Source organism: Marmota flaviventris, chromosome 11, assembly GCF_047511675.1.
Source record: "Marmota flaviventris isolate mMarFla1 chromosome 11, mMarFla1.hap1, whole genome shotgun sequence".
Lineage (NCBI taxonomy): Eukaryota > Metazoa > Chordata > Mammalia > Rodentia > Sciuridae > Marmota > Marmota flaviventris.
Window position 1 is genome coordinate 62,590,126 of NC_092508.1, and position 144,126 is coordinate 62,734,251.

The window sequence follows — 144,126 nt, forward strand, 5'->3', positions numbered from 1 at the left end:
AATTTGGAGCTAAGTCATTTATGTATCTATTCAAGTGTGTTTAAACATACATACATCTATATTTACATAATATACAGATACATTTTTTTTCCTTGTAGAGACAAACTGTATTGGATGCTGAATTTTAAGGAAAATTTACAGTGAGGCAACCTAATATTGAGAAAACTTGACCTTATTGTTTATTTTTTTGCAAACTGTGACACAGGTCTACCAACTGCATTTCAGAGCACAGGGCAGAAGGTCAGCACAGAGTGTTCGCTTGCTCCCTATCTTCTGGTTTTAAGATGGATTACTTAATCTCTCTGTGCTCCTGTGTTTTTCCTCAGTATTAAATGGAAATAATGATGATATGTCTAATTCCTAGGGTTGTCAACAAACCCAGACAGGCTGATAAAAATAAAACTCTTCAACTGCCAGGCACCCATCAAGGGCTGGATCAGCATTGACTGCATTAGTCCATTAGTCATGATTGGAAGACTTTTTGCTCAGGTTAAAGAGAGTGATTAAAAAAATAACAGCATTCTGAGGAAAGTGGAAAGATTAACAAGAAGAAAGGAAGAGAGATGAGCAGCATAAGCCACTGAAAGGCTGTATGAATTTATTTGACTTGAGTTTTTGTTAAACTTTTTGAAAAAAAAAAAGATTCATTTCTATTCATAGGGCTGCATCTGGTGGGCAGAGCCGGAGGTTATTGACCGTTCAGAACAGGGTGCAAGGGTCACCCGTGGGCTCAGTTTTGAGCAAAAGGCATTTGCAGGTTATCAGTTTCCATGAGACTTTGGGGCTATGTCTGGAACATCAGGGGCCAGCAAACTAAGGATTTTCTAAAGGTCATCTTTCAAATTGAGGAGAAACATTCAAAGGTATTTTTGTCTGTTAAATTTTAAAGTAACTTTTCAAAACTAAGGGCTTCTGAAAGACAAACAGAGAGAGAGGGGGCGGGGCACATGTTGGGCATGACCAGAACCACCCAGAATTACCAGGGCTCTCACATGGTATTTTCCAAAGTCTTTGACACCCTCAGAGGGGTTCCCAGGTTGACTTTGGGTTTGGGGTTATTGCTTTGCCTGTGTTTGACCTTTCTCACATGTCACTGAACTGTGCTTAGTCTGGCCTTTGGGACATTGACCTACAAGCAAATAGATAATACTCTCAAGCTTGAATTCTGTTCAGAGCTTTAGTACAATGAAAACTCAAGCTGGAAAAGACTGTGAAGCTCTTTGACTTTCCACAGTGGAGTCCACTGTTTCTTCTGGCCGCATCAAGTTCATATTCATAGGTAAGTGACTTATTCTTGTCTACAGCATCTGAAGACCCTGTTCTTCGAGTCCATTCCCTTTAAGGGTTACCTTGTGGGTTATAACAACACTAAAGGCATGGATAGAACAATGCCTTTATGATTTCACATTTCATATAATACAGATGACTCTTGGTTGCTCTCATAACAATGCTATTTTATGTATCGATTCTCTTAAGAAGTATGTGTGTGTGTGTGTGTGTGTGTGTGTGTTACAAATGGGTGCATAGATCAAATAACCTGCCAACAGGAAAAATGCCAATGAGTTTCTTTTTTAACATAACTTTATGAAAACACAATTCTGTTTTTAATGATAATCATGAAGTCTCAAGCTTCATCACGGTAATTTTTTGAAAAATATAAATTTTATCATACTCTTTGCTTGCCTAAAAGCCTCTATTAGCTTTTATAGACCTTGGGTTGAGACGCCAAGTTCCAGTGTTAAGGATCATGAGGTCCAGAGGAATCAACCAACTGCATCCCCCGGAGCTGTCCCATCTGCTTTCCCCAGACCTACTGACACCTGCTGTGCTGTCTCAGACCTGGGTGTTTGCAGGTGCTCTCCCCTGCCTGGGACACTCTTCCTCCTCTTCTCCTCTTGGCTCCCTTGACCTTATCCTCCGGGAATCACGCTACATGTGCTCACTCCAGAGTCCCCCTCAACTCTCTAGACAATTCAATCCCACTGTTCCAGGGGCCAGGAGATATCTGTGTGTCCCCTTTACCCTCAGCCATCATACCTGTACTTTCCTATATGTCATGTGTCTTCCCTGCCACACTATAAGCTCCATTAAGGTAGGGATGGTTGGAAGATTATTCCAGGTAATATTTAAGTTGAGTCAATCACACCCTCGAGGGGTTTTCTCTGGGCTTCTGGGCTTCCAGCTGTCCTGAACTGACCTTGCAGTAAAGGAATGGGAAGACTCAAAATACAGGATTCTTTTCTTTTTAATTTTTTTCCAAGTAGGCATTTTTACAATTTGTTCTTTTTAGATATACAGGAGAGTAGCATGTATTTTGACATAATATATATACATGGAGCATAACTTATTCTAATTAGGATCCCATTCTTGTGGTTTCACATGATGTGGAGTTACACTGGTCATTTATTCATATATGAACATAGGAAAGATATGCCCAATTCATTCTACTGTCTTTTCAATTCTCCATCCCCACTTCCTTTCATTCACCTTTGTCTAATCCAATGAACTTCGATTCTTTCCTCCCTGACTCCCTTATTTTGTGTTAGAATCTACATATCAGAGAGAACATTTAGCCTTTGATTCTTTGGATTGGCTTATTTTGCTTAGCATGATAGTCTACAACTCTATTCTTTTACCTGTGAATGCCATACTTTTATTCTTCTTTAAGGCTGAGTAATATTCAATTTTTTATACATACCACATTTTCTATATCCATTCATCTGTTGAAGTATACCTAGGTTGGTTCTATAGTTTAGCTATTATGAATTGAGCTGCTATAAACATTGATGTAGCTACATCACTGTAGTATACTGATTTTAAGTCCTTTGGGTATAAACTGAGGAGTGGGATAGCTGGGTCAAATGGTGGGTCCATTCCAAGTTTTCTGAGGAATCTCCATACTGCTTTCCAGAGTGGTTGCACCAATTTGCAGTCCTACCAGCAATGTATGATTGTACTTTTTTTTCCTACATCTTTGCCAACATATATTGTCATTTGTATTCTTAATAATTGCCATTCTGACTGGAGTGAGATGGAATCTCAATGAAGTTTTAATTTGTGTTTCTCTGATTGCTGGAGATGTTGAACATTTTTTTTCCTATATTTGTTGACCATTCCTATTTCTTCTTCTGTGAAGTGCCTGCTCAGTTCTTTTGCCCATTTATTGATTGGGTTATTTGATTTTTTGGTTCTAAGTTTTTTGAATTCTTTATATGTCCTGGAGATTAATGCTTTATCTGAGCAAAAGATTTTCTCCCCTTCTGCAGGATCTTTCTTTGCATTCTTGATTATTTCCTTTGATGTGAAGAAGCTTTTTAGTTGGATACCATCCCATTTATTGATTCTCAATTTTACTTCCTGTGCTTTAAGAGTCTTGTTGAGGAAGTTCATTCCTAAGCTGACATGAGTTGGGCCTACATTTTCTTCTATTAGGAGAATTTCCTACTTGGAACTCCTAGATTCCCTGAAGTTTACTGGAAGACAGATTTTTCTGAAAGACCCTGAAAATTTCTAATCTTCCCAAGATTAGACCTGGTCTAATGCCTAGGTCCTTGATCCACTTTGAGTTTTGCACAGGGCGAGAGACAGGGGTTCAATTTCATTCAGCTATATGTGGATTTCCAGTTTTCCCAGCGCCTTTTGTTGAAGAGGCTATCTTTTCTCGAATGTTTATGGCGCCTTTGTCTAGTATGAGATAATCATACTTATGTGGGTTTGTCTTACAGGAGTATTTTCTATAAAATTTTTAGATAGTAAATATTTTATGCATTGGGGAGAGGGAGGGTCATACAGTTTCTGTCACAGCTATTCAGTAGCTGTAGCATGAAAGCCACCAAAGACAAGATGAAAATGCATGTGCATGATAACTGTATTCTAATAACACTGTAATAAAAAAGAGAGGCAGTGGGCTGAATGCCTTCACTGTAGTATTATCCTTTAAACTGGAAGGTCTTCAATTCCCCAGAGACCTTTTCTCAGTCCTCACTTTCTGGCTCCCTCTCTCCCTTCCACTTCTCCTGCAATACCAAGAGCCAATGGCATGGCTAGTGGTGACACTAGACTTTGGTGACATTCAGCCCATTTATTCTGTTGTTCCAGGCTGGCCCTTTCAGCAAGTCACACTAGCAGCCTTGGTCATAGTAAGCTACACTTAGGAATATGGTGGGCACTGACATTTCTACTCCGTGGATCTTTGCTTTGCACCTGGAATGACACCTGGAATGTGCCTCCTCCAACTTTGATAGCCCCACCTCTCCTATGGTACTGTTCACTCGGACCCTTTCTGGAGGCTGTCAATGTCCCAAGATGTCTCAGATGACACATTCATATGCTGGTCTCTGTCCCTGCTCTCTTCTTCCGGGCAGTAATCTTGCAGAAGTCTGTTGCTAATGCTCTAAGCTACAAAAATCTTTGATCTGTCCACCAGTAGTAGCCAGGAGACTGTCCTCCAATGTGTATTTCTATGTTGATAAGATTATTTTATCAAGAGAAAACTTCAACCCTAGTAGATAGATAAACAGGAGCACATGTGTTGGACAGCTTCTAGACCACATGTCCTTTAGCAGAGAGGGACCTGGTGTTGGTGTAGGCAATAAAAAATTCTTGGGGGATTCCACCGCTAGGTAGTCAAAGTCTGCCAACCAGTGTTTAGAAATCTCAATTTCCTATTTGGGACTCCTAGATTCACTGAAGTTTACTGGAAGACAGATTTTTCTGAAAGACCCTGAAAATTTCTAATCTTCCCAAGAGATTTGGGTAAGATGTTATTTAGGTTGGGGAAGGTTAAAATAATTTAATATGTAAAACTACAGGTGGAAAAGAAATCATATTAAATCTTATTTTCAGTTCTGAATTGTTTCATTATTGGTTACAGTAAAAATTTATTATTATAGATTATTAAACTGGGTGCAGTGGCATACACCTGTAATCTCAGTGGCTTGGGAGGCTGAGGCAGGAAGATTATTGCAAATTTGAGGCCAGCCTCAGCAATTTAGTGAGGTCCTAAGCAGTTTAGCAAGAACCTGTCTTGCTAAAAATTAAAAAGGGCTAGGAATGTAGCTCAGTGGGTAACACACCCAACCTCAGTGCCAATATATATTTAAAAAAATAAATAAGAGGTTCTCATTATATCTTCCTGTGAAGGATGTGACCCAGAACAAATTGTGAGCCTAGGTGCTAATAAAATTATAAATATTAGTTAAAGAGAGTAAAATTAGGTGACATTGCAATTGCTTGCATTGTTAAAGAAAAATAAAACACCATGTCACTCTTAAATCATAGGAGGAGACTTCTCCCAAGGCCCTGCAAAAAAGTCTGCTGATCCCTGAAAACTAGATTTGTACTATGTTTCCAGGGTTTCAGAGACTAGCAGAGATATTCTCCAGCATCTGCTACTTAAGTTTCTCAGGATCTCTCTAAGGAAAAGGAAATTAGCCAGTAGGTGAAAACATGGTCTAATTATATATCAGGGTGTCATTCTACATTTGTAATGATACAAGGCAACTCATCGAATATCCAATTCCAAAAGCATCACCTTTTCTGGACGACATCACAAGCAAGGCCTTTGTTCATCCTTTCTAGTAAGTTTGGTTTTGCATTGTATTTTCCAAAATTTAGGATTATAAAATTCCCAGTGTCTTTGCAGGCAAGAAATTAGCATTTTCAGTATAATGGCCTTAAAACTCATCCTTGCCATTGTTGAACCACCAGGGTTAAGGGCACTAACTTCCATTTCTGACTGAGCTAGTGATACATGCCTCCAGTCCTGGAGAACACACATCTTTTGAAGTCCAGCTCCTTGGTGTGTCAAATGGGAACAGAATTACAAAGTTTAGGGGGATGCTGAAAGAGAAAACAAAGAGAAGAATGGCCCCTGGGATTTTGTAGCTGGCCTTGTGCTCACAGCCAAGCCAAGTGAGTCTCCTCTTAGACATAAGCAATCTCTTAGCATACCAGCCTGAAGAAGTTCCTCTGAGCCCAGGATAAAATAAGACAACGCAAGAGGCCAGTTCATAATCATGTCTAAGCACAGACAAAATCAAAGCCACAGAATACCCAGCATGAATCACTGCTATTTCTTTACCCAATCATGAAATCATTCAACTTTTTTACAGCACCTAATCTAGAGCAAACTCTCAGTTCCTTGGACACTTCCTCATATGGCCTCCTACAAGCCCAAGTCCTAAAATAGATTTGTTCTAATTCCCTCTTACAGGAGACTAAAAGCGCCCTATGGTCTGCCCCACGTGTTCTCCCTCTTCACAATGAGCTGAGTCATAAATCAACTTGTTTAACCAAAGCTGTGTCCCTGGTGGCCTTTGGCTGAAGGGCTTTCCATGAGTGTTCATCTTTGACAATGTCATTTTTTAAATACTAAAATAGATGATCACAAAAATCATTTGTAAGGATGGGCAGAAAACAGCACACTGTAAGCAAGTAAAACCTGTTGTGTGGAATTGCTGAGGGGATAGAGAGGGAAAGTGGAGGGGAGGTTGGTGGCTCAGCTTCTCACTGGGCTTCTGTTTGCAGCAGCTGACCCCAAAGGACTGGGTGGCGGAGGGTGCCAGGCTCTGTGTCTCCAAGCATGAGGGGCAAAGAAGCTCCATCTGCCTGTTTTCTTCTTGTGAGCCAATGAATAGGCACAGTTTCGTTTCATTTTCACACAAATCCTGGGAAGGTGGGTTTTACCACTCTCCAACTTGAAAGGTGGAGAATTCAGATCTGGAGAGAAGTTCGAAAACATTCCCAACAACAGAGAAAAACAACATGCAGCATCAGGATCAGTGAGGCTCCAAAGTTCATGGGCAAGTCATGACACCATTAATCTCCAAATACTGCAAAATATTTGCACATCTGTGGGAAGCAACATTTTAAAATGGAAGGCTAAGCTAGGAAAAAGCAATCGGAGACTGAATAATAATAATAAAAAAAGTGTCTTGTTTTAAAATTAGGAAATGCAGTATTACAACTATGGTCAAATGTTGCTTTGGTATCGTCTCATAATTCAAGAGTTTCTTTGCTTTTAAAAAAGTCAGTTAAAATTTCAAAAACAATATAACCAGTAACACTTTTAGTCTGTGAATCTAGTATTGCTATACTGAACATATTGTATTGCTGAATAAAAGAATTATGAATTTTGTTCTTTTAGTGTTTGTTGAATGCCTTAATTGATATTTCTTACTCTGCTTTTTAGTTTTTTATGTCACATTGATAGTACATATCCTTGCAATGCTGTAATGAGAAGGGTACTTCTGCGTCTTCCTCTCCAAAATACATAACGCCATTTACTATTGAGAGAAACATCAGACGAATCCGATGGTCCATTCTACAGAATAAATGCTCAGTAGTCATCAAAACTTTCAAGGTCATTGAAAATGGGAAATTGTCACAACCACGAGTTACTTAAGGAGATATGATGACTTAGGTAATGGGGAAAATTTGGTGTTCTAAATTTGGTGTCCTAGATGGGATCCGGAAACAGAAAAAGGAAGTAGGTGAAAATTGAGAGAATTTGAATAAATATGCACTTAGTCAATAACAATGTATTGGCATTGATTCATTCCAAGTACACCACACTTATAATGTAAGAAGTTAATACCTAGGTGTGGCATATACATGGGAACTCTGGACTATCTTCACAATTTTTCCATAAATCTCAAAGCGCTTTGATTTTTTTAAATTAAAAGAGTATTATCATGCAATCCATCAACAATATATGAAAAAATGTTCAACATCTCTAACAATTAGAGAAATGCAAATCAGAACTACACTAAGATTTCACTTCACTCCAGTCAGAATGGTAATTTTCAAGAATACAAGCAGCAATAAATTTTGGTGAGGATGTGGGGAAAAAGGTACACTCATACATTGCTGGTAGCACTACAAATTGGTGCAACTACTATGGAAAGCAGTATGGAGATTCCTAAAAAAACTTGGAATGGAACCATGATTTGACCCAAATCATCCCACTACTCGGTTTATGCCCAAAGGACTTAAAATCAGCATACTGCAGTAATGCAGCTACATCAATGTTTATAGCAGCTCAATTCACAATAGCTAAACTATGGAACCAACCTAGATGCCTTTCAACAGATGAATGGATAAAGAAAATGTGGTATATATAAATAATGGAATATTACTCAGCCTTAAAGAAGAATAGAATTAGGGCATTTGCAGGTAAATGAATGGAAATGGAGAATATTATGCTAAGCAAAATAAGTCAATCCACCAAACCAAAAATCAAATATTTTCTCTGATATGAGGATGCTAATTCACAATAAGGATTGAGTGAAGAATAGAGGTATTTTGGAATAGACAGAGAGGAGTGAATGGAAGGGAAGGGGCATGGGGGTAGAAATAATATTAGAATGAATCAGACATTATTACCCTATAGGCATATATGATTACATGACCTATGTAACTCTACATCACGTACAACCAGATGAATGAAAACTTATATTCCATTTATGTATGATGTGTGAAAATACATTCTACTTTCCTGTATAACTAATTAGAACAAATTAAAAAATTTTAAAAAGAGTATTATTAGGGTTTGTAAAATAAATTATTTTTTTGTTGTGAAATATTTTAAAACCATGGAGAAAAATTTAATAATAAACATAGTTACCTCCTTCAATTTTATCATATTTTAACATTATGCTATACTTGCTGGAACTCTTTTCTTTTAAAAGATATTAAAATATTCAGATTCAGCTCAGGGTCCCTCTGAAATCTTCCCTAACATTATTCCTTTTCTTTTCCTCAGATGTGACCACCGTTATTAGTTGAGTGCTTATCATTTTTTAGGCAGGTATTTATATTTCTAGTGCATATTCATAAACATTATAAATACTGATTTGCAGGTAAATTTTTTTCATGTAAATGTGATTGTACTCTATTACTTTGAAACTTTCCATTTGTTTAAATTTGTGCATGTCAAGACTTATTCATGCTAATTTGCTGATTTTTAACAGCTAGGTAGTATTCCATGGCATGTATATTCCGCAAGTTATTGTTTCATTCTCTTGTATATTTATATTTTCTTCAAGTTTTTTTTGTTCTAAGTAACATTGTAATATATATATATATATATATATATATAGTAATATATATATATATATATATATATATATATATATAGTAATATATATATATATATATATATATATATATATATATATATTGCTGCATGCACCTTAGGAGTTTAAATCATGGCTCTAACACTAACTTGTACTCTTGAGCTTGTGACATAATCCTTTCATATTTCAGTGCCTGATACATACTAAATGCTTTTTCAGTATTAACTACTTTTTTTTTAATTATTAGGGAAAATGTTAGAGTAGGGTATTTGGGGACTTCATTTTTTTAACCTTTTTAACTTTGCTGGCTATTTTCAAATTGCTCTCTAAAGTTATTCAATCAATTTACATTTTCATTTACTCTGTATGTGAAGACTCATGTCTATATCTTCACAATACTTTCTACACTGAGTATTTAATCCAGGTTTTAGTACTCAGTGCTGATCATGACCCAACATTTATTCACTGAAGTTGCAAAATAATGATGTTTGTACAGATTTTCAAAAACTAGGAATGGCTGGGTGTGGTGGTGCATACCCGTAATCCCAGCGGCTCAAGAGGCTGAGGCAGGAGGGTTGAGAGTCAAAACCATCCTCAGCAAAAGCGAGGCCCTAAGCAATTCAGTGAGACCCCATCTCTAAATAAAATACAAAATAGGGCTAGGGATGTGTCTCAGTGTGGAGTGCCCCTGAGTTCAATCCCTGATAACCCCCACACAAAAAAAATAAGAATGGATATTTTTACTGAAGACTTTTTTTGCATCTATTAAAAGAATCAACTTTTTACCTAAAATAATCATTTTATTCCCCAAATCAACATTGCCTCATTATATTTTCTCACAAACTGCTATATTATATTAAATGTATGTTATTTAGCATTTTAAAATCACTTTTCAAAAGTAATTATACGCCTATTTTTTTCTTATAACATCCTTTATTTTTCTGATGTCAAGATTATACTTGCTTTATAAAATGAAGTGAGTCACTTTTCCTATTTCTCTATAATATCAGAATTATCTACTCTTTGAATTTTTAGTAAAATTTGCCTGTAGTATTATCTAACACTATCATTTTGCGGGGGCGTTACAGGCTTTTAAATATTGAGTCAATATTCTTAATAGCTATTGGTTTTTAATTCATCTACTACTTCTTTGGGGATGATTTTTGATAATTCATATTTTTTCAGAAAGTTAATCATCACAGTTTTCAAATTTATGACTATAATGTTACTCATAACATTTGTTCATGATTTGAAGACTTTCTGTTACTTTACCTTTTAACTTTCTATTAATGTCTATTTGTGATCCATGTCTCCTTTTTCTTGAACAGTCTTGTTGAGTTTTGTGTGTTATTTAGTTATTTCAAGAAACAGCTTTTCCCTTCTTTGATCTCCTGTTCATATCCTTCTGATTTATTTATTTATTTTTTACATACATCATGCTTTTCTTTCCTTTTTTCTTTTCAGTACTAGGGATAGAGCCCAGGGCCACCCGCATGCAAATACTCTACCCCTGAACCTCAGCCCCAGCCTCTTAATTGCTTTCTAAACATCATCACCAAAGAAACCTGTATCTGTCACCAGTCGCTGCTCAGGCCCCTTCCACTTCCACCCCAGGCCTGGGCAAACACTTACTGTCTGTCTCTATAGATTGGTCATCCTCCACATCTCACATGCATTCCTGGAATCATACACTATGTGGCTTTTTGTGACTGATATATTTTGTTGATTCTTGTGTTACTTTTGTTTCTTCACTTTTCTGTTGTTGTTTTATTTTTCTGTGGTACTGGGGATTGAACCCAGGGCCTTATGTATGTGAAGCAAGAACTCTACCAAGTGAGCTATATCCCTAGCCCCTGTTTCTTCTCTTTTCTGACTCTCTCTGCTGGATACATTTTTCCTTCTGCTAAGGCACATCCACCAACAGCCATCTTGGGCTGGGTTTGAACATCTGGAAACATGCCAAATGATTTTTTTGCCACTGTATCAAAGGTTATTAAAGGTTATTTTTCATCCGCATTTTGAAGACGCTACACCACTGCCTTCTAGTGTCTGATGAGACACTGGTGTCACTCTTTTATTTCCAGTTGGATATTACACTTCGTGGTTTTTAAGATAAATTTTTTTTTTGGTCTTGATTCTTTACTATTGTAAAAGTAAAAAAAAAAACTTAATGTAATATATTAAGTTTTTCTTTTCAAGTTTTGATTGATTTTTGTTTATCCTGATCAATTCTCGGAGTCTACTATTAATTTGAGGAATCAGGTCACTGTTTTTAGAAAATTCCCAGCAATTATTTCTTTGAGTATTTATATCTTTGTCGTTCTCTATCTTATTTTTCTGGGATTCCAATTATTTGAGGTTACAAGGTTTCACAACTCACCTTCATCTTTTTTATCTGTACCTTTTACCTGTGTGTGTGTGACGCAAATCACTGTCTCTTCATATAAAGGGGTTTGCTTTTCATCTTAAGAAATAACTCCCCAGGCAATGATGGAAGGCAGTTTCCTCAGGTCTTCTCAGCAGTGCAGGACCCATGGTGGCCCTTGGCTCCAAGTGGAGAGGTGGTGTCTGATCCCCTGTTTGGTGTGGGGCAACATCCCTCCAGGAGCTAGACTCCTCTATTGCTGTCTGCATTTAGACCCTGAGGTGAAAATACCAGCTGTGTCTATGCTCTATTTTCCCTTTGGTACTTCTCTTCCATTTCTGGAGTTGTTTATTTTTATAGATTTGAGTCTGTATTTTAAAAAATATATTATCCACATGTATATCTACATGTTTGAAGCAGAGAAAATAAAGTGGAAACTCAATGTTAAACTTAAAGTCTTGGAATTCTAATCCTGCATCCTTTACCAACTGTTTTGTTTTTTTTTTTTTCTCACTGTGAATGAGACTAACGTAACTCTCTAGACATTTACTTTATTCAGAGACTGTCCTTCTCCCCCCTCAGTCCCAGCTGGAATTGAATTTACAAAAGAGCCCTGAAGGCTCCCCAATGGCATGGGGGTGTCATTCCTCAACTACATTGACTCAAGCATGTCGCTAGTTGGTTTGCCGTTCTTATAGTTTTTATGTTAACTCATTAAAAATAAATAATAGGTAAGAAGAAAGAACAAATAAATTTAAAAAAATCATCTATCCACTAACTAGAGAAGCTATTACCAATGATTTCAGTTTATCTTTCCTTATAATTAGGCTCTTTTATTGAGTTATTAGCCAATTTAAAACCCTGCTTTTGCTTGAGATCAATTAGTGAAGTGTATTACTTGAACCAAATTGTTCTTTTGTTTCCAGTTACTTTGGTTAAATACAGTGAAGAGATGATAATTGTGATTATGCTTTTATTTTGTAGGGTTGTTGACGGCAGATTGCAACTATCATGTCTGACTCCGTAATTCTCCGCAGTGTGAAGAAGTTTGGAGAGGAGAATCATGCTTTCGAGTCAGACGAATCATGTAAGTGGCCCTTTTCTCTCACTGTCTCTTGTACAAAGAGAGGTGAACTCAAAAGTGGAAGGAAGTGACCATCAATGGTGGGACAAGCTAGTGAAGCTGAAAGAAGCAGAGAAAATGAGCAACACAGACAACAGTTATTGGGTATGAATCTTACAAACAATCATGTGGTTCCTTCTGGAACTGTGTGACAGGAAGTCTGAAAGCTTAGGTAAGAGCACCAAAGTGTGGATGAGTGAGGGGAGACGTCTCTGCTGGGTAGAGTCCAGTGGTTTCAGGCAGGCTGTTACTGTTAACTGGAACCCTGTGCAGTTATCACTGCTTGAGGCAGTGACAGAGCCATCTTTTCCTGAGTGCTGATGTTGAGGGGAGCTGTGCGGGAGACTGCTGGCCAGAAGCAGATTACGTGGCAGGGGCCTGTAGTGCCAGTACCTGGCATGTTGTCAGCACAGATGATTCTAAGCTCTTCTCTTATTTTTAAATCCTGTGACTTTGCATTTTACAAATGAATAAACTTGGATGACTTTTTAAAAACTCGATAAAGTTCACATGAGTAATAATTGATGGAACCATAAGTCTCTAATCCAGTTCTGCCTGATTCTCAAGCCAGAGTATTACCCTGTGTCTATACTATAAAGTATGTTGACTCTTAAATTAAATTAAAATGTCAGGGGAACCAGGATATGCTATCCCACGGTGAAGAGCCACAAAGCACCCAGGGTTCGTTTCTGGTGACTTCTTGCACCCATGACTCTGGACCCCCACTTTCACTTTCTACCCTGTGGTCGGGAAGATTCTATGTGGTTCAATCTCACACCTTCCACTGACGTGGAAGTATCAATGAGATCTTATTATCTAATTAAATTGTGGTCTATTAAGTAGGTGAATTCGGTTTCTAAAGAATCAAGAAATAGATACATAGTCATTTTATTTTATAATTTTAAAAAAACCTTGATTTTCTTCAGCTAATCTAGGAATGTTGGTTCCATTGGCTGTTCAGAAAACATAAATATTTATGTCTTGGATAAAAATACAGAAATGTAGTCAAGGCAGCAGTCCTGAACCTGAAAACGTGTCTGCCTGCCTGTCTATCTGTCATCTGCCTTTGAGACTGAAAGAAAGAAAAGACAGATAATCATTTTGAAATTTTTATGAAATAAAAGAACTTTATAGGAAAGTTTTCCCAGATCAAAATTATTAATAATGTTGTTGCATTGTGTCATCATTATTAACCTCTTTATGCATTGTTTTTATCCTAACAGATAACAATGATAAGAAATCAGGGTAAGTGACTTTTTCAATGATGTAGCTTCTTTTCGGAGTAATTCCATAATATTCCTATAAAAGGCATAAAGCAGAGACTATTTCATGTACATCATACTTACTATAAAATTACATATATATATTATATATATGTATGAATGATCCATCCTTTTCTTTTAAACATTGCTCTAATTTGATTTTAAAAATGTTTTTGAATATACCTTCTGCATTAGATCCAAATCTCCTCTGGTGTTCAGGAATACCATAGAACTCCTAGCTTAAGTGAGCAGAGGAAAAGTTGGACGAGGATGATTTCATGGACACTAAGAAATCTCCAAACCCCATATTCTTCCCATAGGCAAATAATAGAAAACTAAAATTTAATCATTAGATATTTTTCCTTAGCTTATGAATTTAAATTCTCATAAACAGCTATCAACTAAATGCCACTGTTTGGTGTGGAAGCAGGATTAGATGGGGTCTAATTGAGAAAGCAGAAGAGAGGCACCAGGGGAGTTCCTGACATGGAGGTGGCAAAACGGGGAGGGCTTTGGGGGTTTCTGAAATCCTAAGTCTTCTTCATGGCAGTGGGAGGCAGTGAAGTGGAAGAGTTAGCTCTGGGCTAGAAGAGGTCGGGTCAGCCTGGTCCTCCAAGAAACACACTTCACTCCCTGGTTGGAAAAGAGAAAATGGTGGGAATGTTGTTGAATGACAAAGAAAAGATGAGCAGGAAGCTGAGGGAGTTCTTTTGTTTTTAGAGGAGGTGAGTGTAGAATGTGAAGATCACAGTAACAGCTTGACAAAGCTGCGGCTGAGAGGAACGAGAGTGATCTCGTCCACGGATGGAGTTCAGCACTGGGGGTCAAGATGGAGAGCACGTGTTCATTCACTCACTCATTTCACAAAAATTAATTGAATGCCTGTAAGGTGTTAGGCACTGTTGTAGGTGCTGAGGATACAGAAAAGATCCAAATAGGCAAAAAGCTTTGCATTTGAGGATGGCAGTTTAGTAAGAGAGAATGAACACCACAAATAAATAAAACACATAACATGGTAGTTAGTGATAACCTCTCACTCGCTTTCTGAGAGGAAAAAAAAAGCAAACGTGGAAATTAAAACATGAAATGTATGTATGTGTGAGGGAGAAGGGTTGACAATTAAGAGACGTTGGCCAGGGAAGGTCCTGTTGTGGTGACTTTGGAAGGAATGACTGATTGATATAAGGTATCTGTATCATGTAGATATCTGAAGAAAGAACATTTTAGGAGAAAGAATAGCAAACATAAACATCCAGAGGCGGGAAGACATTTGGCATAGATAAAATTGAGCAAGAGGCCAGGTGACTAGAGTACTAAGAATTGAAATGGAGTAGGAGACGGGATCAGAGAGCCAATGGGGCCAGATCATGGCCTTGGATGAGATCTCCATAAGGATTTAAGATTCCACCCTGGGTTGATAGGGAAGATGAGGGCAGCCAAGAGATAGGATCACATGTGTTGACTTTAGTTCACAAGTGGTGAGGGGTCTCTAGCAGGCCCGGCAGCCTGGCTTAAGGAGGGGACGAGTAAATAGCAGGATGGAGGCAGAGATAGACTTGAGGGAAAGGATTGAGGGTGATGGTGAGGATGTGGTTCAGAGGCCAGGCAGTGGGACTTGCGATGCCTGGGGAAGGAAGCGAAATCTTGGTGGGGTTTAGTGATGGTGAGTAACTGGAGTGTTTGAGGGACTGCAGAACTAATTGAGGTTGACAAATAGCCGAGGAAGGAGGTAAAAAGTGAGAAAACAAGACGTATGAACTGTCACAGAGTGATAGTGGAGTGAAGTATGTCAGAAGCATGGTAGTTTCACGGTCCAGGGTATGTACGTGGAATGGGTGACTTCAGTGAAGTGCAGACCCTTGGAGCCCAGGAAACTAAAGGCAAGTTAAGCATGACCTTATGAGAAAGGAAATGAATAACGATACTAAGGAAATTCAATCTTATGGAAATTGTGGAAGTGTTCTCAAAATTTCCATTATGCCAGTAAGCACTATTTAATGTAGTTGTTAAGATTTTAAGTGCTAAAAGGAAGCTTTAACATCAGCTAATCCAACCTCTTCAATTTATCCTTAAGGAAATGTAGGCATCAATAGGTGGAGGGTCATGACGGAAGGAAAATGGTTTATATCTTAGTATAATTGGGAGCGCTGAGGCCTTTTTACTTTCTCTCAATACCTCTCAGAAAAACCTCTGTGAATCTCTACTGAAATCTCTAGAAGAATGAAAGGTTATTTTTAACATAACCAGATTTGACTGGAATTTCCTAATCCCTGGGAATGTTTTTTTCTTGCTAAAGAATGGCTCACACCTGGGGAGAATTTCTCATTGTTTTGAAAAAGATGATCATTAAATTTCTATTTTCTTCTCAGGTTACAAGAAAAGAAAGGTGAAGGCACCAAAGTTGGCTTCTTTCAACTGGTAATAAAACTGTACTGATTTATGGCACTGGGTTTGCCACTGTGAATTGTTCAGACCCTAGAGGAAATGCTACGTCTTTAGTTATACTGGCAGATTTTTAACTACAGAGATAACTTATGCAGTCATAAGCTTTACCTATATGATAGCATGCTGAATAGTGATCAGAAATATGTTACCGATTAAACAAATCCACAAAGTCTCCTGGGAAATAATCACAGAACTCATAATTATCATTTTAGTAAGGAAAATCATCACAGTAGCATCATATATATTTATTCTTATGACAAGTCTTTTGAAATTTTATAACTTAGGTATTTACCCAAATTTGCACCGGATAGACAAGCATTTCTAGGCATGGGGTAGGCACTCTCCATTCTTGTTATCAGTTCTGTGAGCCAATTTGTGCCATTGCTACATGCACCACATGGTATATCTACCTGGCAATGGCATCTGTGGTAGTGGTTAGTTCCCCCTTATGCTGCAGATGAATAGCAGAACACTAAAGTCAGCTCCTGAGATAAAGAGAATAAATTCAGTGATTAGGAAAAAAGAAGATGATCTAACAATATACGAGACTCAAGTGTTAAATAATCGATGTACAATTTATTTTGATATGATTAGTATGAACTCGGCCACTTAATTAAGATGATTCACATAAAATCTGGTATTGAGTATACTTACCAGAATCTAGTAACAAAAATTAAGTAGTCCTCCTTCCTCTCCTACCTTTTATCCATAGATGATCCCTAACCCTAATCCTTTGTTTTTCAAGTTTCGATTTTCTTCATCAACTGACATTTGGCTGATATTGGTGGGAAGTTTATGTGCATTTCTCCATGGACTAGCCCAGCCGGGCATGGTTTTTATGTTTGGTGAGATGACAGATGTTTTTATTGACTATGACATTGAAATACAAGAACTCAAGATTCCAGGAAAAGCATGTGTGAATAACACCATAGTATGGATCAACAGTTCCCTCAACCAGAGTGTGACAAATGGAACACGTTGTGGGTAGGCTATTTTTAATTTTTCTTATGTCTTGAATTATAATTCAAAATGTATGAATGGACCCATATTGGCTGATGTGGAGAGGCATCTAACACAGAACAGACATATTAATTTGCCCGTATTTCTAGAAATTACTCTCCCTTGAAGCTCTTTCCAACTTATGAGAAAGGAAATGAATAACAATACTAAGGGAATTCGATCTTATGGAAATTGTGCAAGTGTCCTCAAATTTTCCATTATGCCAATAAGCACTATTTAATGTAGTTGTTAAGATTTTAACAACTTCTAAATATAAAACTTAACAGAAACAGAATTGGAAATAATTTTTCAAATACAGTGGTAAAGGTTAACTGTTTTGTTGACTGTGTGCTTAAATATGACACTATCAATACTTAATCCACAAGGGAGAAGAATTTCACTTTGGAGTCTCAAATCAAGAGCACCCACCCCAATTCCCTTTTGCCCCTTAGTTTTAGGGCTGTGGCTAATGACTAATACGAATAATGAGCATGCTGTGTTGGAGTAGAGAGTCCTTGGTCACAGTAGTTGAGTGTCCATGGAAGAGTGGTGTGGTGCTGTGATTGGAAGGTAGCTATGCAGAAATAGCCAGAACTCAGCCAGGTGCAGTAACTGTGCTACTGTTCTCTGTGATAAGCCTGACAGGCCACCTGGTAATCAGTGAGTCAGTAGTGCACGTGGGCTGACTCATTGTCACAGTATGGACTTTGCGTCCTGCCTCATGCTGCCTCAGGTTCAGGACATACTCATTTGCACGTATAAATCCATATACTCAGGTTCAAGAATCAAGGGCAGGGCACACCCTGCCTAGACACACACTTGGAATGACTCCCTCAAAAGAATTTCTATTTCACATCTTCATTTTTGAAATTTTCTACAAGCTTGATTCCGACTATGAGTAAGTTTTGCAAAATCACTGATACTCTTCAGTGATTTTTCTACTTTGAGGGTTTTTCATTCACTTACTCATTCAACCAAAATCTTTGGAACACCAACTATTGTACCAGGAAATGGTGGAAGCATCAAGGACACAGTTACCTTAGAAGTCATTGTCCTCATCTTGGCGACCTTAGGTCTAGCCAGCCAGACTATCATTCAATCATTCATAAATATGTAGTTTCAGACTGGTAGGTGCTGAATGGTGAAAAAGCACAAGATAACACACAATTGGCAGAATTACCCTTGAAAAATGAACACACCAACTCATAAGAAATAAATTTGCTAGTGTCTAAATATATTTGTTTTCTTTTCTAAACTTGGAAGTTTCTTTCCATCTGAAAGACTCGGAGCAGTTTGTTTAACAGAATTTGAGTGCAATGACAGTCTTTTTAAATGCTTAATTTTTGTTGGAGGACAGAAATGAACTACTTTTTACAGAGTGGTATGACCACAAAATGTAAAGTTAATCTTTCTCCCCATGTATGATGTAAATTGACTCAAACCATTAATAACATTAATAAATTAACTATCGTGAAGATATTTTTTTCAAGGAAAAATTCCAGTGAGTATATCCTGTTATGCCTTAAAAATTGAAAGTAAATTCTTGACTATTATTATTATTTATGGTACTGGGGATTGAGTACAGGGCTTCTTACATGTTAGGCAAGCATTCCTCCACTGAGCTCCATTCCCAGCCCCAGAAAATAAATGTTTAAGAGCTCAAAATTTGAGGCCTTTCCATGATAATAGGTGTTCATAAATATTTGTTAGATGAATTAAAGAATGAATCTACATTTCATGTTTGTATCAGGCATCTGTTAGAAAGGAATTTTCTGTGGCTCATGCTCCTTTTACTCATTCTTACTGTGACCCCTGGGAATTTTCAGCAGAACATTGGCTTTGGCTGAATTCATATGATGCCAAGCATGTAAATGAACATTTACCCTTTAGTTTTTTTTAGAAAATTTCATACAGATATCTGAAACTGTGTAGAGCATTCCTTTCTTAGGCCATTGGGTTACCAGGAGTTCTGATAAGTTAAATACTTTCATTGTGAGTTATTATGGTCACTAACATGAGTACTGTTTCTTGTATTTCTGAATAACATGTTTATTTAGCTTTTATGTACTAAGATCACTGTGAAAATGGAGTTAGATGGGACAGAGGACAAGGGAGAGAACATTTCCCATCTGTGAGTAGTTAATATGACTCCAATGTCCCCCAATTTCCTTTTCAAGTTTCTTTCTTGGAAAAAAAGATATCATTAAGGATACAATTTCTCTACCCCTTATAGTAGAGGTATTAGACTTGGAATCTACAAGACAACTCATTAATTTTAGCAACGTAAGGATGCATGATAATTGTAGGAGCTAGTTTTACTCTTCTTTATGTTGTTTTCCACATATCTCTAGTAATCTGTTGGATGGAATTTTTAATTTAAATTCTTATAATGGCTTTCAGTGAGTGACACTGATAAGGATTACAGAACAGCAGGCTCCTGATTAGCTTATCAGAATTTCTGCTCAGAATAGTAAATAAGTAAAAGAATGAAAGCAGATGAAAGAATAGGAAATTAAAACATCATAATACAATTTTATTTTACCCAAATAAGTATAAATAAATGGAAGCAACAAAGTCTTTTTAACTCAATCATGGAAGAAGCATACTATAATTTCTGTGATAATCTATTGGTCACATAGATCAATTCCAGTACAGTTTTGGAAGGACTTTATAAGAATGTGACTACCTAAAGAGAAGAATCTCTGGGGTCCCACTGGAGGCTGACCCTTGCCACCACTGGGAAGCTTGCCCCAACTATGGATGCATGAAGTTGGAAAACTGAGGATGTATTTTCACTTGCATTTCAGTGTATTTTCTTAGTAACATACGTTCAACTTAGTCATGTAAGCACTACTTTGAAGTTAGATGCTTTAAAACTACAAACTTTTAAAAAATTAGCTTTTTTGAGATATGATTCATATACCAAAAATTTCAACCAATTAAAGTGTGCAGTCCAATGGCTTTAAGTATAGTCACAGAGTTGTATACCCATGCCACAATCAATTTTAGAACATTTTCCTTACCACAAAGAAATCTTATACCCTTACCTATATAGATTCCCTTAATTCCCATTCATATCATTCCTGGGCAATGCTAATCTTCTTTCTATCTCTGTAGATTTTCTTATTCTGGACATTTCCTATAAATGAAATCGTATAATATGTGGTCTTTTATGTGTAGCTGACTCCATTAATGTAGCATGGGAACAAAAATGTTTTCAAATTTTATCTATGTTGTAGCATGGACCAGTGTGTCATTTATTTTTATTGTTGAATAATATTTCATCATATGAACATAATATGTTTTATTTATCCATTTGTCAGTCCATGGGTATTTGAGTTGTTCCCACTCTTTGGCTATTACAAATAATGCAGCTATGAACATTTGTGTGAAAATTCTTGTGTGGACATATGTTTTCATTTCTGTTAGATAAATACCTAAGAATAGAATTGCTGGATCATGTGGTAACTACATGTTTAATCATAGGAAGAACTATAAGGCTGGGTTACAGAGTGGCTATACCATTTGCATTCTCCCTAGTGGTATATAAGGAGCCCAATTTTTTCACATCCTCACTCACATTTGTTACATGTTATCTACATTTTGATAATAGCTCTAGGAGGCTGAATAATGGTTCCCAAGGAGATCTAGACCTTAGTCCCTGGAACTTGTGAATATTACCCTATACAGAAAAAGAATCAATAAAGATGTGTTTAAATTAAGGATCTTGGGATAGATGAGTTCATCCTGGATTATCCGGGTGAGCTCTAAATGCACCCATAGTTGCTTTTAACAGGGACAATTACCAAGAGAGAGGCAGAGGGCAATTTGACTGTAGAGAGAAGAGGAGAGGCAGGGTGACTATAGAGGAAGACAGTGTAATGATGTTACACCCAAGGAATGTCAGCTAGTACCAAAAGCTAGAAGTGGTAAGGAAGAGATTCTCTCCAGGAGCCTTTGGAGATGGCACAACTCTGGCATAACTTGCTTTTGGCTCAGTGAAGCTGACTTCTGATTTCTGTTTTCCATAAATATAAGGGAACAAATTTTCTCTTGTGTTAAGCCATCAAGTTTGTGGTGATCTGTTACAGCTGTCATAGGAAACTGATACAGTAACTCACCTAGTGAGTGTGCAGTAGTATTTCCTTCTGGTTTTCATTTGCACTTCCCTAAAGGCTAGTGATGTCAGACATCTCTTGAGGTGCTTATTTGTCATATTTATATCTTCTTTGGAACATGACTATTCAGATCTTTTGCCCTGTTTAAAATTGGCTTATGTCTTTTTATTACTGAGTCATGAGGTTCTTTAGATATTCTAGATACAAGTCTCTTATCAAATACTGGATTTTTAGAAGACTCTCCTCATTCTTTGAGTTATCTTCAATCTCTTGATGTCCATCTTCTACATTTTAAATTTTGGTGACATCTACTTCATTTTTCCCTTTTATTATTTTGTTGCTTCTGCTTTTGTCATCATATCTAAGAAATCATTGTCAAATCCAAAGTCAGAAAGACTTAAATCTACATTTTCTTTTAAGGGTTTTATAATTTTCCTCTCATATTTAGATCTGTGATTCATTTTGAGTCAATTTTGTGTGTGATGTGAGGTATGGGTCCCACATGATTCCTTTCCACATAGTCAGTTATCACTGCGTGGGTTTTTTTTTTAAGACTCTCTTTTCTTGTTTTCTTTCCTCCCCTTTCCTTCTTGCGTCTGCCCTTCTCCTCCCCCATTTCTCTTCTTCCCTCCCTCCTTCACCCCCTCCATCCTTCTTTCTTTCTTTACCATTGAATAGTCTGAGAACCCTTATCAAAATAAATGTACTATAAACATATGTTTATTTTGGAGATCTGAATTTTATGCCATCCATCTATATATCTATATTTTAAAAATTTATTCTAATTAGTTATACATGACAGCAGAATGCATTTCAACTCATTGTGCATAAATGGAGCATAACTTCTCATTTCTCTAGCTTTACATGATGCAGAGTCACACAGTTCATGCATTCATACATGTACATCCTTCCCAACCCACACCCCCACCCCTCTTCTCACTCCCCTCAGCCCATCCAAAGTTCCTCCATTCTTCCCTAGGCACCCCCAACCCCCATATTAATCAGCATCCACATATCAGAGAAAACATTTGGCCTTTGATATTTTGGGATTGACTTATTTTGCTTAGCATGATATTCTCCAACTCTATCCATCTACCTGCAAATGCCATAATTTCATTCTTCTTTAAGGCTGAGATATATATATATATATATATATATATATATATATATATATATATATATATATATATATAAATATCACATTTTCTTTATCCATTCATCTGTTGAAGGGCACCTAGGTTGGTTCCATAGTTTACTGTGAATTGAGCTGCTATAAACTTTGATGTGGCTTCATCATCGTAGTATGCTGATTTTAATTCCTTTAGGTATAAACCGAGAAGTGGGATAGCTGGGTCAAATGGTGGTTCCATTCCAAGTTTTCTAAGGAATCTCCATACTGCTTTCTAGAGTGGTTGCACCAATTTGCAGTCCCACCAGCAACGCATGAATGTACCTTTTTCCCCACATCCTCGCCAACATTTATTGTTACTTGTATTATTGAGAATTTCCATTCTGACTGGAGTTAAATGAAATCTTAGAGTAGTTTTTATTTGCATTTCACTAGTTGCTAGAGATGTTAAGCATTTTTTCATATACTTGTTGACCATTCATATTTCTTCTTCTGTGAAGTGCCTGTTCAGTTACTTAGCCCATTTACAGATTGGGGTTTCCTTCCTTCCTTCCTTCCTTCCTTCCTTCCTTCCTTCCTTCCTTCCTTTCTTTTCTGGTGTTGTTTTGGAGTTCTTTATATATCCTGGAGATTAGTGCTCTATCTGATGTGCATGTGGTAAAGATTTTCTCCCATTCTGTAGGCTTTCTTTTAATGTTATTGATGATTGTTTCCTTTCCTGAGAAGAACCTTTTTAGTTTGACTTCATCCCTCTTATTGATTCTTGATGTCACATTTTCTTCATTGAGCCATTGTTAGACACTTAGGTTTATTAATTTTTTATAGATACAAGATTATTTTAAAATCATGTGAAAAGAGAAAAGAGCTAAAGTAACTAAGACAGTTTTTTTTTTAAAAAAGGAACAATAAAATGGAAGGAATCTGTCTACCTGATCTCAAGGTATATTATGTAACTACTATAATCAAGACTATGTGGTATTGACAGAAGGCAGACATACAGATCAGTTGAATAGAACAGAGAGCCCAGAAATAGATTCACACACTTACATCTGATTTTTTACAAAGGTAGAAAAAGCAGTTCATTGGAATAAACTTCTTATCACATGATAGTCAAGCAATTGGATATCCATAGTTTAAAAAAAATGCACCCATATGAAAGCTCAAGAAGATCTTGGACCCAGATATTTTTTAAAGTGTCAATTTTTAGAAAAATATATAGGAAACCACTTCATGTTCTGGGATAACCAAAGAGTTCTTAGACTTAAAACCGAAAGCAAAACTCATAAAAGAAAAAATCAATACTTTCCATTAGGGATTTCACATTAAAATTAAAAACTTTGATCTGCAAAAGACCCTGTAGAATGGTGAAAAGACACAAAACAGAATGAGAGACATATTTACCTATTATATGTAGAACAAAAAGACTAGAGTCTAGAAGACATCAAGAATTTTCAAAACTCAATGTTAAGAACAACCAAACTCCAATTAGAAGATGGGAAAAAGACATTTTACTAAGGCTGTGAAGATGGCAAATGAGCACATGAAAAAAAATGTTCGATATTATTAGTTAGGGGAAAACAAAATAAAAATGAGATATCACTATACAACTACCAGAATGGCTAAAATAAAAAATAGTGAAAACTCCTGAATGAGGATGAAAAATAGTTTCTTGGGGGGAAAGCTGTCATTCTCTGAAATAAACATCTAGCTAGTGGTAAGTGTGCAACCAGTTCACATGAATGTTCTATAAAGTAACTTTGCCCAAAGGTAAGTTATTTGTCTATCAGTAAGTGTCCTATTTATTTAGGAATGCAGAGCCACCAAGGTTCTGAACCTAGGACTTGGACACACTTATGCCATCTCATAGCACTTGGCCTGCAGTTGGTGCTGATAATGTGTAGCACCAACTCCTGGGGATTAGTCTACAGTGCAGGCAGGAGACCATTGGCTTTCTAGGTTCCCCTAGTTTCCATAATAATCTGGAGATGTGATTTGAGTTTTACCTGCTTTAGAGATTGTCAGAGGAGTTGACCGTGGCAGTTATTTTCTTCTTTATTAGTATTTTAAAAGTCAAAGTAAAATCAAGATGCATTTACTGATTACCTACTTTATATAGATATTGTACCACACTTTGAGAAGAGTGCCCAAACAGTATAAAACCAGCCTTTACCTCAAGTAGACTGCAATTTACTAGCAAGAAAAATACGAATATACTCCATATAAATATATGGAATACAGTAAAGAAAAACAAAATGTAAATTTTTTTCTCTTTCATTGTTAAAGTCTTGCCAAACTACATTTCAACCCCAATTCTGCAAATGTGAATCAAAAGCATATTCTATATTTGAGAGATAGAAGAGCTAGGTTTACTTAATCCTTCCCTGTTAAGGAAGAAAAATATTTTATTTTATTTTTTTACCTTCTATAGAATATTGCTGCCAGATGGCAATAAAACTTGTGAAACAAGTTTGTTCTATATTAAGTAAATTATTTGGTCTGAGTTCTCTAAGGGGAGAGAATAATTCAAGTTTGAGTCACAAGAAGGTCTGATAGAGAACAGGAATGGTGCAGGATGTTCATCCATGATGAAGATGCTGCTTCTGCTTTTTGAAAGAAATCATCTATCATTTAACTTGTCTTAAAGGGTCAGCATGGTTATCAGCCAATATGTTGATTTTCTAATTGTAACATTCCTTATTTCCTGAAAGCAATTTTAGAATATTTTTTCCCCTCCCTTTCCTGGTCCTGCCAATCCCAAACCTTGTGCCATCACACGTAGTTCTGCTGGGGAAAATGCAAAGCGCTTTCTTGCTATTTCCTGCAAGTGCCTTTGGCTTCAACTTTAGAAACTGTCTTGAAAGGGAGCTTCTTGGGCTGTAGTCAGCAAGAAGACAGGGCAAAGAAAGGGCTTTTCTCCCCTTTGGAAAGATGACATGCACATTTTTCACAGTGTCATTCTGAGATGGAGAAATTGAAAAGCTGGCTTAGATTCCCACAGGAGGTAATGGTAAGCCTCTTGGTTTACAGCACCCTTCATTCTATGTGTCTTTTTAGACAGTCTGTCAGACTTTCAACCTTTCTCTGGCTATGATTGCTCTATCACTGCATGTATATGAGTGGAAAGGTCCAAGGAGAAGGGAGCACGGGGCAACCATTCAGGGACCCCTCTCTTCTAGTAACTGCTGAAAGATCATTTACACTCTTAGCATCTCTGCTTATAGAAGTAAAGGGGATGAGCATATTTTCTGTGATTGGTACTATGAAATCTATTTAGAGTTTTGGTTGAATTGATAATAATTTTGCATAGATAAAATGCCTCACTCATTTAATAGAACTACATAGCACATATATTTCATATATTTTGTTTTAATTTTAATTTTATTTATTTTTTCAGTACTGGAGATTGAACTCAGGGCCACTCGGCCACTGAGCCACATCCCCATCCCTGTTTTATATTTTATTTAGAGACAGGTTCTCATGGAGTTGCTTAGCGTCTCACCATTGCTGAGACTGGCTTTGAACTCGTGATCTTCCTGCCTTGGCCTCCCAAGCCGCTGGGATTATGGGCATGTGTCACCATGGCCAGCTATATATTTTAAATCCCTCTGTACATACAAATATAACCCTTGGTAATTTCTTCCTACCTGTAAGTCTTAACATCTCTCCCACTCCCTCTTTTGAAGGTTGCTGGACATTGAAAATGAAATGATTTTTTTTGCCAGTTTCTATGCCATTACTGGTGCCGCAGTACTTCTCTTAGGCTATATTCAGGTTAGTAGCACCTCCATTTTATTTACTGATCAACATCTGGGCTCTTGACATTACATGAAATGCAGTGTTGACTTTAACCTTTAAGCTACTGGAAAACCATAAAAATAGCACTTCTGTGTTGGGAGGATGTGACAGAAAGCGGGTGGGATGCTTTTCTCAGGGAACAGAATCAGTTGTCCAGAAGGGGAGAGTAGACTTTTAGTTGCAATGTCTATTTCTCTTGCCCTTCACTACTTTATTCTCTCTCCTGAGCTCAGAAAGCACAGCTGTGGGTGTGTTTGTAGGAGAGAATTGAGTAGCCCGGAGAAAGCCAAGCAAGTGGAGGTAAAGGAAAGCACAGTGTAATTTCTTTTCCGCTGTCATTGTTGAAGTCTCATTAAATTGCATTCCAACCAGCATTCTGTAAATGTGAATTAAGTCATGGAAGGCCTAGGATTATTTAATCCTTCTTAAGGAAGAAAACTTTTCCATTTTTTGCCACCTTCTGCAGTTCCTGACCCCCTCTCCACCCCGTGTCCCAAACCCTCTCCAGGCAATGGACAACTATGTTATGATAGCTTATGTAGCCGAATGTGATAATATGCCGAATGCTACACGTAAACACTTGACTACAGAAACTGCTCCCCTCCTCTCCAAATAAGTGCATTTACTTCCTGTATGTACTGACAGATGACCGCAATAATGAATGAGCAGTTAGAAACACATTATGCTTGAGATGTCTTAACCTATTCCCGAATGCCTTCTGTTTTCCAAAGGAGTGGTCAAGCCCTTGCCCAGCACTCTCTTATTCTGCAAGAGCGGGAGCCCATGAGGCTGGGCACTGGCCACTGAATCACAACAGGGCACACTTTCCACTGAAGTCCACTTTCAATTGCTTCTGTGCAATAAAACCAAGTGCTTCTAAAATGAAAAAAAAATATATTAAATTCCTCTTCCAAGTTATTCAAGAATTCCAGATATTATTAGTTGTAAAGAGAATTGAACCCATCTGTCCTGCTCTAGGACTTTTGATGAGATGCTTACTTTCCTTCACTAGGAGATGTCTAACCGCAGATTAGCTTCCCTGCACGTTCCATCCTTTTTGTGTTACATGTCCTTAAACATCATTGCATGAAACCTACATATGAATGCTTATCAGCATACCTGTTAGGGGGAAAATTCACCCAGAAGTAGTGTGCAAAGCCAGTGATTTTTAGAGCAACGATGTCTTGGTTTTGGTGCTATGAGCCTTATTTCACTCATGGAGAAAGTGAACATTGATAGGGTGAAGTCTAGAAGTTAAGGGGTTGTTAATGTGTCAGAGTTGGATCCAAACCCAGATTTCTGGCCACACCCTCCAAAATTGTTCTGCTCACCTCCACTTTTAGCCGCCGGTGCCAGAAATCACTCCTTAGGTTCCAAGAAGAGGCATTTTGTGAATTATTTCCCTTCTGTTTTCAACCATTACACGAAAAGTGTTATCTTCTGAAAAGAGAAGGAGTTAAATATTTGTAACATCGCCATGCTAAGCGTTCTTTTGTCCATTTTCAGGTGTGCTTTTGGGTCATTGCTGGAGCCCATCAGATACAGAAAATGAGAAAATTTTACTTTAGGAGAATAATGAGAATGGAAATCGGGTGGTTTGACTGCCATGCCGTGGGCGAGTTGAATACAAGATTCTCTGAGTAAGCTGCTGGTAGAACAGTGTTTTAAGTGTCATGTTTTTGATAATAAAACTTGTTTCTAAATTAAACAACAATTTGAAAATATCTTCAGTTAGATTGAATATATTTGCTCATTAGGTTTGGCTTTCTTAGAAAGCCTGGCCTTTTTCATAGGCAATGCCTTTTAAATATGGTTATTAAATACTGAAGCTAGGTAACTTCAATTTGGGTTGTAGGCCCTTGATTAAAACATCAGAAATGAAGTGTAATAGAAGAGTTTAAAGAAGTAGGTTTATTTGACCTCAGAAGGAGAAATGGAAGCAGGCTATTCTAATCTACACACCTATGGAAAATACAATTCGAAATTAATTATCTAAATAATTTCTGCACACAAAAAACAAAGATAATTCCAAAAATAGTTTGAGAAGGGTTCAAACTGAAAACCAGATTTAAATTCAGTTTATGGGCTGGGAATGAAGCTCAGGGTAGAGCACTTGCTTAGTATGCAAGAGGCCCTGGGTGCAATCCCTAATACTGCAAATTGTAATCATCATCACCTCAACATAGCCAGTTTACATCCAAGTATAGCATAGTTTGGATCATTAATGGGCCCCCAGAATTTCTCAATGAGCCCTGAGTTAGAACCAGTTGAACCCTATTGAATTGGGTTGACCTTTGAGGTTCCATGAAAAACAATATTCAGAGAAAACAAAGCTAAAGTTTAGGCCCCTAGATTCCAGCACTTACTTAGTTACTTACTTACCGCTTACTTACTGTGATCTTGAACAGCTGTATGTTAAACTTTTTAGAATATGATGATCTAATCTCTGGGTATTCCTTAGGTTCTTTCTTGCTCTTAAGTCCCACTTAAGTCCCAAGCCCTCTTTTCTCCATGTGGATAAGATGAACTTTATGTGACTGTCTTCCACCAATATTCTGAATGACTAGCCAAAGGAATAAGAGGAGCAAACAAATAAATACTCAGACTAACACATATTGGTGGCTTAGTATTTGAAAGGTACTGTTGTACATGCTTTTCATATATTAGCTAATTTAATTCTCATTATTGGCCACTGTTACTATCCCCATTTTATAGATGAGAAAGCTTAAACACAAAAAGGGTAAAGTGATTTGTCCACAAACAGCTTGTGTTTAAATTCAGCCACATTTAGCCACTATTCACTGCTGCTTATTAACAGAATGCAGTAACTGCATTCAAACAAACACAAAGCACGCAGATTAATCATATTTACATGGAAACACAGGGAGGAAGATACTACTTCTTCCTGGGGATTACCTAAAATTTATGACTGAGGTGGTATGTGAATAGACCTTTGAGGCTGAGAGGATTTATCAGACCTGAAGGGAAGGACTCTCCAGACAGGCCAGAGATTGTTTCCAAAATTTATCATCAATGTCGAATGAATATCAGCTGGGAAATTGTGACCAAAGTTGGCTATGAGCAGAGAAGCTAGATCACATCCCAAGGTGCAGCAAATATTTTAAGATTTGAGCATCTGTTATACTACCTGAGGACAATGGTGGGCCAGAGATGGGTGTGTTTAGAAGAAAGTGAACGTCAGTGAGCCATGTGAGTTGGCCAAATTGTTTTAGTGATTCAAGTCTCTCTTGTTTCTAGTGATATTAATAAAATCAATGAAGCCATTGGTGACCAAATGGCCACATTCATTCAGCGCATGACCTCAGCCATCTGTGGGTTCCTATTGGGATTTTTAAGGGGTTGGAAACTGACCTTCGTTATTATTTCTGTCAGCCCTCTCATTGGGATTGGAGCAGGCATCATTGCTTTGGTAAGAATGTCTTTTTGATTTTCCTCCATGGGAAGACATTTGCACTCATAAACAAACCAAAATATGAAGCTTTTCTTCTTTGTTTAGTCGATATAATTATTGCTATTTTGATTTATTCCACAGCATCAAATAAATTTCATACATCAGGAATTAATGATATTTTAATAAGATAAATATTATTTTATTAATATCAAACAACTATATTTATTGAACATCAACTATTTTGCCAGGTATTATTAGGAGCTTCATAGTTGTTATCTCTAATTCTTACTATAATTGTATAATGAAAGTACTAACACTGTTTTAAATATAAGAAACTGAAGCTCTAACAAGTAAAAGGACTTAACTGGGACTGCACAGCTTACAGAGCAGGATTTGAGTTCAAGGGAACCCCCTGATGCCAAATCCCCACCTACTCTCCAGTGTTCTTGTTGCTCTCTATGTGCTCCAGAGATCAGATGATTCCCTTAAATATTACAAATATACCCAGATCAGTAAGGAACTCAACGAGATTTCTGTAATCAGAGCTGTGTTCTCCATTTCATCTCATCAGTCTCCGAGAGAGCTTGTCTGATCCATTCTGAGTGTTCTCTTACCATCTCTGTTTCTCAGCTTTTAAGGCTAAGACCAAATGTAGGAGTTTGGGGACACTCCAGTTAGAAATACTCCCAAGGATTTAGGCATTATTATTTTTTACTTTTAGAGCATCCACAATGGAAAGCAGGTCGTGGGTTCAGGCACACTAAACTTTGCTATCCATGAGAGTAGAATTTAAGTGAAAAGCTGAGTGACTTCTATACATCATTGAACAAAAGGAATCAATCTACCTGATATTTTCTAGCAAAATAGTCTTATAAGACACTGGATATATTATTTAATAAATTATATTATTTCACAGGTAGTGTAGAAAATAGGCTGAAAGTGACAGTAGCAAAGAGCTCACTGCACTCCACTCTGTCACCCTCTGGTTTTCTTACTAACAAGTTTGTGTGACTCAAGAAAAACATTTAATTCATCAAAACCTGCTTATTCATCTTTAAAGTAGGATAATATGATGATTATGAATATAATCACATATAAAGTAGGATCATATAATTGTGAATATGAATATCATGAATATCATCATGATGATTTAGGGTATTATCCAAGTAACACACTGAAATACACTGTCTGGCACAGAATCCATTAGAGAAAATGTATTTTATCATTTTTTTTTAAACCCACTGCATCACACAAGCTTGACCACAGTCTTTCCTATGGAATACTTTCCAGCTGTGCTGCATTTGATTCAGCTTGTTTTTTTGCTTACATACGTTTAATCTCTTCCTTCAAACCTGTGATCAACTAATATACACATTCAAATGGATGATATGCCATGTTTTAGTGTGTTGGAAACTCAAAATGTTGTCTGGTTGACTTGGTCATGAACAGATTTAGGACTATAATCTGACTTGTTGTCTCAGTGCCCACATTCCAACTGCTCGTAAATGGGTTTGGAATGCTGTTGCGCCATTTCACTAGATCCAAAGTGAAGGCAAAAGAGGTAGAGATGGGCAACATATAATATGTTAGAAACTATTGTAGGTTTTGTATGCTTTTGTCAAGTTTTAACATTCAGGATGAGAAACATGAACAATTGTCATGTATTTCCAAATATAGATTTCTTAAGCTGCTGGGTGAATATATTTATGTATTGGCTATTTATTTATTTATTTTGTGGTGCTGAGGATCCATCCAGGGCCTTGTGCATACCAGGCAAGTGTTCTACCACTAAGCTGTATCCCCAGTCCCTCCTAGACCAGTTTAATTGAAGTTGTGCTGAGATTAACTTAATATTCTATTATTACATTCACAACTACTTAATTTTATCATTATTGTGCTGCAAATGCATATTTCAGGAATAAATTAGGTAAGGAGTATGATAAAACTACAATGTCATTCATAATGACCAAGTGCAAAATTTTAATGTTGATGAAAACAATTTTTCTATCCTTACTAATGCCTTTCCAAGTCATGAAGTTTTATAAATTGTGGACTGATAAAATAATAAATATATTGAAAAATATTTTTACTCATTTTGTATTTTAGAATCCTAATATTTTGTTTGATCATACTTTTGCTGCTGAAGTTTGGGAAACTGCTGGAAAATAAACTCCCTTGCTCTGAGAATTACATATGTTTTTAGATTTCTGATATAGTGAATCTTCCACAACATGTGCTTTTCCTCCATGTTTCTTAATCTGTACAGGGATTTCTTTGAGAGTTAACTTTTACTAGGACTCAATCCAAGTCTAATTTTAGAAAAGGTAAGTTGTCTGTTACTAAGAACATATGTCTTTTCATTTCATTTTGTAAAAATAAAAAGCATAATTAATCCCCTACAGTTAAGTCAAAATGATGTAACATTTATCTAAAGCTTTCTCCTCTGGAGCTACCTCTTCAGTGTTGTGCCTTTGAACTCTCTCACTCTATATTCCACATGGGCCTCTAGTCTTTGCTTCTCTGGTTTGTCTATAAATTGTGCAATGGTTTCTAACTAACAGAAATGAAATATGACCTGATTTGACTTGGGAACCTCATCAATATAATGAGTGGGACACTTTAGTGCTATAGAATGTCGCATTGGGGATTTACTCTGTGAGGGAGTTTTTGGAGTCATTTTGATATATCAAAAACCAAACACTCAAGGATGGGCTTAACATAAACCAAACTTGGACCAAATTCCTTCCTCCTGTGTTATGGTGGGAATCTAGTGGCATATTAAACCTGTCATGTGTTTACCTCTGTTAAATGAATCAATAAATGACAACCTGACTTCCTGACTTACCTAATAGCCTATTCTTTTTTTGTACCAGGGATTGAACCCAGAGGTGTTTAACCATTGAGCCACATCCAAAGCCCCTTTTTATATTTTTTAAACTTAGAGACAGGATGTGGCTGAGTTGCTTAGGACCTCTCTATGTTGCTGAGGCTGGCTTTGAACTTGTGATCCTCCTGCCTCGACCTCCTGAGCCCCTGGGATCAGCACCGTGCCCAGCTACCTAATAACCTACTCTTTATATTTTCTCTTCTTCTTTTGAACTTTAGAGTGTGGCCAAGTTTACAGACCTTGAGTTGAAGGCTTATGCCAAAGCAGGGTCAGTGGCTGATGAAGTAATTTCCTCTGTGCGAACTGTGGCTGCTTTTGGTGGTGAGGAAAAAGAGATCGAAAGGTTGGTTAATTGGAATGTCTATTATTTTCCTGAACTTCATCAATCTGCATAGTACCCTGACTTTTCCTCACTCTGTACAAAATGGCAGATCCATGGTCTGTACTGATCAAAAGAAACATTTGGTCAACAGGTAGCTTCACAGAATCATTCAGATTAGTCAAAGCACTACCAGAAGTCCAAAACCTTAATAATATATTTTTGAAAGTGTTGAAGTTGCTTATTCTCAGAAAGCCAGTTAATGTCAGAAATTTATTTCAAACTCTGATGATATGTGTGCATATAGAGCATCTCATGCCATTCTGTATAATGCTGTTTGCTGCCATCAAAAAGAGTCTATATAAGACAGTACAATAAATCACAAAAATATAAGGGATCATAAGAATCTATATGAATAATTTTATGCCAACAAAATGGATAACCTAGAAAAAAATGGATAAATTCCCAGAAACATACTACCTACCAAGATGAAATCATAAAGAAATAGGAAACGGCAACAGACCATATGAGTAAGGAAAGAATCAGTAATAAAGTCTCCCATCAAAGAGAAGTCCAGGACCTAGTGCATTTATTGTTGAATTTTAGAAAACATTTAAAGAAGAACTAATACCAATCCTTCAAAATCTCTTTCAAAAAACTAAAGAGGAGAGAATCATCAAACTTATTTCATAATGTCAGCATCACCTTGATATCAAAGACAGACAAGGATACAAGTGAAAAAATGATAAGCCAATATCATTGATGAGCTTGGATGCAGAAATTCCCAACAAAATATTAGCAAACCAAATTTAGCGTCCTTCCCCTGATCAAGTGGAATTTATCCCTGGGATGCAAGGATGGCCCAACATATGAAAATTGTGATGCATCACACTAACAGAAAGAAAGGCAAAACTATACAATCATCTCAATAGATGCTGAAAAGTCATTTGACAACATCTAACATCTGTGCATGACACAAACTCTCAACAAATGAACCTCAACACAGTTCAGCTGTTTATTTCAATCCCACAGCTAATCATACTCCATAGTGTGAAAGCTTTTCCTTGAAGGTCAAGAACAAGATAAGGGTGACCACTCTTGCCACTTTTATTAGCCAGAGTGATTAGTATAGAGAAAGAATGGAAAGACATTTAAATAGAAAGGAAGAAGAGAAGAGGTCTTTGCTTTCAGATGACACAGTACATAGATAAAACCCTGAAGATTTTACCTAAATACTGTTAAATGAAATGAACAAATCCAGTAAAGTTGCTGGATACAAAATCAGTATACAAAACACAGTAGTGTTTCTGTACCCTAACAATGAACTATCAGAAAAAAGAAATTAAGAAAATAATCCTATCTGTAATAGGTACAAAATTTAAAATACTTAGGAATAAATTTAACCAAGGAGAAGAAAGATCTGTACACTGAAAACTATATAACATTAATAAAAGGAATTAAAGAAAGTACAAACAAATGAAAAGATATCCTATGTTCGTGGATTAGAAGAATTGAATATTGTTAAAAATCTCCATATTTCCTAAAGCAATCTACAGAATTGATCTGATCCCTGTCAAAATTCCAATGACATTTTCCATGGAAATAGAAAAAAAATTCTAAAATTCATACATAACCACAAAATATCTCAGACAGCAAAAACAGACTTGAGCAAAGGAACAAATTTGAAGGTATCACCTTTATCTGATCTCAAACTCTTGCTACATTTAATCATCAACACAGAATGGTATTGGCTTAAAAATAGACACATAGAGCAATGGAACAGATAAAGAGCCCCAAAATAAATCCACACATTGACCTTCAATTAACTTAGTTTTGATAGAGTCCCCAAACACACAATGATGAAAGGGCAGTCTCTTTAATAAATGGTGTGGGAAAATTTAATATTCATTTGCAGAAGAAAATTTAATATTCCTTTGCATACTATATATGATAATCAACCTAAAATGGATTAAAATTTAAATTTAAGGCCCAAGACTATGAAACTTCTAGAAGAAAACCTGGATTACATTAAATTAAAAAGCTTCTGCTCAGCAGTGGGGCTAAACCCCTAACAAAGTGACAGCTTACATAATGGAAGAAAATATATGCAAACTATACATCTGACAAAGAGTTGATTTCCAGAATATGTAAGGAACTTAAAAACTCAATAGCAAAGTAAACAAATTGGAAAAAAACCCACAACTAGAACAAATAACCCAGATTAAAACTTTTTCACCAAAGAAAAAAATCCTCTTCTGTTTATTAGTGATGTTCAGCATTATTAATATTCCTCGAAAAATTAAAAATAGAACAACCATATGCTCTGATAATCCTACCACCGACTATGAATCCAAAGGAAATGAAATCTATGTCAAAGAAACATCTGCATTCCCATGTCTGTTGAGCACCAGTCACAAGAGCTAAGAAATGGAAATAGTCAATCCATCAACTGATGAATTGATAAAGAAAATGTGGTACATATACACAAAGGAACACTATTTAGCAGAAAAAGAACAAAACCCAGTCATTCACAATGACATGAATAGAATCGAAGATTACTATGTTGAGGAAAATAATCCAGACACAGAAAGACAAGTACCACATCATCTCACTCAAGTGGAATATAAAATAAAGTTGATCTCATAGAAGTTGGGAGTTGAAAAGTGGTTACCAGAGGATGGGGAGTGGAAAGAGGATGGAGAAAAGTTGATCAACTTTACATTGAAAGTTTTAAACAGACTTTAAATAATTGCAAAGGTCATTGTGGATTTTTTTCCCTAAAGCTTCTCTATGTTTGGGGTGGTTTTATGATGATTGAGTAAAACCACTGCATTGTGGCCTGTTTTAAATATTATAACTTGAGCTATATCTGCTGATATGACCTCAAACATTTTCTCTTCACAGATATGAGAAAAATCTTGTGTTTGCCCAGCGCTGGGGAATTAGAAAAGGGATAGTGATGGGATTCTTCACTGGATACATGTGGTGTCTCATCTTTTTTTGTTATGCGCTGGCCTTCTGGTACGGCTCCAAACTCATCCTGGATGAAGGAGAATACACACCAGGAACTCTTGTCCAGGTACTTTGAACTCGTTGATCTAGATGTAATGTTTCCTGCTGGAATCTCAGAAAGGTCCATGGATTACATGTGTGGTTTATTCCTTTAGTGTCTGAGGGAGGAAAGAAATCAATGATCTGACCGAGTCTATCTGCAGAAAAACAATACTTAGGCATTCCAGAGTGAAGAGCTGCTGAGCATTTGGATTGATTAGATTTAATGGTTTCTAATTAACTAAAACTATTATAGCTATAAATTGATGGTTTTCTGCCTGAGTCCAAATGATAGTATGCCAAAAAAATGGAAAGTCAGTGATCCTCAGTTAAAAATTAACAGATCACATGATTTAATTTAATTACAGTGCAAGCTCTGTACCTAATGGCCATATTTGTGAAACATAATGAGTTACGTATAGAGTCAATAATATCCTCAACTGAGCAGACAATACAAACAGACTTTATTGTTCACTTGTGCTGTGTCATGCCATTACTAATGCCATAGCCACTTTAACTTTCAGTGTCCTTTCCGTTAGTTATTCATTCACTAAGTACTTATTGAGCATCTACTGTATGCCAGAGCCATCCAAAGTTCAGAGGATTCAATAGTGAGCAAAAGAAATGTTTTGTGGGTTTTTTTTGTGTGTGTGTGTTTTGTTTTGTTGTAGCTTGGTGGGATTCACAGTTTAATGGGAAAGACAAGTAATAATTAAATAATCGTGTAAGTGCATAATGGCAAATGGCAACATGAGCTTCAGAGGACAAGGAATCGTGAGAGTGAATAGCAGGGTGATCAATGTGCTGGGGTCAGGGAGGGCTTCCCATCCTGTTTCCTCTCCCATGGTCTTTCCTCCTTAGCGGTGGTCTGCACTGGCCCCCTGGATTCTCAGCTGAATGGCACTTTCCCACTTGGCCTTCCATCCCCATCCAGTCTGTCATTCTTTCTCATGGCATTTGCAGTTTTTCTTCGGAGCACTTGTCTCACATGGAGCATTTGCGCTTATTTACATGTGTCCTCACCCCTTTCTGCCCTCAGACAGTAAAGTCTATGAGGTAATTGAAGTAAAAATAGAATACTTGTTTTATTTGAGCTCTCAGGGAGATGGGAAATCACTTCATATAAGATTCTTAAATAATGCCAGGTACAGTGGTGCACACCTGTAATCCTAGCTAGTCAGAGGCTGAGGCAGGAGGGTTGTGAGTTCAAAGCCAGTCTGGGCAAAATAGCTAGACCCATCCCAAACAAAATAAGGCAAAACAACAACAACAACAAAAAACAAACAAACAAACAAAAGATTCCTAAATAAAATGTTTGGGCTGCAGATTCTGGATGGAACAGGTACAATTAAACTACAAAATATATCAAAATCATGTATTTTTCAGCTATAAATATAGCTAAAAGGGCTGGGGATATACCTCAGTTGGTAGAGTGCTTGCCTTGCATGCACAAGGCCCTGGGTTCAATCCTCAGCACCACATGTGTGTGTGTGTGTGCGCGCGCACACACACACACACACACATTTATCTGAAAGCTTATAGTTTGAGATCTACTTTTTTAATATAAATATATTTTTAAGGAAAATTTAATAAGATTTTTATTTACAAATAGCAATGATTAGGGCTGGGATGTAGCTCAGTGGTAGAGGACCTGCTTAGCATACTTGAGGCCTCCAGTTTAATCTCCAACACCACCAACAAACAAATGATTGACTTTATTTCATTAATAGCATCATAATACACTAAAAATATGAACATCTGGCATGTCATTGAGCTTAGTTTAAAAAATTAAATACGATAATACATATTAAAATGTTTTATGAACTTTAAAAGGGAAAGTATTACTATTCCTTACAACTTAGACATAGTTTTGTACATTAGAAAAGTGAAAATATTGAAGGTATGAAATCTCACTCTAAAGTCCTTTGTCTTTATTGATCCAAATGCTTCTAAAAGCTCTTGACATTTACCAAACCAGGGATACCAGTAGGTGGCTTTAGCCTCAGCTGCTTCTATCTGCTCACTCTGTAGAAAGGCCCGCACAGAGAAAGCCCTCCTTCATTTCATTCCATGCGTACAATGAGAGGGCAGAGGAATGCACCAATGACAGTTCAGAGGGGAAATGAATTGATAAATTGAAAATTGAATAATACACAATTCCAGTTGGAAGCACTGAATAAAAAGCCCCCTGGTAACTCTCTCTAGCGAGAATCCAGTTTTATGGTTCTGATCTTTAACTCTCCTGCCAGTTGGACTATGGGCTACTTTAGATTTTCTGTGAATAATTCATTCTTTTACTGAGTATTTCTTAAGTACTTACTGTGTGAGGACATGACATACTATGTTTCTCTAACATTTTAATCATCAATTATGAACTACTTACTTCTAACCTATTCCTATGAGCCTCTGCCTAAGGAAGTGCCTCTTTTGGAAGAGGAGAGTCATCCTTTAGCAGTAGAATCCTCTCTCTCTTACACACACACAGTTTTTTGTCATACTTTTAAGAAGCAAACTATGAAGATTAAGTACTCTAGAGCTGAGTTGAATGATTTAATCAATCAACTAATTTACAATTAGGTTAATCTAGCATATTTTGTGATACACAAAATCATTACTGTTTACATGGTAATTGGGCATAAATGGTAAGTGGTTCACATAAGTGACTGTAATTAGTATCACTTATATTTAGACAAAAATCTACTCTGTAATCTCTTAGGAAAGAATGTTGGGCAACTGAATGGGGCAAAAGGTCTCTCGAGTTTCAGCTTTCAATGATAAAAACAATAACAGTAATAGAAAGTCCCATCCACTCAGCGTGCGCACGGTGTCAAGCACTGAGTGAGGTATTTCATATATTACCACAGGTCATACAGCTGTATTCTGTAATTGGCGTCATTATACTATCACTTCAAAAATAAAGGGGAGGCCACGAAGTAAAAAAATATGTGCCAAATGGTATAGAGCATGACTTGAACTCAGGTCTCTGTGACTCCATGGAACCACTGTTTTCCTGCCTCCAGATCTATCTTCTAGGGAACCACAGGCCCCCTTCCTCCAGCACAGCCTACACACATTGTTCTGCAGCTGTCCTTTTCCCACTGTTCTGTCCACAGGGTTAAAGGGTATGATATTTGGGGTGAAAAAATGCTGCTCTATTGGGATGCGTTGTCTACTGTGACAGTTTGGGGCACATGCATCCATCCTGTGTCATGCACTCTCCTCCTAAGAACCTCCAGGAAGACACTTGCATGAAGCCACAGCTTGCAAAGCCAGGATGAGCAAGAGTTTGACTCCAAACCTCAATTTAAGCCTCCAATGAGTTAGAAAAATACATCCCTCAGGTCAAATCCAGTCCACCACCTGTTTTTACAAAGTGTTTTATTGGGACATAGCCACAGGCATTTATTCCATATTATTTATGGGTGCTTTTGTACTACATGGTGGAGTTGAGTAATTGAGAGCCCATGTGGTCTGGCAAGCCTGAACTGTATAGTACTTGGCCTTTCCAGAAGATGTTTGCCCATCCCAGATTTAGGGCACAGGAAGGTTTCCCTTACTTAGATAGTAAGACTTCTGATAATGGTGGTCTTAAGCCAATTTAGATCATAAGAACTGTCCTGTCTGTTGACCTTTCCACCTTGTAAGAGTGAGTTCTCAATATTTTCTTCATCACTATCATTCATCTATGTGACCAGTGCTGGATGAACTGTTTTTATACACATTTTCTCACTTAATCCTCCTAACAATCCTGCAAAGTATATATTATCATTACCCCTCTGTTCCAGATAAAAACATTGGGGCTTGATATATTTAAGTAACTTGACTCTGGGAGGAAGCTTCTGTTGTGATAGAAGAAAGGGAACAAGGACAGATGAAAAGATCATTTATCCCCATGGATAGGGTGTGTAATTGAGGGAGAAAGCATAAATTTAGCCCACCACCCATGTGGAGCAGCCCTGGCCCTGTTGATCATCCTGATGTATGGAATGGAGAGGCTTCTGGAGAGGGAAGAAGATGGCTGGAAGACTAAGAAAGTCCACAGAGCAACTGCTCCAACCACAAGTAAGAAACAGAATGTGGAGATCCTCTGGGGAAATTTGCTTTGATGGGACACAACCAGTAGGTAGGGTCTGGTCTATGGAAACCTCCATACTGGGATCATTTGATTACCTGAAAAGGCTATATTCACACAGGTGTCAACTTCACCTTGGTAAGAAGGCTTGGCCAATGAAAGATCCTCCATGTGAGTCATATGACTAGTACCCATTCTTTGGTTGACAGGAGGGTTAAGAAGAGACTTGTGTTCCTTCTAGAGATCAACTTGAGAAATGGCTTCATTGCCTCCTCCTTGTCTTTATGAACACCACTAGTACAAGCCAGTATTATCCTGCTTCCAAAACCTGACAAGCACACAACAATAACAACAAAAAGAAAGTGGTAGACTAATATTCTTGATTAATATGGATGCAAAAATCCTCAATAAATACTTGCAAAACAAATTAAACATCACATTTAAAAGATCATACCCCATGATCGAGTTGGCTTCATTGTAGGGATGCAAGGTTGGTTCAACTTATGCAATCCAATAAATGGACTACAACACATAAATAGAATCAAGGGAAAAAAATCACATAGTCATCTCAGTAGATGTAGAAAAAGTCTTTGATAAAATTCAACATTACTTTATGATAAAAACCCATAATAAATATAGAAGGATCATTCCTCAACATAATAAAGGCTATATACAACAAATCCATAGCCAATATAATACTGAATAAGGAAAAACTAAAAACATTTCCTCTAAAATCAGGAACAAGGCAAGGGTGTCCACTCCCACAATTATTTTTTTTAATATTTATTTTTTAGGTGTAGATGGACACAATGCCTTTATTTGTATGTGGTACTGGTGAGCGCTCTACTGCTGAGCCACAATCCTAGTCCCTCCCACAATAATTATTTGATATAGCACTGGAAATTACCCAGAGTAATCAGGAAGAGAAAGAAATAAAATAAAAGGGATACCAGTAGGAAAAGAGAAATGTCAAATAATCCCGGTATGCAGATTATATGATGCTGCACCTAGAAAACCCTGGAGAGTCCACCAAAAGCCTCTTAGAATTGATAAGAAATTTAGCAAAGTAGCAGGATACAAAATCAACATACAAATGTTGCCAGCTTTCTTTACGCTAATAATAAACTCACTGAGAAAGAAATTGGGAAATCCCTGTTACTTGGGAGGATGAGGCAGGAGACTCACAAGTTTGAGGTGAGTTTCAGCAACTAAGTGAAACCTTGTCTCAAAAACAAAAACAAAAAGAAAGAAAAGGGGATATAACAGTGATAGAGTGCCTCTGAGGTCAATTCCCAGTACTGAAGAAAAAAAAAATTAAGAAGAAATAAAAGGGAAAACAATCCCATTTACAATAGCCAAAAAAAAAAAAACAACCAAAAATCAACAAAAATAAAACCTGGGAATAAGCCTTGCCTAACAGAGGAGATGAAAAATCTTTACAATGAAAATTATAAATTGCTGAAGAAATAAAGAAGACAATAGAAGAGAGAAGGACACTTCATGTTAATGGAGTGTGACAATTAAAATGGTTATTCTACTAAAAGTGATCTACGAATCTAATGCAATGCCCATTAAGGTACCAATGACATCCTTCACACTACAAAAAAAAAAAAAAATTCTAAAATTCATACGGAAACACAAATGACCCAAATAGTCAAAGCAATTCTGAGAAAAAAGAACAATGCTAGAGGTAGCACAATATCTGATTTTGTAATATATTATAGAGCCTTGAAACAAAACAGCAAGTTTTGGCATAAAAATATACATGTAGATCAATGGAATAGAATAGAAGACTCAGGAATAAACCCACACATCCATAACCATCTGGTCTCAGACAAAGGAACCAAAAACATGTGTTGGAGAAATGATAGCCTTTTCAACAAATGGTGCTGGGAAAACTGGACATCTACTTGTAGAAGACTGAAACTGTATCTCTACCTCTTACCCTGTATAAAAATCAATTCAAAATGAATCAAAGACCTTAATGTAAGCTGACAACTTTGAAATCGCTGGAGGAAAACATAAGGGGGAAATAATTCAATATATTGGTCTAGGCAAGGATTTCCGGAATGGAATTCCAATAGCTCAAGAAATCATAGCAAGAATTGACAAATAGGATTACATCAAATTAAAAAGCTTCTGCACAACAAAGGAGACAATCGATGGGATGAAGAGACAGCCTACAGAGTAGGAGAAAAAAAAAATGCCAGCTATTCAGGTATCTCAACTACAGAAAGAACTCAAAAAATTCAATGCCAAGGGGACTGGGGTTGTGGCTCAGTGGTAGAGTGTTTGCCTAGCATGTGTGAGGTATCCTCAGCACCACATAAAAATAAATAAATAAATAAAGGTATTGTGTCCAACTGCAACTAAAAATAAATATTAAAAAATTCAATACCAAGAAAAAACATGTAATCTAATCAGTAAATGGGCAAATAAGCTGAACTGACATTTCTCAAAAGAAGCACAAATAGCTAATAAATATATGAAAAAATGCTCAAGATCTTTAGCCATCAGGGAAATGCAAATCCAAGTGACATTAACATTCCATCTCACCCTAGTCATAGTGGTTATTATCAAGAAAACAAAAAATAACAAGTGCTGGTGAGGATGAAGGGAATCCTTTTATACTGTTTATGAGAATGTAAATTAGTACAGCCACTATGGAAAACAGTATGGAGATGCCTCAAAAAAACTAAAAATAGAATACCATATGATCTATGACATGAAAGTAGTAAGGGCATAATCAGAAAAGGGAAAGAGGACCAGAGGGTGGGGGATGAGGCTAAGTGATGGTCGTAGGGAGTGTGGATGTGATTTAAGCAAGTTATACGTAAGGATGTAAGTATGATGGAACCCATTATTTTGTACAATTAATATGTGTTAACAATTATAAGAAAAATTTTAAATTAAAAAGATTTAACACAGAATGCTATTTGGAAGGAACATCCATGATCAGGTAGTCTTTCCCAAACTTAAAGAGATGGCTGAGTCAGCAAGTCAATGGACAGCTTCCCCAGCTGTGTGCAGGAACCTGGCCATTCCACCTGAAATGCAGCCAGCCGAGATGAGGTTGGGAGCTACATAGTATGGTAGTCAAATGCCTGGATTCAAACACTACTAAGTACATGTTGTAACCTAGGACAAGTGAGGGATCTTCCAAATATGTCTGTTTCCTCTTCTGTTGTGACAATTAAATGAAGTATAAAGCACTTAACAACATATTTTGCTATCATTGTTAGCAGTAGAACAACAGCAGTAGCAGTAGCAACAATAGTTATCCTAGTGACAAGCATACTAGTAGCAGTAATGGCAGATTGATTTTGCATGAACCAACTTCTAGGACAATCATGCCAACCTTTGTATGTCTATTATTTAGGTTACCCTTCAACTAGAAAACCATTATAAGGCTGAGTATATAACAAATCCAATGGATTATCCAACTATTCTAACCTACTTTGTGTATATGTGTTGCCTTGCTTCCACATCTTATTTTTCCTACTTTCTAGAAGAATGATGTTCAGAAAAAAAATGTAGTTTTAGAAATCATAATAGTAGAGAGATTGGAGATACTTTATAGAACAAAAACTAGGTCAGACCTTTCCAAGCACCAAAGAGTCATTTAGCTTTCAAACTCCTGTGGAAGAATATTTCTGAGATATCTCTCAGTTTCCAGAGATGACCCAAATGGTAGGAGCATACTGTTTTCAAATTGGAAAAAACACATTAAAAACTATTTCCTTCTTTTCATTTCAGATTTTCTTCAGTGTCTTAACAGGAGCTTTGAATCTTGGCAATGCATCTTCTTGTTTGGAAGCCTTGGCTGCTGGGCGTGCAGCAGCCGTCAGTATTTTTGAGACAATAGACAGGGTATGTAAAAGCCAAAAGGAAAGGCCAGTAGGGGGTGGGTGGGGCGAAGCAGGGAATGAACCCTAAAGGAATTTCTTCTAACATTAAAAAGTATGAGGAGCTTGCAACTGGGGTTGTGGCTCAAGTGGTAGAGCGCTCGCCTAGCACATGTGAGGCACTGGGTTTGATCCTCAGCACCACATAAAAATAAAATAAAGACATTGTATCCACCTAAAACTAAAAAATATTTTAAAAATATATGAGGAGCATATCAAAATGCTCTACTTTAGCAATACTTACTAATTGCCATCACCAGCTACACCTGATTCTAAGAGCTGGAAATGCAACAGTGATCCAGAACAAATGAGGCCCCTGCTCTCATACTCATACTGGGAGATAGGGATAAAGAAGTAAGCACATTCAAACATGAGGCAATATCAGAGTCCAGTGAAGGAAATAGAGCAGGGCAATGTGATGTTGACTGGGACAGGGAAAGGAATCTTTAAATTGGTGCATGGGAAGTGACAGCAGGGAGGGATTCCTGAAAGCTAGACCTCCAAGTTGGGCAAGGGCTTGGTGAACTCAAGGAGCGTGAATGAAGAGAGTGAGCAGGGGGCAGAGACTGGAGGGACAGGCAAGGGTCCCAGGCATATAGGACTAAAAGATCAGGTTCATAAGATTGGATATTTTCTTAATGTGGCAGAAAGGAGGTTTATAAAGCAGCTTGGTAGGCTGGCCAGGATTTTACTGGTGGATCTAGAGAAGCACATTGGAGGTCAATCTAGGAAGTCACAATTCAAAAACAGAAGGGAGAGGATGGCAATATGTTCTTCCTCTCTGAAAAAAAAAAAAAATGCAACAAGCTTAGTCAGAAGGCCTGGGAATAAATGGTACTACATGGGTCCTCTGAACCCTGAGAATATTTTGCCAAACAAAGAGGCTGGCATCTACCTGAGAAAACTGCTATTACTTTATTTGCTTGTCATTTTATTTGTGAGATTGTTAGAAAGCATATAAAAGTAATGCTTTATTCAGTCTCATTTTAGGGTTGTTATATGTTCAAATTAAATACATGGCCCTGTGAAATTATGACTAAAAATTAAGACATTTAAAGATTATTGTATTACTCTTATTAAAGATCCAAGAAGAAAGTAGATTACATCATACCCCCAAGCAGAACTATGGTGATGAATTTCTATTACCAGTCACGAAAGAGGGAAGAAGTTGAACCTGGAGTATTTTGGTAGCATGAGGTTAACCACCCTTGACTGGTTAACCAGAATGGTTAAATTCTAGATTAGACTTTCTACTAACAAAAACAGCAGTGAAATTCAGTATAGTCAATTGAAAGGTGGTAACATCTGAAGACTCTGTTGGCCAAGAGTTAGTTCTTTGTATTTATTTTTATGGATTATTTTTAGTCATATGTGACAGTAGAATCCATTTTGATAAAATCATATAAGCATAGTTTATTTCTTATTCTAATTAGGACCCTATTCTTGTGGATGTACACAATGGTGGGATTCAATTGGGTATTTTTATATATAGTTCTAATCATCATCTAAATTATGTACTCAATGAATACCAGTGGCTCCCATCTTAGTTGATTACTTGTGTGGCCCAGGCAAGAAACAATTTATCTGAGACTCCTCCACTTCTTTACCTGAAAAATAGGCACATCACTTGTCTAGATAGGTTATAATGACAATTATGTAAATGAAAAAGTAAATTAAAATTTCTGCACATTGCTCCCCATAATATTTAAATAATGTGTTTAATGTATAATTTAATGCATTATAACAAACATTAATAATATTTTAAATTAACAACATGGTAATATAATATATACGTATCTCATAGCAATAATTCAATAAATATTAACTAAATGACTAAAATATGTATTATTATATTAAGGTATCACATTTAATAATAATATGCAGTGATATAATAGTTCAAAAGTAGTAGTGATTATTATCATTATTATTCACTATTATTAATAAATATTTAATGCAGAAGCAATTTATCTTTAGCACATCTCTGCAGTGTTTTACCTACTGGTTGTTCTGTTTTATGAGTTAACGCAAATTAAAATGGACAGTAAATGCATATAGCATGTGTTGTTGCTACATCTCTCCTGAATTGCCCTCCAGAAACCCATCATTGACAGCATGTCAGAAGACGGTTACAAGCTGGATAGAGTCAAGGGTGAAATTGAATTCCATAATGTGACCTTTCACTATCCCTCCAGACCAAAGGTGAAGGTGAGTGCCAGTTTTTTCCCTGAAAAGGGTAAACATTTGTTTTTGATTATTCATTTCCAGAGCCATTACTTGTTTCCTGAGGCCTGACTCAGTTTCCAGTAACTGGGGACAGAGATAGGTTTCTCTGGAAGTATCACTGGGTGTGGTGCCATCTTAAGCGACACACCTCATTGTTCTGTGATAATTAATTGTGTAAGTCCCTGTGGTTGGAACACAGACAGTCTCACAGAACATTCAGGTTAGGTCAAGGATATGATGCTCTGTTGAAATGAATGTCAGAGCCTGTCATTCTAAGCACATGGTAAACAGACTGTAAGCAACCCCAGCAATCAAGGCGCAGGGCTTTATCACCACTTCCTTACAGACTGCAGAAGGTGGAGCATTCTGAGGGGGTAGGTCAGAGTGGCAAAGGGAAGCCACTGTCTGTGGCTTTTTACATACTATCTGTAAGCTCACCAGGGTCACTGCATTAGTCTTTAGAGAAGGTACCCTGGTGATATTATGCTTGTGTACCTTGTGCTAGGTGACTATCCAGGCCACATGGTGAAGGAAATTTACAGTTTTCTGAAACTACAAAGCAAGATCTTTAAAAAGACATTCTACTCTACAGGAAAATTAGGATCCATTTCCCCCTGAATAAATTGACTTTGAAATGAGATTTATTCCTCATTTTTAACAGAGTTATCTCTGGTCTCTTTTTCTTAATAATATTTCTGTTATCCCCACAGAACTAAATCCCACCTTGTTAGCCTAACTTTATTCTCATTCTATACACCTATAATGTAGGCATATATGTAAAAGCATAAAGTATAAGTAAATATATATTCTGTTTACATATTTGAAGTATATTTTTATCATTATATATTGCATATGTACCTAAACATCAAATGCCATAATATATGTTAAAAGTGCTTTGTAATGTACAAATCACAAAGTAGTATTCACTCAGTAAATATTTAGGAATGAATGTCTAAATCTTTCTTCATAGTGCCTATTTGGAATCAGCTCATTGTAGCAGCTCAATAAATACTGGTTGAATTGAGACATTGATTTCATTTCTGTTTTATCTTTTATTCTCAATGGCAATAGTTTGCTTTGGTAAAATTCTCTGTTTTGGGGAGCTTACAGTCCAATACAGGCCAGAAAGTGGAAATATATTTGCAAGATTGATTATCCAGTGTGTAATAAAAGATATAAGATTTGGTCACACAAGAACCCCCAAACCACCTTCACACAATCAATATAAAAATCACCTCTCATTGATAAAATATTCAGCAGATAGTTGCAAATGAACTGCTCATTCTTGACCCCAGCCGGCATTCAGTGCTTAGGGCCTAGAAACACACTACAAACACTTTTTAGGTCAAGGTATTCAAGTAAGATGCCCACACACTATACAATATATTACAGCTTAAAAATCTACAAGTCAGTTTGTTGTTAATTGTTGGTCAGGAAAGTAGCATTGTGTGTCTAACTTACTGGAGTTTTTTTCTTTAACAGATTGGGACAGTCTCCTGTAGGTATCCCTAGTATGTCAGAAGTGTTTTTTAGTTAGATTTTGGAACATATTTTAGAAGTCAGCCTGGCTTAGTTATTTTACCAGTGTTAGCACACATCATTATTTGTTGGCTGCAGTTATTAAGTAATTGGCAAATGCTAAAACCTGATCCTAGGCCTGTTTCCTTTTGCTGGTGATGGATGGGTATTGAGGGCTGTGCCGTGGAACATATGTAAACTCGCATGCACACTCACACACACACAGTGATCTCACAGAGCATCCTAACTTATAACCTAGTTGCCTGATTAACAGCACAGTGATAATCTGAACTTTTTAATTTTCTTTTCTTTTCAGAGTTTAAGTAACCTCAGCATGGTCATTAAACCAGGGGAAATGACAGCTCTAGTAGGATCTAGTGGAAGTGGGAAAAGTACGGCACTGCAGCTTATTCAGAGATTCTACGACCCCTGTGAAGGCATGGTATGTGTCTTCCAGAAACTTCTCAACTCATGGGGACAGGGAAATGCAAAAGTGGTGCTCCACTGTCAAACTGAGATTGTCCTGGCTCACACAGATTTAATGACTTCTTACTGAATAGAAGACGAACTCCCTGCATAGTGACAGTATTCAGTGACTAACCTGTCATTCTATTCGCTCAGTAACCACTGAACAATTGAACTGGTGCTGCTGCTTTCACAGTGAACTACCTATTACCCTTCTTTCCTTATGTTGCAACAAAATCATTATTGATTCCTTATGATTTACAAATGCCAAGTATGGGAAAGCTGGCATAGCTAGAAATAAACAAAGAATTGCCCTTGATTACCACTTCAAAAAGCTGGGTTTAAGAAAACCTTTTCTATATATAATTCCTCAAATGATGTGATCTCTTTTTCCTTGTATTTATTTGAGTAAACATAGACTAAAATTAAGAAAATAAATACTGTTAATAATCACCACTTACTTGCCACATATTATATGTCAAATACTTCATAAAAATGATTCCTTATTTTCACAATGACCCCAAAAGGTACATATCCCCATTTAACAAATGAGGGAGCAGAGTGTCAAAAAGATTAGGAATGGCCTCAAGTCACTGTGAGGAATGATCAGGCCAGTATTTGAACTCAGGTATGTAGATGCCACATCTTTATACTCTGCCTCAAAATTATTCTTGTCAGCATCTCCTTGATGCTTTGAGAGATACTTGTTGTGACTGTAGGTTAAATGGCTTCAATGCCACGGGTTCTCAATCATGCATATAATGTTGCTCTGACAAGGCAGAAATAATAGAATTTTCCTTTTCCACAGACATTTCCTTCTCAATTGGGTATTCTTTGCTACATGCCATCATAATGACTCTAATATCTAGAAATATGATTTTTTGATGTAAAATTTTCACATTTTTCCTATAGTGATTTTGATTCATTCCCATTTATGCCTTTAGTTGCTTTTGAACAGCTAAGTGTTATTTGATGCATCTTACCAGAAAGTAAGATTTACTATAAAGCATTTAAATAAGATAGGGATTATTAATTTATCTTTTTAAATAATTTTGAGGTCATTTTTTTGATCAGAAGTCAAAAGATAATAAAATATTCAAAGTGTGATGAACAACTCATTACTCTTTAGTGAGAAATTAGAACTTGTCCACTCCTGGGCTAACAGTGTGAAATTAAGTAATCATGTTTCTACACATGCATCATTTGAGTTTCTACAATGAATTGCCCTACAGCTATACATGATTTCAATTATACGTTGTGTCCTAACAGCCTCACTTCAAGGGGAATTGTGACAGTCACAGTCTTGTCAGCCTCTCTTTTTTCCTCCTCCGTGGTTAAGTATCACCTCCTGATTCCGAACCCTGAAGGGATCCAAACCATGTGATGTTGTTCTGTTCCCTAGGTGACTCTGGATGGCCATGACATTCGCTCTCTTAACATCCAATGGCTGAGAGATCAGATTGGGGTAGTGGAACAAGAGCCAGTTCTGTTCTCCACCACTATTGCAGAAAATATTCGCTATGGCAGGAAAGAGGCGACAATGGAAGACGTAATCCGAGCTGCCAAGGAGGCCAACGCCTACAATTTCATCATGACCCTGCCACAGGTACCCTAGCCTCATATTCCAGAAGGAAACCCAGAAGCCAGAAAGAAAAAATTACACAATAGTACACAGTTTAAAAATTTTGAATTCCAGATCATTAAATTCTTTATGCACTTTTTCTTTCTCCTCCTCCTCCTCCTCCTCCTCCTCCTCCTCCTCCTCCTCCTCCTCCTCCTCCTCCCCTTCTCCTCCTCCTTCTCCTTCTTAGATAGTGTCTCATTAAGTTGCCCAGGCTGGCCTCAAGCTTGTGATCCTCCTGCCTTGGCCACCTGAGGAGCTGAGATTACAGGCATGCCTAGAGTGAATTATTAAATTCCCAATGTCATATTTTTGTCTTATGTGTGGAAATGTACCATAAGTTTTCCCTTCTATCTGAAAACATATTGTTTACATATTTAAAATCTGCCAAGCTGGGAAACTTTCTTCTGAAAATCACTCCTTGCTATAGATAAAATTTCCATGTATTAAGCACCCATCTAAAAAAAAGGCTAAATTTGTCATATGGTATTACTTGTGCAGTGCTTTCTTGATGTCTACAACTATTATTATTTAGTTTTCTTGTACTTAGCTTAAATATTGTGTCCTTGGAACTACTTCTCACATATTCAAAAACAATCCCTCATACATCTTCATTCTACACTTCATTCTACTACTACAAAGACCACCTCCATATTATTATATTTATATGGATTTTGCCACGGATGGTCTGCTAAGTCAAAGGAGGATTAATAATGGTTGACACCTGTATAGAGCTTGCTACATTCTAGGCACTCTTCTAAGGACTTCACATCTATTCACTCATTTAAACCCCCACATTCACCTGGCAGCTATTATTCCCATCTGTAGAAGAGAGAACTGAGATTCTAATAGGTGAATAACTTGTTCAGAATTATACAAGTAATCAGGAGAAACAAGATGGATAGCAGATGGTCTGGTTCCAGAGTCAGTGATCTTGAACATTTCCTGATTGATCTTCTGAATTACCTTTATGAATAAAATTGCAGATATGCACATGTTTTAGCTTCATGACCAAAGAGGAAAAAGCTACACCAGTATCAAACCCAACTTCTCCACTTAACAGCTTTAGAATTTTGATAAGTTTATATTTTATGCCCAGCATTTCCTTATTCACCAGTTGAGGAGAACCACAGTATCTGCCTCAGAACCACTCAAGTGGTAGGTACACAACTATGTTAGCTACTACTAGGCAAGATAAGAATGACTACTTATGTTCCCATATAACAATAGGCATGGGGCACTCTCAGTAACTACTTGATGTCCATGATAACAATCATAAAGCCAGTTTGCTCTTTCATTCACAATATAAAGACAGCTTTAGTATTTTGTTTTGCTGGGTTGCCTAATTAGAGAAAGGAGACAAGGACTTGTTTTCACTTTGACTGAAAACATTTATTTGAAGTTGAGCTGCAGAAGAATATTTACACAGCTCAATGCACCTGGGGATAAGAGCATAAATCAATTTCTTTATCTCTTGCACAGATATTGATTAGTTAATTACCTGTTTGGGGAAGGGATGTTTCTTTTAGTAAAAGTTAGACCTGTGAAAATTCATACTTGAGGAGGCAGTTAGAAGAGACCTCGTGCAGGGTTACCAACAGAAACCACTGAGCTCTTCTGCCTCATGACTGATGTCACTTTTTTCCTAGCAATTTGACACCCTTGTGGGAGAAGGAGGAAGCCAGATGAGTGGTGGCCAGAAACAAAGGATAGCCATTGCCAGAGCCCTTATCCGAAACCCCAAGATCCTCCTTTTGGACATGGCTACCTCAGCCTTGGACAACGAGAGTGAGGCTGTGGTACAAAAATCACTGAATAAGGTTTGTGGAAAGTCTGAGTTTACTTTACAGGGTTAAGGGGTCCACGTATCCTGTGTGATCCTTCAGAAAATATTAGCTGACTACAATCTTTCTCATCTTGATAAACAGTTAGGATTTGGTTCCAAAGGATGCACATGTAAAATTTAAACTCTTGTTGAGATCTTACATGATTTTAAAAATTCCCTCCCCCTTTTAAAGCTGTTGATTAATAGCAGCAATCAGACCAAAGCATGATGGGATTTATGGCTACAAGAAGCTGTGTTGGCCTTTTCTGGTGTCTGCACAGCTGGTTTAAAGACATTCTCGGGAACCAAGGCTCTGACTTACTTGTGGATTCTGGGACGATCCAAAGATCAAAGCCTACCTTGTCTTACAGTCATGTTTCACCATGCACTGTATATTCTTGCAGATCCAACACAAGCAAACAACTGTGTCAGTGGCCCATCGTCTATCCACCATCAGATTTGCAGACGTCATCATTGGTTTTGAATGTGGCACAGTTGTGGAAAGAGGCACCCATGAAGAACTGTTAGAAAGGAAAGGCGTTTACTTCACTCTAGTGACTCTGCAAAATCAAGGAAATCAAGACCTTCAGGAAAAGGATGCGAAGGGCAAGTGGTGTCTTCCTTTCACTTGCACGTTGTTAGTTTATATTTCCAGGGCTTGACTTTCTGTGCATGTTAATACACACATCTGATTTCTTCTCCCAAAAGTCCTGGCAGGCATTATATAAATGATAAAGGAAACCACTGAAGTTCAAGAGGTTAGTTGTTTGATCAAATCATAGAGCCAAAGCCAAGTCTTCTAGTTTTTAATTCCATCCCTTTTCTTTACACTTTGCAGACAGGAGAGCCCCTCCTCGAGTGTGTCCTGTATATCCTAGGTGTCTCATTCTTACTAGTAGAGTGAATTAGTCAATGAATAAAAAGGTTGTATATATTTTTTTCAAGCATAGATAGATGCTTTAGACCCTACTACACCTTCTCTCTATCAATCTGAATTTTCAGACATAGTGGTTGCCCCAAGCTAGATTAACCAGCATTCTAAACTTTTTTCACCATTTCACGTTTAGACTTGCGAATGTGTCCAGGCATGACTACTGAATACATGGACACCATGAGCTATTCTGAATAGACTTGAAATATTTGGTGGTTCTGTCATATTTTTGCTACTACTAGTGGGTTTCTCCCTAAAGTTGTTTTTATGATTTATGCTGAAAATATACCTATTTCTACAGAAGTAATAGGCTAGCATGTGGTTCAAATTTTTGTTACAATATTCTGGACAAGTTACAAGCTTTATTTTTTAAGAATAAAATTTTATAGACTATTTTGTCCTTACACATAGTAACTACATTCTAGGCAAATAGAATGATTCTATTTAAATATGGTCTGTTTACTGTATATATTAAGGAGTGACTCATATTGTGTTGTGTAGGAAAAGATGGAACTGAAGGTGAAATGCTTGAGAAGAGCTTTAGCAGAGGGAGCTACCGGGATAGTTTAAGGTAAGCTCAAGGTGCATGGCACATTTTAAAGTTTTCAAATATTCTTAGGAGCCTCAGGCAATATCTTAAGTATATCAAAGAAAGCAGACTCCCATATCTTACGTAGCAAGAACTACAGATGAATGTTTTGTTGCTGTATTGACATTTATGTCCATAATTCATAGCTTCTTTTGTCTAACTTCAGTTTGTCATCTTATTGAGGGTAGGATCCCCATGGAGGGCTGTCTGGATAAGATGTTGTTTACTAACTGGAGCAGTGGTACACGCCTGTAATCCCAGCTGTGGGGGTGGAGGAGGCAGGAGGATGGCACGTTCCAGGCCAGCCTAGATGACTTAGACCTTATGGCAAAATATAAAATAAATAGGGCTGGGGATGTCGTTCAGTGGTAGAGCACTACTAAGTACAATCCTCACTACAGCACACACACACACACGAACACGCACACGCACGTCATTTATAGAACTTAGGGGATTTAACAAAAATCACTGTTTATTTTTTTCACTAAAGCTAACTGTGGTGTGAACCACTGTCTTATATAAAGGTCACGTTCATACTGTTAACTCCATTCTTTAACCTACTGAGGTACAATTGAATTAAAACATTGCTGCTCCCAGAGTAACCCAATTGAAAACAAATCATTCGTTAACTAGATGAAGTAAAAATGTATGTTTTTAGCTTTTAAATCGTTTTTCTAAATGAGCTATTTATATTTCTCTGGATCAACATATGAGCATGAACATATTTTTTTGGAGTATGCTATTAGCAAGACTATAAATTTTAATCTTTCATCCTGGCCTAAGAGTTTCACTAAAAAAAAAAAAATTCTCCCCTAATGTTAAAGGTCTGTTTATTAAGAATTCTGCCCAGGAATATATGTCTATAGTTAATGAAAAAAATTAGGAGACTATGAGGTGATGGTTGAAAGCATCTCTCCCCACCACTGCCCTCACCACTTCCTGGACCTATAATGTAAGGCCATGTTCTGAGCAGACTCAGTTACAGAACTTGCTCAATCAAGATGGCTCACTATTACTGAAAAGGAATTAAGATGAAGTAGCCAGCTAACAACTCAACGTGGTCAGATTTATGCATTTTAATATTAAAAATTTGAATAATAAATATTAAATTAAAAGAATAACTCACTAAAAGGTATCGTGCTTTATTTTCAACTGAAAATAGATATTTCAGGTATTAGTGTACTTTTGCTTTTTAAATCTAAATTCTCAGAAGTAGAATGGTTTATGTATTTTTTTTTCTTTTCAGAACAAGCCTCCTATTTTTTTTAAAAGAAATGCTAATTTTATTTAGTTTTTTGAACTTGGAAAATAACAAAGCAATAGCTTCAAGTTAATGTATAAAGTAAAACCTATGAAAGTTACCAAAAATTTTAGGCAAGTTTTATAAACATCTGGCAGTAAGTTTAGTCATGATAAATGTTAAAATCATTAAAGTTATTAAAACCATAATCTAATGACATGAAGTAACTTCTTAAACACTGAGAATGACCATGCACTTCTGATTGCTAGAACAATTAAAATGGAGGTGTATGTTATGGTTGTGTCAATAAGAAAACAATTATTTTAAGATGAACAAAACTCTATTCATTATAAGTTATTTATTTACAGTTTATTGTTAGGAACAGATAACCATTTTAATATAAATATTTATTTGGCTATAATTTCTCACAAATTATTCATTTTAGTGACTAGGATGAGAAATTCAGAAATACTATCTATACACAGAGAGTAACTATTAACCTCCTGCAGAGAGAAAGATTTATAAGTTTGAGTAAAAAGATCTGTTAAAAATATCTCATTGTATGTGCTGATTATTTTTTTTCTGCTCCAAGATAACTAAATGAAATGTTAATTGGTATTTTGCTTTTTGGCTTTAGTTTTTCAATGCCTGTGTTCCTCTTCAGTGATATATTTTAGGTTCAGGAACCATTTAATGGATAACAGCAAATAATTTTCTAAATAATAACTGAGAGAGCATTTAGTCCCCAAATTAACATTTTTCTTCATTGTAAAAAGTGGTTCACAGCTTCTGAGATGGGGAAGAGCAGATGCTTTAGATTTCTGAAGGGGGGATGTCATAGACTCTGGTCTTGCTGGTAGATAAGTAGGGAACCAGATGGCAGGTAGCATAGGTGCCTAGCACCATTATAGCTCATGGTCTCATGACAGCTTATGTGAGATAGGTGGAACAGTTTAGGAAATGGGGCGGGGGAGAGTCTTAAGAAATATAAGATGAAAATAGTAGAAACCCAAGGGTACAGGATATAGGTATTCCTATGTTCAGCACTGGGAGGTAGCAAATTATATCTTAACACCTCATCTGTCACCCATTTCTACCTTGGTGTTCATTGTATTGGGTTTGCATTATAGATCTATGACCTTAAGTCTTGTCCCTATCATGTACCTGATCTCCAGGTGACACAATCCTAGTCTTCACCTTCTGAAGAAGATAGTTTAACATTATCTATCTAATCCAAGGAAATAACTCTGGGGAGTTTCAGGACAGATGGGAAGGAATGGGAGTGTTCTAAGGCCAGTTGGAGGACAGGGAGGGGGGCGGGAGTGGTTTCATGTCTGGTCATAGAAGACTTGGCAAGAGTTTGAGTGTGCAAGAACAAGGAAGAGACAGGACTTCAGGTAAATGTACAGCATTGAGCCTAGGTGACTAACAGGATGACAGTGTCATTAACTGAACATGGGAACCAGTTAAAGTAATCAAGTTGGCATGATACTGCTTTCTTAAGAAGCCTTGGTGAAGTTATAGGCACAGGCACACATTGGTATTTGCTTCAGTCTACTCTCTCTTGGATACAAAATGATAGGGGGCAACATATGAATGGTTCCTTCTAGAGTGTACTAAAGCAGTTATCTCCCCATCTCCAACATTCTCCTAACACTACTACTTCAGATTAAGCCTTCCAAAGTACATCTTTGATAATGTAACTTCCTTCCTTCCAACTCTTGGCATTAACTATATCAATTAAGATTCTATTTGCAAATGACTGAATACCTAACCCAACTTGGTTCAACCTTCAAAGGGAAAGAATCAGAGGATATAACCAAATAGCCCAAGGATGCTTTCGTCTAAGGCTAGAACTTCAAGGATGTGTTCAAGATAGATGGGTTTCCCTCTTTTCACTGTTGGCCTCACTTTTAGTTCTTTGAGCATCTCAACTTAATTGCTAGCAGCTCACAGTGCTTATAAGTTAATCTCGAAGAGAATGGGGACCCCCCCTTCCCAAGAATCTCAGGAGGAAAAAAAGAGCCAATCACATCTTATGCTTGTCATGCATTAAATATACTTAACTAGTAACTCTCTGCATGCTTGTTTACACTGTCTTCTCTGTCAGAAATGCTCTTCCCTGTAATTTACCAATAGCCAAACACTACGTAGCCACCTCTTGATTGAGACCTTTCTTGGTATCACCTGCCATATGTTTCTTTTCCTTTTGAATTTCCAAAATCTCTATGCAAAACTACTTTACCTCACTTAGCCATATGCTTCCTTATATCAAGCTTAGGTGAATGCATTGCTTTTCTATAGGATGAAAATTCCTTGAGGAAGAAGCCTGTGATTGACTAGTCTTTGTGTCTCCCCAGGATTAAGCATTGGTTTGCACGTTGTAGGTCCCAATAAGCTACTGTTGAATGAATAAATGCATGAATGAATACATTAAGCTAAATTATATTTCAGTAAGATTTGTGTTCATGCATTTCTGTGGGCATTGTATAGCTAGCTCAGAGACAATCTCACTGGGGGCCCTATTTCCTTCTATCAGCTCACTCCTATCCTGGTAACTTTATACTAAACACCAGGAATACCAGAAAGGAAGGGAGGGAGAGGAAAGGGCGGGGGGGGGGGGGGGGCAGAAAACAAACTCAAAACTCAGACCTGAACCAGAAAGAGGTAAAACTGAGAGGCCATTGGGTTTGCTATGGCAGTGGTTAGCAGAACCATATGGGCTTGGAATGTGTTTGAGCCTTGGGCCTATTTTAGTGAACTGCTGGGACAAATGTGCTCCTCTTCACTTTCTCCCTCCCTAGCTGCCTTCAAATCCAGGTCCAACAATTGCAAAGCTTGAGTCCCAGAGCAATGAACCCAATTAGCTCTGACCTAAGAATAGCTCTGTCAAACCTAATCTTGAGCCTCCCTTCCCTGGTTTCCATGGGACCTACCAAACATTTTTGTTTATTTGACGCATGATGTAAATTTGAACACCAACTGAGTCTTGTTCCAGCCTGCCCATCATTTACACACTCTTCCATCTTTCTGTTTACAGAGCTTCTCTCCGGCAACGTTCCAAGTCTCAGGTTTCTCATCTGGTACACGAACCTACATTAGCTGTTGTACATCATAAATCGACTTACGAAGATGAACAGGTCAGGCACCAATCACTCATGCAGAAATGGAAGCAGTCTCTCCTGGGGGACCACTGCGTGCCCTTTAAACCTGAACATATGTGGTTCATGAGGTCACACAAAGTAGGAGAACATTAGCGCCTGGTAAAAACTCTATTTTACACCATTTTAAAAAAGAAACACGGATTAGCTAATGAATTACTTTACAGAACACGTTAACTAAAACTGGGTTAGTTTTTAGATGAACCCTTCTGATAAACACAGGAAATATGTATTGCAGATGTGCTTAGTAAATTATTTGCTTTATCTTTTAAAGTTTTAAAGAATTTCCAAAAAAGCCCCTTTTTTTCCTAAATTTTAAGAATTTTTTTTAAGTTATAACAAAATTGGCAAAAGTATTCAATCAACTCTCCAAGTGGTACTTTTAGCTCCATAAATAAGGTTGTATCCTAGATATAATATTATTAAGATTAAGTTTAAGATTAGTGGAAACCTGTGAGATAGAGATGTCAATCTCTGATATTTAGATATCTTTTTCAGTGAAATTGCAAAACAAGGCAGAATGTATAGGAGAGCAAGTCAGAGACAGGTATTAGACATCTATATCTTCATCGCAGCAGCTATCTTTTAAGATAGGATTTAAACACTGATGGCCAGACACAGACATTTAATAAGACTAGGCCTTATACAAGTCATCACAATTTTTGAATTACAGAGGTCCATTAGGTTTTATGGACATTTATTTACTTTAGACAATTTTATAATAATGTTTTAGGATACATTTAAAATAACAACATTGATTTTAACATAAATTCAGAACAGCCTGAAATTAAATAAATAGAAAAGGAATCTGCACATATAGCAATAAAAAACTTTCCTCACAAGGATGAAGGTGTCCTGCTGTTGTGGACACTGTGTAACTTTCACATATGAGCATCTGTCCTCCTCCAAGCCTTTCCTGGTCCCGATACTCTAGCTTTCAATACTCCCCACACCCCCATCAGAAGTCCTTCATTGGAAACTTTTGATGGAAATGTCCTTATGGATCTTTCTTTGAAGTCAGGCTGATCTATTCCTTTACTAAATTATAAGCTTCTTAAACTTAACGACTACATCTTATTTGTGTTTGAATGACCTTACGCACCTAGTCTGATGCCTTGCACCAAGTCAGACATCCAGAGACTTTTCAACTGGAATGAAAAATTGAATTTCTACAGTAAAATGAAGCCCAAACTCTCATATTTATCAAAGCAAACAAGTCAGGGAATATTTTAATTACAAGCACATCCATTATGCATGATGTAATTTCAAATTCTCTTCAATAAAATGCCAACATGTGAATCCATTAAGAAATAATTATAAACATGGGCTCTCAATGAAGAAATTTTGGCACTATTTATATCATGTCTATGAAAGATGGATTATTAAGGCTCTCTTTTGTTTTCATGCAATAATATTGAATGAATAGAGGTCTTAATATCTAGCAGAGTTGGTTTAAATGAATTCCAAAGAACACTCTTTGTTTGGAACAACTGATGAATTGCAGTGAGAGAAAATACATTTTGCAAGCCTGGTTTCTTGCTGCATCCTGCTGTTAAAGATTCATGTCCTCATCTGGTTCTAGAAACAGCTATTTCATATATGTCCATGGCGCCATCACAAGTAACTCCAAGATGCATTAGACAAGAATAGGAGTTTAATAGAACTTCAAGGAAGGACCAGATACTATGCCAGAATTTAAATGTAACAGTACTGAGCATATTCAATATTTATATTTCTTTCTAGTTTCTGGGTAAATGGTGAGAAAAGTGAGAGGAAGGAGGGAGAAGAGGAAGGGAAAGCTGACCTCCTGCTGTTACTGTTAAAGCTGGTGGATGGCGCAGCACAGTCGCAAAGGACCATCAGAGCCTAGGGAGAGATCTGGAGATCAGATGCCCAGAGTTCTTTTGATGCAGGAAAAGCTCCGAAGGGAGCCACTAAATGAAAGGGAATCTAAATCAAATATACAGATTAGTTTTAGAGAGATTAAAAATTCCTTATTACATTCTACTCATCTACATTATAAGTTGGAATAAAACAAAATCAATGAAATGTTGACCAGTGTAATTTTGCAAAGATGCTGCTTTATCTTCTCTCTGGTTAAAGGAGATGGAAAGGAAGAAGAAGAAGGAAAAAAAAAAAGATCAGGGAAGTCAATGTGATTGTGCTAATACTCCAAGAGGAAAATATCTCATATTAATAATACTTGTTTATAGGATAATTATATTAGAGTCCTGTATATTAAAGAATTAATTATTGTTAAGAGGAAACATTAGCTTTGAGATTAATAATATGTGTCTAATGGAATCTCTAATCTCAAGTAACATTGTATGAGTAAATGTTGCCCAGTTTCAGTATTTTAAAGTACTTTAATACTTAATTAAATTCTGCAAGCCCAAGAATTAATGAACTCTTTTCTTTTTCCCGTTTTGATAGAGCAACCCTAATCTTACCATCTGTAGGTGGGGAGATGTTCTATGAGGCTGAAGGCCTACTTATAGAAAGCAGTCAACTCCACCTTGTGGTCTCTTAGAGCATTGACTGAACCTTTGGAAGAGATGGTTTTATGTCTGTGTTTCAGACCCTAAGTGGGGTTACTTCATAGTTAGTTGGTAACAGAGCAAAGCCATTCTTCCTCACTCTCCAAGTGGTACCTTTAGCTCCATAAATGAGGTCAGATCCTAGATATAATGTTATTAAGATTAAGTTTAAGATTAGTGGAAACCTGTGAGAGAGATGTCAATCTCTGATATTTAGATATCTTTTTCAGTGAAATTGCAAAACAAGGCAGAATGTATAGGAGAGCAAGTCAGAGACAGGTATTAGATATCTATATCTTCATTGCAGCTATCTTTTAAGATAGGATTTAAACACTGGTGGACAGACACGGACCCATAAAAATCACTATCAGTATCTATTCATTTGGACACCTTGCCCCTTTGTCATAACTTTACTATATTTTCCCATCAAATCTTCAAGGTGTTATCCAGACAGGAAACCTCTATTGATGGGAATGAAAAAAACCAGTGTAACAAAGTGTAAAAAGCAGGACCCAAAATTCAAGTAGGAAGTTACCTTTCCCCTTGGAGCACAACGGAGATGTTTAGAAGGAAGCTGGGAGGAGCCCAGTGTTTAGCATTGTACCACCTACGAAGTACATGAGCAATCAGTAATTTTAAATAAATGTTTAGTCGCATGTATACATGATGGGCATAAGAGATGCATTCATCTTTTCATCCAATAAACACTGACTGCACATTTATTGTGTGCTTGGTATTGTGTTGGGGATGGAAAGATGAACAAGAATTGCTGTTCCTCTGCCTACCATGAGTTACTGACAGGGACTTTACATGTGATAGAAAATAATAAGTGGTGTACAGCTTTCTAGTGCTACAGTAGAGGAACAAGCTGTGCAGGGAGGAAACATATATAAATTTCATAATTTTACTACTCTATGTGAGTTACTTATTTGCCATTAATTTGTTCATTTCTCTTTATATTTAGTTTTTATCAAGCACAAGTAAAATATTTCTTTTCTTTTCTTTTGAAACCAGGAATTGAATTCAGGGGCACTCAACCACTGAGCTATGTCTCCAGCCCTATTTTGTATTTTATTTAGAGACAGGGTCTCACTGAGTTGCTTAGTACCTTGGCATTGCTGAGGCTGGCTTTGAACTTGCAATCCTCCTGTTTCAGCCTCCCGAGCCACTGGGATTACAGGCATGTGCCATTGTTCCCAGCTAAAATACTTCTTTATAGAATAATATTTATTATATATTTATAGTTCTATTTCTCCACTGTTCAGCTAGTGGTATCAAATAAAATTCAATCAAAAATCTATTATTGTGCTGGGCATGGCGACACATGCTTGTAATCCCATCTACTTGAGAGGCTGAGGCAAGAGGATCACAAGATGAAGCCCAGCCTGGGTAACTTAGTGAGGGCATCTCAAAATAAAAAATAGAAAGGGCTGGGGGTACAGTGGTACAGTGCTCCTGGGTTCAATCCCCAGTATTAAAAAAAAATCCATTATCTGTGGATTGATTTTCAAGTTTTGCATCATTCAGTCTTGACAGCTGCATTTGGTATGTGTTGGTGAGGGGATTTGGAAATAGTTTCCTTTAAAGTCAAAAATTTTTTTTAGCATGGGGGACAACAAAATCATTCAAATAAACTACTTTGTGTTTCTTGTTAGTTTATCTTGGAATGAAAACTACTAGGCAAAAAGTTATCATATTGCTTTAAAATATTCTAGGTATTATTGATTTCGGTCGGGGATAACTTTGGGTATCAGAAAGTCAGGGCAGTTTCCATCTTGTCAGGTTGTGGGTGGACCACCCTGTGGGGCAGTGGTTTCAGGAAGTACTCGGTTTAATGTCACTAGGGAGCAGGCCAAATTTAGTAAGTATTGGGCATCTTCACAAGTTTGGAAGCATACCCTGAAGCCCAGCTGACATATCCAAAAGGTGCACTTATGGATACCTTGATTTCTAGACATTTAGTGATGAGAGGAGTTCTGGAGATTATATATAGTCACAAGCCTCACAATTTGCGCTGTGGTCATCAGAACAACCAGAGGAATATTTTTAAAGCACAGATTTACACCTAAGACCTACTAAATTGGAATTCTGGTGATAAGACCCATAAATTTGTGATTTTAATCATCAATCCTCATGAGTCTATAAACATCCAGATCTGGACACCAGCCACTGTCCAGAACTATAAAATGGCTGATCTTTTGCTCTACTGCAAACTATCTGGTTGGCCTGATAAAATTTCCTTAATGTTGGCAGAATACATTAGAACCCTGAGACAAAGTTAAAGGACTTAATTACAGTGGCCATAGTTCAGCGTTTTTGCAAGGGCTCCCTAGCTCCACCCCTAATTTCCACAAGGTGGCGCAAAGAGAGCCAGATGATACCAGCAAGTGGACTCTTATAATGAAGAGATGGGCTTACTGCTGGGGGTGAAGACACTCTCTCTGACTCCCAAGGTTGTTTGCTATACAAACACCCTTGAAAATTAATCTAAAACAAAACGTAGTCAGTGCCTCTGCTCACCAGACATGCAGAAATACGAGAGACCCAGAAATGTTGTTTCCCCAGAACAACCTAGTCCGGCTCTCTCATTTTAAGGAGGAGGTAACTGAGGCTCAGAGAACTAAGGTGCTTGGTGATATGCTCCATTGGTGTCATGTGGGGCTTGTTCAAGAACCCCATTCTTTTTGCCTGTTCTACTCATGATTTCCCAGGCAACTTATTTTCCTCTCTGACCTTGGTGGCCTACAGTTAGTAAGCTGTCAGAAATGAAATAATTGAGTGTGAGGATTTGCCACATGAGTGAGTAGCAATGACAAAGTGCGAATGATGAAGGCAGCTGAGAGAGAACTTGACATGGAGGTAATGACAAATTCGTCACCAGCCTGAGCTGCCTTCCTTCATCCTATTTGGCTTACAAATATAATGAATGGACATGACACCAGCCTTTCACATAAATTGTATTGGTAACATGGTCTTTGACTTTGTAAGCAAAGGGAAAGTTTTTGAAGATAGTTGCTGTTATCTATTCCTCATATTCAGCTATCTAACGGGGTAAATTGCTATGTATTAGTGTTTAAGTATGTTTTATAGAAAAAGTTTTAAGAAATCAATACAAATCTATTTAAGCCACCTAGAATCCTTTCTCAATGTAATACATTTATTACCTTTCACATGGTAATACATTTAACATATTGCTGAATAAAATGGGCCTAAAGAATTGAGTAATATTGCTAGCAAGGAAAAATGATAGACAAGACAATAGGGTTTTATATGTAATATTTGACTTTGAGAGGATAACAATTTACTAGCTCTGTCACTTTAATAGCAACTAAAATGATCAGAATAGGGAAGTGCTAATTTTCACTGCTTGCGGAAAAAAAAATATGCAATTTAGAAATCCCAATGGAGTATCACTTACTTCGGGGCAATAATTAAGGAAAACCTCATTGAAAGCAAGTAAATGATAGCTACTGACACCACTTAAAAATTGTTTAAATTGGGGCTGGAGCTGGGACTCAGTGGTAGAGCGCTTGCCTAGCATGTGTGAGGCACTGGATTTGATTTTCAGCACCACATAAAAATAAATAAAATAAAGGTCCATTGACAATTAAACAAACAAAAAACTATTTAAATTATCTTGTTTCGGATATCCTGGCCCATCTCAGAGCTTTAGCCAGTTATTAGGTTACAGAACCTTGACATTTATGACAAGCATATCTTGAAATTTTCTCAAGTCCTCCATGTGGAAATACACCACAGCAAAGGTTTTTTTCTAATTAGGAGTCATTATTCTCAAAGAGCCAACCTATTTAAAAGAGTTAATACATGGTCGATTATGAATTGAGAACTATAAACGCAGCATCAAGATGTTCAATCCCATCTAATCAAGTCACAAGCATTCCCCCCAAAATAACAAACCACTGCATCTCATAGATCTTTGAAGTCTCTCATAACCAATCAAACCATGACTCTCAAATACATGAATGCCAAAGTGTCACGTGTATAGTAAAAGAGAATATGCAAAGCATCCATGCATACATCTGGATCACTAATGTAACCCTTTCTCCCCTCAAGAACAAGAGCATTCTTATGGAAGAAGAAGTTACGCCTGCCCCGGTTAGAAGGATCATGAAATTCAATGCTCCAGAATGGCCCTATATGCTGGCAGGGTCCCTGGGTGCAGCTGTAAATGGGGCAATCACGCCCCTCTATGCCCTTTTATTCAGCCAGGTTGTTGGGGTAAGTAAGCACCTGAGATACTTTATTCTCTTCATATCTTCTGCTGTTTTTCAAAATCAATAGCTATTCTCATCTTCGGTAGTTGGGCTCTTTGTTCTAACATAAAAAATGAAAAGCTCATTGAGTCTGTCACACAGAAGGTTAGAGGCTGAAGCTGAATGCTCTTGTCTAGGCCAGCTAGACACTCACACACTCATCATGCCTGTAAAAAAGAAAAAAAAAAGGCACTGTCACTGTAGACTTAGAACTGGAAGAGGGAAACTTACCTGTGTGCAAACCAAATCAGAGTGCAAAGCAGGTTTTCGAATAATACAAAATGATTTCAGGCAATTTTAAATCTTGCTGAACAGCTGAGGTACAAAGTTTGACTTACAATAGCAGGTGTTAGTGTGAAATTCTCTGTTCTCCTACTGATTGCACTGAAATGGGGAAGTGGGGGAAGAGGTAAGAAAAGCAAAAAAGAAGTGAAATAAGGCAGGAATGAAGAATAAGCTTATTTCAGTCTTTCACTTCCTAAGAGTTTTGATATTCTCCATCTGATTTTATTGCTATAATAATAACTACAGATATGTATGCAGTAGGCACTATCTAAGCACTTGTTGTATAATAGTTCACTTATGCTTCCTAAGAACCATCTGAGGTAAGGATTGTTATTATTCCCGTTTTATAAAGGAGCAAACCAAGACTTAGTGAATTTGGGATAGCAAGTGGTAGAGCTGGGAGTCAAATCCAGCCAGTGTGACTGTAGAACCAGATTCTGATAAGACATTATTGCAAAATTAGTTATTTGCAAATCAAAATGATGTTATATTTCTTAGTTGATACACCTTTCTCTCTCTCTGTCTCTGTCTGTCTGTCTGTCTCTCTCTCTCCCTCTCTCTCTCATCCTGTGAGGTCAACAGAGGAGGAAACCTAGAACCTAAAGAATATAATTAACTTAGTCAACGTGGCACAGCCAAAGGATTTGCCAGTATTCTATATTATCTGAGCTTAGCATGTGATAAAAGCTTACATTTTAGTTCCCTCCTCTATATCTCTCTCTTGTCACCTCTCTGATAAATGTCCTGACTGTAAAGTGTGCCTGTAGGCCTGTTGTACAGGAAGACTTGGATGTTCCACAAAAAAAAATCAAGGCCAGTGTGGCCCCAACAGCCACCATTTTAATTTTCAAATTGTCCCCTTATGATAAATGAGGAATTGTGCTACTTTCAGGGAGGTAGGAAACTGGAAGCATGGGGACCTTCAAATCTGGTTAATTTAATTTCTGGTTTGTGGTGCTGAAAATATTTCAAGCAATGAATTTAAATTCCTTAATTTTCTAGTAAATACAGTATGCATTATAAAGAAATGCTCTTTTACTTACTCAACAGTTATTGATTGATGGTCTCCCTGAGACACCGTGCTAGGAATTCAAGAATGCCCGGTCAGTTAGAATTCTTCAGTGGGGGTTTCGGTCCTTGCTGCTGCTGCTACTCCTCCTCCTCCTCCTCCTTCTTTTTTTTCTTCTTCTTCTTGATTGAACCTAGAGGCATTCAACCACTGAGCCACATCCCTAGCTCTTTTTTTATTTTTAATTTTGAGACAGGGTCTTGCTAAGTTGCTTAAGGCTTCACTAAGTTGCTGAGGTTGGCTTTGAACCTCTGATCCTCCTGCCTCAGCTTCCCAGGCTGCTGGGATTACAGACATGTCCCATGGCACCTGGCTGAGTTTTCAGTACTTGAGGAAGGTGAACATTAAACAGAAAAATCCATTCACCATTTGACAAGTACTTATTGGTCATTTGCTCTTTGTTGGATGCTATTGCTGGTATTGGGGATAAGGTGGACTAGAAATATCAGGACCTCTTTCTGCCTGTCACCAGCAAAACTGCCATTTCTAGCCATGAGAGGCTCTGGAAATGAATCCCACTGAGCACTGTGCAGCAGGTATAGATGGGTAGGGCATAAGGCCTTGCACTCCTAGGCTCAAGTGATCCTCCTGCTTCAGCCTCCCCAGTAGCTGGGACTATAGGTCCCACTGTCTGTATGTGCCACTGTGCCTGGCTTCTAATGTTTGCTTTCTAAAAGAAATCCATAATATCAGCTTCCCCCCTGATTATCTCTCTTTGTTTTATAAAAGCAGAGAAAAGGATATATTCATTTATCTTCATCCAAACCATGTATATGAGCTGCCATGGAAGGAGTCCTGAAATCCCTGTCAGGAGACCTTTCCTCTGAAACTGGCTCTGCTAGTTACTCACCACAACCTGGGTGCTACGATGTTACTTCCTGCTACTTCTATAGACATTAGTTTCCTTAACTCTAAAATGAAGGATTGATGAAGTTGATCTTTAAGCTATCTTTCAGCTCTACTGGTTATGAAATGGTAAAGTCAGGAAAAAGAAAAAAAAAGACAGTTCAGCTATAACTTCTACCCTTCTTGAACTCTCATGTGGTCATTGGTGGAGAGAATATTCTCTGTGATTCTTCTGGTCACAATTAGAAATCCTAGGATAGACTTAGACCTAAAAACTGAGCTTTTCACTTAAGGGTTGCAGGATCAGAAAAGCAGAATCTAGTTGGTGAAATCCAAAGTTGGCTTATCATTAATGCTCTCAGAGGATTATATTTGCTAAGATGCTAAACAAACTATGTCTTTCCTCTCCTATAAAGAAGAAGGCTCCTATTTGTCTCTGAGCATAATTATCACATATTCACCAGTAATCTCATGATGCTTTCTTCTCACAGGGTATAATCATGAATCTTATTTTAATTGTTCTATTTTCATTCTGACATACCTAAAGGGCACAATATTCACATGTGGTATGTTGAAACCACACGCTGGGACATGGGCCCAGCATATGATTGGGCCTTATTAGGAAACCGGTTGCTAATCTAGCCAACCTTCAATATATACATAAGGCACAGTTTATCTGTTCCACTTCTCCTGTGTCTATTTGAGTTGGAAATTGTGCCGAGTGCTCTAACCACAGCAATTTGGATATAGCATGCTGGGAAGAAGCACGAACTTGGGAGTCAGCCAGCTCTGGATTTGTTTTAGGCTTCTGCTCTGTACTATGTGTACACATTTTGGCAAGAGACTTATCCTTGATGAGACTTAGTTTCTTCATCTGTAACATGAGGCAAGAAACCTAAGGCCTCAGTGGGTTGTTTGGAAATTTTAAAGAAATTCCAATTAAAGTTAAAGTAGGTTAAGTCACACACTTGACATCTGGCACATAGCAAGAGTTTAATGAATGTTCATTTTCTCCTTAAGCAGATTTACCCTTTCAAAAATGGCAGATACGTGTGCTGAACTCCTGCTAGTCTAAGAGCAGGGTAATCTACAAATGAGTAGCCCTTGGGCTGCATCTCAACATTAAAAATGTGCAAAGAACTCATGGAACACAATTTTATAGAAAAAAGATTATGGCTAAATCAGATGCCCAATCTCAAACCAAACAATTGTGTGTGTGTGTGTGTGTGTGTGTGTTGTAACACTGAGAAAGTGGAGAATACCATGAGCCTAAAGAACAGGCCTTTCCTTATTCAAGAGTAACCCCTAGCTATATGAACTCAGGTAAGTCACTTGATGTTTTGGGCTTTAGATTTCTGTTGTTAATAAGACTCATACAAGCTGCTCTGAATTCTAGAGTCCATGGCTATGGTAGGTGATCTTTGGGGTAATGAAGATTGTGGCATTGCAATTTGAGGTTTCAGGGCATTTGTGTAATGATTTTAAAAACCAAAGTAAAATATAGCCTTACATTTCTGCATTTTTAGACTCTGTAAACTTGTGAGTCATGTTATACTGGGAAGAATTACTGTGGTATCTTCCAAACCCATTTTCTGTCTGTGTTAACTAGAAACTTTGTTTTAGAACTAGTAAAAATCTCATTAACCTATTGCACCCCCCACACCCACACACATCACTTTGGAATTTGAGATATTTTGAACAGATTGCTTTTGCCTTACAAAAAAAAGGGTTAATAGAATAATAATGGGAAAAAATGATTAATAGAATAATAGACATTGTTTTTACCAATGTCTATTTAGCATGTAGTATGCACTTACTAAATAATTATTCAATCTATGGTTTCCTTTGAGCAACTGTTTATTAGCACTGTTTGAGTGACACAAACTACTTCAGAACAATAGGTAGGGATTTATGGAACAGCCCTCTAATGCATATTTTTCCTGAACTCACAGTTCCCTCATGCAGTCTGGGTTAGGAAGATTTTGTTGCACCTAAAATCCTTTTCACTTCAAGGCAATGTCATTGGGATATATTCTTTCAATATTTTTATTGTGATTGTTTGCTTCTCAATAAGTTACTTGAGTAATGTCCGTAAATTCATCCCATATTTATGAATGTCATTTACTAAGCCATTATAGACTTAATCCCCACTCACAATTCCCATAGCTTTTTGGATAGAGGTGTTTTTAGCTTCCTGTGATTTAGAGGCAAAACCTCAGTCTTAGATATAGATTTTTTTTTCTTTTCTAAGTCAATTCTATTCAATCCTTTGATAGCCAGTTGCTTTTTTGTGTGCTGGGGATTGAACTCAGGGCCTTGTGCATGCAAGGCAAGCACTCCACCAACTAAGGTCTATCCCCAACCCAACCATTGGCTTTTTTAACGGTATGAAATATTTAAAGTTCATTTAATATGAAACACATACATGTACCTATAACCAATAGTTTATATTTGTGAACTAGTTTATATGTATAAAACTAATAGCAGGCAAGATGCTTCAGTGTGAAAATCAACTTTTTTACATTTTAGTATTTGAACAAGATGGAGGTTCAAATAATTTTGAGTTTTTCTCTAGATTAATATTCCTAAATTCTCAGGGATTTCCCTCCCTCCTTCCCTGACTTTTTTTCTTCCTTTCTTCTCCCCTCTCTCTTTTACTTCTCTCTCCCTTTCTTCTCTTTCTACCTTATTACTTGAAGGACTTCTGTGTCAGACAAAAGCCAACATAACTGCTTAAGTCAGGCAAAGAAACAATGCAAAAATTCTGTAATTTTCACCATTGATTTTCATTGATCAGGCATTCTGCCCCACAAGGGATTAATATTTAATGTTCATAGCTAACTTCTGTTTAATTACTAGTATTTTAATGTAAAACCATTTTTAAAGTTTTTTTTTAAGTGCCTTTAGGTTCATAGCAAAATTAGGAAGGTATGACGATTTCCCATATACCCCCTGCCCTTTCCCATGATCAGCACCCTCTACCAGCATGGTATATTCCTTACATTCATGAAGCTTCACTGACACTTCACGATCACCCAAAGAACCTAGAATACATTAAGGTTCACTCTTAATGTACGTTGTATGGGTTTGGACAAATGAATAGAGACCTGTAGAGAGAAATTTTGTTTAAGCATATTTGAATGTATGTGTTATTGTTTATAATAAAAAAGTTTTCTTTCTTGCTTATTATCTTCCAAAGAATTTTTCAATTCCTGATAAAGAGCAACAAAGGTCAAACATTGAAGGGATATGCCTACTTTTTGTAGGACTAGGCTGTATATCTGTTTTCACCCAATTTCTGCAGGTAAGGAGTTTTATTTTTCATTAAATGATTTAGCTGTTTCATCTCTTTTCATGTTAAAGTATCACTAAAGACTCCTTTATATTTTTAGGGATACACCTTTGCTAAATCTGGAGAGCTCCTCACAAAAAGGCTACGTAAATTTGGTTTCAAGGCAATGTTAGGGCAAGACATTGGCTGGTTTGATGATCTCAGAAATAGTCCTGGAACACTGGCAACAAGACTTGCTACAGATGCTTCCCAAGTTCAAGGGGTAAGCTATTTGGGTCTCTTAGTCTGTTTGGGCTGCTGTGAACAAATATCTTAAACTGGGTAATTTATAAATAATAGAATTATTTCTTGCAGTTTGGTAGGTTGGGTAGTTTATGATCCAATCACTAGCAGACTCAGTGTCTGATGAGGGCTTATTCTCTCTGATTCAAATATGACAGCTTCATGTGCCATTTTCATGTGATACAGGATCAAAGGGACTAGGATGCTCCCTGCAGCTTCTTCTGTAGTGGCATGAATCCTATCCATGGAGGATATTTTATGACTGTACATCATTTATTTCTGCTCTGATCTTTATTATTTCTTTCCTTATACTAATTTGGGGTATGGTTTGTTCTTGCTGTTCTAAGACCTTAGGATGCGTCATTAGGTTGTTTATTTGAAATCTATCTTTTTTTTCTTTTTGTTTGTTTGTTTGTTTTTGATGTAGACACTCTTAAAGTTGCTTTTGCTGAATCCTACAGATTTTGGTAGTTTATTTATTTATTTTTTTTGTTATAAGGGACTTTTAGGTTTCCCTTTGACATCCTCAATGACCTACTTGTTTGTTCAAAGTATGTTGTTCAATCTCCATGTATTTGTATAATTTCTAAAGTTTCCTTTGATTTCTAGTATCATTCCATGGTGATCAGGAAAGATACAGGATATGATTTCTTATTAAAAGTTTTTTCTTGATCTATTCTAGAGAAAGTTCCATGTGCTGATGAAAAGAATGTGAATTCTTCAGGTGTTGGATGGAATGTTCTGTAAATGTCTAAGTCCATTTGATTTAGAGTGTAGTTTAATTCTGAGGTTTCTTTGTTGACTTTTTTGTCTAGATCATCTCTGCATTGGCAAAATTGAGATATTGATATGCCCCAGTATTATTATATAGGAGTCTATCTCTCCTTGTAGGTTTAATAGTGTTTGTTTTATAAAGATATTAGGTGCATGTAGATTTATAATTATTGTATCTTCTTCCTTTGTCATTATAGAGTAACCTTTTTGTTTCTTCTTACTCTTTTTTGTCATAAAGTCCATTTTGTCAGATATAAGTACCACCTTTTTAAAATTCCATTTTCTTGGAATAGCATCTTTAATCCTTTTACTTTCAGTCTGTGTGTCTTTATGGTTGAGATGAGTTTCTTGAAGATAGTATATTATTGGTCTTGTTTTTTAATCCACTCATCCAATCTGTATTTCTTTTATAATTAATTTATATTGGTGCACTATAAATATACATAATAGTGGGATTCATTATGATAAATTCATACATGCATATAACATAATTTGGTCATTTTCTTTCCCCAGTACCTTCCCATTTCCTCTTTTCCTCCCTCCCATTTTTATCCTATCTCTACTTTTCTCCTTCTATTTTCATAAAATTTTTCTCCCCACTTTTCTCTCTCCCCCTTTTATCTGTAGTTTTCAAGTATGAGAGGGAAAGATATGATCTTTGACTTTCTGAATCTAGTCTAATTTAATTTTTCTACTTAACATATATACAATTTTTCCAGCACCATTTAAAAGGCTGCCTTCTTCAACATATGTTCTTGGCACCTTTATTAAGTATCAGATGACTATATCTGTGTGGGTTTGTCTCTGTGTTTTCTGTTCTATTTCATTGTTCTATGCATCTGATTTTATACCAGTACCACGATGTTTCCGTTGCTACAGCTCAGCAGTATAATTTAAAATTGGGTATTGTGATACTTCCAGCTTTGCTCTTCCGGCTTAGAATTACTTTGGCTATTCTGGGTCTTATTCTTCCACATGAAATTTTAGGACTTTTTATCTAGTTCTGTGAAAAATGTCATTGGAATTTTGATGGTGATTGCATTGGATCTGTAATCTGTAGATTGTTTTTGGTAACAGGGCCATTTTAACAATATTAATTCCATCTACCCATTAATGTGGGAGGTCTTTCTGTCTTCTAGTGTCTTCTTCAACTTCTTTCTTCAGTGTTCTTTAATTCTCATTGTAGAGGTCTTCCAGCTTAGATTTTTTTCTAGGCATTTTATATTTTTTGATGCCATTTTAAATGGAATTGTTTTCCTAATACCCTTTTCAGTGGATTGATTATTGGTGTATAGAAAAGCTATTGATTTTTCTATTTTTTTTTTACTTTACTAAAGCTTTTTATTATCTCCAGTAGTCTTTTTAAAATTAATTTTTAAATTTATATATGAGAGTGGAATGCATTAAAATTCTTATTACACATATAGAGCACAATTTTTCATATCTCTAGTTGTATACAAAATGTATTCACATAAATTTGTGTCTTCATACATGTACTTTGGATAATAATGTGATGGACATTATTTGATGAAGTCTTTTGATGAAGCTTTTTGAATCTTCTAAGTATATGATCATATCATCTGCAGATAGTGATAAGTTGAATTCTTCTTTTTCTATTTTTGTATCCCTTAAATTTCTTTCTCTTAATTCTTAATTGCTCTAGCTAAACTTTCAAGTACTGTATTGAATAGGAGTAATAAGGGTAGATATTCTTATCTTATTCCTGATTTTTAAGAAATATGTCCAGGTTTTCTCTGTTCAGTCTGAGGTTGGCTTTGGGTTTGTCATATATATCCTTTATGAAGTTTCTTCTATCCTGAGTTTCTTCAGTGGGTGCTGAATTTTGTTGAAGGCTTTTCCTGCATATATCGAGATAATTATGTGATTTTTGTCCTTAATTCTATTTATGTGGTAAATTATACTTATTAATTTGCATATGTTGAACCATTCTTGCATCCCTGATGAAAAAACTTGATCAGATGTATAAGCTTCTTAATATGTTGTTGAATATGATTTTCTAATGTTTTATCAAGGGCTTTTGCATCTATGTTCCTCAAAGATATTGGTATGTAGTTTGCTCACCTTGAGGTTTTCTTATCTAGTTTTGGTATGAGGATGATACTGAGTTCATAGAATGAATTTTGAAGAGTTCCACTCTTTTCTTTTTTATGAAATAACTTGAGGAGCATTGGCATTAATTCCTCTTGAAACCTCTGGTAAAATTCAGCTGAGATTCCACTGGGTTCTGGACTTTTCTTTGTTGAAAGCTTTTAATTCCTGTTTCAATCTCATCACTTGTACCTAGCCTGTTTAGGTTTTTCTATATTCTCTTGGTTTAATTTTGGTAGGTTATACATGTCCAGAAATTGGTCCACTTCTAGATTTTCCAATTTATTGGTGTATCAGTTTTCAAAGTAGTACCTAATGATTCTCTGGATTTCTATAATGTCTGCAGTGATATCTCCTTTCTTATCTCTAATTTTATTAATATTGATCTTTTCTCTCTTGGTTAGTTTGACTAAGAGTTTATAAATCTTGTTCATCTTTTCAAAAAACCAATCTTGGTTTTACTGATCCTTTGTATTATCTTTCTAAATTCTCTATTTTCATTAATTTTGGCTCTAATCTTAATTATTTTCTTTCTTCCACTGGTTTTGGAATTGGTTTGTTCTTACTTTTTAGGACCTTGAAATGCATCATTAGGTTGTATGCTTGGGAATCTTTCTGATATTTTTATGTAGGCAATCATAGCTATAAACACGACTGTGTTTCTCTCTTTGCCTTTGTGTAACCTCTCCCCTCTGTAGTGCTGCTGCCACCACTGGCTTGATTCTTGATGTGCTTTTTCTTGTCCCACAAAGTACCAGAATTTCTGGGTCTGAGTCTCTGTGCAGTATTGAATTTCAATGAGTTTTCTCAGTCAACCACATTACTGAGAAGCAGTTTTCCTGCTATTTCAATTCTGAGCCACTGTGAAACTGGAAAGTGCAGCCTTCCTCTACTCCACCATTTTTTCTCCATCTTTTAAATAAAGAATTAAGACCATTTACATTCAGAGTTACTAAAGAAAAGTGAGGCCTTGTGCCTGCCATTTTGTTGATTTTCTTCTAGTTTTTTATTATTATTATTATTCTTTGTTCATTTCTTCCTTCTTATTCATCTTTGTGGTTTAGTGATTTACTGTATTGATGATGTTTGACTCTTATGTTTCTCATTGGTGTACCTATTTTATCGAGATTTATACTTTTACATGCTATTATGATAGTAGTTATTTTTCTTCCTTTTCTGGGTATAGGACTCCCTTCAACATCTTTTATAAGACTGGTCTAGTAGTCATGAATTCCCTTAGTTTTTGCTTATCTTTATTTCTTATTCAATTCTGAAGAATAACCTTGCTGCATTGGCAGTTTTTTCTTTCAGGACTTAAAATACATCATTCCATGCCCTCCTAGCCTATAGAATTTCTTCCAAGAATTCTGCTGTTAGTCTATTGGGGTATTGGTGCTTTTCTTCATAGATTTTAAGTTCTTTTTTTGTCCTGAACTGTTGAAAGTTTGACCATAAAATGTCATCGTGAGGATTTTTTCTGGTCATGTCTGTTTGAGATTGTACAGACCTCCTATATGTGGATGTTTATGTCTTTCCCAAGATTAGGGAAATATTCTGCTATTATTTTTTGAACAGTTTGCCTATGCCCTTCATCTTTGTTTCTTCCCCTTTGGGTATGCCAATGTTGCAGACATTTAGCCTTTTAATAGCGTCCCAAAGATCTTTTATGCTATCTTCATTCTTTCTTTTTTTTTTCTTTATTTCTCTCTGAACATGATTTTTCAAAAGACCTATCTTTAATTTCCACTAATCTTTCTGTTTTATCTAGTCTGTTGTTGAAGCTTTCAACTGGTCTTTTTGTCTGACTTATCGAGTTCTTCATTTCCAAGATTTATTTCATTTTCAAAATCTCTCTTTGTTGAATTTCTCATTTGTCTCCTAAATCATCTTCCTGATTTCATTTAACTGTTTATCTGTATTCTCATTGAGCTTACTTTTTAAAAATCATCATTTTGAATTCTTTATCAAGCATTTAATTTACTTTGATACTTTTGGAATTTGTTACTAGAGAGTTAAGAGCTTTAGAAGGTGTCATATTACCTTGATTTTTCATATTTCTTTTGTTAATTGTGATAAAATTTGCACATATAATGAATCTAATATTTCTACTGAATTTATGGGATGGCCTTCTTATTAAGCACATTTCCTGAAACTGTGTCCATTTATGGTGGGTTTATTGCCACTTCGATATCACAATGTAATCTTCCTGTAGCTGCTTTGTCTGTGATTAGTGAATTTGGGCACAGTGTGTACAATATCAGAGTTCGAGAGATAGACTATCTCTGCTGGTCATACAAGCGTGGGAACACTAGCAGTTCAGGCTGGTGTGGTGTATACAGTATGTCAGGCACCCTGTGTGACTACTCCTATAGTGAGAGGGTTGAACCCATCAAGTGATGGGGATTTCTTTAGTTTGTTGAGACTAGCTATCTTGACTTGAATGGGTCTCTGGTCTGGCTGCTGCAATAGTGATGAGGTGTCCGAAGCACTTGTCCTCTGATCAGATATTGGTGTGGGTTTAGGTGCTCTATCAGGAGATGCTAAGGCAGGAATTAGAGCCTCCACTCAATTGCATTCCCACCCAGTCTTGTCAACAATGCATGATAGACAATATGTGAAGGGACCGATGCAAGGAACCCACATAGGTGCTGGGGCAGCACAAGTTATGTTCTTCCTCTCTGCTTCCACTGACTCTGCTCACCAGGAGTGGGACCTCAGACACCCCTTGCTGTGCATACCTGGGGATGGGGCAATAGCTGGGGCTTTCATCTCTTTGATTCTCTCACTTATAGAGCACACCAGGAATTGAGTGGAATTGGGTCATAGCTAGAAGGGGGAAAAATTCCTTTCAACTGAGGTGCTCACAGGAATGAACAAGAGCAGTATATGAGTAAAATACAGATGTTTACGTGTTTGATTTCCTCGTCTTTCCTCTCCTCTCCTCTCCTCTCCTCTCCTCTCCTTTCCTCTGGGTCAAGTTTCCTTCCAGCTCTTCTAAGGCTATGTCCTCTAGGGGTGGGGATACAGCCATGTTTTCAGTTTCAGCCATGCTTGAAACTGCCCTAGCATGTCTTGCTGGATAGGGCCTAGAACCACAGAGTTCTTTACTCACCTTTTTAGCAACAGGCACCCATTCATGTTCCTGGGAAAGGAGTGGGAAACATGTGGGCAACTGCCCTCAGTCCTGGCACCAGTGTTAAACCACATGTGACTGGCTATGCCTTGGGTCTCAGAGAGCATGATCTCTATCCCCCAGCTCTTCAGGACAGCACCTTCTGCTCCCCTCCTTTTCACAACAACTTCTCCCCATCATATAGCCATCTCATTAGATTTCTGTCATTCACTCCACCAAGCCAAGTTTGGCTTAGGAGGAAGCTACCCATGAGCCAGTACAATGGAATTTCTCTGGAGTCCCAGAGATAGGAATATGCAGGGTTTTTTGAGCCCTAAAGCAATTCAAATTCAGACAGTAGGTCCTTTCTTAAGATGACTTCTGGTTACAGCACCTTGGGGGCTTCCTGATGGATGAATTGAAATCCTCTTTAAAAGTCAGATATGATGCATATTTCAGGCCTCTTATCTTTAGGTTCTAAGCCTGCAAGGGCCATGAAACTTTCCAATAGCTAGGATAGTCAGTATCCATGCTGGTAGAGTTTTCTGGGACTCTCTCATGTTTACCTCTATTGAGAAGGAACTCCACCTCCCCCTGTTATGAAGCAGGGGTGGCAGTGCTGGGATATTTTGTTCCTCTTGCTATGCTGCTGTCCCAGATCTCTGGATTTTTACAGTTTCCATTCCTCTGCTGTTGAATTCTGGTGTTCTCCAGCGTTAAACAATACAAGAATGTTTAGAGGTGAGATGATTAGATTATGAGAGCCATAGCCTCACCAGTGGATCAACCCATTTAATGGTTAATAATTTGAATGGAATGCTGAGTGGTATTGTTGGGACAGTGGGATGGGATTGGAGAAAGTAGGTCGAATTATATCTTGTCACTGGTCCTCACATATTTTCCTTTTCCTCTCCTCGTCTCTCCTCTCCTCTCCTCTATCTCCCTGCCTTCTGGCTGCCATGAGCTGACAGCTTTCCTCTGCTGTGCCTTTTCATCATAATATTTCTTCCTTGGAACCAGCCAGTCATGGACTAGGCCTCTGAAACCATGATCCCCAAATAAACTCTTCCTCCTCTAAGTTGTTCTTGTCAGGTGTTTTGGTAACAGTGATGAAAAACTAATTAACACAGTCTGTAATCAAAAGAATGGAAAGTAAAGACTTGGACACATATTTGTACATCAATGTTCACAGCAGCATTATTCACTATAGCCAAAAGGTGGTAGAACCAGTGTCCATCAGTGGAAAAATAAATAAACAAAATGTGATAAATACATACAATGGAATATATTCAGCCTTCAAAAGGAATATCATTGGATATGTACTACAATGTAGATGAACCTTGAAAACATTATGCTTAGCAAAATAAACTAGACACAGAGGACAAATACTTTATTATTCTCCTTATATGAAACACCTAGAATATGCAAATTCATAGAGGCAGAGAAAAAAATAGAAGTTACCAGTGACGTGGAAGAAGGAGGAAATGGAAGTTACTGTTTAATGGGTACAGATTTACAGATGATGTAAACATTTTGGGTGTCAATGTGGTGATGGTCATATATTATGAATGGTTTGAATGTCCCTGAACTGTACACTTATGAATGACTAATATGATAAATAATGTTATATATATTTTATCACAATAAGACAAAAGCCTATCTTTTTTGTATAAAATAGGTTTTTCACATAATGGCATTTGGTAAAGACTGTGTGTCTGAGTTGAGTCGGTTGCTTTTTGTTTGCAGGCTGCTGGCTCTCAAATTGGGATGATGGTCAATTCCATCACCAATCTCACTGTGGCCATAATTGTTGCCTTCCTCAGTAGCTGGAAGCTCAGCCTGGTCATATTGAGCTTCTTCCCCTTCTTGGCTTTATCAGGAGCCCTACAGACCAGAATGTTGACAGGATTTGCCTCTCAAGACAAGAAGGCTCTGGAGAGGGCAGGACAGGTAATCTTACAGACCTAATTTTCTGCTTATAGCTGAGTGTCCCTGAGACAAACTGTTAAATGTAGGGACTACAAAGAGATTTAAGGAAGCAGACAGGAATATTTAGAGACCTTACACTAGTTTTTTGTATCTAGGCAAAGACTATGCCAATGAAGCTCTGCTGCTGTGTGTTTGAACTGGCAAGGAAAAATAGTGGGATGAACACAGATATTTACGTGTTTGATTTCCTCTTGAATTATTACTTGTTCCATGTCCCAGTTTGGTGTATTCTCACTTGTAGAGGTAGATAGTTCAGTTTTCTGTCCATTAGGCATTTTGAGTTGATCTTGGATCCTGTTGTCCACACAGAGAGGAGATCTTTTTAATGGCACACGTTGAATTTTTACACTTTAGTGTCTTCTAGGCTTGTGGTAAATAAATGCCTTTCCCAAATAGAATCATGATCTGCAATTTAGGTTTCAAATACACTTATGTTTTAGCTATGCATGTTAAAAAAATCTATTTCAACTAATATCTGATCATTAGGGGAAAATGAGGGTATAGACATTTATCAGGTAAAAAAATCACACACCTCCCCTACATACACTCACTCTTAACAAATTCACTGTAATCTGGGTCTTTTGAGAGTGAATGATACTGCCCAAGTAGGCAAAAGTCAAAAAGTTTCATATCCCAGTGGTAGAAATAGCCCACCTTTGTACCTTTGTTAGGGATAAGACCCTAATTCAGAAACAGTGATTGTTTACCTTAGAATATGGGTTGAAACAAATATTTTAGTATAGAATAAAAGATTAACTTTATATTTAAGTTAATATTTGGTCAAATTAATTTTTAATAAATAGAATCTAATAGTTTACATTTATATTAACTTATCTTTTGTCTCAGAAGACATCTAAAGATACAGACTTTTCAAATGAATTAGCAATTGCTTCTCGGCCTTTTGGCTAAGATCAAACGAATTAGCAAAGTTTAAGAGCTTTTCAGGATAACCACGTGTACCTCTCCTGCCCCTTCTGTCTTTCCCTACTTTTTCATTTGTCAGATTACCAGCGAAGCCCTCAATAACATCCGCACTATTGCTGGAATTGGCATGCAAAAGCATTTCATAGAAGCATTTGAAGCTGAGCTGATGAAACCCTTCAAGACAGCCGTTAAAAAAGCGAATATCTATGGATTTTGTTATGCCTTTTCCCAAAGCATAGCATTTATTGCAAATTCTGCTTCCTACAGATTTGGAGGTTACTTAATCTCCAACGAAGAACTGCATTTCCGCTTTGTGTTCAGGTGAGGAATGTCCCACCAACATCACAAAAGATCAGCATTCTAAGGAGGAGAAGCCTAAGTGCTGTATCTAAAACAGCTGGGATTTGTTATTTCATAAGGTTCTGTGGGTGATCTGGTGGTTCTTCTGGCCTGGGCTCTGTCCTTTAGGCTTTGGGTATAACTTGTTTCCATGTGGCCTCTCTAGTAGATGAGCTTACTTTCTTCATAAATGGTCTCAGAGTTTCAAGTGCAGCAGAAAAAGGCACGCCCCAGTGTGCTGGCACTTTCTATGTGCCACATTTTCTGATGTCTCTTTAACCAAAGAAAGTCATACAACCAAGCCCAGATTTAAAGACTAAAGAAATAGAATACATCTTTTGATGAGAGGAGTAACAAAGTCACATTGCAAAGGGATGTATGAAGGATGAATTAAGGTGATCATATTTACAATCTACTATGTTTATTAATGCTGAAAATCTCCAGAGGTCTTTAGAAAATGGTTCATAGGGCTATCATATTTGAACTCTACCCCTCTCTTGCAAAGAGAACAGTTTTCCAGCCGACTTCCCCTATGTAGAGACAGAATAGACTATTCAGGGGCATTAGGTTCCTTATTTTTAGCCAGAGTCTGCTTTGATCATAAGATTAGTTTTGAGTCTAGTTTCTTACATTTCTAGAGGTGAGAGACTGGGGGTGTCAGGGTAACAGGAGATGGAGTGCGCATGTATATGGATATGGTAGGGGCAGTGAGGGGAGAGACAGTCTGAGAAAGACTTGGAAAGTATTACGAAAAGTGGTCCCAATAAAAATTTGTTCTTTCAGGTTTCATTTGCTAGCCAAGAGTTCTGTCTTTTCATCTGATATCTTTCTAGCACTTCTATTCTGCCCACTTCTACTAAGAAATTCCTTTCCAAGTCTTTGCATATTTAAAATACTAACCCAAATCTGGTAATACCAATTGTTGACTTGTTTTTGTTAGTTTGTAGAAAAGTTTTTGTTTTTTTCATTTGCTTGCAGTACTGGGGATTGAACTCAGAACCTCTTGCATGCTAGGCAAGTGCTCTACTACTGAGCACATTGCCAGCCTATATAAGGGTTTTTAGAGAATTACTTTCCAGCATGTAAAAATTGAGACTACACAGCCAATTTCCGGGTTTGCTTTTAAAACTGGAAAGTCATTTTTTCATAATTTCTCATTTTATTCCAAGTGCTTTCAATCCCTTAAGCTTTAGACTGGGCTCCTGGAGATGTTTGCTTTTGCAACCTTGACCTATAACAAGTTCTGCTCCTAAGCTGAGCAGTAAGATGCACAAAGACACATCCCTGACCCCATTCTTACCCCAGACAGGCACCCTATGAATGGAGGTGCAGATGGACAGCTTTGAGGGTTGCCCCTTATGTCATGGTCTAGGTAGCAGCAAAGCTGTCTCTTTCCAGATTTATCATTCTGTGTTCACCCATTTATTTGTTTTTAAGACCCATTTTGAATACAGTTAGAGGCTGAGACAAGTAGAAAGATTCAGGCAATTGAATCTTGTCTGAAGCATGAATTATCTGCAAGCTTGGCACAGAATTGATACTTAAATCCCCCATCATTATCTGTTATGTACTTACCATTGATCCAAAGAATGTTAGAATTGTAAGAAAATCAAAAAATCTGGTGATATTTCAAGCCCCCTTCTTTTAAAAAATGTTTTTCAAAGATTTTCCCCCTTTAAACCAAAAAAATTTTAAATAAAAACCATTATGGTGGAATCAGGGTTTGGAGGTCTGAGCTCTACCTTGCTCAGTCTACCCCTTACCCCTTTTCATTAAATACAGTTTGCAAATCTCTCCAATTCCCACATTCCCAGACAAGTGATTTGCTAAAGGCTACTTGATTCTTTCCCAACAGAACCAAGGTTAGACCCCCAAATTACTGCCTCTTGACCTTCACACCAACCATACCCACCCTTCTCTGCCTGGGTGTCTGATTGCAGGGTGATTTCTGCAGTTGTACTGAGTGCGACAGCTATTGGAAGAACATTCTCCTATACCCCAAGTTATGCCAAAGCTAAAATATCAGCTGCACGCTTTTTTCAGCTGCTGGACCGACGGCCCCCAATTAGTACATACAGTACTGCAGGTGAAAAATGGGTAAGTATTGGACCAAGGGAGTTGTGCTTGTGTGTGTGGGGGGGGGTGTATATGAGTGTGTGTGTGTGTTTGTGTGTGCACACACAGAATGACCACTGGGAATGGTCAGATAATATCACTTAATTTCTAAATTTCTAGTTTGAATTTGTTCATACTGCACTGAGAATGGACAGAGATTATATTTATAAACATAAAGGAATGAAGCGGCATGCACACCTGTAATTCCAGTGGCTTGGGAGGGTGAGCTGGGAGGATTGAGAGTTCAAAGCCAGCCTCAGCAAAATCGAGGCACTAAGCAACTCAGTGAGACCCTGTCTCTAAATAAAAATAAAAAATAGGGCTAGGGATGTGACTCAGTGGTGAGTCCCCATGAGTTCAATCCCGGATACAAAGAAAGAAAGAAAGAGAGAGAGAGAAAGAGAGAGAAGAAAGAAAGAGAGAGAAGAGAGAGAAAAGAAAGAAAGAGAGAGAGAGAAGAAAGAAAGAGAGAGAGAGAGAGAGAGAGAGAGAGAAACTAGTATCAAAATTTATTCACAAAGCTGGCAACTGAATAAGGCAACAAGATCCAATTGTTATTAGTCCATTTTTCATTACTGTAACAAAGTGTCTGAGACTGTGTAGAAAAGAAAAGAGATGTATTTGGTTCACAATTTTGGAGGCTGTAAATCCAAGATCAGTTGGCTCCGCTGATTTGGCCTCTTGGGAAGGCCCCCTGGGCTGCGACACACGGTGGTGGGATGGCAAGAAAGAATACATGAAGGAAAGATCCATAGTGAGACAGGAAGTAAGAGCATGGGCAGGGGCCAGTCCTCCTTCTCTATAGCAGCCTTTTCTCAAGAACTAACAGGGTATGACAAGAATGACATTAATTTCTTCCAAAGGCAGTGCCTCAGTGACCCAATCACCTGGCATTAAGGCTTACCTCTTAAATGTTCTACACCTTTCTCAGCATTGCCACACTAGGTACCAAGCTTCCAACAACATGAACCCTTTTGGGACAACTGGAGTCAAAGTCAATGAATGCTAAATTCTATGTAATATAAAACACACTGAGTTTGAGTATGAACAAAGCCAGATGTCTTTTGAGATCTACCCGATAGCATGTTTCCTGTGGATGCCCTGATGTGGAATGGAGATAAACCAGTTCTTCCTATCCAACAATATTTATTTGATTCATAGTCACCTGAGTTCAAATGTTAGCCCATGTGGATGCCCATAAAATTAATTCAGTCGCCACAAAAAGTCTTTTTTTTTCCTCCTAATGGATCCTCCATGGAGGTGTTTTTAATCTTTCCTATTTATTTAAAATTCTATGTTCAAAAAAACAAAACAAACCTAAACAGTAGTAGATATAAATCTTTCCCTTAAAAATTGTCAAATGACCTGTTTTTCCTTCAGCTCAATAAAAGTAAAGTCTCTGTGTGGTTTATTAAATGTCTACTTCTAGGGTTCATAACTCATATAGTTTTAAACACACTATAGTATTCACCTCTGCAGTACAGACCTCAAATAACTTTCAGACCAAGTCATTTTGAGTGTAATACTATTAATTTAAGCCTTTGGGGGAAGAGTCGTGCAAGCTCAGACTGGCTTCTGTGAAGTATTATCCTTTAGCTTCTCTTCCATTCAGATCGTCAAGGAGTGGAGGACAAGGAAATCCCCTTAGGTTAGAATGAGAATAAGAGGTCAAATGTCTAATTTTGCTGCTCAAGTCTTCTTTTATGATACACCTGCCAGAGTGGGAAGTAGAAAGTCATTTTATTAAGTTGCTACCCCTATACTTTTCACTTAGACAGTATGATGTAGATCTAGGTGCATTTTAAATATTCTAGGCTTCTGAAGGAACGTGAGTAATTCCAATTCTCTCATCCACAGGACAATTTCCAAGGAAAAATTGACTTTGTTGACTGTAAGTTTACCTATCCTTCTCGACCTGACAAGCAAGTTCTGAATGGTCTCTCAGTGTCGGTTAATCCAGGGCAGACACTGGCATTTGTTGGAAGCAGTGGATGTGGCAAAAGCACCAGCATTCAGCTATTGGAACGTTTCTATGATCCTGATCAAGGGAAGGTGGTAAGCCATGCAAATGCTTTTTTGAGAATTTTGCTTTCTGCAAGGTATCTCTCTGAACGTGGTCTCCAAGACTGTGCCTTGCCAGACTCACTCTAAAGTGCTTGCCTTAGACACTTAGCCCTATGGATATTTTCCATTTCCAATCATTTTATGGTTGACCGGAGTCTACCTCATAATTTCTAACATACTCTCCCTAGTTCCAGATGGCCTGCTGATCAGTTAGGTAAGGAAAACTGGTCACACTGCAAAGCTGGAGATGAGTGTATTTGACAGAAGCATTCACTTACCTGTAAATGGAGCAGAAAGTGCAAACTAATCAGGAAACTAATGGCTGGGAATGGAAAATGTGGGGGTGACAACGGACACAATGATAAATGAGCAAGAAAGGGGACCAAGCATGAAAAATCTGAAACAATCTTGGGTCAAAAAACCCAAGTCTAAATAATATAAGGAACTCAAATTGATATGATGCCTGGCTAGGCATCATAAAGCTTTGGCAAGGATATTTGAGAAATTGATGTATTGCTTGGTTATTCTTCACAGCATTTTTTTTCTCTTCTTTGTTTTCAAATAATATATTCAGGGGTTGACAAAATCAAAGAATAAATAAAGGTTTTTAACAAAAATTAGTACTCCTCTACTTTTTCTTGCTCAAAGGCAACTATTTTAACTATTTTCAGATTTCCCACTGATGATTTTCATGTCTCTAAATAATATGTTCATGCTGATGTTGTCATGATTTAATGCATTCAGACCCCTGTTGACTTATTATTTTTAAGAAATGAAAGATTAAATTATAATGTAACAAAAAAAAAAAGAAATGAAAAATTAGGTAACCTTTACCACTCCCTCTTTTTACCCAATTCCTTCCAATATAGTTCCATTATTTTTAGTTCCTCTAGTTGGAAATTTAACTAGTACACATTCATTGCTTTTCCACCACCTGTAGAGACTACCTCTTGAATTCTTTCTAAGATGAGGATGTTAGCAATCATAACTTTATTTTCACTTCTGGATCTCTCCCTTTACCTGTCAAGTTTTAACTGTATTTCTATATTATAAAACACACACAAAAAAAGTACATGCTGTTTATAACATTGATTATCTTTCCTGCTTTTACATTAGGTTGATTCTAACAGTTGAAAATTGATTAATAATTTTTACCATAGTTATGTGAATATTGCTCTTCCTATAGTCAATTATTGATACACATTAGCATTACCTTTTCTTTCTTGATTGCTTTTCTGAAAGGCCTTTTTTTCCCCCCATTCTCTGCCTTTTAAATAATCTTTATGTTCTTCCAATATTTCTGTTCTGCCATCTATTCTGAAAGACCTGCTTCTTGCTCTCATATCTGTCAAATCCTGAATTGATTTCAGCCTTGGCCTTGTGAACAGTTGTCATCCAATGAGTTCTCTGCAACACATTCATAGTTCCCATATTTTCCTCTTTCTTGTTTTTTATCCTCCTTTTGTTATAATACATCCACAGATAGTTTTCTAAGAAATGGTTCAGAGGCCTGGATCCAAAAATGTTTTATTTTGCTCCATACTTGATCAATTGTTTAACCTTAGTATTTTGAAAGTGGCTTGATTTTCCTGAATAGTATAGTCTTCATTACAATGAAGACCAATAACATTATGAAGAGAAAAACTTGAAAGAGGCAATTTCCCTTGCATAAAGCAAATCAAAGAAATAAGCAAAAAGATATTGGCATAATTGGCAGAATTCGGGAAGTTATGAAAATGAGGAGCAGAAGTTGATTGCCTGTAATTTAAATAACTTCTATAACTGATTTTAGGTGTAAAACTTTTAATTTATTTGAAAGTATTTGGTGACTGATGCACCTAGAAAGCATAATACACTGGAGGTCTGACCTCTTTCAGGGAAAGGATTCAGTTTCCCAAAATGTCAACTCCATCATGCCCATTATTCAGGTAGATTGTGAAGAATGTGAGATGCAGGGAGCTGAGTCTATTGTGTTTGACTTCTCCAACATTAACATGTTTGCTGAGCATATGTCTCTGTCATAGGTAGAAATCAAGGCCCAGGAAAAAATCATTATGATTTTTTGCATTTCATAGGCACAATATATTTTATTATATCATACATCATGGTAAAACATTTCTACAAATATGTTAAAGCAGGAAAACATCATGTCTTATCATTTTAAAAGCTCCTGTTTGCTTTTAGAGAAGATACCAAATGCAGGTATTCAATAGTTTCAACATTTAATTGGATATCTGTGAGGCATCCAGTACTTTCTGTGGGAGATTCTTAGAGAACATGAAGCACGTCTTCTGTCTTCTAGGAGCTTCCAACACACCACATATACAACAATTAGAGAATATCTCAGTTTCTAATTAAGTAGTTATGCTTTGCAGAGAAACGGACTATGAAAAATGAGTAAAGCAAGATGAGCAAGAGCCAACTGTTAAGAAGTGCCTTATATTTTTTTCTAATGATATTTGCATTTTCCATTGCTTAGAGACTATCTAAAACATAATCTAAATTAAAACATAATCAAAACTAAAACATAGTCGAGGCCCATAAAGTGCAAAGCCCATTATGTGCATGCCAATTAATATAATCTTTTTTCCCGTGAAATCATAGAGCCAAATACATTATGGTTGTATATTGGACACACTGTACCTTTATGATTCTAGACTCTTAAGTGAACCAGCTTAAATGGCAGATAGTTAAGTACCTACATTAATCTGCCTTCTAGACTGTGATTTCCTAGCAAACAGACGTTGTGTTTTTTTTTATGTCACAGGAACAGACTATATTTGAAGCAAGCACTTCAGTATGTGGTTGTTGATTGGCTGAGTGAACAAATGTATTCTTTTCTTCCTTGGGCTTATTATCTCAGTTATTCAGAGAGTAGTATCAGTAAAATTCAGATACAGATTTGACTTTTATGTTGTCCTATAGCTTCTCATAGAAAAATCCTCTCCATAATTCACAGAGCCTCAAAATAGAGCAATTCTACATACCTACAGAGATTGTGCTACACTAACGTATAATGAGAATGTTTTTCTGAATTTACATGGTGTCCTGAGTGTCTTTTTCTTTTGAACCACCTGTTGAGCTAGAGTTTGGGGAAATATCAAACAAAACTATAGTCTGATCAATGTTCATTTCTATACCACTCACTCCTGACGGACACCAGCTCCAGAGGTTGAAGGCAACATAATTCATTGATCAGAGCCTGGGAATGTTGTTTCTTAAGCAAAACAAAAGTTCCACATAATTCCTAACTCCAAAATACGAGCTTTCTTCCTTCCTGGGATTAAAATTCAATGCCTGTTGTCATCACCTCTATTGGCAGATGATAGATGGGCGTGACAGCAGAAAAGTGAACATCCAGTTCCTCCGCTCACACATTGGCATCGTTTCCCAGGAACCAGTGTTGTTTGCCTGTAGCATAAAGGACAACATCAAGTATGGGGACAACACCAGAGATATTTCCATGGAAAAAGTCATAGCAGCTGCCAAGCAGGCTCAGCTACACGACTTTGTCATGTCACTCCCTGAGGTAAGCACTGAGTGTGTTGTTCCCTGTAGTAGACAGGGATGGCGGGTGAGGAGAGGTAAAATGGGAAAAGAAAAAAAAAGTTGTAATTGTGGCTCGAGGAAAGTTCCAAGTTTATTTCCCAGTGTCTTAGTCTTTTAAGCAAAATAATTGAAAATCAACATACAAGTATAATGGTTAACAAAATGGTTGCTATAGACTTTGTCATACACACAGCAATTTCGTCCTGAGCATTAGTTCAATATCATGGAAAATAGCCTCGTATTTGGAGCAAACATGGGTTTGAATCCACGCTGACACTTCCTAGCTGTGTGAATAACTTTGGGACAATTTCTTATCCATTGTGAGATTGTCTACTTCATCTTTAAAATGTAAAAAATAACCTTAAAAATGAAGGAATGAGCTTAATAGCCATACAAAGAAAGCTGCTGTTGCTGCTGCTGTCATTAACCCCGCAATATCTTGGTACTTGGCAGCTCATGCTGTGCGTGGTGGGTACATCACGCCGCCTTAGTGTCTCTTACTTTACCAGAGCCAAGTCTGAACTTAGTGCAGTATTGGCTCAGCATTTTTCTGTTCACCAGGCATCTCTCTTGGTGGTTTGCGGCAGTCTGGCTGGGCACAATCAGGAGCCACTTGTCAAAAGAAACTAACTTTATTTTTAGAACCACACACGCCAAACAAAACAGCTCCTCAGGAAAAACCCTCAGAGCCCCAACTGCCACCACTGGCTTCCCACAAGCCTCTCTCTCCCCCACAAGCCTCTCACCACCTCCCCCCATCCTCCTGCTCTTGAGGCCGATTGGCTGGTTCGCATGGGCGGAGCCAAAAAAGTCCCCCAATGAGCAGCTCCGTGGTCTGAAAGGGCAGGGAAACAGCCCAATGAGCATCACCGCAGAGGAGCCAATCAGCTAGATGTTGCTGGGGCCGCTGTGAGCCAATCATCAGCCGGCAGCTGGAAGTTTGCTGGGGCCCCTTCGGCTGTAGCTCTCAACAGTGGTTGACCACAAAAAAAAATTAAGATATGAAAACCAAGTTGTACGAGCCAAATATTACCTTGTACTTTCTCCACTTCATGTTTTTTTTAAATCACTTAAAAATTCATTTCCTTTGTATTTGATTATGTTTATAAATTTTATAATGTTTGGGGTAGGGTTTTGGTTTGTTCTTTTCACAAGTCTCCCCAGGTCTTAGGTTAGCCTCTTGGCCTGGTTCTAGCCTGGGCAGCCTAATCAGCACACCTGGGAAATATTATTTGCTGCATCTGGAGTTAAAAAGCAAAGTTGTGTGACCCCAGAGGAGCTACTGATTCTGTGAAAGTTTATTGAGCACCTACATGTTTTGCTCAAGAACTGCCTTGGAGTTGATTTACTGCCTCTTTTTCTTACAGACTTGCCCACAATACTCTTCACGGCCCAATTCATCTTTATAAGGATAAAGGAGGCTGCCATGACCTCATCTGGCTTAGTGGAGCATTTTTCAGGGGGCAAGGGAGGCAAGGGAAGGAATGATCTTGAATTGGAAGGCAAGTTAGAGTAGTGGTTAAGAGCCAGGATTCAGAACCTACCTAGACACACCTGAATTAATTAATTAATTAATTAATTGGTACTGGGGATTGAACTCAGGGGCACTCAACCACTGAGCCATATCCCCAGCCCTATTTTGTATTTTATTTAGAGACAAGGTCTCACTGAGTTGCTCAGCAACTCGCTTTTTGCCGAGGCTGGCTTTGAACTCTCAATCCTCCTGCCTTAGCCTCCTGAGCTGCTGGGATTACTGGTGTGCACCACTGTACCCGGCTTACCTGAATTTAGATTTCACTTTTGCTGCTTATTATTGTCTTCAAGTTTTATCATCTACAAATTGAGAGAATGTGATTTCTGTGAATACTGAGTCCCAACTAGTATGTGTGCACAATCTCTGAGGCATAGTAAACACACTGTGAATGTAGCCATGTCAGGCATCTAGCTAGACCCCTTTCCTTCCTAATTTCATCAAAACTCACAACAAATATGTGATCTGGGTACCACTACTGCATTTTTTCAGATAAGCTTGCAGCTCAAATACATTTAATAAGCTGTACATGATAGCAGAGCTAGATGTATAAATGCAAACCAAGGCTTGTGTTCTAGATTGGTGTCTCCCTAGGAAAGGAGTGGAGCAGGAAGCCCCTCGAAAAGCACTTGTGTTCCTGGGCTTTTTCCATTTGATGATCTTGTCCAGTTAAGAGTTTAGAAATCAGGGAATCTCCAATCAAGGAGGATCTCTTATCTGGGATCTTACCTGGAGACAAGGAGAAAGAGATTGAAAATATAAACCTAAAAGAAAGGCAGAGATGAGGAGTAAAAATCCCCTCATTTCCCAGCACAAACTTCATATTTTCTTATAGTCCTAGCTGGATTTTATAGGATTATTTTCACTCTCCACAAGTTCAAAAACAATCATTTAAATTCATAAAGGAGTCATTGATGTGAGCTCCATACAGCACAGAAGCAATGGACATTTCTAGTTCTCAATCTTACCATACCTTTTCCAGAAATATGAAACTAATGTTGGGACCCAGGGATCTCAACTCTCTCGAGGGGAGAAACAACGCATTGCCATTGCTCGGGCCATCCTACGAGATCCTAAAATTTTGCTCCTAGATGAAGCCACTTCGGCCCTAGACACAGAAAGTGAAAAGGTACATACTGATTTTCTAAAGTTGTAGATCATTTTAGATTAATCTTTTGCTGTAAGAATGGTACTGTTTTCAATTTTCTGATTCATTAACAGTAGAAATTGGCAATATTTCGTGGAAGCAAAAAATAATCTCTAGAGAAAATGGTTTAGCAGAGATTTGTTTCAGATAAAAAAAAAACTTTACCAAAATAATAATTGTTTTAAAGATTCTTCAGGTTAAGTGACATTTTTCAAAAGGGAAATAACTTTTTAAACATAATAAAATAATTTATTGTAATAGGTTAGGCATAACATTTTATATTTTCTCAAGCAATGTGACTTTGGGTGTGCCACATACAACAAAGAGGAGAAGGTGGCACCTGATGTTCAGTTTGCATGAAAGGAGATGCAAGTGAGAAAAATCACAATTCTGAAATTCAAAATATATGATTAACAACTTAAAAATCAGGATTCCATTCTGGGAAGAGCTAAAATGTCCTGAATGAAGACAAGCATCGAGAATGCCACTTAACTTCTACTTACATTGTTTTCTTTAAATAAATTAGACCACCAAATTTTTATAAATTTACTATGATTTTGTAGTTTCACTGAAATTTCTTGTCTTGCTGAGATTTCTCAGCCTGTGAGCTACAATTTAAATCATGGATGCATAGATCTTCTATTTGCTTGATCCTCTGTTATGCTGAATCTTTGGATTTCCCCTAAGTATGGGATTGTTCCCAGGTGGTATTGAACTGAACTCTGAATGATGGTAGGCTGGGGACAATCATATCTCTTTGCATCAACTTTCTGTCTTTTCTTTGCAGACAGTTCAGGTTGCTCTGGACAAAGCCAGAGAGGGTCGGACCTGCATTGTCATTGCCCATCGCTTGTCCACCATCCAGAATTCGGATATCATCGCTGTCATGTCACAAGGGGTGGTGATTGAAAAGGGGACCCATGAAGACCTGATGACCCAGAAGGGAGCCTACTACAAGCTAGTCACTACTGGAGCCCCCATCAGTTGACCTGACTCAAGAATGTAATACTTAGAGCTGGGGACATCGTCCCATGGTAGAGCACTTGCCCAACGTGCTTGTGCTCAAGGCCCTGGGTTCAATCTCCAGCACATGGGGGAAAGAAAAGAGAAATGTTAATATTTTATTCTTACAGACATAACCATACGCTGAGATCAAGACTAATTTCTAATGACCTTCAATAGTAATTCAGTTTAGATGTCCATATAGAAACTGGAGTCAATGTGAGTGAAACTCCAAGGTCAAGCAGCTGTTTAGCCACCACACAGTGCTTCTCTGCAGAAGCCAGTTACAATCACTACATGGGAGTTGTGAGAGGCTGTGGAGTGACTGAGACTTTGAACTCCTCGAGGCAGGAGGACTGCCATTTGTGATTTTGAACCCTTGGTGTATATAAAGCTTCCTCTATAATAGGCACTTAATAAGCTGAACTAAGAAAAAATGTGAAAAGAGCAAAAAGATCAAAGATCAATTGTGTTTCTCAGCTAATAGTTTCTTGCACACGAAGCAGATACATTCATCCCTAAGACTGAGGATAGGGAAAGGAAGACTTGCATCCTGGAGGCTCTCAAGCTGAGGGATGTGGCAGGGGCAAGGATTAACAGGGGTTTACCAGTTTGCCAGTGTTGATTGAGGTTGTGGACCCCAGGGTGAAGTACGTAGGAGCTGTTGGACTACTTGCTGGGCTTGAATGCTGAGAGACATAACTTCCTGTTTACTAGACTAAATCTGCTGGTGTGGTTGGGTAGAGGTATGTAAGTGTGTGTGTGGGGTCTATTCCAAGCCTTATACTTCTCATCATCCCCCTCCATATTGGTTGCTTTCTTTATTCCATAAGTCCGATTCATGAAATAAAAATAGTGCCTTTTACCTTGCTTTAGCTTCTTAAGGTGTAACATTTAAATAGCCAGTTAAATATGGCAGAAAAACTCTCGATTCTTCCCTGCTTTTTCAGAATACCACTAAATGATATTAAAAGAATTAAGAAAGCATAAAACCACAAGAACACAGAAAGCAACATGAAGCTGAAAACAAAATTTTGAGATCCAGGAAGCAAATAAACAACAGATAATGGGTTTAGAAGATGAGAGAAAACAAAACGGTCCTCTACTGGTTGGGGGAAGGGAAGATTGTGAACATTCCATTTGGTACTACAGGCCCCTAGCAAGGCTCAGGATAAGCCATAGGGTCCTTCAAGGAGTGGGAAGGAGAGGAACCCATGGGGCTGAAGACAAGAATGGGCTGAGACTGTGTAGCAACAGAGGTGCTGAGCCTCTCCTGCCCTTCCCTGATCCCAGCAGGACACCTGGGCACTCACAGACAGGCTTGGCATAGGGAGACAGGTTGCAGTTGAGGGGCGATGAACACATAGGAGGCAGAGGATTGAGTGTAAGGTGTGTATGGGCAGAGGGACCCCTAGCTACGGTCCTCTGGCAGATGACTGAAGAATGAATCTCTGCAGAAACTGGTCAATGCAAGAAAAGAGATCTATGGGTCCGCTAATCTTTCAAAGGATATTTGAGAGTCTTCAGAGTCTTTCAAAGAATATTTCCTAGCCAGATTACCTGACTGTGAAGTACCTGACTGTGAAGTCCCTTTGCCCACAATATGTACACACTCAGAGATACCCTGGCTTTTCAGTGCCTACCTTTTGCATAAGCAGAGACTGCCAAGGATCATTAGGAAACATTTTAACATACAAAGCAAAAGTGACAAGCAAGAGTACACCCAAAAGAAAGGAAATAACAGGTGACAGAGACAATGCAAAAATCAGAAAATGCTCAGAGAGGCAATAAATTTACTCAATGAGATATTTCTGTCTATTCAAATAAAAACAGGAGTCCATTAAAATGAATACATACTCCCACAGATACACAAAAGAGCTCTTGATAGCAGAAATGCAAAATTCAATAGCAGAACTACACAGTTCTCACCAGCTGTCCTGTTATCTCAATGTCTTCCTCCCTACATCTTCTTCCCAAGCCTACTCACTCTGTGCTTATATTTCTTCTTCCCATGGCCAACAAATGAACTTATGCCGACAGAGTAAACTTGAGTTGTGGTATTTTGAGGTGTATTATTTTTTCCCCCTGTGTTTTCTTATAAATAACTTCAAAGATGTTTTAGCAGGTTGACTGGTCAGGCCAGAATTATTGATGGTTGCCAAGTCTGGGAGACAGAGAGCAGAGGAATGCATTCTAGTTATGAAAAATCACAGGATGAAATAAGTTGCAGAACAAAGATGACTGCAGAATAAAGATGCAGTAAAACACATGCTCATCCTCTAATCTTGAAGAAAGAAGAGCAGAATTCACGTTTAGTGGCTTTTCAAAGAAGGAAAACCCAGGATCTGTCTGGGAGTTTGTTTCCCTAGAGCAAAATTCCTGGGGTCTGAGGACTGAGTTATCTTTTCAAATAAGGTACTTGAAAGTTTTTGTTGACATAAAAAAGGTTGACTTGAGAGGATGTGAAATGATTTGGGAAAACAGTTGCTTTTTGAGGCTTAGTGACAAACTTCAAAAATCAAACAAATAAAGTTGTATTTTACTTTGCAACGCCAGGGGGTGTCAGTGTCTCCATTTCTATTCTGTATCACTGACAAAGATTTGACTCTGCAATTTTAATTATTGTTTCTCAGCTGACCCAGGGGTTGGCTTAATCTGTTCTGTCTGATACTTATCGCAAGTCTTTCTTCAATTTAATGTTTTCATGATATGTTTGTGCTGAGATCAAACTCTCCTTTAAGCCCAGTTAATAAAAGTTTATAGAAGAAAAAACAATAGAAGGATTAGAAGATAAAGTTGGGAAAAACTTTTTTTTGAAAGTAGAATGAAAAGATATTAAAAAATAAGGGGAAAAATTAGACAATTCAGGAGATGCAGTAATTTGCCAATAGCAATTCCAGAGACCTCAGAGAAAGCTATGGGAAAGAATTTTGTAAAGAAATAGTCCAAGAATATTTCCTATAATTGAAGAATATGAATTCCACAATGAAAGGGCTCACCAAGTATCAGATATAATGAATAAAAGTCCTACCTTGGCACATTGTTATGAAATTTTAGAAAACTGGGATAAAGGAGAAGCTATTAAACTTTTCCAGGAGAGAGAGGAGATGTATTACATATTATAGGCAAAGAATCATGGTGACATACCTCCTCTTGACAACGAAACTCAAAGTTAGAGGAGATAAAGATTTGTCTTCGGAATTCTGAGGAGAAATTATTCTATACAGACAAAATGTTCTCAAGAACAAGAAGAGTCTTAAGAATTTCTCGGTCACTTAGGTCTCAAAACTTTTATTTCCTGTACATCTCTTCTCAGGAAGCTACAGAGGGAGATCTCCTTAAAATAGAAGAGCAAAGAAAGAAAGAGGAAAGAGGTGGGATGTAGGAACAAGTGATCTAACTCAAGACCAAGGTGATAGAAATGTCCAGGGGTCATCTAGGAAAACAGGCTTGCTATACCCATGGGGCATAGCCAGCCCAGACAAAGCAGGACAATGAGTTCTGAAAGGCATGTCTCCTGGAAAAAAACACCTGCTAGACTACCTGGTGGGCTTGAATGCTGAGAGACATAACTTCCTGTTGGAGTCTTGCATGTCAGTAGAGAGTACTGGAATACTGGGCAATGGGGTATGGGGGAAGAAGAGACAGTTAACTCCAAGGGAAAAGAAAAATTACACATAAAGGAAATGCATTTATGTTACAGTGCATGACTCACCGGAGAATGCTATTTACAAAGTCATATTAATTGTGGGTGGCATAGGATGTCTATATAAAAGAACTAGATCCTCATTTTATGATGGAAACAAAATAGTTCAAAAAGGTAAACAAATAGAACGAGAGCACATAATTTAAAATGTATTTTATATATGTATTTTATTTAACCTAATCTATCCAAAATAGTATCATCACAACACATAATTAATATAAAAATTACTACCAAGATATCTCACATTAGTTTTTCTCACTAAATATTCAAAACCTTCATGCATTTAAACTTTCAGCACATCTTAGTCCAGACAAGACACATGTCAAGCTCTGTTATAAATATTCACCTGTTTGAGTTGACAAGAGGGGAAAAGGAAGATTGTTTGGGATAACAAAATAAAACTTTTAATGCTTCCATATTATCTAAGCTCCTGAGGATCTTTTTCCAAAACTAGTTTTGTTATAATTAATTTTAAAGATTATTTATGATTGCTTTCTATAAATAATTTTTATGAAAAATTGGACCAACACGTTTTCTAATTTCTTTTGGACAGATCTTCAGTCATTTGATTCATCTCAGAATTGTATGGAAGCAAGTGCCCATAAACTAGAAATCCTACTATTTGGTAGAAAAAAATGGGAAAAATATGGCCTCTAGATTCTTCTGTTTAAAGCTCTTTTGCCTACAGTTATGCTAGGTCTACTTTGTTCTGAGGAAATTATTTCAATGAAAAGACATCTCAAGGTGTCTTAATGCTGCACTCATGCATGTAATTTGGGGCAATTATATATTCATTTTAAAATGTAGAGCCTGAAATATTTTGATATTGTGTTCTAATAGAGGAAGATACATAGGACCTTAATTAGGTATGTTTTGCCACATATTTATGCAAGAATTAAAAGTAAGTTTCCTCTCCTAAGTAATTACCAGAATATTCTCATCAGGTTGGTTTAGGATCCCACTTCATGTTTACAACTAAGGGTTTGATTTATTAAATATCTCTCATGCATGCAAAAGCTCTCTGTAATCAGGTCATGCAAGTAGAGAAAAAAGATTGAAAATTAGCTTGCTGTTTTCAAGCACATTTGAGGATAGATTTACACATGCATGTGTGTCATTGTAAAATAAGTATTATGTCCATTTGCATTTTCTCCAAATTTCTAGATCAAGTGAATATTTCACCTGCATATGAGATGGCAGGTGAAAGCAACAGCAACAAACCCAATTCCAGCTTCTTTCACACTGTGTTCAATTAAATGCCCAGTTAATTTAAATGGATAGACTGTAAACAAAGCAATGCCCATGATTATCATCTAATTAGCACTGGCCAACATTATAATGTGCTCATTAGTGAGTTGTATGGTGTTCTAAGGCTCATAATGAGTAATCAGGGTACACATGATTGGCATGTAGCTGCCTAGATGCAACTACTCAACCAAATAAATCAGAGCTAGGACAAAATGTGCTATAAAAAAAGAAAGAAGACTATATAGCCAGCTGGTGAATTGACAGTTTCCTCCTTTCTATAATTCAGGTAAAACTCTGACTCTCAGACACAAAGAAATTCAAGAACAACAGAATACTGGTGATGGGCAAGGAAATGTTCACGCAGGTGACACAGAACAAGTGCTTCCAATTATCATAAATGAGTACAGAAAAGAAAAAAATCTTTGAGCTGTCATATTGGTTCAGAATACAGACTGCTGATATATCAAGTTTAGACTCATTTAGAGGTGAGCAATGTCTAAATAAAATTTCTTGAAAGTTGAAAATTCAAATAATCATTTCAGTGTAACTATAAAACATTTTATAGTTTAGAAAGTGTTTTGCCTTCATAATTTTAATGTATTATTATGAATCAGCAGGCTGCAGGAAAGGGATGGAGCTTTAAATTGCATTATATATATATGCATATGTATATATGTATATATATGTATATATAATATATATATGTATATATATTGAAGTCACTGTAGCAAGTGTTGTTTGGTTCACTTGACACCCAATCCTAGACCCTTTTTCTTTGCTTTCCTCTGTTGCAGAGGCTGGGAGGTAATTTACCCTCCCAAACTCCCTTGCAGTTAGAGGAGGTCAGGTGACTGTGTCTGGGTCATTAAACATAGGCAGAGGCTCTATCCAGGCTGTTGATTCCAAAATACACCCAGAAGATTTAAAAAAAAAAAAAATCCCTGTTCCTTTTGCCCTTTTTTCTTTCCTGGATACATAGCAAAGCCACCACCATAATGGCAAGGCAGGAAGACAGACTGAGCCTGATTCCTGGACATCCCTCAACTGTACTGCCTAGCAAAGCTACCTATCTTCAACCATCTTGTTACAGGAGAAAAAGACACCTCTCACTGTGTTAGCCACTGAAGTAGTTGTAGTTATTAATTAGGTATTGGCACCATCTTAAGAGACACCAACATTACTTTCATCCACCATATATGAACATAGTGTAACTCCACATCATGTATAACCACAAGAATGGGAAGTTATACTCCATGTATGGAGAGCAACTGAATTTTTTTTTAAAGTCACCAACCATCAAAAAAACAACAGATTTCTATTCATAAAAATACTGAAGTATATAGAAAATAATGTAATGTTAAAGTATTGATGTGTGCTTAAATCACCTTCAGATATGACTTTTATTCCTAGAGATATTCCGGAAATATTTATGCAAAAAGGAATTAATCCATTTCCCCCGCCCAAACATCACTGCTATAGAAAGGATGGTAGAAGTCCTTGTAGTTCATTCTAGTGGCTTCCCAGGTATATTTCATGTACCTGCTTTCTATAAAGGAAGGAGCTACTTGGGTACTTAGTGTGTTATCATTATGATAATTATGCTTTCTTCTCACATGATAAGTTGGGATTAGACTGCAAATAATGTGGATTCCATTGGCAGAATATAGACAGAATTGAAAATAAAGTGGTTCAAGAAGAAGACAAATTTTAAAAAGATGGGTTAGGAAAGATGAAGAACTATGTTCTTAGTTAATTGATAGCCAGGTATAGTCTCAATTCTTTCAAGTTCACTGACCAGAGATAGCACTGGAGTTTCCCAAGAGTTACAGGTTCTGAGCCCAGAACCAAAGGAGAACCTTCCTGGGGAAGTCTGTGAACTCATCCTTGCCTCTCAGACACCTCAATATGCTTATTATATGCCAGGAGGGAGTTAGAAAAGAAAAGCCCTTTGTGCACCTGAGAAGATAGTAGAAGGGGATTTCTAATTTTTATATATCATGGTCATCCTAAAAAAACTTGGGATCCTATAATTTATTGGAAAGATGGTGCTGCATTCAAGAAGCACATTTTGACAGCTGTAAAGAATTCAAGCCTCAACTTTACTTTTTCATCATCAAGACATCCATAATGAGGCCACAACAAACTTACTGAAGAACTACTTCAAACATGTAGGTACTTTCCAACAGCATAGTCACTTCAACATCTCTAACCCTCCTGCCCTTGAAGCAAAGTTTCCTTCTCACTCAGCCTATTATTATCTAAGTCTTCTCAGGATCTTGTCTGGCAAGAATTTCCACTTTAGGATGTTGAGGAAGGGGAAATGGAATTGGCAGTTTAATCATAGAGTCACTTTTACACAATGGGTGAGCAGGAAATCTATGAATGTTCTCATAGTAATAATTATGTCCCATTACATCAGCTGAATTACTACACATCTCCATGTACCTCTTTTCATAGCCATAAAATTTGAATTCTAATTGGAATATAATATTTTAAAGACTGAAATTATCATAAAGATCCAAAATTGTTTTAATAGAGTAGCAAATTTCAAAATGGAGCACAGTCCTTTTTAGAATTTATAGCCTTGTTTATTTCACATCAGTAAATTAAAACAGTATCTATGGAATACAGTTGTATCACCTGTTTTACTCAGTTTCAAAGAAAAACTAACAATAACCTAAAAGCCTTCCACAAAGACAGTGCTTCATAAAAAAAAAAAAAAATGAAAGAGTAGACTTGGAGGAAGAGCCAGAGCATACTGAATTTCATTGATTAAGATCCTAAGAGTAGCACGATGTCACAGCTGGGATGAATTTTCCAGTCGTAGCCTTTACAAGGCCCCTTAGTTGAGAATTTAGGAAACTGAGGCCACCGATGTTAAAAGGTCCCCTGGAAGTCACAGTACAGAGCCACACTGGAATGGAGGACTGCTGACTCTAGTCCAGGTGCTGCTAAACTCCATAAAGCCCTTTGTACATCCGTCTTTGAATTTACTGACACCTGCCCCATCCCCACCCCCACTTTCTGATGCTCTTTGGGATCCACAAGTGACAGAGCTTCTTGATGGGGCAGGGTAAGCCGGACATCGACATTCCAAAGCTAAGAAATGCACAGTAAACACCTCAAAACTCAGACGGAAACATTTGCTCAGCCTTTGTTAAATCCATGCAGCCTTCATACAGAAAGACAGCAAGGGCTCCACCATTTCTTTCGTTCAAAAAATTGTAGGAAGGCAGAATTTGGAATGATGATGATAAAAAGAAGACCTTGAGGATCAGATGCTTTAGACTCAGATTTTTAAAAAAATATTTATTTATTTGTTTCTTTATTTATTTGTGGGACTAGGGATAAACCCAGGACACTCTACCACCGAGCTACATCCCAGCACTTTGTATTTTTTTATTTTGGCCTGGAACCTGTGATCCAGTCTCTGAGATCACAAGTGTGCACCACCACACTAGCTTTGATGCAGAAATGATGGCTGGAGGGCAAGGGCAGTGATGGGTGAAAGGCTGTGATGGGTGCAAGTGATTTCCACCTTTACGAGATGCCTTCCACTAAAGACGGGATGTGTGTGCTTGGAGGACAGCCTGACCAACACTACTCATAAGACAAAGTCTGAATCCTGAAAAAAGTCAATTTTTTGAGCAAGAGTTATACTGTGATTGGCTCAATGATGCAGAAGGATAGATGAAAGCCAGAGCAGGAAAGAAAGCTCTTCTTTTGTAGGGTCTGGGCTTCTTTCTCAGGCACACACAGTACCTGATCTTTCTTCTGGGTATTCACACAGACATTCTCCCAGGGAAGGGGTCAGCCCCCATTTGGGCCAGCAGGGGAAATGGGCTGATGTGCTGCCTCCTGGCAGTCCTCATATGTGCCACAAACCCAACTCAGCAGGACCCCAGCTGCTGCTATTATTCATTCCCTCTTCTCTGGGGGCTCCTCCAAAGCACACTGTCCTTTGGGGAAACATCGTCACAGCCAGATTCTCTTCAGAAAGCACAGGGCAAATAGAAGAAAAGAAAAAATTCTAAGAAATTTAAAATTCAAAACAGAAGGCTATTAATTGGTTTTATGCTAACCTTTATAGCCTTAATCTTCGAATTTTCTCCCTCCTTTAAGAACAATCACTTCTGGGCTGATTTCTTCAAATGAGATATGATTTCCTCCGAGTCATTACTGTGATCTCCATCAAAGACAGCAAAGAAAGTAATTAGTACTCCACACCAAACCAACCTCAAATTTGACAGAAACTGCATTTGTCCTTTGCAAAGCGGAAAATGAAGCACCTTCTAATTCTTAGAATTTTCTCATGAGTTGTTGTCACTGGGCAGAAATTTCTGGAGTTGTTGCTTCTTATAGACTTTCTCTTCTACTAACTTTCTTTTTTTAAAAAAATAAAGACTTAAAAGAATTAACAAGTGGTTCCACTTTACCTTTGGAGCAAAAACTACATATGAAGCATTAACAATAGGGGAGGGGAAAAAGTTAGGAAGATACCTTAGTAACATTGGGATCCAGAATTGTTTAATAGAGTAGCAAATTTCAAATTGGGATGCTTCATCCAGGGAGCTCTTTGCAGTTTCCAAGGTGTCCAAGAGATTGTCAAAGAGAAAGAATCCTTGGAGCAACTGTACACCAGTGTCCTTCTGTGAACAGTTTCTGAACATGCACAGAAGTATTAGTGTCAGGCATACATGTATGTTAAAGCCAGAGAAACCTGAAAGGTTTTCAGGTTTTCCTGAAAAGGTCAGAGAAGTCATCCAGCCATCCAGAATGTCATCATGAATATTAGTAAAACCACCTAGTTTTGTGGCCCTTATGCTTGCAGGACAGGACATGGTTCAGGGAGGGTGAACTTAGACTCTCTGATTTGAGGCAATAAAACTAGATCCAGGCAAACCAAGGTGGCTAGAACTCCCAGGACAGAGGTAGAGAGAACGGAGCTGCACAGAGAGAAAATCCCAGATCTGCCGAGGTCCCTTTGGGAAATGCAGTAGAATCTACCATTGACTTCTTTTTTTTTTTTTTTTTTTGCCTGTGTACTTTTAATCAGTGGCAAATATACATTTTCTATTAGAATTTCACAAATTTTTTATTTTTTATTTTTTTTTATTTATTTTTTTTGAATATATGTGGTGCCAGGGGACCACTTTATTTTTTATTTTTATTTTTATTTTTTTTAATTTTTTATTGTTGGTTGTTCAAAACATTACAAATTTCTTGACATATCATATTCCACACTTTGATTCAAGTGGGTTATGAACTCCCACCTTCACCCCATACACAGATTGCAAAATCACATCAGTTACACATCCATTGATTTACATATTGCCATACTAGTGTCTGTTGTGCTCCACTGCCTTTCCCATCCTCCACCATCCCCCCTCCCCACCTCTCCCCTCCCCTCCCCTCCTCTCTCTCTACCCCCTCCACTGTATAACCCTGAGGGTCTCCTTCCATTTCTTCTTATAGCAGGGAGTATGGATTCATGTTATCTTGCAGGAATGGGTGACCATATGAAAATTATTTTTGTTTTGTTTTGTCATCAAGGAAAAACACAGTGGGACTTGACTTGTAACATCCAATTCAGTAGCCACTAGATACATTTGACTATTTAAATTTAAATTAATTAAAAGTAATTTGAGTTTAATAACTCAGTTCCTCAGTTGCATTAGCTGCATTTCAGGAGCCCAGTAGCAGCAGGTGCTAGTGGTCCCACACAGGGCAGCACAGATGCGGATCATCTCCATCATTGTGAAAAGTCCCACCTGTAAACAGCTAGAAACTACAACTTTAATATACTTAAGAAAGTAATCATAGTTTTAAATCCACCTATTAAAAAAAAAACAACTTTCTCTTTTGCCAAGAGTTTTTTGTTGTTGTTTGGGGTTTTTTGGAGGGAGGTGGGGGTATGTGTATGTTCCAATTTGATTTCAATTTTATTTACAAATTCATGATATATAATATTGATATTACTTTGGATTTTAATAACACAATAGAATTTTATTTTAAATTACCATTCTGTTACAGCAAAATAGGTATAGAGAAGGCACCAACTTAACCTTCTGAAGCAGATGTCCAGTCAATAGGCTGTTAAAAGAAAGGGATTCAAAACTCATCTTGATAACTAGTTTCAGCAATAATAAATTCCTTTGCATCTCTTGTCAAATGTATGTTTGATTGGACAAATTTCCTAAGTCAGTTGTCTAGATCGTCTCATCCTCAAAGCTCATAATATTGACATTTTTCTCTTGAATATGTAGATACTCAGACCTTTTGAATATATGGATATGGTAATAGTAGTCAGATGAACTCGGTTCTGCTTCCTTCTGACAAATAGATTGCAAGCAGAAGAATGTTTTCCATCCTTATTAAAGGCTGTCATTTTCTCCACGCTGTGAGAAACTGCTTCTCTTGCTGCCTAAGCAGTTTCAATTGCAAAAGCAATTTGCCACCATACGGATTCCTCCAGGAGACAACTGGAGTAGAAAAGAAAAATCTCCTCACATGGGGACTCTGAGAGTTTTGGCAGATAAAGGTAGAATTTGGGGGGATTGATTATAGAAAATGAGCCCCTACTCCTCTTGCTGCCCCCTAAGGATCGCAGGTCACCCAAAGAGCAGCATGGGGTAATTTAAGAAAGCTTCTCTGTGGCACCAAGAGGGGATTCAGGGTGGAGTCCAACATTGCTGCAGAATCCTTGGCTCTTAATGCCCCCCCCCCCCCAGTGTTCTCAGGCCTTGGTTAGAGCAGGCTGAGACTATACCAGAATGGAGAACACTTCAAGATGAACATTGCCAACCTCATAGGGAACTTTGATAAAAGGTTCTGAGAGGGGAGTTAGAACTCTGACCCAGCAGTATGAGCTGGGGGTGAGGCAAATGAATCATAACATATGAAGTGACCTTGGAAAGTTAAAATGAGGAGGGGCATTGACGAAGTGAACCAGAATCTTTGTCTTCTGCTGCTTTTGCCCTAATTATCCCATTAGCATAAGACAAATTTAACCTTAAAGTAAACTTTCTTCATCCCTCAGTCTTTTGCTTAATAACCAATTACCTTTTAAAAAGAAAGCTACTAAATGCATTTCATAAAAGCAACAGGACATGCTCTATAAATACACTTGGGAAAGAGCCAATAATTGCTTTGGTTTTTAGAAGTTTCATTCTCCAAAACTAATCTCTTGTCAACTAGCACTTCCTTGAACTATTATGTTTTTGTAAACATTTATGGGTTCTTTCACATATTATCATCTAAAATTATTCACATACTGATATTTTTGAGAAAGGTTAAATAAAACATTATGGTGGATCACAGGTCACTAATGTGTGTAGCAAAAACACACTCAGAATCCTTGTGTCTGCTTGGAGTGATGATACATGCCTGTAATCCCAGTAGCTTGGGAGGCCAAGGCAGAAAGAATACAAGTTGGAGGCCAGCCTGGACAACTAAGCAAGATTCAGTGTCAAAATAAAATTGATAAAAGGGCTGGGGATATAGCTCCATAGCAGAGTACTCCTGGGTTCAATCCCTAGTGTAGCAAAACAACAGCAAAAAAAAAAAAAAAAAAAAACCAAAAACCTCTTAGGCTTGATTGAAATGATAGTCATCAACTAAAAGTCCAGAATTATTAGACTCAATGAGGGAAAAACAACCCTTACTGAGAAGTTATTAGTACAATATTAATAGTCTATAATGAGTAATTTTCTAAAGTAAAGCTGTAACTTTTCGTCACAGTTCAGTATAGATCGAGATTAATCCAGCTAATAGATACAGGGTTGGAGCATGACTTTGAAGAAGGCACTTGATTTTCCTGGTTTTGAAAGATTGTCTCCTAAAAAATAGAATAAGGGAATGTCATAGTGAAGAGATGAGACTTTTTTGGCTAAATCACATTCTAACAGAATATCTTCACCAGAATTTATTGAAATATTGATAAGCACTACTCTGAAACAGAGACCAGGAGTTAAGAAGAGGTTCAAATTTATCTTGAGGAGCCTGACCTGATCATTTCTGCTGAATGTGTCTATGTATCCATATTTGCAGCCATTCTGGTCCCATCAAGATCCTGTATGTAGGTCATAAGTCAAAGTGGATGTGGCATTTCAATATAATTTCTGAAAAAAATAGCTATCTTGGGCTGGGGTTGTAGCTCAGTGGTAGAGTGCTCACCTCACATGGATGAAGCACTGGGTTCGATCCTCAGCACCACATAAAAATAAAATAAAGGTATTATGTCCATCTACAACTAAAAATTTTTTTAAAAAAATAGCTATCTCACATGGCAATCATCATAGAGTGTAAATAGAAGCATTTATTATTACTGATTTTCATCTCTTAAAAATGAAGAAACAAAACAGTATAATGGAAATACGTATCAGAAGATTTGGATTCTAACTCCTGTTCTAGCATGGCATAACTACAGGCAAGTTTATTTGACTTGCATATTCCTTATCTGAAAACTGAGGAGACAAAATTTGACTGAGATTACCATTAAAATGCCCACAGGAACCAGAAGCATCCAGGCCTTAAGATGAGAAAGAAATGTGATACTGGGGCTTCTGATGAAGTGCTCAAGACTGGGATAAAATGAAGAGTCATTCCTATCTATGGGGACAGTGTTCAGTCCCAGTCAATTATCTGTAGGTGGGAGAATTCAGGCCCTGTGCTGCCATATTGTTAGATTTTCAAGAAAATACAGATTTTTTTTTTTTTTTTGCAAATATTCAGTTTTTTAAATGCTGACAACTAAAAAAAAAACCACTGTGAAGGCCAAACTAAACCTATGTGAGGCTGACAGATATTATGTCTGATGAGACATTATCATAGTCTCTCCCTTCTCTATGGTTGTACTAGTGGATGGGGGAGAAGGGATCCTGGGACTACAGAGCTTTAACTCTCTGCATACCTTCTATTTCATCTTCTTTTCACTTGGTTTCATTAACATATGTATACAATAGGGAATCAGAGCCACCACAGTCAGTGGGATGGATGCACTTTTACAGAAAGACAACATGTAAAATAAATGCTCTGTGTGAGTCGGGATCTTGATGAAGTGGTAGAGCTGCAGTGTGGTCAAAGAGGTTATGGCACAGAGCAACCGGAAGCTCGGCTTGTAGCCATTTTCCCCTCGGCAACTCATAAGGAACATCTCTGAGTTGATTGCAAAACCCAAGCCAAAGAGAACCCCAAGGTTTCTCACAAGTCCAGCAAAAGGCGTGGTGTCAATGTGGATCCAGTCTGGGTTGGCACACCACTTTTTGGCTATGGGCACAGACCATAGCAGGTCAATGTCCAAGAGTCTGAGAAGCAGGTAAAAGCCAAGTGCAAACAGGAAAAGGAAGAGGTTGGTCTTCAGGTACATGCTCAGGCTGGCTGTCTGGATGCCTGGAGTGTGTTCAAAGGCCTCTGCCACCAGCATGCCTGGGGATTGGAAAGAGACACTGATGATGACTGTGCCCTTGAGCTCCTCAACGCTCATTCCTATCTACAGTAAGAAATTTTGCCTTAGCTTTCAATGACAAAAAGGTCTTAGACACTTAGGTTCTATGGATTTTCTAAACCCTTTTAAAGGCATTAAATGAAAACAAACATTTGCCCCATAGTCTTTTAACTATCCACATTAACCCCAGAAGGATTAATCTATAGTCAATGGCCCTGAGTGACAACACATTTTATAGGCAGAGCACCAGAAACTAGGTGCTTATAATTAATATTTCAATTGCCATGGCCAGCCAGCTTAAAGAGCCTTTGAAAGATATGTGGCACTGAACATCAGAAACTCAATCACGGTGAATGTGGCCTCAGGGATTTGAAGTAGCAAGTCCAGTCCTGCAACAATCACTCCAGATGATTTGGAGAGTGTGTCTTGATTGCAGGTTACAGGGTCATTATTAAATCTTCCAAACCAAGACAAAAGCACAGTCTTTGAGTGAAGCTTTGGGAAATGGACTTAATTCTAGTTACACTTCATAAAAGCCTATCTTGCCATGCAGTTATGCATTTATACCATTGAGTGAGAACGTGTTATTGCCTTCACAGAGGCTGAGGTGCATGCATTGAACTACTTAAGCTCCCTGGAGTGGCATTTAATATCAGTGGCTTGAAAGAACCACCTCTAAAATTGGAAAACTGACTACCAGGGAGAATTGAACACCATAAGACAAATGAAGTAAAAGCTTTCAAATGACACGACTAAAGATAAGTGATCATATTTACCACCAATTACTCCAAGAATAACTTGATGAGGAAAATGTGTTGCTATGAATACTCTGGAGATGCAGACACTGATTTGAATCAACCAGAAAAGACTCCAAAGAAATGACCAGGTTAGTCTACAATGGAAGAATAGATACAGGTGTAAAGAGCAAAGAAATTGCATCACTCATAAAATTAGGGGTGACACAAGATGATCCTTCTCAGAGGAATCTTCCAACTCCCACATGAAATGATTCCAGAGTCTTTTCTTCCAAATGTTTTCATGTACTCCACAGAATTTGAAAAACTTTAACAGAGGTTTCTTTATTTCTCAATGCACTAAATTTAATCAATGCTATCTCCTAAGATTTTAATAAGTGCTAAAAAGAAAGCCAATCTGATATCCTAGAAATAAGGAAAATTGTTTTAATGGAGAAACATTAAAGGAAATTCAAGTTTGGGGAAATTACCAATATCCAGAATGACTTAGAATAAATCATACATATATATTTTTGATTGATCCTGTTATTTGTGCCTCCTCTCTACCCTCCTCTACCAGCCCCTCTATGAAGAAAACACACTGGCTAGAGGCAATTTCACAAACTCTCAAGAGTCCTGGTTCCTTGTTTTTTGAGACATAGACAGTAACGAAAAGGGCCTAGTTTACATACTTTCAGCATGAAGCTGTAATGTCCAGAAAACTTACAAAATATTAAGATCTAATAAATGCATGCCATTAAAAAAAACTAGCAGTATTGAGTTTCAGGAATCCTTAAATGGTTTGTTCCTGATGACCAGACCAAAATTTGGTTATAGAAAGATTGAGGAATAAAGAGAAGGAGACTTTGGAGAAGGATGTAAGCCGGGGCTAACCATGGTAAAAAAAAAAAAAAAAATCATCAAGTATTTAGTGATGTTAAGGTAGAGAGTGAGCACTTGATAAATTTTTATAGATGAAGAAAGTATTGCAGTTATAAAAGTTAAAAGGGGTTATAAGAATTTTTTTGGGGGGGGAACACGTTTTTTTTTTTAGGTTTGTTAATTAGAGGAAAGAATGAACTATAGAGACTTGTTTCTTAAATTGTTCAATACTACTCCCCAAAATGGAATGTGATAAATCTTGATTTTTTTTTAATTTTAGAAGAAATTTCACATAATGGTATATGTTATAATATATTGTATTTTTAACATTTTTTTTTTTAGTTTTTGGTATACCTTTATTTTATTTATTTTTAGGTGGTGCTGAGAATCGAACCCTGTTGCCTCACACATGCTAGGCAAGTGCACTACTGCTGAGCCACAACCCCCAGCTCTTATATTGTATTTTTTACAAAGTTTAATTGACACATTTTATCTCAGCTAGCCTGATAATTTATGAATAAAGTGGTACAAAGGATTGTTTTAATTATAAAGGATTTCAGGGAAAAAGAGAAGAAACAGCTCAGTCCCCAAAATGTGAGTAATTTGAAAGTGCCATGGCTTTCTAAACATTAAGAAATCTACTAACATGAAATCTACTAGCATTTAAATTTGATCTTGCAACTAGAATGTTTTTAATTTAAAAAATTGCACAGTCTTTAAAGCTAGAATATATGTTATTGATGTCAAAGTCATTGCCTCTTCAAAGTAGGAAGCACAATTTTACTAAATTGATGCATTCAAGAAGAATGATGATCCTTCAGACTTTCAGAATCTTAAAGCTAGGGCTTGTGCACACAAAAAATTTCCTTATATAATTTCAGATGACTTATTTATAAGCTACCAAAATAATTGAATTTTGGAAACCCAAAGGCACATTTAACAAGCCATCAATCAGTTAAACATTTCCAACTCTATTATAATAAAGTGGCAATAGCTATAAGCTAATTAAAACATTATCTTAAGGCAAAATATTATATTTCTAGTTGTTCTGCTACTGTGGTTATGATAGAACAAGCACATTAAATTCAACAACTTTTTAGTATTTTTATATACTAAAATGAAGTTTTAGTAAAGACTTTGCATATCCAATGTCATATTCTGGAATCAAGCTGACCTGTGCAGAGTGGTAGAAAACTCATCCATCCGGCTGACAGCATGACTCAGGGCAGCCGTTACCATGACATACCAGACACATGATGAGCCCATTGCATGACCAGACGGACTTCCTGCAACAAGTATCACCCATTTGAAAGGTGGTTAATTATCAATATCAGAAATGGACCTTAGAATAGCTATTGGTTATGAAAATTACAAATTACTCAAGAAACCCACAGGGTATAGGCTATATGAAACGTTTAGAAATAGGTACAGATAAGCAAAATTGAGTCAAATGAACCATTAAGTGGTACTCTTTTTTTTTTTTTTTTCAGAGCTGGGGTTGTAGCTCAGTGGTAGAGTGCTTGCCTAGCATGGATGAGGCACATATGAATTAATAAATAAAATAAAGTCCATCAACAGCTAAAAAATATACTTAAATTTTTTCCCTTGTTTTCAAGCTCATTGAATTCTAGACATCAATATATTCAAAGATAATTAAGAATTCAGACTGTTTCACCAAAGTCTTAATACCACTCATTCATTCTTCATATCTACTTGTTTTTAATTGACAAGAAAATTAAAATACTCATTTTGAATCTTGAATCAGTTTATTTTCCCTGAATTGAAAAGTCAAACTCTAAAACACATCATTGCTACACTGTGGTTTACTGATTAACCTACAAGTGACTGTTTTGTGCAACCAGCTACCCCTGTGTCCATTTTGCAGCCCCTGCAGTGAGAGGTTTCGTTATACAATGGGAGTGAGCAGCAGCTATAAATGGGCCATTCATCCTGTCAGAAAAATCCTGAAGTCAGGTAGCCTCCCCACTCCCAGAATGTCTTTCCTACATGCTTAGTTTTATTTTTACTCACTTTACTTTGATTTTGCCCCTGTTTTTTTCAAGTAGTAGACATTCGTTCTAGTTAGACATCAGTCTGTCTTTGAAAAATGAAACAACAGGGCTGGGGTTGTGACTCAGTGGTAGAGTACTTGCCTAGCATTTGTGTGGCACTGGGTTAGATCCTCAGCACCACGTATAAATAAATGAATAAAATAAAGGTCCATCAAAGTCTTAAAAAATTTAAAAAACAAACAAATGAAACAATAGCCTCTTTTTTTGTTAAACAAAGACAAAACCTATTTCATGTCTGTAGGAATTTCCAAAGCCTTTTATATTCTTAACTGAATTGTACATCTCCAAGTGGTGAATATAGAATGCAGTATTTTTTGCTTTTTCTTCCTTTCTTTATCTCTCTTTCCAGAAAATGTTTCATAAGATGGAACAAATGCTGGAAAGTGCTAGGATAGACCAAAATACAATTTAAATAGTCTCCAAGGTTATCCATCCATCCATTCATTACACATTGCTTTTATAAAGATAAAAATGCACATCATTCTTGCCCTGATATATAGGTCACCTAAATACATAAAGAATTAATTACAGTACAGTATGACAAGTGATAGACATATGTATATTTTATGGGAACAAAAGAGACATTCAGAAAACTAATTAGGAACTCATATATTCACTCTATTCAGGGTTATTTTCAAAGGATGTCAAGTCAGAAGAATTTCACACTGTGTAACTGGGGAGGTACACTATAACACCTTCTAATAAAACAATGTATAAATTTTCTTTACATATACATATTTTTTTTTAAAAAAAAGTATTCTTAATGGTGTTTGATTTTTTTTTTTTTTTTTTTTTTTTTTTTTTTGGTTTTGGTGGTGGTGGTACTGATTGAACCCAAGGCCTCGCACATGCTCAGTATGTACTCTACCACTACCTTAGCTGCATCCCCAGCCTCCAGTCTTTTATAGACTTCATTTCTGACTCTCTGTTGGAATATCTTCAGTCACTGGAGGCTACTGCATTGCTTACCTGGACCTGTTTCACATGTAGTAGGGAACTGTTCAAGACATGCACTTGAGTGATTTGGGTGAATCTGAGTTTCTTGGATCCACCAGTAAGGCCGATGACCAAATAATATCCTGTATTTAAGGAAATATAAATATTAACATATTTTAAAATGCACAACTATTACTTAACTGAAGGCTACCTATTTTTGCCTATAAAAGTGACTTGAGCAGAAGGTAGATGGGGAAAGGTCACAGTTAATAAACTCTGAAAGAACTTGGGTTCTGGTCTCTCATTCTAAAGGATGGTAGTCATTTGGGTTTAAGCACCCTAGTCTCCTATAAACACAGGAAATTTTTTCCTTGTAGGGAAGTCCTTTGGGTGCTTTGTTTACTTATAATGGAAATATCAAAGTGGTCCCTAGAATCATAAACCTGTTCATAATGATGCTGCTCATTTAATTAACTTCTTGATTAATCACAAAATATGTGTCACAGAGTTTTGGAATTTACTTGTAAGTTGGTTAAATCATATATTTCTATGCTTTTTGCAAGTTCTGCTTATGAATTTGGTGTTTTAAGTTAACTGTATATTTGAAAGATTTTTCAAGTAAAACTATACACATCTGCAATTAGATCATTAAGCCAAAGCCACAAATTTAAGAATACGTTTTAGGAAAAATGAAATAGAACAGAAGTCTTACCATTTAAATATAAGATTGAACCAATCCCCAATGACAGCTACCCATATCATTTTGGTTCCAACTGTCTGATTAAGTTGAAACCAAAGTGGAAAATAAATAGAAAAGATATTCCGGGGGTCTCCAACATTGGACATGAAATTTAGAAACTCGTAGTAAGCTCGGTAGTCCTTCTGCAAATGCTGAATAATGAGCACTCCATTTCTATGAAGAAAATCCATCTTGAAGAAAAGGCAGTTCCAAACATAGAGCAATTGAAGCTGAAGTGCTCTGAATCCCGCGGTTTTTATGTAGGCATCTTTGTGGTGTGTTGAGCCATTACCGTGACATGTGATGCTGACCATCTGTGGAGAAGGCCTGTTGGTCCTCCTCTGTTGAAAAGCTCACTTATCCATGTTTTTAAATTGGTGGAAAAGAGGTAAAGTACATGCTGATCTGTGGCAATTTGAAGGGAAATTTGGATAGAAGCACAATGACTTTCTTATGCAACCTCCCTTTTGTGTGAACAGTTGGATCATGTTTGTTTGATATTTTTAATACAGTTCATTTCCTTCAAGAGCAGACATTAGCAATTTTTATGTGTGGCTAGAAGACTACGCAAATAATTATTGCATGTCAAATAGCCCTTAAAGCTATGCATTTTAATTTAAGTTAGACTGTGACTCTCTGACTATTTAATGAATCTTTGAAGAAAACAGTAGAGTAAATATCTGGGCATGAAAAATTTATATGATATGACATTATTTTCTGATCAGACATTTAAATAAAAAAGAGTTTGGTATTTATCATCCAAAGAGAAGAATGAAATATATATGGAACAGGGAAGGAAATGTATGGAATATATGAAATCTGAAAGGAAATGTGTCACTTTATGACTGTGAGGTAAAAAGACAGAAATTAATGTCACTTACATAAAATAAATGTGTTTGGACATTTATTACATACAGTTAACTTAAAACACCATATTCATAATGAGTTGTGGTTTTCATTGACTAGAAAATACAGTTGAGAGAATTGGAGAGTTTCCCTTGTCAGAAACATAGAAAGAGACTTCAAAGGGCTTTTGACCAATCTAGAATATGGTTTGTTGCAAATATTGTTCAGTAGAAATGGGACATACACAAATATGTAAATTGGGAATGAAAGAAGGGCAGCCCAGAGATCCCTGGACTCTGTCAGAGTGAGATGAAAGTTCTAGAGAGCTAGTAAATTCTATCTAGGAGGGTTAGCGTGAAAGTAATTAAGACCCATCAGGTGGCAGAGGTGGATCTAGGTAAGGTACTTGTTACCTTCAAGATTGTGGTCTTTGGGCTGGGGATGTGGCTCAAGTGGTAGTGCGCTCGCCTGGCATACGTGCGGCCCGGGTTCGATCCTCAGCACCACATACAAACAAAGATGTTGTGTCCGCCGATAACTAAAAATAAATAAATATTAAAAATTAAAAAAAAAAAAAGATTGTGGTCTTTGCTGATCACAGCCTCCTTCACTAGAACCTTCTTCACAGATTGTGGATATCACCTTGAACTTCTCTTGGAGTTGAGTCTTATAATTTTCCAGCATCATTACTGGCATCTGGTGTCTTACCTGGAAGATATGTGTTGACTGACCATTAAAATCTTTTGGGTGCCTTTTAAAAAGTGCATACCTTTGTCTCATCCCAGATCAATTAAATCTCTGGTGATATAACCTGGGCATTGAAATTATAAAAGTACTTCCCCAGTGAGTACAATGTAGAATCAGGGCACAGAATCACTATACTAAAACAATTCATAAGAAGCATAAGCCTTGACCAATCAGATCAGTGTTTCTGACTTTTTATTTTACATATTCAGGTTCTATAATTTCAGTAATCTCTTTAATGAGCCATGAGGAAGAACATAGCTTCCCTTTATACTTTTTCTAAGAAGTGTTTAAGCTACATAATTCATAATATTCTTCAGAAGTGTCTTGTCCTTAAATCAGGGTGTGAATAATATCAAATACATTTTGTCTTACAATTAAAATTAAACTTCATGCTCATTGAATAATTCAGAGTCTGTGGACTGTGATGAAGTTGGCTGCACATTAGCTTTTCATCTTATGTAGCTAATTTAGAAAGACTGTCTCCTGAGGAATATCTGGCTCTGAAGACTGTAGGATAATTAACTGAAGCAAAAGCACCTTGATTTCTTTTGTCCTTTAGCAGAATATGCTAAATCTTTTTGTTCTTCAAAGTTCATCATTTTTTGCCTTTTCGTATCTCAGCTTCTATAGATACCCTCAGAGTTGCCTTCTCAGACCAGATCTTCACTACTCCTCTGACAAATCTTTTTGGTGGGGGTTGTATTCATTTGCCAGGGTTGCCATAACACAGTATCAGACTGGATGGCTAAAACAACAACATTTTATTTTTTCATAAAAGTTGGAGTCTAGAAGTCTACAATCAAGATCTCAATAGGGTTGGTTTCTTCTGAGATCTTTCTCCTTGGCTTGTGAATGACTGCCTTCTTGTGCCTCCTCATGCTCTTCCCTCTGTGTATTAGGATGTCCTAATCCCTTCTTTTCATAAGGACACAGTCATATTAGATTAGGATCCACCCAAATGTCCTCATTTTAACCATTTCTTTAGGTACCCTGTCTCCAAATATAGTGACATTCTCAGGTTTAGGACATCAACACAACAATTTTAGAAAGAGAAAATTCAGTCCATTATAGATTCAAGCATAATTTGTAATTACATGTTTAATTTGAACTTATTTAGTCAATCTCTTTCTCTTGCATCACAGTATAAGTATGGCTCATGTCTGCTTCGTGTACCAGGCATGAGCACAGTACAGAGCTCTGGCCCATGCTGGGACTGATGTTCTGTGAAGCTAGCAAAGCTGCATGGGCCCCTGAGATGGCAGGTTGCTGCAAGGAGTTGAGAGTGTATTAATAATTGTATATCATTCTTATTAAAGAAAGGCCACTAGTATTAGATCCTGCAAAATCTGGAACTTTCCCTGAGCCCAGTAGTTATTCAATAAATGTTAATTAAATGAATCAATTATTGGGAAAGAAAAAAAAAAACCTCAATCTGAGTACTAACTTATGAAGAAAAGTGCTGGCTGCAAATGCTAATGCTTACTCAAATTCGAAATGCATCTTTCTAGAGGTAATATTGTAAAGTGGCCAGACCAAGAAAGCTTATTTCAGGTAGAGAAAAGTGCATATAATATTTATCTGAGAAATTGCTTACTTATGTTTAAAGAGAATAGAAGGATAAAATAATTTTTAATATCCTTTAAAGTTAATTATAGGGCTGAGGGCGTAGCTCAGTGGTAGAATTCTTATCTAATACAGATGAGGCACTGGGTTCAGTCCTCAGCACCACATAAAAATAAATAAATAAAATAAAGGTATTTAAAAAAAACGTTAATTATAAGGAAAGGAAGAGAATCGAGTGGAGGGAATAGGGATACAAACTTGAGTTTTGAATATACTTATTTCATAGATTTGGCTTTAAGACAATGTAAATATTTTATATAATTATAAAACAAAAATAAAATTCAAAGAAATTCATGGAAAAGTTAAAAAATGAAAACACTTGACCCCTCCTATTGCTGAACCATTTTTCAGCACTTATATGTATTTTATGACTTGTTCCTACAGTAAATCTCTTGAGCATTTCTTTAGTCTTCCTCAGTTTGTCATCTGCCACCAGAGTTGATATGGCTTGGGTTGATGGTGTTCCCCAGTACCTATTCTATGTGGGCCATGCAGGAGGGAGCCATAGGAATTTAGTTCTTTCTGGTACTAATAATCTTCCTGTAGAGCTTTGCTTTCCAATAATAGAGCCTGCTGGCCAAGCTGAGTCCTTTCAAGGGCAAGGTTGTTAGATTGGTAGGTGTGTCCCAAATCAGTTCACCGGATGATGGAACAAAGGGACAGTCAAGCTACCTAGATTGAAATTCAAAAGAAGGTAGATCTCCCTCTATGCTCATCTAACTTTTGAAGTTTTCTTTCTCAAAGTGATATCATCTGCTTCCTGTCACTTGCATGCACATTTCTAGGCCCATTCTGGATCACAGAACCAGAGTTTTGGGAATGAGTCACACATCTCAATAAGCTGATATGTATGGTGCCAATACATATCAGACTTGAGAAGTTCTGTCTTAATTCTTCCCTCCTTTGATACAAGATGTGTATGTTCCTCCTGTGCCTCCTGGATGGAGTTGACCTTTCCTTATGCCACTTTCTCAATTTTTGCGTTAGAGCATTTTTTCTTGCTTGCCTTATTTGGATTTTGTATTATTTTATTCTTTTCCATAGATGCAGGCTGTTTCATATCCCTCCTTTTAGAACCTCCTTTCTGTTCCCTTGTTGTAAACCCAAGACACATTGTAATACTCAAAGAATATTAGCTGTAATTAATATGAGTTATTACTATCTTGTCAAATATTTTGTAAAAATGGAACTGAATCCCAACTCTGAGATTCTCATTAGAGTAGAAGTAGGAAAAAATTATAAAATATACAACTGAATACATAACCATCATATAACCATCATCATCTCAATGGCTCGCTGGCGTCACCTCTCAACCACTCCCTTCTGGAAGAATGTCATGCGTCATCCCGATTTGGCTGTGGCCCTCAACAGTACTTGGGATTGAAGCCTGGGCCTCTCACATGCTAGGCAAGCCCTTTATCACTGAGCTGCATTGAAGTCCTCTTTTATGTTTTATTTTGAGACAAGGTCTTGCTTAGTTATCCAGGCTAGCCTCAAACTTGTCATCTTTATGCCTCAATCTCCTGAATACCTGAGATGACCCATGCGGGTAGCACCCCTAGGTTTTAATTTAAGTAAATCTTGCCTGTTTTACTTAGATTGCAACATGCAGGACAGAGGCTAGAATTTCTTCAATATATTTTGAAACACCAAATATTATATAACCACAAGGTATATTCTCATTTTGAAATGAGCCATTCATCATTGAGTTATAGTGCTCACTATGATCCCACATCATTCAGAGAGATTTGACTTTAGCTTGTTTCACCTAAGCAGTGGAAGCAAACAAAAATAGACCTTAGATGCATTGACCTTTAATGTCTCTGCATGGTCATTATCCTTTTACCACAAACTTATCTACCTTCTTTAAAATAAATTGGTTTTGAGATCTCTCCAGTGTCACCTTGCAATGTAAAATGGATTTATTTCAGACTGAGTTTAGACCCTAGTGACTTTCAGAAAATAATTACCTCCATTCTGGCTAGCATCCCAGGAATATTGGCATTCCATAATGACACTATAATAAATGATCCTGCTACATAGTTCCAGGTACCCTCTCCATTAGTCTCATTATGTACTCTTCTCTAGAAATGATCATGACCTATACATGCATAAACTTTTTCTTGGATTGCTAAAGGACCCAACAGTGTTGTCCATTGAGCAGCACTATTAGTTTTCTTCACAATGATGCTGTGATATTGTATAGCGGTGCTCCTATGTTATAGATAACTCACAGAGCATTTACTATGAGTAAGACTCTCAAACTTCAGTGTGCATCCTACTCACTTAGAAGGCTTTTTAAAACACAGATTACAGAGACCCATTGCCAGAGTTTTGATTTGCTGAGAATGGATTGGGGCCTGAGAATTTGCATTTCTAACATGGTCCCAGATGATGGTGATGTTGTTGGGTAGGGAACTTTATTTTTGAGAAGCACTCTTGCAAGACATGATTCTTAGGTGTTCTGGACAGGACAGAAGAAGACATATGTCAAGAAGCTTGTGATCTAGTAGGAGAGATAAGATATTTTCGTAAATAATATATCACTGTCTCTTTAGAGGTGAACAGAGGAAAGGCAGTCATAACTTTTAGTCTGCAAGATTAGAGAGTTTCAGGAGGAGGTAGTGAGTGACTGGGCCTTGATACATGGACAGAATTTAGAAATGCAAAATGGATAAAAGGGAAAAATATATTCCAAAATATAATGGAGATAATCCCATTATCATATCTAAAAACATTAGCAATAATTAATTAATAGATTGCATTTACATCTATAAAAGAAAACTTTATCTTTGACATTTATGAGACAATTGGAAAATTATGCCCAGAGTAATCAACTTTTTTTTTAATATTCATTTTTTAGTTGTAGTTGGACACAATACCTTTATTTATTTATTTTTATGTGGTGCTGAGGATCAAATCCAGGGCCTCATACACGCTAAGCAAGGGCTCGACTGCTGAGTCACAACTCCAGCCCCAAGTAATCAACTTCTTAGAGACAGAAAGTATAATTATGATTACCAGGATCTAGGGAGGAGGAGAGAATAGGATTTGCTGTTTAATGGGTACACACAGTTTCGGTTTTGCATGATAAAAGAGCTCTGAAAATGAATAGTGGCGAAGGTTGCACAACAATATTAATATAATGCCCCTAAAATGTGCACTTAAAAACAGTTACAATGGCAAATTTTGTGTTATGTGTATTTTATCACAATACAAATTTGAACATTTTACTCACTGTATTATACATTTGTTTTCTTAGGAAATGCACTTTTTTCCTCCTCTGAAGCTCTGATATTCTTCATCTTTCTAAAACTTGTACAATTTTATTAAGGAACAATTTATGTACCTCAACGAATGTAACCATTATAAATGTACAATTTAATAATTTTAAGTAGATTTATAGAGTTATCATTAATCACCACACCAAATATTAAAATGTTTTCATCACCCTAGAAGTTTCCCTCATGCCCTTTTGGAGTCAGTGCTTGTTCTATCCTGGCCCCAAGCAACCACCAAATTGTTTTGTCTCTATGGATTTTCCTTTTCTGGTTATATCATACAAAATAAATTATATAATATGCAATATCTTTTGCTGAGGGCCATTGCTAAGTAAGAATGACGCATGGCATGACCCAGGTCATTTGCAGTGTCATTGCATGTAAGATGACCTTGCTCAAGGACCAGGGCGGATCCGGGTTTAGGGGGTATGGGGGTTTAGGGCAGTTCCAGGTTTAAGGTGTACCCTGCTGGGAATAGGGCATATCCTGCTGCCTCAGGCGCGCCGGCTCCTTGAGTTCCCCTTGAGTTCTCATTCAGAGAGAGTATTTGGGATTTTTGCCCAGAACGTGATTTGAGCAGAACGTGGATCTTTAGGGAGGAGAAGATTTGGTGACTCGGTGACTTCATCACTCCACCATGCCAGAGGTCTCAGTGCTTCCCTTTTATTTATTTGTTTTCAATACCAGGAAGATTCCAGATGGAACCAGTACTGAAGTTTGACTCCACTTTGGATACTGTTTTTTGATCATAGCAATTAATAGAAGACTCATTTTCTTGAATCATTTATTTCAGACACTATAAAACTGTCCAAAATCTTCAAGATTCATCATTTCAGTGCTCTGGAAATTGATTAAAGACTTACAGAAAACTAATAAGCATTTATTCATGAAAAACTACTCAAAAATACTTTGCTAGGGGAAAGAAACTAAATGAAAGATTGCCGCAGTCTGGCTGGGCACAAAATCACGAGCCACTCACACCTTGTAGATTCAAACAGCAACTCTTTATTCCCAAACTCACACTGGCACTCTTGTTTTGTTTTTCTGGTACCAGGGATCAGGATTGAACCCAGGGGGTGCTTAACAACTGAGCCACACCCCCAGCTGTTTCAACTTATTTTTTTAAAATTTATTTTAGTTGTAGTTGGTATAATATCTATATTTATTCATTTTTATGTGGTGCTGAGGATAGAACCCAGTACCTCACATGTGCAAGGCAAGTGCTCTACCACTGAGCTACAGCCCCTGCCCCATACTTATTTTTTAAAATTTTGAGACAGGGCTTTGCTAAGTTTGGTAGGTCCTCACTAAATTGCTGAGACTGGCTTTCAATTTGAGATCCTCCTGCCTCAGCCTCCTTGCTGGGATTACAGGAGTGGGAACATATTCTGAGGACCCTCTGGAAGTCTTGGTCATTCACAGTTGGAGTCAATTTTACAAAATAAGTCCAAAAAAGAGGATATATACTTGACAAAATAATACAGTTAGAGTCTAATTATTATATTTTACTTGTTGTAGAAACTGTATTTGAAGCCCAAGAGAAAGGTTCATCTACGGTTTGGCTTCAGGGGGATCTTTTTTTTTTTTTTAAGCTTTATTTTTTTTAATTTTTAATATTTATTTTTCAGTTTTTGGCGGACCCAACATCTTTGTATATGGTGCTGACGATCGAACCCGGGCCGCACGCATGCCAGGCGGGCGCGCTACCGCTTGAACCACATCCCCAGCCCTCAGGGGCAATCTTTTAATACTTTGCCAGGCTCCGCTGAAAGTCCGACCGTTGTTTAGAAAAGAACTACGAATCCCAGAATTCTCTTTCCTCCATATATTTTCGCGAGAATTCCAGAGCGTGCGCTTAACCAATCCCGGCCTAGAGAGCTTGTGTTATCAACCAATGAGAAGGCGAGTGGGCGCCAAGAGGCGGGCGGCGGGAGTGCTCTAGTTTTGAAATCGGAACTTTGGCGCGGAAGCAAAAGCTGGGTCTGGCGACGGGCTGCTGACTAAAGGTATGTACATCTGGTTTGGGGAAAGCGACTGGGCTCAGGCCTTTTCGTCAAAAGGTGAGGGAAGTGGGAGCCGAATAGGGCCCCTAGACTAGCCTGTCACGATAGGGGAAAATAGGTTTCCGGGCGCTTGTGTGTAGTACTCAGGGCGATGTTTGTGAAACGCGCGTCATTTTGCTGTTTGGGTTCAGGACCTGGTGGGGTGGTAGCAGCGAAGCCACGAGTTTCACCGAATGAGATGTCTTTGGCCCTCCTGGAAGGGTTTTAGTGTCACATAGAACTGGTGGAGCCTAGAGTTTTCCAAGACATCCTTTTATGGGGAGTGATATTGAGACCCAGAGTATTAGGTCATCTGTATTTGCCCTGGACCGAACCCGCCAGTCTAACGCTCTAGTCTCCATTAAACTGTTAGATTCTTGTTACAGGTGGGAGAAACATGCAGGGTAAATGTGTGAGTTCTTATCTTATGGGAGGGGGCCCAGTGGCCATAGGAAGATCCAGGCTGGATCTCAGAACAGGTCAGAGTTGAAAGGGCCTTACAAGGAACCAGTTTTACGTGTGAGAAAAACCAAGTTAGGAGTCAGTTGTCCAGGGTCATAGAGCAGATGATCTTTGCAATTACACTTACCTACTAACAAATCCTTAGGTGGTAAAGCTGTCCTGGATTCTTGCTTTTACTTAACCATAGGTAAGCCTAAGAGGCTTGATTAGACATTCTGTAATATCTAGAACAGCAAGGGTCCAACTGTCAAAATAGCTTGATTGGAATATGTGGTTTATTCGGTTTCAGTAATTCTTGAAACTTACAATATGTGTTCTGTGTTTTGTAGTGTCTTACACAATGATGGAGGATGAGCTGGCACGCTTTGATAAAAGCATAAATGAATTTGGAAATAAGTTCAGAAACACTTTCAGTGACACTCGCTGTCAGATGGTGGGACTAAGAGATGTCTTCAAAGACTCCATTGAAGCACTTGCAGGTACCTACAGTTTAAACTTGTTTTTGCTATTCTTTTTTATTTTCTAGTGTTATTTCAGCTGAATTGAAACTTTAATTCCAATTTCTGTTCCAGAAAAGCTGTCTGTGAAATTAAAGGAAGAAGAACAAATGATTGAGATGTTTCTGGAATATCAAAATCGTATGTGAATATTGTAATATTTAGAAGCATAAAATATCACGTCAGCTATCCAAGTCACATGTGTCTCAGATAAGAGTTACAATATTTTTCATACAAAACCTAAATATTTCTTGTTCAGATTTTATTTAAATATTAGTAATTTAATTCAGAAATTCATAAGTGTATTATAGAGCTATACAGTTCTTAGGCTTTTGGTGTCATCCTGCCTATTTAGCTTCCTGACTGGCACTTTTGGGACCTTTGTCTCTGAACAGTAGGCCCCAAGTAGAGCCGTTGTGTTTGTTTTCCAGCCAACAGAGGAAATAGTGGCTTTGCCAGGATTATTCTTTTTCCCAGCAAAGACGCCTGGCTAGTTTAATGTATAAGCTTTATTACTATTTTATGTTGAGCATGTGTATGAGAGGTTTGGGTGCTTGCTGAAGCTGAGAGGTTAATAGGGCTAGGAGGACTTGTAGAGATAGTGAGCAGGACACAGGACAGCTAGAGGGATTGAAGCCAAGAAAGGGAAATGAGGTGCTGATAAGTATCAAATAGCTATATATATTTTTAAGTATTTTGGTACTTAACAATACCATGGAATAGCAAAAACTAATATTAAAGTTATTAGCATAAACACAACTGTTGTCACCTGTAAATTAATTATGTGTGTTATTTATGAAAGCTGTTGATTTTTGTGGTAGACCACAAATTCTTATGAACTTTCAGTAGATTTTTAAAATATTGTAGATAGATGTGTATTATCTACATGTAATGAAATTATCTTTTTCTTTCCAGTACTTTTACTAAGTAAATACATCTTGTATTGGACAGAAACTTCTAAGGAAAAATATTAAATCACAATGATAGCAGTCACTCTTGTTTTGTTCCTTTTAGACATGGGATTTGAAAGGTTTTTGTTTCATGTTAGAGAAATGACTTTCTATGTCTAGTTGAAGAATCAATATTGGGATTGGGTACTGAATTTATATGAAGCATCTTTGAAATGCCTGCTTATATGATGAATTTTCCTAATATTGTACCTCCTCTATATATCCAGCCATATTTGCCCTTAGGAGATTATTATTATTATTTTATATCTTTATTTTTATGTGGTGCCGAGGGTCGAACCTAGTGCCTCACGTGTGAGGAGAGCGCTCTACCACTGAGCTACAGCCCCAGCCTTAGGAGATTATTTTTAATACGTCATTATTTTATTAAGCATTATTACACCTATGTTTTCAAGTGAGATTAGTTTGTATGGTTGTTGATAGAGGGACAGTGGCTGCCTTTATTGAGTTAGTTTCTGAATTGTACTGACTTGCTCAGAGTTGCCTGCTTGCCTTCATTCCTTCCTCCCCTTCCTTCTTTCTTTTTAGTACATTTCCAAACAATTTATATAACGTTAGGACTAGCTGATTCTTCAAGGCACTGTAAAGCTATTTTCCTAGAGTTTGGTTGTCTTTGGTGGTAGATTTTGTTTATGTACTTACTTGGAATGGGGATCTGCAGGATCATGATCTTCTGATTTTCTGTTTCATTGTTTAATTTGGTATACTTATTTTAAAAAGCACTTCTGTTTCCCCATTTTTGTTTTCAGGCAAGTAGGAAAGAATACATTAGGGTTTTTTTTTTTTGTTGTTTTTCTTTGTCTTATAATTTTTGAGTCATGAGGAGATGCTTATCAAGGCATTCTTTATCAATCTTTTGAAAGTTAATTAATTTTTTTTTTGGAATTTTTTAGCTACGTGTCAGACAGCAAAGCATATATCTTGTAGTTAATACCTTGTGCTTCTTGCAGAGATCAGCAGGCAGAATAAGCTCATTCAAGAAAAAAAGGATACTCTATTAAAGTTGATCACTGAAGTAAAAGACAAAAAGCAGGAAATGGAAGTACTGACTGCAAAAATCCAGGATCTTAAGGAAGAATATTCTAGGAAAAAAGAAAGTAAGTTTCCAGTTATAAACATACTTAAAAAACTAGTCTAAATTTGAAAATGGTAATGGTTCACAATTATGTAGCATTCTGCCTGTGCTCTTTCATTGTTAGAAATGGATAATATACCTCAGGACATAGCCATCAGCTCCCTCTCTAAGGTATCAGGAAAGTTAACTAAGTGGATTTTATTTTCTCTTGTTTTGCTTAAAAGTCTTTCTCCTTTAATTTGTTATAACCAGAGTAATGATGACATTGATATGAGGGTTTAATTAAGCAGAGTGGGAGACAGTGTAACTAAATAAGATTTGCTTAGAGAAGCCTTAGTGTGATTTATGCAACAAATATTCATTGACCATACGTTCTCTGCCAGGTAATGTATGCACTTTGTTATGCTGCTTAGTCTCTTTATCTAAAACCTTTCCTGTCCTACCTTTCCTTCACTTATAAAGGAGCCTTGTTTGCCCACAAACTAAGCAATCAATCCTTTAAATCTCTTGGAAGTAACAAGTTTGTTTTGTTAATGCTTTTTCTTGTAGAGGTCTATCCAAAACTAAATCGTGAAATTGTTATTTTTTATCTGCCAAGTATTACTTAGGGATTATTGTGCTAACTTAAAAAAATATAATTAGCATGAAATAGGCTGTTTTCTCATGAGAAATAGTTATACCTAAAGGAGTAGAATTTTATTTTTCCCCCCATGAAGCAATTAGTTTGTCCTTGGATATATTGAAAAACCAAAGTAGATAAAAGAAGTCTATTTCTTTGTTAGCCATACAAATCCCTGGCCTAATTATCTGTATCTCAAGCAATTTTTTTCTCTAATCTTGAATGAATAGAGAAACTCCTTTTGCTATCAGAAGATGGAAAGTGAATAAATTTAAACAGATTTATGACTTGCATCATTTTAATGTTTATGTTCAAGTTTCTTAAAATTAATTGAATGAGCATTGTTATTTAAAATATTTGATTAAAAACTAAGTGCCATGGTGTGTTCCTCTAATTCCAACTACTCAGAAGGCTGAAGCAGGAGGATCATGAGTTTGAGGCCAGCCAGAGTAATTTAGTGAGTTAAAATAAAAGAGTGCTAGAGATGTAGCTTTTCTTTGTCTTATAATTTTTGAGTCATGTTCAGTTCCCAGTAATGCAAACAGAAATGAAAATAACAACAAAAATACATTGAAATATTGTGATTTTTTTTTTTAATTACAGCTATTTCTAATGCTAACAAAGCTAATAAAGAGAGATTGAAAAGACTGCAGAAATCAGCAGATTTGTACAAAGATCGACTTGGACTAGAAATTAGAAAAATTTATGGTAAGTGAAAGGCCAAGGTTCATTGTCGGAGATTAAAATGCACACACACAGACAGCAGTGACAAAGATGAAGCACTTTACTGCAAGCTGGTGCTAGTTTATATAGAAAGTGAGAGTCAGTTATCTTAAACCAGGAAGCTCCCGGGGCCAATCATAGTAAAGGTCAGGTCATCACCTACGGTGCATGCATGTACGCCCTGCATAAGATTCATGGGGGGCACGAACTGTCCACGAGTATGGAAGATGGGAGGGCCAGTTAGAAGATTTTCAAAACAACTTGTTATCCGCCCACTGGCAACTTGCCCGCTGCCAAGTTGCATTAGGGGCTCCTTATCTGAAAGGCCCGGGGAGTTCTAGCTGCCTACTGGCAATTTGCCCACTGCCATGTTTGAAAGGCCCCGGGGAGTTCTCAGGGAGACTCCCAACAGTAAGCATATTAATTTAAGTACAATATAGGAGATTAGAGAAAGTATGTTGTTTTAGTCAGCTTTTGCATCTCTGTAGCCAAAATACCCAACAAGAACAGCTTAGAAGAGAAGTTTATTTCCACTCATGATCATATCTAAAGTCTCAATCCATTAACTCCATTGCTATGCTCCCAAGGTGAGGCCCCATATCAAGGGGGAAAAGCCCAGTAAAGGAAAGCTGCTCAGCTCAAGGCAATCAGGAAGCAGTGAGAGAGGGAGAGGAGGGGGCCACAGAGAAGATGCATCCTTCTAGGACACATCTCCAGTGACCCACCTCCTCCAGCCACACCACACCCCCACCTCCCCACAGTTACCACCTAGTCATTTAAACTAGGGTGGCTAATTAGGTTACAGCTCTCCAAGTCCAATCGTTTCACCTCTAAACATCCTTGCATTCATGTGGCAGCTTTTGGAAAACACTTCATGTGCAAACCATAACATCTTCATTTTCTTTGTTTTAAATATTTTTTTAATAGTAGATGGACACAGTATCTTTATTTTATTTATTTATTTTTATGTGGTGCTGAGGATCAAATCCAGTATGTCATGCATGTGAGGTAAGCGCTCTACCACTGAGCCACAATCTCAGCCTCCATAACATCCTTATGTTGAGGAGAATTTTTAAAATATTTTAAACTAAAATAATGACATTATTAGCTTTTCAGAAAATAGGTAAAAATTACAATTTGTTGTGATAGCCTAAAAACTGGTCATTTTAAAATGATGATGTAATTATCCACTCTATAGCACAATTTATTTCATCTTTTATTGATTGTTTAATACATGCATTGCTTCTGACAGCATTTGGATTTTTCCCAGTTTTTCCATTTTAGAAATACTACAGCAAACATAGTCTTACCTAGTTTCTTATATAATTTCCATGAAATTATTTCCCAGAGAGGAATTACTAGCTTGCACATGAATATTTTTATGGCTGCTACATGAATATATTGCCTCTCTGTAGCAATGCTGTTGATTCGGTTCTCTCCAAGATCACCCTTAGGTTTGGTGATTCACTGGGACTCAGCGTATATAGTGGTCATCCTTTAGCCATGGGGAAGAGAAGGTACCTTCCAAGATGCCCAGTGGATTCCTAAAATTGCAGATAATATTGAATCCTTTATTTACTATGTTTTTTCTGTACCTTTACCTAGGAGATTCTTTTACCTTTGCACTTAATGGAAGCATTTCATAGCTTCTTGTTGCCATATCCAAATTACCACCATCATTATTTTTGGACTTTGGGACCATTAGGTTAAATACATAAGTTCCGCAATACTGTGACATACTGTGACAGTTAATCTTAACTGAGATGGCTACTAAATGACCACCCATAAGGAGGCAGGTACTGAATACAATGAGGATATGCTAGACAAAGGGATGACTTATGTTCTAGGTAGACAATAGGATGGCATGTGTTTCATCACACTACTCAGAACAATGCACAAATTTAAACTTATGAAATGTTTATTTTTTATTTTCCATTTAATATTTTTGGAACTTTGTTGATTGTAGGTAACTGAAACCACAGATAAGGGAGGACTACTATTACAGAATTGTAGTCATGGCTAAGATTGGTTGTAGCAAGAGGATACAAAACAGCTTCAGCACAGAAGAAAGTCACACAGTACAGTCTAGGGGGAAACTAGGCACAAGATATCCGAATCCTTTCCCAGTAAAACCACACAGGACACACTTAATTCCTTCAAGCATCAAATTGTGATGTCACATGTGATAAAGTATTGTCAACTGAAAACTCACTGGATACTCTGGAAGCTCTGCCTGATTTTCCTTGAACTTGATTTCACACATCTTTTTCCTTTGCTGACTTTGTTTCCTTCTTTTGTAAGTCCCAGTGAATTATCAAACCTGGGTGATCTTGGGAATCCAAGATACCAATCAAGGGCCACCCTAGCAAGCAGGGCTTTCCAAGGTTCTACAGAGAACCATCTCAGATCTACTTTATTAACTCTTTTATGCCTACCTATCTATAATGTCCAAGTGAACACATTTCATTGTATTCTTGCCAGTTTGAAACCAAGACCAAGAAATCTCTGAAATAAAAGAATTTATTGAGCAGCTACAGATGTTAGTTGGAAATAAAAGACCCATCATGGAACAAGTTCCCATAGCAACAAATACCAGGCCAGATCTAAGAGCATTTTCTAATAATGAAAATTCAGGGAAAGAAGGCATATGTTGTTTACGTTGAACATACATTATTGGTTGTAGTTAAGAGAGAAGGGATTATGAAAAGGGGGGTGGAGCTTTAGGATACAAGGACAGTTCATGAGGAAAAGTAATTACTACTTTAAATTGGCTGGGGTTCTACTGAGGTTGCATTGTTACCTAGAGCATTGTGATGGGGACTGAGGTAAAATTTTAATATACATTCAAGAATGTGAACTGGTTTTTCCTTTTTGGCCCATAGTTGGTTAACTGAGAAGACTTCCCCCATTTCTCCTTTCCTTTGTCATCCAGCACTTAAATTTAAGATATCTCAGAATTTTTTCTCTTATCACCAGAATTGTATTTCTAAAAAGCTTTGTGTTGTTTTGTCAATTAACTAGACAGGAATAGAGCTTTTTTTTTAAAGTGCATTTCTTTAATGAAGGAATATATGACCATTTTTTTCTATTTGTTTACTCATTTTATTTTATTTGAGTCCTTTACCCATGTACCTATTAGTCTTGTTTCCCATCAGTTGGAGTGAGTTTTTAGTAAATAATAATAACAATAACCTTTGGTTAGATGAAAATAAAAGGTTCAGCTCTGAACTTTTGATGTATTGAATTCTAAATATATATTCACTGTCCTCCTGGGGTGCTTTTTTGTTTTGTTCTGTTTTTAAACAGCCAGTTTTAAGCCTTTAAAATTATTTTTAGATTTTAAATAGAACTTTATCATAGTATATCAAAGTCAGGAAATAATGTTTTAAGGAAGTGTGATATGATGGAATAGCTCTTTGATCTTTCTCCCAATTTCCTGACATACAAATCCTAAAATCCTTGGAATCACAAAATTAATACATACCTTTTTGTATGCTGATGTGTTGACTGATGTCAGGCAGCCTCTCGGTAGCTTCAGAATGGTGGCTGGCCACCTAAAAGATGAAGGCAGGATTAAAGGGCTGGGGCTTTCAGCTCTATCCTCCAGCCGCTGAAGAGGGATGAGGGGATAGGGGATGGGTTTGGTTTATTGTCCATGATTTAGTCAGTCATTCCTACATAATGAAGCTTCCACAAAAAGATTGGGTCTGGAAGCTTTGAGATAGCTGAACATGAAGAGTTTCCTGGATGGTGGTGCATGGGAAAGGGCATACAAGCTCCAGGATCCTTCTAAACCTTGCCTATAAATCTCTCCATCTCTATTCTTTGTAACATCCCTCATAATAAAGTGGTAAATAAGTAAAGTGTTTCCTGGATTTTTGTATGCTGTTCAAGCAAATTAATTGAACAGGAGGGGATTGAGGCAGTGGGCAGTATCTAAATAGATAGTATCAGAACTGAATTGAATTTGGGGACAACTAGCTAGTGTCTACTGCAGAACTGATTGATTGCTTGGTACAAGGGTTGGGGGTAGATAGCTCCACACATATAGTCACAGAAGAGTTCTGTTTGATTGTTGAGTAAGAGAATAGGAAAAACACTTCAGCTTTTTTTTTTTTCCTTTTGTTTTTCTCCCCTTATATTCTCAGAGAAAGTGAGAACTCAAATTAAATCCTCCATTTTGCCTGAGCATCTTATGAAATGTTTCTTCCTTGGCATGCATTCTTCCCATTACTGTTAGCAGTTTAAAAATCTGGTGTACTAACATAATTATTTCATTTTAAAGATAATACTTTTGAAGATTCTGAAGGGTTTTATCATTAAAAGAATTTTTAATGAAATTTCCTAATTTCTTATGCTACAGAAACAAATAAGATGCGTGGGAATTTATATTTTGTGGCATCTGTCTTGAATTTCTGCCAGGCATTTACTCCTTTGGGAGAATTTGAAGGTCTCTTGGAAATTGAATTTAAGTCTAGGTAACTAGAAAAGTGTCAGATTAAATTTGACGATGCTTATTTTTTTATTAATGTGTTTTAGTTGTACAAAATGTTGAGATTTGTTGTTACATATACTTAATATCACAATATAATTTGGCTAATATCATTCTCTAGTATTAACCCTTTTCCTCCCCTCCTCTCTATGTATGTTCATTTCCTCTACTCCACTGATCTCCCTTTGATTTCCACAACTTTTTCCTTTTTTCCTCTCTAGTTTCCGCATAGAAAAGAAAAGATATGACTTTTGGTTTTCTGAGTTTGGCTTATTTTGTTTCAATTAATGTTCTCAAGTTCCATTCATTTTCCTGCAAATGAAATAGTTTCATTCTTTATGGCTGAATAAAATCCATCATGTACATATGCCACATTTTCTTTATCCCTTCATCCATTGGCAAATACCTACTTTGGCTATTGTGCATTGTGGTGCTAGAAATATGGGTGGGCAAGTATGGTTATAGTATGCTGACTTTATTTCTTGAGGATAAATATTAAGGAGTAGTATGACTGGGTCATATGGTGGTTCCATTCTTAGTTTTTTCAGGATCTTCCATGCTGATTTTCATAGCATAGTGCTTATACTAATTTATAGTCCCATCCGCAATGTAAGTGTTCCTTTTTCTCCACATCCTCTCCAGCATTTATTATTGTTTGTATTCTTGATGGCTGCCATTCTAATTGGAGTGAGATGAATCTTGATGAAGTTTTGATTGGATTTTCCTACTTGCTAAAGATGTTGAACATTTTTTCATATATTTGTTAGACATATGTATTTCTTCTTTTGAGAAGTGTCAGTTCATTTTCCCATTTATTAACTGGGTTATTTGATTTTTTTGGTGTTAAGTTTTTTATCCATTCTGGATATTAATCCTCTGTCAGAAGACTAGGTTCTCTCTTCACATTTTTAATTGTTTCCTGTACTGTGCAGAAGCTTTTTGAATTTGATTTCATCCCATTTATTAACTCTTGGCATTATTTCGTAAGCTTTAGAGAAGTCCTATTGAAAAGCCATTGCCAGAGCCTATATGTTGGAGTGTTGACCCTATGTTTTCTTCTAGGAGTTGCATAGTTTCTAATTCTTATGTCTTATGTCTTTGATCCATTTTGAGTTGACTTTTGTACAAGGTGAGAGATAGGATCTAGTCTTAGTCTTCTACGTACGAATAACAAGTTTTCCCTGCACCATCTGTTACAAAGGCTGTCTTTTCTCCAACATGTATTTTTGGTACCTTTGTCAAGGATCAGATGACTGTATCTGTAGGTTTGTCTTTGTGTCTTCTATTCTGTACCATTGGTCTCTGTGTCTTTCTTTTTTTTGCCAGTACCATGCTTTTTTTTTTTTTTTTAAACTATAGCTTTATAGTATAATTTGTGGTTGGGTATTGTGCTGCCACCAGCATTGCTTTTATGCTTAGAATTGCTTTGGTTATTCTAGTCTTTTATTTTTTCCAAATAAATTTTAGGATCTTTTTTTTTTTTTTTTTTTGGTTCTGTGAAGAATGTCATTGGTGTTTTGATGATATATTGCTTTTGGTGGAATGGCCATTTTTAACAATACTAATTCTGCCTGTCCATGAACACGGGAGGTCTTTCCATCTTATGTTTTCTTCAGTTTCTTTCTTCAGTGTTCTATGGTTTTTCATTGTAGAAGTCTTTCACCTCCTTGGTTAGATTTATTCCTAGGTGTTTTATAATTTTTTCAAGGCTATTTTGAGTGGAATAGATTTCCTGATATCTTTCTCTGAATAGTTATTATTGATATAAAGGAGAGCTATTGACTTTTGTATGTTAATTTTGTAAACTGCTACTTTGCTGAATTTGTTTATTATCACTAGAGAAGTCTTCTGGTAGAGTTCTGATTCTTCTAGATATAGGATCATGTCATCAGCAAGCATAGATAACTCGACTTTTTTTTCCATTTGTTCCCCTTTAATATCATTCTCTTGCCTGATTGCTCTGGCTAGGATTTCAAGAACTATATTGACAAGAAATTAATTGAAAAAAATAACTGGGTAAATGACAGAAAGATCAGTAGAGTAGAGGGAATGGAAAGAAGAGGTACTTGGGACTGAATTAGAGCAAAATATATTTCATGCTTTTATAATTATGTTAAAATGGATTCTTCTGTCATGTATAATTAAAAAGAATCAATCAACAAAAATAAATAAATAAAAATAAATTAAAAATGCCTCCCTTCAGAAAAAAGAACTATATTGAATGGGAGCAGTGAATGTCTTATTCTGAGTTTTAAAGGAAATGCTTTCAGTTTTTCTCCATTCACTATTATGCTGGCTTTGTTTTTGTTATATATAGCCTTTATTATGTTGAGGTAAGTTCTTTCTATCCCTAGTTCCTTCATTGTTTTTATCATGAATGGGTGCTAAGCTTTTTCAGAGCTTTCTGTGCATCTATTGAGTTGACTCCTTGATTTTTGTCATTAATTGTTTTTAAGGTGGTGAATTACATGTATTGATTTAAGTTGTTAACCATTCTTCCAACCCTGGGATAAAACCAACTTGGTCATGACGGACAATCTTCTTAATATGCTCTTGAACACAATTTGCTAATAATTCACTAGGGATTTTTGCATCTAAGTTCATCAAGGATATTGGTCTGTAATTTTCTTTCTTTGATGTATCCTTTTATCTGATTTTGGTATGAGGATAAAACTGGCTTTATTGAATGAATTTGGAAGTACTCCATCACTTTCTATTTATTGGACAAATTTGAGGAGCGTTGGGATTAGTTCTTCTTTAAAGGTCTGGTAGAATATAGCTGAGAATCTATCTGGTTTAGGGCTTTTCTTTTTGGAAGACTTTTTATTACTGCTTCTATCTCATTGCTAGCTGTTGGTCTATTTAGTTTTTTTATGTTCTCCAGATTCAGTTTTGACAGGTCTTGTGTCTGAAAATGTATCATTTTATTTTTGGTTTTCCAATTTATTGGAGTATAAACTTTTAAAATATTCCTTAATAATCCTCTGGATTTCTATGATGTCTTGGATGATTTTTTCTTTTTACATCTCTAATTTTATTAATTTGGATCTTTGCTCATTCTCTTTTGGTTAGTTTTACTAAGGCTTAATCAATCTTGTTTTCTTTTCAAAAAACTAATTGTTCATTACATTTATTCTTTGTATTGTTTTTATATTCTCTATTTCATTGATTTTGGCTCTGATCTTAATTATTTTCTTCCTTCTACTATTTTGGAAATGTTTTGTTCTTGGTTTTTGAGGGCCTTGAGATGCAATATTAGATTTTTTTTTTTTTTAATTTGGAATCTTTCTAATTCTTTTACATAGGCACTCATAGTTATAAACTTTCCCTTTAGAACCACTTTCGTAATGTCCTAGAGGATGTTGTGTCATAACTATTCTCTTTTGATTCCAAGAATTTTTGAATTTCTTCCTGATTTCTTCTATCACCCATCATCATTCAAAAGTATATTGTTTAATCTTCATATGTTTATATAGTTTCTGTAGGTTTTTCTTAACATTGATTTGTAATTTCATTCCATTATCATCAGATAAGGTTTTGTTTTTTGTATTTGCTAAAAGTTGCTTTGTGACCTAAAATATGGTCTGTTTTAGAGAAGGATCATGAGCAGATGAAAAGAGAGTATTTGGCTCTTTGGGGATGAAATAGTCCACAAATGTATGTTAATTCCATTTGATTTATATTTTTTAAGTTTGAAGAGTCTTTGCTGAGTTTATATCTGTATAACCTATTTATTGTTGAGAGAGATCTGTTGAAATTACCCTAATATTATTATACTGGGATCTGTCTGAGTCTTTTACTCAAAAAGTGTCTTTTAAGTAAGGTGCACCAACATTTTGGAGATAAATATTTACTATTGTTACAGCTTCTTGTTGGATTGTTCCCTTTACCAGTATAAAGTGTATTATTTTGTCTTTAATGTCTTGAAGTCAGCTCTGTTGAATATAAGAGGAGTTACTCCTGCTTGTTTTGGGGCTCCATTTGCATGGTATATCAATTTCCTTCCTTTCACTTTCAGCTTGTGGCTCTCTTTTCCCATTAATATATAGTTGGGTTTTGTTTTTTAATCCATTCACCTTGGCTATGTCTTTTAATTGGAGAGTTGAAACCATTTACATTCAATATTGTTAGAGAGATGTATCTTAATTCTCGCCATTTTAATTTATTTCTAATGTTTAATTTGGTCCCATTTCTCATTTGCTTAGCTACTCTTCAAATGAGATTTATTCATTCAAATGGGATTTGTTTTTTCTTATTTCTTCTCTGTGTAGTATATCCTTATTTTCTGTAGTTTAAGCTTAGTAGTTTTAAATTCTTTCAGTTTCTGCTTATCTTAGAAGGATTTTATTTCTTCTTTGATTCTAAAGGATAGCTTTGCTGGATATAGTAATCTTGAATAAAGATTCTTTTCTTTCACAGCTTAGAACACATCATTCTAAGCCCTCCTGGATTTTAGAGTTTGTGCTGACAAGTCAGAAGTATTTTGTTTGGCTTGATTCTAAATGTAATCTGATTCCCCAATCCTGTTGAGCCTGTTAAATTTCCATCCTTGTTCTGTATGTTTTAGGCATTTTAATTATAATGTGTCATGGAGTGGTTCATTTCTGATTGCATCAGTTTGGGGTTCTTAAAGTCTGTTGTATCTGGATATTCATCTTATTCTCAAGATTTGGAAATGTTTTTCTTATTTCCCTGAAGAGGTTATCCATGCCATTAGCCTGTATCTCACAACCCCTTTTGATTTCAATGATTCTTAAATTTGGTCTTTTTAAAATACAAGAGTTCTTGTATTTTCTGGTCATGGTTATTTTAATTTCTTTAATAATTGTCTGAATATTCAAGGCTACTCTCTTTATCTTGTAGCTGAGATTCTGTCTTCAGCATGGTATGCTCTTAGACTTTCAACTGAACATTTTGTGTGTTTATTATATCTTTCATTTCTAAAATTTCTATTTGTTTCTTTTTCAATATCTCTGTCTCCTTATTGAATTCCTCATTTATATCCTGTACTGACTTCGTTAATTCATTCAGTTGTTTTTCTTTGTTCTCTTGAAATTCATTGATCGTTTTTATGCTCGTTCTTTGGTATTTAATCCACTTTATTTATTTATTTTTTTCGAGTCAGTTGCTGGTGAATTATAAAATTTAGGAGGCATTATGTTATCTTTATATATTTCTTGTATTCCTGTGTTGGGTTTTATACATGTATTGGAATGGATTTCTCTTCCACTTTGTGTGGAATGTGGGCTTTTTTAGGGACAGCATTCTCTTGCCAAAGTGTTCTAGAGTGATCTGAATTGAGATTCCTCATAGGTGTGGTGTCCACAGCCTTTGTGTTAATTCCGTTTGTGTTTTAAGAGTGTAAGAGTGTATGTCCATTGGTGAGACCTGGAGAAGTATGGCTAAAGTTTGAGCATGATTAAATTTGTATGTAGAGTAAGGTGCACTATCTTTTGCCTGGGTTTATTAGCCAAGCAGCATCTCTGTACTATGAACTTGTAGTGTTCCAATAGATTCTCAGCACCTTTCTGAGAAATAGTGTCTCCACTACTTGAATCCTGAGCCACAGAGCAATTGGAAATGCAGCCTTTCTCTAATTTGCCATTGCTTGGCCCCAAGCCTGTTTGAATTGGCATGGATTACTAACCATGCCTTTTTATTGTAGTAAAATACATATATAACATAAAGTTTGCCATTTTAACCATTTTTAAACGTACAATTCATTATATTCACAATGTTGTGCAACCATCATCAACCTTATCTATTTCAAAATTTTTTATCATCCTAAACAGAAGCTCTGTATCACTAAGTAATAACTTCCCATTCTTCCTTCCCCAAGTCCCTGGTAACCTCTACTTTCTGTTTCTATGAATTTGTGTATCCTAGATATTTTTATAAAATGAAATCATACAATATTTATCCTTTTGTGTCTGGCTTATTTCACCTAGAATTTATGTTTTCAAGGCTTATCCATGTTGTGGTATGTATCAGAGCTTTCTTCCTTTTTATGGCTGGTCAATGTTTATAGCATATTTATACCACATTTTGTTTATCCATTCATCTATTCGGGAATACTAGGTTGTTTCCACTTTGGGCTACTGTGAATAATGCTGCTGTGAACACTGGCATATATTTATCTTTTTGAGTCTCTGTTTTTTTATTGTTCAGTTGTAGGAGTTTTTAAATATATATTCTGTGAATTCGAGACTTAATGGATGTATGATTTACTAATATTTTCTTTCATTTTGGGTGATGTCTTTTCATTTAGTATCCTTTGAAGGACAAAAGCTTTTCATTTCAATAATATACAATTTACCTATTTTTTGGTACAGGCATTGAAAATTCATAGAAACACCAAGTGCTTTGATGTAGTCATCAAAAATAGGTAAATTGAATATCATTTAAATAAAAAAAAACATAAACATTATACTTAAATGGCAATGTATTTTAAAACTAATTTGTAACTTCTACATTTGGAAAAGAAGTAGTTCTATATACTTAGCAGTGCATGTACTGATCAAAGAAGGGTTAAAAAAGCTTATCTCCATTGAAAGCTTTGGTCCTCCAAAATATTTTCATAATAAATAATCTTTTTTTTTTCAGGTAATAAATTGCAGTTTATATTCACTAATATTGATCCTAAGCATCCTGAGCGCCCCTTTATGTTTTCTCTGCATCTAAATGAAGCAAGAGACTATGAAGGTATGTACTTAAATTTCTTAACTTGTGCTTAAGATTGGCATCCCTGGTTGTTATTTGAATCAGAATGTAAAGTAATATGAAGGTAAATAGTATTCCCAGAAGGCATTGCTTCCTTCACCAGTGTTGCTTCTTGAGATTTGTCTTCTATAGGATATGAATATCATTTTAATTTATAGATATCATCTTGAAGCTTTAATAAGTAACATATCTTCAAGATGACATAATGGCTGAAAAGTCTAGAAGACCAAACATTACTATACTTCATGTGCAAATATGAACTACCCTTTTAAGAATTCAAAGCTGGGACTGGGGATGTGGCTCAAGCGGTAGCGTGCTCGCCTGGCATGGGTGCGGCCCGGGTTCGATCCTCAGCACCACATACAAACAAAGATGTTGTGTCCGCAGAGAACTAAAAAAATAAATAAATAAATATTAAAAAAAAAAAAAAAAAGAATTCAAAGCTAACGTTATAAAGAACATAAAGAATATCTCTACCTGAATGTGAATATTATAGTTTAGTCAAGTCAGCAACTTTAAAATCATATGTAAAATCATCATAATGTGATCATTTGCTTTCCCAAAAATAAATTTAAATAAACAAACTATCCCATCCTGAAAATCTCACACATTGATATTGTAGGTTAGTTATTGATTCTGTAGCAAGCCGAAAAACCTTTGATTTATAGGAAATGTATCTATGATTGCTAATAGCATGAACAATGAAAGAGTGGAAATATGTTTATCTCTTTTTTATTCTAATGGCCCTGTACAAGTAATTAATTTATCAGAATTCAAAAAAAAAAAAAAAGAAAGAAAAATGGCCGTATGCAGTAGTGCACGACTATAATCCCAGCAGCTCTGGAGGCTGAGGCAGGACAATTGAGAGTTCAAAGCCAGTCTCAGCAAAAGCAAGGTACTAAGCAACTCAGTTAGACCCTGTCTCTAAATAAAATTCAAAATAGGCTGGGGATGTGGCTCAGTGGTTGCATGTCCCTGAGTTCAATCCCTAGTACCAAAAAAAAAAAAAAAGATCATCATACCTATGCTATCATTTAAAGTATTTCTAGCTGACAGACACTTCAGTTAGCTGCAGAGTTAGCTCTGGTCGTGCCCTCGTGACTCAGTTGAATATATATTTTGAGAATCTAATTAATCTGTAATTGCTTGGTTTCTTTTTTTTCTTCTTTAGTAAATATCTTCCAATCTAATGAGTGCTAGATTTTAAAAGGCAAACTCAAAAAATTCTTACCTAGCTCTTCAAATTTCTGTAAATTATAATTCCTTTATTAGCTTATAATTTCATAGTATTTCATAGTGTATTAAAGTAGAATCCACAGGATAAATTTTGAACCCATGCTTTTTGCTATTATGCCTCTGCTATGATCATGGTCTTTGTCCTCAGCTATTTCTACTGAAGAGCTGGAAATCCAGTATGGTTGAATTTCTTCCCCTTGAACAGAAAACAATTTGATGGTAGAGAAAGCTGGATCATTCTTTTTCTTTGATCACCGTCACTGGAGACTTGTTCCTTGTGCATCATCTGGTATTCTACATATGAGGGCCACACTGTTATTTGTGACTTTGAGTCTCACTTGTTTAATAGGCTGTAAATACCATTTCTGGAATAGCATCCATTTCTAATGACTTCCATTTTATTTGTAAGTAAAACCTTAGGTGTTTCTTTCTATAATTGAAGTTATTAGGGAATGACATTCAAAGTTGTTCTCTTTTTGATTCAGTGGCCTGAAACTAGAAGTCATTTAGACCAAAGTTTTGCAGAGAAAAATGACTTGAATGTTAAATTGTTAAGACAGTTTAAGTACCTAAAAATAATATATATAGGTCTAAGATGTGGGAAATGGCATTCTGCATCACTAAGCTCTTCAATCCCTTGAATACCATCTGTTTAAATTTAAAACAGGTTTGTAGTATTTAAGATTTGAATATTTAGAGATTAAACAAAGGAAAGGTCCAAAAGATAGTTAGCATGTGAAAATCAAGTGTATCATTTTATGCTGAAAGCATTTCAGAGAAATGTAATTAACATTCAAATCAAATGAAAGCATCTACATTAGAAATAGTCTCTCCCACACACAGTAAAACCCTCATTTATATTATTTTCTTTTTTTTTTTTCCTTCTAGTATCAGATAGTGCTCCTCATCTTGAGTGCCTAGCAGAATTTCAAGAGAATGTAAGGAAGACCAACAATTTTTCAGCTTTTATTGCCAATGTTCGGAAAGCATTTACTGCTATGGTTTATAATTAATGTATAAATGTACATAACAAGGTTGGTTTTTTTGTCATTTCTTTATAAAAGAATGCCCATCTTATTGTCTGGCTATAGTTCTTTGGTGTTTTTGTGATATTTATGTGGTATGAAGGAAACAAGCATATATTACCTCAAAATATTCCTCTTTGACATAAATACCTAATTAGAGCTGAAGATGGTCAAGAAGCAGAGTCAGAAAAGCTACCTTCCCTCCTGCTATTTGCCTTGAAGCAGAATGTAAAATATGATAATTTGCTTTCCCAAAAATAAATTTAAATAAACAAACTATCCCACCCTGAAAATCCCACACATTGATAATGTATGTTAGCTATTAATTCTGCAGTAGACTGAAAAGCCTACTTATTAAAGTTCCAAGATTATATCTATTAAGGAAAGACAGAAGTTAATCACTGAAGAGAGCTATCATTGGCTCAGAACAAACCTGCTTCATTGATTTACTCCCCTTAACTTACCTTCCCTGTTTCCCACATCTAGAAGCCCGAACTCTTTCGTCTTGCCACTTTTCTAAAAACATATTACTCTTTGTTGAAGATGAACCAGAGTTCTAAACCACTGCTTTGAGTTATCTTTCACTGAGGTTAGGAGACCTTAATAAACCTTGTTTTTCCTTTTATTAACTTGAGTTTTGTTACAGGGGTCTGTGCACAATATAAACTTGAGGGTTGAAGATAAATTATGTTTCATCCCTGAAAGGTGTATTTCTTTAAAATATTTAATTAAAATCTTCAGGAGTATTGATAAGGTAAAATGTGTCTTAAAAATGAAAAATAGTTAATAAGTATATGCTTTTATTTGTTTGGTACTGGGGATTGAAACCAAGGGTGTTTTACCACTGAGCTACATCCCTAGCTGCAGCCCTTTCTTTCTTTCTTTATTTTGAGACAGGATCTCATTAAGGTGTGAGCCTACTATCTTAGCCTCCAAAGTTGCTGGGATTATAAGTGTATGCCACCACAATTGGCTGTTTGTTTGTTTTAAAGTATCAGAGTCGGGTAGTTTATTCCTAGCACTGAGATTGAGAATTTGTACACTGTGCCTTACTATTCTCTAAGCTTGTGAAGGTCATTCAAAGATTTAAAAAATGGACCAAATTTGGAGTTGATAAAGTACTTGGCAAAATAAAGATTACTGTCTACTATCATCCTAATATCATAAGAAAAAGAGAAGAATATTTTTTCTTACACTAAGAGGGATCTGCCCCTAGAATAAAAGATAATCCTTTACTTCAGAAGAAGATTGGCAATATCCTACTAAGATATCCAGAAAAGGGCATATTTTCAAAATTTCAAAGGCAAAGATTTAATTGTAATATTTGTACCATGTAATTCTGGTCTGTATATAAGTTAACCACATTGAGTCTATTTAACACAGACTAGATCCACATCTTGATTTGTTCCAGAATCTAGTTTTTGTCACCATCCTTTCCTTGTATATTTGATTGTATGTAGGTGTGCTGAAGTTGCATAATAATGTTTCAAGATATCATGGGCACAATTAAAAGACCATAGAATAAAGGATTCCATGGTCCTTCTGCTGTCTTCTCTCTAAATAGTCAGAATTGAGCCAGTTAGTAATAGGAGTAGGAAAGGAGTATCTCCACTCCTGCCTTGGATGTGGCTCAGGGCTTTGCTCAGATAAACAGTAGAATTTCTTTGAGAAGAATGCAGTGAACTGGTAGAAATGTGTTAAGTGCCTCATACTAGTAGACATTCCAGCTTTTAGGAACTGCTGGTTTGTATTATTTCTGTAGAGGTCAAAGTCTAATAAATTACCCTAGTGTGCTATTCTGCTTTGTGTCACTGTGACCAAAGTACCTGACAATAACAACTTAGAATAGGAAGAATTTATTTTCCCGCACTGTTTCAGAACTATACTAGATCCCTTCAAAAGTCCAGGTGTGGAGGCAGTTTAACCTTGGAAAATGGGTTAAGGGTGGGGATGTAGTTCTGCAATGGGAAAGAAAACAGATGTGTGGCATCCAAATATATCAGATGACCACAATAATGAAGTCATGGTTACTGAATTTCTCTGCTTGAAGTATATCCTCAATTATACTTAAAACTTGGGGGAAGATCTTTATTTATTGAAACTAATGGAAAGACATGTTCCATACCACAAACGTGGTGATCTAATGTTTTGAACCACATTAAGAAGACACTAGGCATTGATACAGTTTGCTTAGCAAGAAGAAATTCTCTAGAATCTCTTGCATCTGTACATTTGAGAAATGAGAATTGAATGTACGTTCCAAGAAGTTTATCTAATAGTCACAAGAATGTTGGATCAGATACAAAAGTTCAGGTATAAGGCTATTAAAGTTCTCAAGATGATAGTTTTGGTGATTAACCTACAACATTGAATCTTTCCAAGTCATGATGTTCTAGTCAGCCAAGGTCAAGCAATCTGCAGACCTTTAATATAGATACAGCTTCTTTGAAGAACTTCCTACTCCCCTGCAAGGGTAAGAAATGGATCTCTCCCCTATTAGAGCCACTTTTCTTCAAGGAATAGTCATCCATTGCTTCTAAATGGGGAGTGGGGTGCAGTTGTTGCACAATCTGGGAATAAAAACCTATAGCAGGAAAGTCACAAAATGACTGTGTGGAACAATATGTGCTGCTGGGACCCAAAACTATATAAAGAAAAGTACATTGTCATGCCAAGCAAAGCACCTTGGGCCATGGCAATTTCTTTTGACTTGTTTTTCTCAACAGGAAAGTCTACTCCTTCTATGAACCCAGCCCAACCCTTTTCCAAGTCCTTTACACATATCTGCTCATTTGCATTCTCTCAACCTGTGAGGTATATACTATCAGTAACCTTGTTCTGCAAATAAGGAGTCCAAAGAACTGTGTTTAAGAAACTTCAAGTCACACAGCTGATGAATGTTTGACTTGAGATTTAAACTCAAGAGTTTGGCACCTGAGTCCATGAGCTTTACCTAGACTGCACTATACTGCCTTACGCAAAGACAATGTTCTTTTTTTCTTTTTTCATTTTAATTGAACCTTTACTTTATTCATTTGTTTTTATGTGGTGCTGAGGAATGAACCCCCAAAGTGCCTCACCCATGCCAGGCAACTACACTGAGTATCACTGAGCTACAGCCCCAGCCATCACAAAGTTCTTAACAGTTAAGATTTGTTAAGGAAATAAGTTAGCATAGGTATATGAGCTGGGAGAAGGGGGAGACAGGACAGGGGAACAACTGTAAAAGGGCCACTGACTAGTCATTGACCCAGAGATACCATTCTTACTCCACATTCCAGAAGGAGGATGAGGGTCAAATTGCCCTGAGGGTCAGCTGACTCCTATATGATATTCTGCTTGCATCACTAGGCCAGAAAGCACTTAATGACGCAAATACACAGACGTAGGTCCTCAGTTTTCAAAAAGTACAGGTATATGACCTTCAAACAGACAGCAACTACACAAGGCATCAGGCCCCAAAGGGCATGGCTACCTGCCACTCCAAGGTTTTATACCACTGCAAGCTCCCATCCCCCACCCAAACAAAAGGCCTATTGTTTTAGTGCATTTTGGTGTCTTAACTGATCTGCCTGCCCATCTCTCAGATGTGTATCTCACTTTCTTTTGCCTTTTTCTTACCTAGCAATAACCTTGATCTAAATGATATCTCTGCCTTGCCTTATTGTCTCTAAGGACCAAGGAATGATCACAACACTCCACAGCTGACAACCCTCCATAAGAGATTCTAAACAAATTTGAACTTACATAATTTATTTTTCATGCTTCTATAGAAGTATAATGTTTTTTTTAAGAGCAAACTTTTTTGAAAGCAGGGGAATATTTTTTTCTAGATCCTTAGGAAATAGCCTCAATAAAATAACAGTAGCTGCAGATCTCAGAAACGAGTTATAAGTTATTAGGGTAGCTGCCCTCTAATTTTTGTTTTTATTTTTCTGGCAGAATTGGGTTTTGAAACCAGGGCCACCCTACCACTGAGCTATATCCCCAGCCCTTTTTATTTTTTTATTTTGTATTTTGAGACAGAGTCTCACTAAGTTGCCAAGGCTGGCCTCAAACGTGATCCTCCTGTCTCAGCCTCCCAAGTTGCTGGGGTTACAAGCATGCACCACCATGTCTGGCAGTACCTGACCCTTAGGACCTCTGTGACTCATTGAGAAGTCTCAAGGGACGTCAACTAGTCATCAACCCAGGTTTTTGTGGGACTGGAGGATGGACAGCTATTGACCTGTGCATTCTCTTTGCAAAAGATACCTGTTCCACGCTATGTCCCCACACTGCTGCAAATCCAACCCCACCTTCTCATCCCTACACCTCCAAGCTCATCTTCCCTGGCTGGGTTATACTTTCTTCCTACATGATACTGCAAAGGACAATAGGATGTATGGGCTTGATCCTAATGTGCTTACCTTGCTCCCAGTCAGGCTGATTATCCCTCAAGGTTGCTGGCACTGGGGGAAGGGCTTTCATTTTGGAGGAGAGAGCAAATAAACTATACTTTAAATTGCTAATCTGCTTATAATATTGTACAATAAAATTTACTTTACCCAAGACTATTATATTGCCTTTTGATGGATCATAAGGCACTTTACATGATTAAAATGCCTTTTAATCATGAATATTCATTATTTTGAGTAATTGAAAATTTTTTAAAAATGAAATTAGTAGATCTTTCTGGTTGATAGAATGATGGATGTATTAGCTTTTACTAAATTAGCAAGGAGATAAAGTAGAATAACATCTTTTCTGTGTTCAGTGAAAATTTGGTTCTGGCTTCCACGGTCTATAATTCAGATTGTTAATGGTGCTAAAAACTTTCTGACATGAAACTGCTTAATGGAGTATAATTATTAAATCCTAATTAATAGTTTAAAAGCATTAATATTAAAATTATTCTATATGGAAGACTTGGGCACATCATTAATTCTCACTGAATATGCACTCAATTTTATCCTAAATCTAAGGTGTGACATCCCATCTGTTCAAACAGAAAATTCTTGCCTTAATAAAAAGGTATTCTACAAGTGTGTTATACCCAAATATATTTGTATTTTATCTAGTTTAAGACTGTAATGTCTCTCCCCCTCACCTCTGTTTTGTTGTTTGGGAGCTGGGGACCAATTCTAGGGCTTTGTGCCTGCTTAAGCACACTCTACCACTGAGCTACAACCCCAGCCCCGATAGTATTTCTTTGAGGCTTACAAAGTATATGTCACAAATGTAAAAGAATTTGCAGCAACATTCGAAAACAAGAAAAACATTTATGTTTTCATGAAGTACAACTGATTTGCGAAGAAAAAGAAATGTCTCTTTTTGAAAATTACTTCCAAAGGGCTTCAGGGTCCAACCACCATTAACATCACTTTCTCTTTACAGAATAGTCTGGTATAGTCTGCAGTCAATTGCTACACACTGTTTTATCCATCAGGGCTTAATGGAAGTAAGATGAAAAGGAAATATAAATTCTAAATCTCTTTTCATAGTCAAATGTTCACTATTATTCAGCCAACTTTCTTCATGCAGAAAGCCTTCATTAATACACATTAAATGACATTAAAACTTCAGATCTGTTCTTGACTGTAAGTTAAGTCTCATAACAAATTTTACTTGAGTTCCTTGAGATCTAATATCTATAAATATCTATTGTGTTAGTTATATACTATATAAGAGTGTAATGACCCAGAATATATATATATATATATATATATATATATATATATATATATACACACACACACACACACACACACACACACATATATATATATAAAACTTGGTTTTAGAAATTCCTTCTTAAAAGTATAAGGATATAGGGGGAAAGGCACACTCATTTATTGCTAGTGGGACTGCAAACTAGTGCAGTGGTTCTGGAAACCTGTATGGAGATTCCTTAGAAAACTTGGAATGGAACCACCATTCATCCCAGCTATCCCACTCCTTGGTCTATACCCAAAGGACTTAAAATCAGCATACTAAAGTGACACAAGAACAACAATGTTTATAGCAGCTCAATTCACAATAGCTAAACTGTGGAAGCAACCTAGATACTCTCCAATAGATGAATGGATAAAGAAATTGTGATATACGCGCGCGCACACACACACACACACTGGAATATTACCCAGCATTAAAAGAGAATAAAATTACCACATTTTCAGGTAAATGGATGGAGTTGGAGAATATCATGCTAAGTGAAGTAAGTTAATCCCCAGAAAAAACAAAGGTTAAATGTTCTCTCTGATAATTGGATGCTGATCCATAATGGGGTGGGGAGCATGGGAAAAATGGAAGAACTTTGATGGGGCAAAGGAGAGGGAGGGGTTGGGAGGGGGCCTGAGGGTAGGAAAGATGGTGGAATGAGATGGACATCATTACCCTAGGTACATGTATGATTGCACATATGATGCGACACTACATCTCGTGTACAGCCATAGAAATGTAAAGTTGTGCTATAATTGTGTACAATGAATCAAAATGCATTCTATTGTCATATATACCTAATTAAAAAAGAAAAGTTAAAAGGGGGGTGAGGAGAGTAACAAGTTGGATTTTAATTGCTCATTTAATGCCTATAGTGAAGTCCTAAAGGACAGACTCTATGTGGCACAAAAGTAAACATGTCCAGGTATTTCCATCAACACCATCACCTTCCATTCAAAGGAGTGTGTGATCTCAGGCAGATTTAATCTGTTTTCTGAAAGATGCTGCTTTAACATCCCCATTCTAAACTGTTTCCTTCAGAATAAGTTTGGGGGCCTAGCCTCTCTCATCCTCAAGTCTTTCATTACAGGGTGTTTGAGGAAGTAGCACAAATATTATTCCATTTTAATGGAAAGTGTTGGTTTCCAAGATTTTCCTTTCAAACTGGAGACTCAGTAGCATTTCAAGTTTGTTTCACAAGGGACCTGCTTCCACAATGACCTATTTGGGAAGTACAAAATTCCTTATTTCCAATTAGTTTCCAAATAGGCAAGGAGGCATGGGATTTCAGATACTTGTGCCTCCTTACCCTTTTCTATCCACCTTGCTCTTGTCCTCAGGTCTCCGGTCGTGTCTGGCTGGCATTTGCCCTAACTCTATGAGCAGCTGGTGTGGGCAGGGACTGAATAGGAAGCCCCTGTACAGGAAATTGTCTGAGGTTGAAGCTCCATTCTGCCTCGGATCTGGACGACCACCCCTCTTCTGATCCCATGGGCTTTTGACCTGGGTTCCTAATCCTCTATTCTGTCCCCCAAA

The 144,126-nt window shown here is 36.9% G+C and overlaps 3 protein-coding genes across 6 annotated transcripts; 2 read left to right on the forward strand and 1 right to left on the reverse strand.

Moving 5' to 3' along the window:
• Positions 1-12,453: 12,453 nt before the first annotated feature.
• Abcb11 (ATP binding cassette subfamily B member 11) lies at positions 12,454-90,758 on the forward strand. 3 transcript variants are annotated; one of them, XM_027946155.2, is made up of 27 exons: positions 12,454-12,529; positions 13,789-13,810; positions 16,197-16,245; positions 17,018-17,256; positions 26,202-26,289; positions 27,820-27,953; positions 29,572-29,743; positions 32,831-32,955; positions 35,836-36,010; positions 43,811-43,924; positions 46,054-46,164; positions 48,017-48,142; positions 49,568-49,771; positions 51,436-51,606; positions 52,016-52,217; positions 53,044-53,113; positions 57,412-57,511; positions 64,144-64,308; positions 69,743-69,847; positions 69,936-70,097; positions 77,859-78,062; positions 79,105-79,346; positions 81,305-81,461; positions 83,337-83,534; positions 86,866-87,072; positions 89,606-89,752; positions 90,558-90,758. In XM_027946155.2, the coding sequence occupies exons 1-27, from the start codon at positions 12,454-12,456 to the stop codon at positions 90,756-90,758; spliced, it is 3,966 nt and encodes a 1,321-aa protein (XP_027801956.1). The 3 variants fall into 3 exon arrangements, with proteins under 3 accessions (XP_027801956.1, XP_027801955.1, XP_027801957.1); XM_027946154.2 differs by having other exon boundaries at positions 53,050-53,113; positions 86,866-87,087; XM_027946156.2 differs by having other exon boundaries at positions 53,050-53,113.
• Positions 90,759-104,640: 13,882 nt separating this feature from the next.
• G6pc2 (glucose-6-phosphatase catalytic subunit 2) lies at positions 104,641-110,725 on the reverse strand. 2 transcript variants are annotated; one of them, XM_027946004.2, is made up of 5 exons: positions 110,508-110,725; positions 109,829-109,938; positions 107,962-108,073; positions 105,948-106,063; positions 104,641-105,152 (listed from the first exon to the last, which is right to left on the reverse strand). In XM_027946004.2, exons 1-5 carry the CDS (start codon positions 110,723-110,725, stop codon positions 104,641-104,643), a joined length of 1,068 nt encoding a protein of 355 aa, XP_027801805.1. The 2 variants fall into 2 exon arrangements, with proteins under 2 accessions (XP_027801805.1, XP_027801806.1); XM_027946005.1 differs by lacking the exon at positions 105,948-106,063 and having other exon boundaries at positions 105,128-105,152.
• An 8,272-nt stretch (positions 110,726-118,997) lies between these two features.
• Spc25 (SPC25 component of NDC80 kinetochore complex) lies at positions 118,998-136,942 on the forward strand. The gene is made up of 7 exons (XM_027946125.2): positions 118,998-119,037; positions 119,865-120,014; positions 120,108-120,173; positions 121,951-122,097; positions 123,298-123,402; positions 134,513-134,611; positions 136,754-136,942. The coding sequence occupies exons 2-7, from the start codon at positions 119,876-119,878 to the stop codon at positions 136,876-136,878; spliced, it is 681 nt and encodes a 226-aa protein (XP_027801926.1). The 5' UTR covers positions 118,998-119,037; positions 119,865-119,875; the 3' UTR covers positions 136,879-136,942.
• Positions 136,943-144,126: the final 7,184 nt, after the last annotated feature.

What these genes read in the sequence shown, in the direction of transcription:
- Spc25 (XM_027946125.2), top strand. Translation starts at nt 119,876, where the DNA reads ATGATGGAGGATGAGCTGGCACGCTTTGATAAAAGCATAAATGAATTT. An exon ending in GTTTCTGGAATATCAAAATC is followed by an intron (nt 120,174 to 121,950) that starts GTATGTGAATAT and finishes TGCTTCTTGCAG; the next exon opens with AGATCAGCAGGCAGAATAAG. An exon ending in TGAAGCAAGAGACTATGAAG is followed by an intron (nt 134,612 to 136,753) that starts GTATGTACTTAA and finishes TTTTCCTTCTAG; the next exon opens with TATCAGATAGTGCTCCTCAT.
- Abcb11 (XM_027946154.2), top strand. Translation starts at nt 12,454, where the DNA reads ATGTCTGACTCCGTAATTCTCCGCAGTGTGAAGAAGTTTGGAGAGGAG. An exon ending in CACCAGGAACTCTTGTCCAG is followed by an intron (nt 36,011 to 43,810) that starts GTACTTTGAACT and finishes TTTTCATTTCAG; the next exon opens with ATTTTCTTCAGTGTCTTAAC. An exon ending in TCATCATGACCCTGCCACAG is followed by an intron (nt 49,772 to 51,435) that starts GTACCCTAGCCT and finishes CTTTTTTCCTAG; the next exon opens with CAATTTGACACCCTTGTGGG.
- G6pc2 (XM_027946004.2), bottom strand. Translation starts at nt 110,725, where the DNA reads ATGGATTTTCTTCATAGAAATGGAGTGCTCATTATTCAGCATTTGCAG. An exon ending in TTCAATCTTATATTTAAATG is followed by an intron (nt 109,939 to 110,507) that starts GTAAGACTTCTG and finishes CCTTAAATACAG; the next exon opens with GATATTATTTGGTCATCGGC. An exon ending in TATTCTTGGAGTAATTGGTG is followed by an intron (nt 105,153 to 105,947) that starts GTAAATATGATC and finishes TCCAATCCCCAG; the next exon opens with GCATGCTGGTGGCAGAGGCC.